We start from the raw sequence: 144,179 nt of genomic DNA on the forward strand, positions 1-144,179 counted from the left end.
CTTGCTGATATACTGTAGGCTCCGGCTCCGCTGCGACCAAAACTGATAGACTGAAGTATGGTTTGTGGTCGTTTTAAAATACCGACTTTCGTCGTTTTAAAAAAACTGAAGTATGGTTTGTGGTGGTTTTTGCACACGTGATTTCGTGCCTTCGGAATTTTTTTGCAGCTTTTACAGCATCACTGACGTCAAGTGACAAACACCAGGCGTCGCCGGAATTACAGTTTAGATAAATACTCCGTCCAATTTCCACAAAATGCCAACAGTACTGAAGAAAATCCTATTACTAGGATGACGTGTTGTTTTGGTGTAAAGCGACAGCTGACTGCTGCCCAGCTGAAGTCTTCGCAGTGGCCGGCACATCTGACATGTCAAGCTGTGAACTCTCGCGAGGTTTACTGACGTGTTGGTGTTGGTTGGTGCAAAAAGAAAAAAAAAAACAGCGCAGCTTGTCTTCCTTCTTTCTGTCTACAGAAATATGAACACAGACCCATAGACAGGCCCGGTGGAAACCCGCTCCAAAATCTTCGTGAATAAGGCGAGGAGCCCGATAGCAGCTGTGCACGGTATTTTAAAACGATCTGATGTGATCTTGAGCAGAGCCCAGCCTGGTTTCTGTCCGTTTCATACATTTGTGACAGGACGAGGCCTCTCCCTTCCATCTACCTGGACTGGGAAATAAAGGGACAGGAACATTTTGGAGTTACCCCGTGTTTGATTGGGTGGCATTTCTTTTTTTTTCTCTGTCACTTTCATTTCCGTTGCCGAACATTCAGAAGAGTTCAGTGGAAAACGGGGTTATTTCGGGGGGCTTTTGCATGAGCTAAATGGCGTCAGACACCAGTGACACAGAAGAGTTTTATGACGCTGCCGAAGATGTCAACCTGATTCCTTCTCCATCTGTGTAAGTACCTTGTATTTCTGTATATATTTGTTTCGATTATTCACACCATGGAGTAGCACCTGACTGTTGTACAAGTGCCAACTTCAGTATGTAGACCTAGCGTAGCTTTAGGCAGTATAGTGTGCCTTCTTTAAAATAACATCGCGATATACTACAGTAAAGCATCCTCCAAGTATAGACTACCACTTTCTTTTCAGAACGTCTAATTTGGTTATGAGAAGGGAATACTAACTGCTAAATAACATGCTCTAGTTTGCATGGTATTCGTTCATTTATCTTCAAAAAAGGCACAGTCTAGTAGCAACAGTATTGACGAATAAAATATTTCGAAGCTGTAATTGTCAAGGTGGGACAATTTAACCCCAAAAAAACAGTCATCGGCATCAACTGTTTGCATGTATTGAAACTGCAGATGTAAGTGGATAAAATAAACTGTAAATACAAAAAGCCATCAGTTTTTTTCATGCCACGTAACAGTCGCTTGCACTTCCACCAGTCTTAGCAATATAAGGTGTGACCTGTTGCAATCAATTAGGTGTCTCTAGGTGAAAGATGAAGTCTAGTGGTTATGCGCAGTACAGGGCTATTTTGGGCCCGTCCTGGATAATGTCGAGTCTTTCCCTCATGTACTCTGCCAGCTTTTAGACACGTACAATAGCGTAGCGACGGGGTAGAAGCATATGCAGAGAGCTACTTTCATAACCTTGGATCGTGCTTGTTAAGAAAACGGGACTGTTGTGAATTCCAGTGTGTAGAGTGATGGCCTGTTTAATGTGGGCGTCACCTCCTGTCATTAAATCGCTTTATGCTGCTGATTGCACATGTCTGTAGGCGTTTGTGCTATTGCTTTACAGCCTTTTTATTTCCGTCCCCCAAATGACATTATGGTGGTCACCAGAAAGGTGTGTTTTAAAACACTCTTCGAGTGTCACACCATTACGTACAGGTGACTAAGATGTACAGTAGTACCGTGAAGGGGAGTGCTTATTTATCACCTTGATTAGTCTAAACTAGCACATTATAATGGACCGCCATTACTGCAGTAGCAGGGGACAAAACTGTGCCACATTACACAAGGCATGCCAGGAGAGGACCGTTGTACCTGTTGTAATCGCCTGTAAACAGGTGATTGTTTATTTGTGGTGTACTGTAGTAATCTCTCGTTTAACTAGGAGATAAACGTCAGACAATAGCCAGTCTGTTTTGAAGATTTGCAGTGTAATTCAATAACATTCTAGCTCGGTTGACACTGGGTTTTAAATTGTTTAGAGCACGCACAGTTCTAGAAGACTTGGGCAGTTCATGCACACTTCTGTTAATAGCACCTAATCTGTTGTACCAAGCCGCAGTTATTTACCCAAGATCCTGTTTGGAGTAAAAACCAACGGTGATAACAGCCTCAGGTATTTTGAAATAAGGGCAGCAAGGAAACAGTGGAGTTAGCATTGCAGTCCTGGGTTTGAGTCCCAGCTAGAGTGAATGTGGGGATTCTGCATTCTCCCTTGTATGGATTTCATCCAGGCGCCCTAGCGAGTGTGGAAGGGAGTTGGGCATCCTGTCTTGTAAATCCACCCTTATAAGAGTGTTTCTGGTGCCTTCCTGCCCTGGACTCGGGTTTGAGTGTGGTTCTCTAGGATATGATTCAGAAATGCTTCACGTTGTCTTTTTTTAAATGGCACAGTTAGATGATTGTTTTTTTCTCTTGCCTGACTGGCGATGTAAATTTTGCATGAATTCGCATTAACTAATACTGAGCTGACACCGGAGCATTTTATCCATCCATTCATTTTCTAATGTCTCCATCCAATTTAGGGTTGCAGGGGAGCCTGAGCCTATCCCAGCATGCAACAGGTGCAAGTCAGGAAACACCCTGGATGGGACACCAGTCCATCGCAGGGCACACATGTACACAAACACGAACGTACAGTACTTACACTAAGGGATACATTTTTGAGAGGCATGCCATGCTAACCACTGCGCTGGCCCATAACATTTCACTTAAGTATAAAATTAACCTTTTGGAAGTCAAACTGTCAGCTGACGCTCACAAAATAGTAGCTTTCAGAATAATTATTTGTCTGTTTAGTCACTACTGGGAAGGTCCTCTCTCCTTTTGTTTTTGACTGTATTTGCCATACAAGTGATCTAAAGCCCCTTTTGATTGCATTCAAAACCATTACTTCTTTTGTATGCAAAGTACAGTAAGTAGGCAAATTCTCAGTTTGATCTTGTATGAGAGAAAATATGAAGGTAAAACATGCTGGCGAGTCAGGAATGTGTGCAGGTCTGTGCAAGACTGAAAGGCCTCCGGGCAGAAGCCTGTGTGATCTGGAACTTTAGCTGAGGAAGGTGTGGAGTTCTCTGGATGCTTGAGGAATGCTACTGTAATTGGGGGTTTCTTTGAAGTTTACTCAGTCCTTTATTTAGATGGCTCCTTAAAACAGACCAAAATCCAAACTAAAATGAACCACTAGTGCATAAAATTTACTATTTCTGGCCAAGCATATTTCTAGTAAATCTTAAATTGGTGTTCTCCATGAGAAGTAAGGCCTCCTTTCAAACTTTCTTTATGTCCTATCTAGCTGAATTTGAAAATTTCCTGAGAAATTTGTCTTTTCATATACTGTATATTATGTTGTAGCATATAAACTTTTGACTTATAACAAGTGGTACTTATAAGAGTAATGAATACTTCTTAATAGTCCCTAAAGATGCTGATTATTAGAGGAAGTTGCAAGTTTTGAAAGATCTGTGATTGTGGTATCCTCTCCTCTTAGTTACATTAAAAAAATAGCTTATTGCTCTATATGTCACTGAGTAAAAAGCAAATAACCCTGCTGTAATGTTCTTAATATTTAGATTTCTTGATTCTTCCCTTCAACATAAAGAAATGGATCCATGTGCCTGTCAAACAGGTAGTGATATTGGGATTCCAGTAATACATGTTAATAATGGGCCAACCAAGACTCAACCATTATTAAATTATGCGTTGTGCTTGTTTACCAGAATTACTCCACCCGGAACCTCCCTTTTAACCTTTTCTCTACTCTCAGAGCAGCCTGGAAGGGTAAACAAATAACTGCTTTACTTCTGCTGTGTTGAACTGCAACTTTTCCGTTTTAAAAAGGGCCAAGGATTTTAACAAGTCTGCCAGACACCTCCCACATCCAGACAGTGGTGCAGATTTCTTGTCCTGCAGAATGTTTTTTACAAAAGGGTTCAGTGCTAGCTTCTTAAACAAAGAAGAATACATTCTTAATTGCGCTGATGCATATTCTGCCAGCATTATGTTTTTCTTCTCATCTGGCAGAACAACATTACCAATTGCAGAGCATTCACTGTTTAGCCTGCATCAGGCTTGGAGGGCTTTAGCCAAAGCACCTTGATGGTTTAGTTTTATTCCTTTTCATAGGCTATTGTGCAAGAACGCAGAAGGTTTCACAAAAAAAGACGAGGAATTGTAAACATAACAAACTATCCTTAAGCATCATCACATTTAAATCATTGCACTTGATTGCTTTGTTTATTATTAGACCTATTCTGATCAAAGATTTCTCCTGGTAAAGACTATGGACTGGTCTGTAGTAAGAATTTAAGAACATCTTGTATAGCCTGACTTTTTATTGTAAAACAAATTCATATCCCCTCTCTACCTTCAGAGGGAGAGGCCAAAGCTTATTTCCATGTTAACTGAAGGTCCCTGGACAGAAGAGCCTTGGGCTGTATAAATACATTCTACCTATGCTTTGGCAGACCTTAGGTTTTGCTTTTCTAAATGAGGAGGTCATTGTGGTGAGGTGGAGGGAAGCAGTATGGAATGCCTCCTTTGGGAAATATTCTCTGATGGACTGAAACGTGCTGAGCTGTGCATGAAGGTCACTATTTTCTCCTCGATTCACCAGAAACCTCCTGCTAAATATCGAGTCAGAACCTCTGCTAAATATCGAGTCAGAGCAGGTCTGCTCACCTGCTCGTCAACCAAAGGATTCCATTGAAAAAGCAGCACTTTCAGGAAATATGAAGCAAGGCTTGCTAAATCCTAATTATATAAGCTGCCAAGATTAAGGTTTGTTGTTGTGAAACCAGTTTTTAGGTGCAGATTGGACAAAGAGAACTGACTTCATAAATGCATTTAAGAGCTTAACTTAGCACACTGGACCTCTGTTACACTTCCGCTGTATGTGGATTTTACTATTTTCAAACAGGTTTCTGTAGAGGTGAAAAACCATCAGGTTGTGAACTGATTCAGAATGACATAATATTGAGGAAGCATTTAAGTACTGTAACATATAGGGACTTTGCTGTGTTTTGTGAAGCAACCTGTCTGTTGTGACCTCATTCTAACCTTTGCCCATTGGGAAATGCACGTACTTGTTTGCTATTAGCTTGTTTAAGTCTAAAAAAAATAGCTATCACAATGCAAAAGTACTGTAAACGCAGCGCTTATAGTAAAAATTAAAGCAGATTATTTCTGTAAATGTTGTCAAGAGCAATAGGTTCCCCTTTCATAAAGATTAGAATGAAATGGAAATCCTCTCTTTCTTAAGCTAAAGACTTACTTGAACGTGTGTTCATACCTTCTGATATTAGACGTTTTGCAAAATGTTTAATGTTGAAATCACTTTTTTTCTAGCAAAATCAGTTTGTGTGCCTCTGAATTCCACAGCTAGAGCAAAATCTGTTCCCCTCTGTATCCCTAAATCAGTCATGTTTGGGTTTCCTTATTTAGGCATTGACATCCCTCCACACTCACCTTCCAGCTGACTTGTAAGGAGAGCATGCTGGACCTTCAAAAAACAACAATTCAAACCCAATTTGATTAGATTGTTTTACAGGTCAGACTATGTGGTAGGATTAAAAATTAAAAATTATTTTACCTCCTTATATTCTTTTGATTTTGTGGTTACTATTCTGAACATATTATATTTGCAGGACATTTGCATTCATATTCTATTAATGTTTAATCAATAATAATATTTACATATGATTTTTCCTCTAAGGTTAACCATGGCCCTCAAAAATGGTATATATTCTCAGCGATGGATTGGATGATATTAGACTGCACATGTGTCAGGATCTAAAGGAAATCGATTTGCATCATGGATTTCTAATGTTTTATCTCAGACCTTTGCACTCAGTGGGTGTCATAGAAGGCTGCACTGATTTATCATCTGGTGGCTGATAAATCTTAAGCCGGGGTTTAAGACTCATCCCTTCATAATTTATTCACTCGCAATCAAAATTTGTCCACTCCCTGTCGCTCGGAGAGCCTTACAGAAGTACTTGCCTACTTTCCATGGTGTCAGATTTTGTTGAAATACAAATGATCAAATGATGAATACACATTTTTTAAAGTGAATGTTTTTAACCATAACTTGAATGGAAGGGAGTGAATACTTGTGCAAAGTGCTGTATAAGAGAAATGGAGATCTAGGTCATCCGGGTGACCATACCATTTTCAGTGACAATCACCACATTGCTGTCCACTGTCATGTACTGTAGAATGTCATGTGTGGTGGTTTTATATGGTTACTGGAACTTGTAGCGCATTTAGAAAGACATTCCACTGATCAGCTTCAGCGACTGCCTCTGTAATTTACAAAATTTGTTCACATAGCCCCCTTCCTTGTTTCTGTTACCTTGTTTCTCTTTTTTTGTGAGCTTTCCTTTTCTTTACTGGCATAGTGTTGTAATAGTGTTATAATAGTGTAAGAGTGTTGTAATCAAGTTGTAACATTATTATTTCAATGATGTTTTCATCAGAAAAAAATAAATTTTAGCCTTTGGGAGGGAATGCTTATTTTTCCACAGGTTTTTTTTTCCAAAAAAAACTCTCTGTAAAGCAAATCACAAGGTTTTTGACCTCGATTTTTTTTAAGAGATCTGCTGACCAGTCTTTCCTGAGAGCAAAAGTGAAGGCAAGGTTTTTTAAAGCACTCCAGAAAGTAGTAACTTTAATATATTTACAGTATGACAGCAAAAGATATGTGTTATTGACCTTGGTTTTCTTTTTGCAGTGTTGCATATGTCAGACTTGCCATATATATTATGGCAGTTAAAAAAACCTGCTAATTTGAATTTTTTTTTCCTGTTAAAAGCAGGCTGCATGAGCAGCTGATCCCTGCCAGGAAATGGGAAACAGCTGATCAGAGAGACTTGTCGCATACTGTAATTAAGCATCTCCATTCATCCAAACAACGGTTTAAGAATTTACAGTATGTGCTAATATGAAAGGCAAAATATGGAATTTTCATGATTCGTTAGTGCTTTTCCAGGTAAAATAAAAAAAAGTAGAACATCAGTAATAGACTTTTTTTATTGATGAGCCCAACCCCACAGCTGCATTTTTCAAGTTAAAACCAGACCATAAATAAACTGAAATTTCAAAATCTGCTTCTCTCTACTGAATTTTGGGAGTTGGGTACTATCCTTAGCACCACAAGGGGAAGCATTTGCTTCACCTCCAAGAGGTTTGTTATGGTATATGATAAAGGTGTTACTAATACCTGTAAATGATGAAAAGTGTTAATGATAAAGATTTGTTCTGAAATAGCTTAGGCCTTCCAAATGTAAGCCTGCACGTAGAAAAGGAGCTTATCACACAACAGAGCACTGAAAAATATAATAAGTTAATATATTTGGATTGGTACTTCAGAAACATCTGTGTTTTTTATTTGATTGGCCTCTTGTTCCCTTCTTTGGCAGAGGTTTTAAATTATGCATGAAGGTTGAAAATCCCAGGTTAATAGTGCTTTCCATACAGAATTGTACAGAGTGCAAAGAAATTGTCAGAAGAGGGAGAGGGTATTGTTCTGTGGTGCTTCAGTGAAAGTCACATTGACCTGGTAAAAGAAAAGTGTTACCCTATTAATTGTGGACTTCGAATAATGTCAAATTCTGTGGGCACCCCAGAAAAAAAGCTTGCATGCCCCCCACGTCTGTTGCAACAGTTGACATTGCGTGTTAACATGTTTGAAAATTGTATAAAAAATATACACACAGGCAAGAGTTTGCTGTCAGAAACTCCAGGTCCACTCAGGAAATAATAACATTTTATTTTTATTTACCTCTTTAAATTAGAACCCAATTACTCCCAATTATTGTATTCACATATATGGCAGATTAAACACCCTTGACAATGCCTTTCTCTAACATGCAGAGATATGACGTTGTTTTGATCTAAAATGCATTTCGAGGTTCATGAAAGTTATTAAATTGGAATTTCTAAACTGTCTGCCTTCTGCATTGCAATTACGTCCAAGGTGCAGTTGTTATCCAATATAATAAAGCCACTGGAGAGCCCTGGAGGGCACTGAAATTGTTGCTCTCAGCAGTAGAATGAATTAAAAACACACCATGACAGCCATGTAATTACTCAGCATCTTAACTGCTGGACCAACTATTTGGTACATAAACTGCTACATGAGCATTCCTGGGGGTTCATTTATTTATTCACTCAGACGTTTGAATGATCAGCAATCAGTTTTTGACTTCACACAAAACGTTAGGAAATGCCACCCAGACATTTACACTATGCTATAAACGAAAAACTTGCACTGTATGTCCTGTGAGCATACCTGTTGTCTGTTCTGCCTAGAACCCCTGAAGAATGGAATGGAGTGCTCCTTTTTAATGCTTTCTAAAACTCTTAAGCGCATAGTAGGTTCCTATTCTCTGACTGTGCCATTTGTGAACCTTGCAAACTATCATTTGTTTAAAAACTGTTGAATGTAGAATGGACTGGATTACAGAGCAATACAGCTGGAAACACTCTAGTGTGTTTGAAAGTCCTTTTTCTTTTCACTGTCTGTAAGAATGCATTTAAATTCAACTTGTTATGGTATTCTCAATCGTGTAAACATTGAACTTTGCTATTTTAATTTGATGTTATATAGAATAAGCCACACTCATTCTACCACAGAAATGATGCAGATCTTTATTCCAGATGTACTGTAGGCTTTGATATTGTGACTGAATTATATTGATTTTACAACTGTTTTAAAACTGATTATATAATTTGCTTTTTTTGTAGGTCACCGGCAAAATTTGTTCTTCCCCCGGCAAAGGTATGAAGTTTTTTTTACAAGTGAAAATACATTATTTGTCGAGCTTTTTGTATTGATTGGGAGAGAAGACTAAGGTTTTAGGACTGCATGCCCTTCAGTATAAATGGTGAAGCATGCTTTGTAATGTCTGTCGGCCTTTTGTCATAAAGAAGATAAGGTAAGATATAAACCCGACCAGGTTTCCTTTATGTTAATTCAGTGACTCTCTGGATTATTTGAGTACGGTATGATTTGAGTACTTTTTTATTTTTATCAGCACTTTATTAAAACTCTGATCTTACCTTAAAACTATACAGTTGAGTTAATCAAGAAATGATTGTCAAAAGCTGTGAACAAATGTATATTCTTATACAGCGCCTTTTATGCCAAGGCATCCCACTGTGCTTTGCAAAAGTGAAAGACATGCCAGAATAAATCCATTTACACTTAATTACAAATAGTAAAAAAAAACCCGACATGAATTAAGCATTAATTGGCCTAGTAGTCTCTTGCCCTAAAATCATTATTGAAAACAAGACTCTCAGTATTCCCCTGCTGAAAAACCTAGCAGCTGGGAGGAACTGCTGTTGCAGGAATGTGATTTGTAAAAGAATGTTTGTTTTTCGAAGTGGGAGGGCATTCCAGGACTATTGGTCACTGTTGATTAATTGTAGTTGAGTTGGAGTGCCATCCAGGAGGCTTCTTCCTTGTCAGTTGTTACTGTATGTGATTTATTTTTCTGGCTGATGGCTTTTTCTAATTTTCAGTGTAATTATCCAGTTCCATTACGACTTGTGGTGCTTTGCAGGTGAATGTAAAATGTTACAGTACCTAATGATGAACTGCAGCATGCAGTAGTAGTTACACCTTTAAGCACAAATACAGATGTTACATAATCTAAAATGTGCTTGTCATATAGAGTGGATGAAGTGGAAGAAGTAAAAAAAAGTGAGATAAAGCTAGTATGCTGATGTTTTTTTTTTTCTTTAAGGAACTAGACAATGTACAGTATATTAGGGCTGCATGTATACAAATGTAGTTGTGTTTCATTATGTATACCCGAGGCAAACATTACCTTCCTGTTTTCAAATTAACCTGAAACTGTTCTTTAGTATTAGCACTTTACATGCCGGAGAAGGTTTTTTTTTTCGTTGTCTTTCCTCCCTACTGGTTCTAGAATGTTCTTTAAGTCAAACTGTTTGGGTGGTGAAGTCAGGCGGGCGCGGAATCTGTCGCAAATTAATGTGTTAATTACTGACTCCAAGGGTGGTCGTGAAGGAGTGGCGCCCTCTTTCGCAAGTGTGCTCCCAACTGTGTGATTAAAGTCTTGACAAAAGTGCTGAAAGTGAAGGTTTGGAAGTCGTGTATTGAAACAGTGCTGTTGTAGTTTTCAAGACGCTTTGACATTGATTTTTTTAAAGAAAATAAATATTCCATTTATTAACTCGTCACAGTCCACCTCATTATTGCTTGACTCAAGTGAAGTATACTGTAGCTTCACATTCCAAAAGAAGAAGCAGTATTCTCTTGACTGTATTTCAGCTTTAAGAAGTATGAATGAGACACCTCAACTGCAGGAATTTCAGGCCCAGTACCTTTGTGCCTGAGGTTTGATTTTGTTTTAGTATACGTGTACTTTTTTAAAAACGGTTCATTTCCATAGAGGAATGACCTTGATGATTTTTTAAAGAGGTCGCAATATACAGGAATAAGGTTATCAGATCTCACTTCAAGGCTGCTAGCCAGAAAGCCAGAAAATGTTTGTTTTGACTGAAACGTTTTTAAGCAGCTTTCAAGAAATGACTGGTTCTCTGTCAGGCATTATGCTTTGCTGCTGGTGTGTGCAGATACATCATATTGAATTGCCCTCAAGGTACAAACAGAGGTGAAAGGAAAAGTACAGAATAATTGTTATGCAATGCACTCTTTTTTTTGCTGCAGTGCTTTTCATGTATATCTGTTTAAACTCCATAGGAAGATATACAGTAGTTCTAATGCAAGCTATCTCTACTACTACAATAAAATGGAACATTTTTATCTTAATCTTTGGGCTTTAATCATTCTGCGTCAGAGCAAAGAACATACTCACATTTCCCATTTGTGCATTTTAAAATCTCTTTTTAAGCAGATTTGCTTGACGAAAATATAATGATAATGTGCAAGAGGCTGAAGTTCAGCAGACATAATAATAAAAGCAGCCTTACAGGATTTCAGGTGTCTTGAGTTCTGAGCAGTTTCATATACAGTATGCAGAGGTATTAAGCCAGTCCAGACTAACTTGTCCTTCCCGGTTCTTCAGATGGATTACGAACCTGGAGACCTGGAACTCTCAGTAGGTCCTGAGCAATGTAATGTGGAGGTCAAACTGTCTTAGGGTTTCTCTTTCCTACATGTGGTTCAGTACTGAAATTTTGAGTTGGTTAAGTACCCTATAAATGCTCCCCTCAGTATCATTATTTTCCAATTTTTTCTTTGAAATGTTTGACTTGCAGGTAAAATTTAAAATGGGCACAGGCTAATGAAGGAAAGCCGATACTTCTTTTCACATAAGTTTCCCCAGTATCACATTGATTCAGAACATACCAGCCTTTAACAATCTGAATTTAACCACTTCTCAGCACAGTTTTGTCTGCATTCTGCATATTGTTTGACATGGAAGAAAAATGATTTATAGGTGTTGTTTTTTAAAATAACTATGCAGGACTAATCATAGTACAATTTAATGTATACTAATTTCTTAAGGAGCCTACCCATCCATTTGCATCCAATACAGGGTAGAGGGGGAGCCAGAGCCTATCCAGGTAAGCACTGGCAAAAGGCAGTATACACCCAGGGTAGGACGCTAGTCTATCAAACACTTGCACACACTCGCGGCAGGGCCGGGTTTTGCAGAAGCCAGTTAAACAGCGGTACCAGTAGGTACTGGCCTGGAGGAACCCCACGTGAACATGGGGAGGACATCTCCAAGGCAGAACAGCTTAGGAATCGAACCCTGGGCCCCAGCACTGCAAGGCAGCAATGCTAACCACTGCCCCACTGTACTGCCCTTCTAAAGGCATCATACATTTTAATTTATTCCAGGCGCACTGATATACTGTATGTAAATGTCTTGGATGTGCACATCTACTGATTGGGGCTAACCTGAAATATCAGATGATGAATTCCTTGTGCTTTTTATTTAAAATTTTGTGCGCTGTAGCCAAACAGAAGCAGATTTTTTTCCTCCTGTTAACAAAAGAGTTGTTGGCTCAGCTGTTAATGATGCACTTCAAAGAATGTGTAAAGCCTTTCCAATAACTAAAGTATGCCTTAGTTACAGTATAGGGATTACCATTTATTTTCTTTCTCGGTAATTGTTAATTCCTACACTACACAAATCTTCTGCTTAGAAAACTACTCATACTTAACATAAGCAAATACAGTAGATGCCAGTGTTTCTAAAAAAAAATTTTCATGATTTTAATCAGTTTTGTGGGGTTACACTTTATGTGGCACTAGATATTTTTTTCTTGTGGGAATGAGAGAGAGGTCCTTGTGCTTCAGGATGCCTCAGGAGGTGGGTTTGCTGACACATGTTTGCTGACATTCGTGGCAAGAGTATGGTACTTAAATTCTATGGCTTCATTTTCTGGAGTTTCAGCGAACTAAACACTTAAGTAGGTCTTTTCTGTAGACTATATTACCCCCAAGAGGGAAAAATGAAAGTGGTTCAAGGCCACGCATTCAGTGAAACCAGTCAATATACAATGATTACAGTGTGTGGTCCATGATGTGGAATGTGCTGTGAAGGGAGCAGTTGGATTTATCACCTCCTTGATCAAATATTTAAAAAGTAGGAAGTCCTAAGTCTAGCTCATTTTGCTTGTCATCATGCTGCTTCCTGGATACATTGTTTGAAAGAGAGGGCTTTTGCTTTACTGCTGAGCTCCTTAAGACGACCCTGTTTGTGTGCATTTCTGCACAGCGTGAAGTTCAGGTACCGGGCTGCATGTACAGCCCCTTGCCACAAGATACTCCCTACTGACGTGTCAGGCCGTGCTACGCTCCCAAACGCCCGGCTTTGAAACGCACCCTCATCTAGCTGTTGTGTGCACTTGGAATGTTCTGCAGAAGATGCTGATGGTATTTCCTTGGAGAGCCTTTCACATTCTTTAGCAGTGAAGCAAAAAAAAAGAAACTTGTTCAGTCACATCCTCTGTGCCCCTGCAGCTGGAGTTATGGATTTTGATGTTTGAAGGTTCTAGGACTATAGATCCTCCAGAAATTACAACAGGAGTGGAACTGCTGTGAGATGATTTTGCTTAAAAATTAAGAATTTTCTTTCTTATTAATAATAATAATATTTGCTTACACTTATATAGCGCTTTTCTGGACACTCCACTCAAAGCTCTTTACAGGTAATGGGGACTCCCCTCTACCACCAATGTGCAGCCCCACCTGTATGATGCGATGGCAGCAATAGTTGACACCAGCTATCAGTGGGGAGGAGAACAGAGTAATGAAGCCAATTCATAGATGGGGATTATTAGGAGGCCATGATTGGTAAGGGCCAATGGGAAATTTGGCCAGCACGCTGGGGTTACACCCCTTCTCTTTTCGAGAAGCCCCCTGGTATTTTTAATGACCACAGAGAGTCGGGACCTCCGTTTTACTGTTTACCTGTTTACAGTATAGTGTCACCATCACTATATTGGGGCATTAGGACCCACATGGACCGCAGGGTGAGCACCCCCTGCTGGCCCCACTAACACCTCTTTTAGCAGCAACCTTAGTTTTTCCCAGGAGGTCTCCCATCCAGGTAGTGACCAGGCTCACACCTGCTTTGCTTCAGTGGGTTGCCAGTTGTGAGTTGCAGGGTGATATGGCTGCTGGCTATGTAGTAATAAACACATGTAGCTAGGACATGTAGTCTTAGCTACTTTGCTACTTAGCTACTTCACTACATAACACTAGAATAACATTAGAGGTGGTATGAGGATGCCTTCACTATGCAAGATAATCACTAATGTGGACTACACAACTCTGGACTACAGCTCTAAGGGATGATCACTACTGTGTTCAGTCTGGCCATTACATAGTCATCATGCCTTTACAGACCTCTGTACAGATATGCTGCATCATTGCTAAGGAACAGAAGATAATGAGCTGGATATTTGGATCATATTGGTCACAGTGGTGATCATTTTCTTTTATGTGATGGCAGAAAACGTTTCTTCTGTACCACCTTGAATCCACAAGCAGCTCACAACATTGAGTCCCTAGCCTCAGACTTGTCCTTAGGACTTAGGACTTTACCCAGCAAACACTGAATTGATTTTAGGTGAAATCGTGTGCAAAGTGTGTTTTGCATTTCTGGGCAAGTTCAACACTCTGCAAGATGCAGAACATGATATTTGACTTCCTTTGTGGTTCTGTTTACTGTGCAACTTCAGATTATCTTTATCGATGTAATGCACCCAAATGTCCAGGAAGGATATTTTTTCTTGTTGCTAACTCTTATTCGTGGAGGGGGGGGGGGGGGTAAATTTAATCTGATTTTCAAAAATCAAGCAGATTGTTATGTTTGTTACTATGCATATATTTATTAGTCATCATTATTCGTTTTTTAGGCTTATCCTAGACTTTTAGAGGTTCACTTTACAAGCTTTTAATGTAATTGTAATTTTATAGAGGATACATAAACAATAAAACTTAATTTGGATGATAAAGGGTTAATTTTCTGTCAATAACAAAGGACAGTGGTCTTTTTTTTAAAAAATTGACACTTTAACAAAAACATTTGTCATCATTGCTTGTTTTCTGAAAGCTCGCTTTGCGGAGGAATTAAAATAATACCAGGCATGCCACTTTTCATCCTGTCTCCCTTTTCAGTTGACAGCAGGTGCCACCCCACTTTGATGATTCATTAAGACCTACTGGTTAGAAAGTTTTCTCTAGATCATTGCCTCTTTTTCTTGCTTGCTTATCTTCAAAAGCCAGGTGAAATGATAACGTTACAGCTTATAGTATTACAATATTGTTTTCGGATATATATATATATTTAAGAAATATTGTTATATCTTATACAGTATATACTGATGGGGAAAAAAGAAACGCAACACCTCCTCCTCCACTCTCTGGCCCTCCCATCTGCGTGGAACAGGCTGAAGAGTGACTCGTCCGGGAAGAGGATCTGATGCCACTGCTGACGAGTCCATCGCAAACTCTGTCTGGCCCAAGCCAGTCGAGTGTGATGTCTAGGAGGTGTGAGCAGAGGGCCTCTGACAAGTCGCCTTGCTCAAAGGCCAGCAGCATGGAGCCTCACTGTTCTGTCACTGATATGGGCATTGTGTCTGCTGGCAGTTTAAGCAGCCGTACAGGTGACAGATCTGAAATGATCTCTCAGATGGACCATTCTGATGTGGCGGTCCTGCTCTGGTGTGGTCACTCAAACCTGTTGGGACACAGTGGAGTAGTGTCCTTTTTCTTGCAGTGACCTAAGCTTTGAATTAAGGCCTTTTTAAGGGTGACCTAATCAGGCATTGTTCCACCTGGACCTCGTTGGGGTAAAAGTCACCTAACGAGCTTTCGTGTGATTGGCAAGTTGCAGTGCCTCACTGCACAAGCTGTATTGCTGGTCAGAGGGCTTAAAACAAATGGACAACTTTTTGTGAAAGTATATAAGCTATAACTATAGTATTCTCATTACTGAAAATGTTGCGTTTCTTTTATCCATTAGTATATACGTATAATATATTAAGATATTTGTATTTAAGATACATTGTATAAGATACAGATATACAACGTATTTAGATTTACTGTTCACCTCTTGCAATGATTACAATTTTTTTTTCTTTCACCGGTAATTTGACAGATTTGATCAAAGCTCAGTCTTGTGATCCATAAAACATTTACCATGTAGGGCCTCGGCTAAATTTCCAATTTTATATATATTTTTTAATAAAATTTACATTTTATATAGCTTGGCGCAAGTGTAGAAAGATCGCCCAGTCCACTAGGCTCAATCACAAACCAGATAAAAGTCTTTCTGATGTATAAAATGACTTTTTATGGATGATGATCTCCTGCCAATCCTACTCTTGGCCAGATTAATGTCTATTTAAAACATATTTTTTCTATTCCTAATCTGGCCTGTGATGGATTTAAACTAGACTTGATTTTTTATACAGCACATCTTGCTTGCTATGCGTTACGTATTACATAATAAATAATGATGCAATGATATCTGTTTCCGTACATGAGAGTAATTTCTGCAGTAAGGTTTTTAGTTTTACTTCTTTTCCACATTCATAAGCATCTCCAGATTACATGGGTAGCTGCATCAGCATGCGTAGGCTGCAAAGGAACAAGTAATAGGTTTATTCCATGCTGAAAAAAAGAAGAAAAAAAACACAACGTTTCAGCCGTGGAGCCTTCTTCAGGTGTGAGCAATCACACGTAATCTCCAGATTACGATTATGGCAATATTATCAGGGAAAACCTTCCACGCTGGGAGACAGAGGTGTTTAAGGGCCGGATTTCCTCCCTGACTGTGTGCTGTGCATTACAGGAGAGCCAAGAGAGAAGAGTGCAGGATGCTGTCCCAGACTCCCAACAGCAAGAAGAGAAACCAGATGACCCTATTGAGGTTTGTTTCACTCATGCAGTTTGAGCTCTCCCAGTACAAAGTCACTTTCACAGACCCCCACGTGTCCTAATAGGAGAATTCCAGACATGCTTTGGTAAGATACTGTTGGGTGATAAGGGTTTTTTCCCCACTCTTAGCAAGGAAATTTTTGTTATTGGAGATTTTTGTCTTGTGCTAAGGACGAAACTTCCAGCATTGAGCCATGTCCTTAGCAAATCAAGAGAAGGAAAATATTAATTGTGCTCCGGCCACAGATCATAAGCACTACATAAGTTGAACTGAAGGTCAGAATCCCTGTTAAGCATGTATGCTGTAAAATAAGATTACCACAATTACAATTCTGGATCTTGAAATGTCAAACAGTTTTAAAAAGCAGGATGAGTTTTTTTTTAATCAGATGGTGATAGCTGGTAAACTATCCTGTTAAAAATGTTGTGTATAAAGCCTTCAAACCTGAAACATTTTAAAAGTCCCAAATATGTTAGAGGCTAAAGGCTGAAATAGATTGATTACAACTGCTTCTGAAAATGTACGTTTAACCCCCTTTTAGGGCATTCAAAGAAACAGGAGTAAAATGCAACGAGTATGAAATATACTTGATGTCTGTATTTTGACTAGGATTTGAAATTTGTAAAATGTACTGTAACTATAACTAGCCTAATTTTATAATGTTCTAGTCAAGGACACCATATCCAACAAAGCATGCACAACTTAATGTGTTTCATTGAATGTTGAATTTCGTATTTAACTTTGCTTCTAGGTTTCTGCAAATATGTAAGATTTAACTTTAACATACTTAGCAAACACAAAGAGGCCATTTAGGATCATACAGTATTTATCATTTGGATTTTAGTTCCTAAGTGGTGTTATCAGTTTCTATAACATTGGTATGTAGTTTGTCCTGGCCACCCACAGCCCTTTTTGTAAAGAAGTGCGTCCTGTTTTTGCAATAGGAATAACAGGTTTTTACTAATTGTTTTGTGGTCATTATTAAAATTGTCGGTGTATAGAAAACTGATTCATGCTAACAGCTGTGTAGTAATTTGCATGCCAGCACTGTTCACACGGATGGCTGAGTACTGTGTACCTCGGGTACATAATTTATTACATCTCTCTTTTGTGTTTTTAAAAGACACTCACCCAAAGCAAATTATGGTCTCCAGCAGCCGGATGAGCAAACTAGAACAATTAAGTGTCATTTTAAAGATCTTAATTTTCTTTAATTAATGAAAAACATCTACCAAGCTCCTAGGGTTTGCTTGAAGACAGTGGCAGAGCCTTGCTAATTATTACTTTTATCACACCTGAAGAAGGCTCCATGGCCGAAACGTTGTGTTCTCTTTCTTCTTTTTTTCAGCATGGAATAAACCTATTGCTTATTCCTTTGCAGCCTATGCATGCTGACGCAGCTACCCACCTGAACTTTTATTATTTGTTGTATTACTATAAAGGAGCCTGCTTTATTATGACTTATTTCCCTTTATATACTTTATTTTATATATACTTACTGTTTATATTATAATTTATTTCCTTTCTTCTCATTTTTTTCCATGCTAACAAATCCCCCTAAAGCAGTTTCTGAAAACTTTTCAAAGCAAGTGTAAAGTAGTGTGGTTTGTTTTTTTTTACTTGCGGGTTGTCATTGTCTTCATCTCAAATGCAAATATTTTCTTAGCACATTTGAAAACTACAGTTGCTGGGATGAGATTTCAAACAAGGCATTTTCACATATTCTTTCATTTCCAAAAATGTACTGTAAAACCAAGAGTTTTTTTTAAGAAAAAGTTTATATAAAACTGTATAATGCTATTTTTTTCAGAGACAAATTACATCAGACTTAAACAAGCTGCATGAGCTGATAAGTACAGTGTAGGAGCGTTATCTACTATTTTATATTCTGAATTGTCTATACCGTATATATAAAAGAAGTCTTTAAAACTTGTATTTTCCCTCATGTCCAATTAGTACGCAGAGGAGAAAATTTAAATGTCGCTCTGTAGCAGTAAGCTACTGGAATAGTTCAAAAGGTAAAAAACAAAACAAAATGCATAGCTGATATATACACCAAACAACATAATGAAATCTAAGGAATTCAAATGCCTTTTCAGGTCTTTTTAATTTTTTGTTTTAGCCTTACAAATGAACTACCAAGAGACTGTTTCTTGATATGGTGAACTGCAACAGCAGAAAAAATAACAAGATCTCTTTGGACTGTGGTTTTTGTTTTTTACCTTTGAGTTCATTAGTGTGCTGCCTTGCATTATTGACTGTAAGGCAGCAATGTGACATTTGACGTACTGCAGTGGTTCTCGCATGGGAATGGAGTACCTTTTTCTGGTGTTTTTTTGTTCCAGCTTAGTTCTTAATCACAAGCTAATTCAATTCATTGTTTGAGGCCTCTTTTGAGGTTGCTTTTCATTATTAAAAATCTGCATGAAATGTGTAATTGGTATGACTACTGTGATAATGAGTGCCTTTTAATACGACTCTCTTTCATCTAAAATATAACTCATTCCTGTTTCCTCCCACAGTCCAAACACATATTGGTACTTAATTGGCTTCTGGTGTGAGCATGTGCATGTTTGTGTCTGTGTCTACCCTGCAATGGACTAGCGTCCCACCCAGTATATATCCTGCCTAGTGCCCTTTGCTTGCTGGGATAGACTCTGGCTCCCCCGCAACTCTGTATTTGATCAACTGGTTGGAATATGAATGAAAGAAATGGACAAAATGACGGACTTGAGCAGAAGAAAAAACAATGACTCGCTGTAGGAGTAATTGATGGCATCATTCCCACCTGTGTTTGTTGATCATCAACTATTAAGAGCTGTTTAGTCAAATAAGGGAGCAAAGTCTCAATCAGCAGGTTGATGAGACTTGCTTGAAGTTTTGTGTGAAGAGGTTGATGGAAATGATGCACTGCGTGCCGAAACCTAAACCAGCAAGCAGAGTGGTTACAGACAGAAATTAGGTTAAAAGAACTGGACAGTGAAGTGTCTTAAGTATTTCAGAGGAAATGAGTGCAGGACTGTGGAGCCCAACCCAATGATCTATAACAAGTGAGAGGGACAAATGGGAATGTGCCCCTTGATGATTTCACCCTGATAGAACTAGAACGTGTGAAGACTGTGCATTTACTTAGTGTCATTGTTCCCATCTTAAGCTTTATTGAGAGCAACATCAGGAGTCTACTGCGGTTGTGAAGTGAAATGGCAAATCCTCTGGTGCGTGCCTCATCTAACAGCACCATGCAATGGGCCACTTAAGATCTTCAATCAAGCTGTCTTTTCACACCTCATCTGCTGCAGCTATAAACACATTTTCCTCTGAGCTGCTGTAAAAGATGTAATGAGACCTTAATGGTGCCAATGTGCTACTGTGACCCGGGGCACTTGTGGCATTTCTTGTGTGTGTTTGTGTCTGCGGAGGAGCTCTGTCATCAGCATTACACAGGCCAATCGCCGTGGTGCTGTGTGGGCCCATTTCAGTTTAGGAGGCCTTTGTGAAAGGAGAGGGGGATAATGCTATCAAGGATCAGTACTGCAGCCTGCCTCTTGGCTGGTTTTGTTGCCCATCCATTTTTTATTCCAGTGTTCTGTTATTTCTGAGATGTTAGGTCCATATTTTGGCTCTGTTGGTTTCTTGGCCGTGCTAGCGAGCAGACCTGCTGCAGCACATTAAAGCCAAGGCTGGCCTGCTCTTGAGCGAGCAGGCTTTGGCTCTCTGCTCTCGATGGAGAGTTCAAGAGCTCCCCTCTTCTCCTCCGACTCTCCTTCTGTGTTTCTAAAACACCTCTTCACATTCTCACAAAATGGACTACCTGGCACAGTTCCCTCCTTTTAGAAGACATTACACCAAATAAAATCATCTCTCATTAAAGTATCAGATGGCTTTCCCAAGAAAGTGTTTTATATTATCTTAGATTACCATAGTAGAATTATACTTTTGCCAAGACCTTTCCCATGTAGTTTCCACTAATGAGGCTTGGTTCTGCTTTGCTTTCAGTGAGTTATTAGTCACAGCTTAAAGGTATGGTCATAATGTCCAGAATTTTGGGGAGAAAAGCAACTACTTTTATTCTCCCTTTAAATTCACAATTTCACATTGCACTGTAGAGTGAGAACTGTTCACTAAACTGTGCACTACCCTTACTGAGGACTGACTGAGCTGCTTTACAAAATCCAATTACTGATCTTTGCCTCAAGTCTGGATCTCTGTGTTGAAGCCAGAGCTGTGTGCTAATTCACTGTCTGCTATCACTCGGCATCGCTGTGTTATCAGAGGTTAAGCCTCTCTCAGTACACATTTGGATTGTTGCTTGTGGTGACCATAGTGTTCCACTGTATTGTCTCGGTCCTTCAAATCCCAATGAACTGCAAAGAAATAAAAATTGAAATTGTCTGTATATACGCACCTTTTTAAATTTTTTAAAACATTTGACATAACTGGCTTTGCCATTAATATATGTATCTAGGCAGAAGGTCCTCCTTGTATCTCAAGGTGTACTTTGTAAGAGACCGGATTCTGTTTCCCTAGATGTCACCTGTTATTCATGTTGACAGCCCCTAACATGTTCTGTGTTACTCCATTCTGCTGGAGAAATACAGTACACTTCTCTAAAATATTAATGTGGTACACGTCCCTGTACAGTAGTTGGGATTTTCTTATTTTCTCATCAGATTTGAGTGACATCAGACAGACAGCAGCCTTCATGACGCCGGTGTCTAAGAACATAAGCTCGTAATAGAGGCTACAAACTGTCGGAGGTTATTGCAGCTCATTTAGCTAATTTGGTTGCTAGCAGACAATTAATTGGAGGATCTCATTCAGTTTTTCTTGATGGAAGCCATTTTATCAGCTTTGTCATCAAAGTAGTGGCTTGCCCTAGACTCCCACAACATATTTATATAAAAAGTGCTTGCTGTGCGGTTTAATATGCATTTCCACGTGATGGTTTGTGTTTTACCATTGATTATGAAAAAGTTGTTTGGGGTTGGCGTCACACATGTGTTTGATGATTGTGAATGCTCGAATTATGGTTCTTCCGTAGTCTCCCGTGTTAAAAAACATAAATGATTCATTACTTTTATTATACAGTAAGTGCAGGATGTTCATTTAAGCCTCGGAACGGACTTGATCTCACTCTTGTTTTGACTGATTTGGAAGAAGCAAAATTGTTTTTGTTTTTTTAATCAGTATCATGCTCCTCAAAACAGTATACAATATTTTATCTACTGATCTTACTGATGCAATGTGGGTTAGTTTTTAAAAGTTTTTTTTCTTAAGTAACCTAACAAAAAAAGTTGTTGTGATTTATGGGCTTAAAGGCAGTGCTGCTTCTTTTGTGGTATTATGTACAAGGTGTGTAAATATAGTTTGGTTTGTACAGGAATTTATAATAATTCAATTCTGAAATACATATTTTAAAAGTTTGTAAAGAGCAGGAGTTTTAACCGTTGTCTCCCCTGACAGATTATCGACAGCATCATTGAAGAAAGCCAGAAAGACAGCACTACTGGGGATTCATTGCTGGTGGCAGTTAAACAAGACTTTGGAGATGAGAGTCCAGGTCCCTCAGACTTAGGGTCAGAGCTGCAGAACAGGAATGCAGAGTCTATAAAAGAGCAGCTGCCTCACGAAGGCGACAAAGAGCCTGTGGACCGCAGCCAAGGTCAGGACTCTCAGGACGGGCTCAGCAACGATGCGACACAGACTCCCTGTCCAGTAGAGGACCATCCCAAGACTGAACGGATGTCGGAGGCCATGAAGCCTCCAGACATCACCAGTGCCATCGCTAAGGAGAAGCCCTGCACGCTAGTGCCGGACAACCGCGCCGACGGAGTCCCGGAACCCAGAAAGGCAGACATTTTAGAGCAGTTCACCATGGCAGATGACCTGCCTGACAAAGACTCCTCGGCCCCAGCCAAACCCCCCAGGCAGTTCACCGTGGAGCCTGACATTGTGGCCAGTACCAAGAAACTCCCTCCGGCACGACCCCGTCCGCCTTCGGGCGCCCCTCCACCCCGGCCTCCCCCCCCGACGCGCCCCGCTCCTCCACCCCGGAAGAAGAAGAGTGACCTCGGACCAGAGTCACTGCGGCCGTCCGGGCTGGAAGGTGAGAGAGTTTGTGCTGAGCACTCATTCCATAGTGTTGTGATACATGGGTGAATATTTCCAAAATGGCTTTAACATGCCAATTATTACTTTTTATACACTGGTTGATTTTATTTTTCTATAAAAGGGCATTTTTTTCAGCCATTGAAAGCTATATATGAACATGCTGCATTGGAGCGTTATAATTTGTTTCCAGTGAGATCTTGCACTATTTCCTCTGAAATGAAAGCCATTTAAAAACAAAACCATGCCTGTTAAGCACCATAATGTAACAATCATAATGGTTGCTGATGAAATTGAATAACGTTTGCCATGGCTACGCGTTTCGAAAGATGGAAATAGTTACCTGTAGTTACACACATAAAAAGGGGTGCATACAAGAGATCGCAAATCATACAGGAATGACTGAATAAGAAGGTTGCACAAGTACCGATTTATATGAAAATGTATTGACCTTCTGAAATTAAAATTCAGGAAAAGATATATTTTCCTGACACATTAATCCAGTTGTTTTTTTTATAAAACCCCTCCAGGCTAGCAGTCACAACTACTTTATTCCTAGTTTTTCTGTCCAGCTCCTCCCATAACAATTTAGAGATTGCTCTGCCAGCTGTAAATTTCAGTTTCCTGGGGAATCTGAGCACTTCGGGTGTCCTCTGAGGACAAAGCTTATTGAGTAGAAAGTTTGAAATGACCTTCCAGCCTTTAATGGGATGGGTTCTCTGTAGACAGACTCTCGTCTGTTTTTTTTTCTTTGTTCATTGGACCTAAACAGATATTCAATATGAATAATTAATGTTGCTTTGTATCCTCTGCAGAGGCTTTTCAGAAGCCGCACACTCACTCACACCCCCACAGACAGGTGCTCAAATACAGCCCACACACTTCAATTTCTACTGCATGTAATCAGATGGGGGAAAAAAAAAATTGAATTAGCTTCATGTTTTTTTCCGGGTTCTGAAAAAAATTAAATCTAGGTTAAAACCTAAATTGCCATTAACATGTTCTTTTTTGTTTTAGCTTCTGATTGTTTCTCAAATTCTTGGTTTTCTGCAAGTCTTCATCATAATTATATGGCTCTTTACAGTGTGTACAGCATTTCCAGGCACTCCAATGGAGTGGTTGTATTTTTATGTGATAAAAGTTTGGTTCTACATCTTATTGAGCATCCCCTTAATATGCAGTGCTGAAATCCATTCTGTATTTATTTTGTTGGTAAAGCACAGGAATTAACTGTATACAGAAAAAAAATTCCATTAAGTGTGATGACCTCACTTGGGAGAAAAGAAGGGCAGATCATAAACTTATCCTGGAACCTTACTGTATTGTTTTCTTCCAGATAATGTTATACAGGAAAAAGAGTGGTTATTATTCTGATTTTCTAATGACTTGTTATGTTGTGCACATAACAAAATATGTGGGAAAGCCTATTTCATGCGAAATGTGGTCAAGCATACATTACACTGTTTTCAGTTACCCTTATAGCATTACTAATAAACAAGCCTTTTTGACTTGCAGCGTTGAACAACTTTGTGAAAAGCATTAGTGGCCAGTGCGATTAGACTAGGGGACAGCATCTAATGGGGTTCTTTAGTGACTTGCTTCCAGTGGCTTGCCATGCATGGAAATAAGTGCCGTTAGACCAGTTTTTCTGCCATTCTTGTTTACAGTCCTTGGAGACACAGTTGAATCCAGTGGCCTGGTGTCTCCGAATACTGCGGTGGAATCTATTACCAAGGAGCTACAGCATTCACTAGACTTGGCCAGCGCCACCAGTGGAGATAAGGTGGTCACAGCTCAGGTCAGTGGGTTTTCACATTTCCACCAGGAAGTGTGAAACATTCATAAAGATTGCACTGACTGCTTGTTCAAGGGAACTTGGATGTAAACCAGATAATGGAGGCCAGATCCCATTTAGTTGCATTTGTCTTTTTTTCATCATCCTTTGAAAACTGATGTGTATTTTCTAAGAGCTCTGGAAAGCTGAAGTCATTCGGCTAGCAAATGACAAGGACTTTGGAATGACAATGAGTAATGAATGTACCGTTCTTGCAAAGTAAACTAATATAATAATAATCCTTACACTTCTATAGTGCTTTTCTGGGCACTCCATTCAAAGCACTTTACAGATTATGGGGACTCCCCTTCACCATCACCAGTGTGTAGCCCCACCTGAACGATGTGAAGGCAGCTGAGGTGTGCCAGTATGCTATCAGTGGGGAGGATAACAGAGTGATGAAGCCAATTCATAGATGGGGATTATTAGACGGCCATGATTGGTAAAGGCCAATGAGACATTTGGCCAGGACATGGGGGTAACACCCTTACTCTTTTCGAGAAACACCCTGGGATTTTGTAATGATCAGAGAGAGTCAGGACCTTGGTTTTATGTCTCATCCAAAGAACGGTGCCTTTTTTAGAGTTTAGTGTCCCCATCACTGTACTGGGGCGTTAGGACTCACAGTGTGACCACTAATATCTTTGATTTGGTTTGCCTTGGTGCTTCCCATGCATGAACTCTTCAGGTGGGCTGATTTTTAGGATTAGATGATTTGATTCCTTCCTTTGGAAATTATGTTCAGTCCTGATGTTGCAAGGTAACTGTCTGTATAGACCTTGGGATTACTCAGATGCTGCTGGGGAAAAGCATATGTCCATATCTTGGGCTATCTTGTCTTCTATTGAACTGATCTGACTAAGCACTTAGCTACTGTTGGATAAATGTTGGCTCCATCACAATACATATCTCAGTTCTTCAACCTTGCAAGTCCACACTGTTGTTGACAGACCCATATTCATTTTAGTGAAATGCATGTTTTTTTGGAGGGTAGCTTCCACCTAGCAGTTGTCCTCCGTTGTCATTGTAAATTTGGGAAGTAATAAGTTTTCAAATGAGTCATAACCCATGCTGTGGTGAATTTTAAATACCTCATGTTACCTTATTAACCTGAACTTTGTAACAACATTTCAACTAAAAAAATCTTCAGATTTCCCATAAAAGTTGATTCAAGTAAATAGTTCAAATACTGAATTTAAGTTCTTGAAAGTTCAGCTGGAATGCAAACAAAATGGCACTGACTAAGGAACATAAAAGAGGAGGCCATTTAGCCCATCTAGTTCATTTGGTTGATACAGATGCAGCCATTCAAAATGCGCGGGCGATACCGCATTATTTTGCGGTGTGCTTTACGCGGTCTACCGCGAGTTACCGTACTTTCTCTTACAATACCGCAATTAAAATAATAGTATCCGGAATTTCCGCAAGGTGGAGCTAATGAAGCTCAACCTCTCATGTTTGAGCTGTCGCCATCAAAGTCTTTAACGAAGATATTACTAATAGTATTAATAATGAATGACCTTGGACAAGCTGTAAACTCAAAGTATTGCCCTGGTCCACATTCTTTTTTTCATTGACCATCTTTGTAAAAGTAACACCACAGCATTTCGCAATCACGCATTTGTTTCCAATCATGCAAAGTACAGTAATTTTTCAGAATCGATTCACCATGCCTTTCACATGCTCATAAAAGAGATTGATTTAGGAACATAAACATATTACCGTATGCAAACTGTACTGTATACAGTATGTATATGTATATTTAATGTCTTAACTGTGCCCGTTTAAGTATTGAATATTTATATGGAATTCTACCACTGAAGGGAAATCTTAGTACCTGAGCATAAAAAGAATAGGAGCATACTGTAACGCGTGTGAAGGCCATAAACAATATTAATTTTGTAACTTAAACATACAGTATATGGCTGGTCTTGGTACTTTAAAGAAAACATACACACCGGTATTCCATTTCTCCCTAAACATTTTAAGCATCGAAGTCTTTAACTAACGTGATACCGGAGTCAACAAGCATACTTTTAGAATTTGATTAAAAGGGAATATAATATGGAATCGCGTATCTAAAGAAATTAATAACAATATAAATATATTCATGTACCGCAACACAAGAATAGTACATGCTGTACATTGTCTGTTGCAACGTAAATTGCAAAAAAGCACTTGTAGTCTGTCCAAGCCCTACTTTGTCAGGCATTTTCTTTTACTGCAACGGACATAAAAACTCCCTTGCTTTTAACAGAGCGTTCCATAATTTCTAACTACGAAAATTATTTAAACTGCGACACTTATCATTCAACCTGAGCTTGAAATATCACAAGGATGCTTTAGAGCACAGCAAAGACTGTATTAAAAGAATCACGTATCTAAAGAAATTAATAAGATATAATTATATTCGTGTACTGCGACAGGGCTGTGTAGGGCTGTTTCACCTCTCTCTTCATGTGACTCTATTCAAAAGCCATTTAGCAAAGAGTGGATGAGAAGAGTGACAAACTAGTATACTTTAGATATTTTTTTCTGAACCGGAAAACAAACACAAACGGGTTTTTAATAAAATGTTTTTATTCATTCAGCAGAGAGTGAGAGGGACATCCAGCAGAGAGAGAGACACATACTGGTTTTCATTGACAAAAAGTAATTGTTTTTTTACATTCCTCTTGTCTAACAGGAATGTTTTGTTTGTGTACAGACTGTTAGACTAGAGGAAAAGAGCGCCTCCTTCAACGAAGCATTTCGTTGATCCGGTCACAAATTCTTTTCCAGTTGCACGAATTAAGGGTTGAGAATTTTGATTCACCATGCTACTAATGGTTTCCGGGAGATTGCAAGGCAAGGCACTTTTGCCTCTGGACCCATCGAAATTTACAGACGTGGTCCACCCCCAGTAAATTTCAAAAGTCACAAGATTTCGAAACATGGGGGCTGCGTAGCGGTCGGCTCTTGCTTTCCCGTCCAATGAAAGGCAGGTTCCTTTTGCCGAAGTTGGGAGACATTAGAGGCTTGCCACAACCGGACTGTTAAACCAACGCATTAGCACGTCAAATCCCATTGAGGAGCCGGGCGCAATAATTGTTTTGTCCCTTGATTTACTGCTCTGCATTAATTACAGAAATCGAGTTCCTGCTCTTTGCAGACGACCTGGTCCTGCTGTCGCCCACAGAACAGAGGCTGCGGCAGAACCTGGCACTGCTGGAGCAGCACTGTCAGACCTGGGCGCTGACAGTCAATCTGTACAAGACCAGAGTTATGGTTTTCCAAAAGAATATTAAAGTACTGGCTTTAGTATTAGCCATACAGAATATTAAAGTGCCCCATTCAGCGGATGTATGAGCCGCTGTGTCCTATCATCTGACAGTCGCTGTTGTGAATGTCTGTAGAGTGTATCTTATTTTTAGTACTATATTTTTATATTATATTCCCTATTAATCAAACTCTAAGAGCACTCTGTCAAAGTGCAATGAAATACAATATTGTTGTTGTTGCTGTTATTGTTGTTTTTATCCAGTAAAGCGTTTTGAGAAGCCACCTTTAAATGCGATATATAAAAGCGCTGATTTTTATGGAGTGTGTTCCGCTGGGGAACAGGTATAACCTTGTTAATGCACAAACAGTGGCATGTTACATTAATTAATTTGGGTGTCTCCTCTTGCCAGAAAGCTCTAAATTGCATTTTGAGTGCGGTTTTTGACTTTTTTTAAATTGCAACCCGTAAATAAAGCTGATACTGTTTAGACTTATATTAGGATTTAGATTTATATTAGGATTATATACTTTGTGAAAAGTGATAGTCTTTTAACCTTTTCTGTGAATTTGCTTGTTATCTAACAAATGCATACTTTTAGAACTTGATTAACAGGGAATATAATATGGAATTGCGTATCTAAACAAATTAATAACGATATAATTATATTCATGTACTGTCTGCCGGAATAAACTGAAGAGTTAATGCGACACAGAATTACTTTCCACCCCCTCTAGATTCTCAGAGTAGAACAGACTAACCTTCTAATGAAAGACGGTCCACCCCCCACGGACAGGAAAAGTGCCCACAGGCACTTAAACTTAATATGGTCAGTAACAGTAAACAGTAACATGGTCAGAAGGACCACGTACAAACGTTTCTGAAATAACCACATGTAAGACTCTGATGCTTAGAATGTTTAGGGAGAAAGTGGAATACTGGTGTGTATTTTTTCTTTGAACTACCAATACCAGCCATATACAGTCTGTAACGTAGGGATTTCTATATGTCTTTATTTAGTGGTTACATTAGTGACAAAGGCTAAACTTTTAGCTTCAGTAACGTGTACATATCTCCCCTTTTTATAAAACGACATGGTTGAAAACTGTTCCAGAGCCACTGTTGTTTCATCAGTGAAAAGTACATCATGAAATGCCTTTCCCTGTTCAATCCACTGGAAAAAAGAAAAGGAGCATAAAGCGTCTGATGGTCATAAACGATATTCATTTAGGAACAGCATCAGAGATATGTTTTTAACTGCACTGCATCGGAGAGAATACCATAGTGTGTGTTTTTTTTACTCCCTGGCGGAAACTGGCTTCCATAAGAATCAGTATGGCTCAGAGATTAAATATAACTTCACTCGCACCAAACAAATGTATATTTCTAAATATCACAACATGATCGAATTTAAGTCATAATAACAATGAATAGTCACCTAGGCGTTACAATATAAACATTTATATTGATTTAAATCGCGTTTTGATTTAAATCGCAAAAGCGGGTTTAAATATATGTGTTTTCTGATTCACAATCAGACAAATTCAACATAAATTGATATATTTGTCTTATACGTATCTTAATAAACTTTCAGCATAGCTTTCTCCCCGTTTAGATTTATTTTTCTTGGGATCTTGGGACCAAACGTGGAAAGATTAGATTGTAATCGTTTTTATTTTTTAAATACATTTTAGAAAAGTGTAATCTATACTAAAAAGCTGTACACCACCTGCTATAAAGATACATATTGTGATACTTTTGGGTTCGGATAGGACAGACACACGAACTCAGACTTGCATAGTTAAAGCAAGTTAAAGCCTTGATTTTATATATCACCTTTAAAAGTGGCATCTCAAAGCAAAGTAAATACCCAACACTGATTGTACCCATCTGTCATGCTAATAAAGCACCTTGAATTGAATTGAGAGAGAGAGATTTAAACAGTGACACTTATCATTCAACCAGAGCTCGAAATATCACAAGGATCTCAAGAGCACAGCAAAGACTGTATTAAAAGTATACTAGTGACAAACTAGTATACTTTAGATATTTTTTTCTGAACCGGGGAAAATCTGATTATGTTTCTCTATAACAATAATAAAAAACATTATTTTACATATCACGTTTATGTGATATCACCTTAAGGACAGCACATACAAGGGTTAATTGCAAAATGGACCGCGCAAAGAAATTTAATATAGTCTTCTTTAGGTGTGAGGGCAGGAGTGGATCGCAGAAGGCATAATCAGCAAATTAGGAAAACAAAGAACAGGACAGGTGAGACGTTTATCCAGAGAGCGAGTGATCAGAAAAAGGAACAGCTGTTATGCCCAGGTCTTACACTCTCTCTGCTGAATGAATAAAAGCATTTTATTAAAAACGCGTTTGCGTTTGTCTGGGTATTTACTTTGTAATCTGTGGTTTACATCTACTGTATTGCTTTGAGATGCCACTTTTAAAGGTGATATGTAAAATAAAGTTTTGTATTATTGTTATAGAGAAACATGATCAGATTTTCCCTGGTTCAGAAAGAAGACGATTAAAATCTGTAATCTTTCCACTTGTATGTCATCGGAAAATACAAGAAGTTTCTGTTTTGTTTAAGGATGGTATCAAAAAGTAATCTAAGTGGTGAGAAAGCTGTGCTCCTCAAAGCGCTTTACAGGATAAAAACAATAAGAACAATAGTGTTAGGCTGAGCAAATGATTTTTTTATAGAAATACAAAATGAGATATAATTATGTGTTCCGGCTTAGACATTAACGACATTAAACCGGTTTCACAGGTATTTTCAAAGTAGAAGGGGGCGAGACTTCCAACGAAAGACGCCTCCCCCCTCCAAAACCAAGGAAGTACAGTACTTACTAGTTAAGAAAGCTAGGCTCCTCAATGAAATTGCTTTAACATGCTAATGCGTTGGTGTAACAGTCCGGGCGTGGCAAGCTTCTAATGTCAACTCGACTCGATTGGAAGGCAATGAACATATTCTAGCCCTAAATGAATTAATAGCAAACATGGTTTACATAAAATACATTTTTCCAAGAAAGTTTATAATAATACGATCTATAGCTGAAATCTGAGCCTAAATAAAAAGAAAAAGCATTTTCAGAGAGCAGTTACGCTGTGTTTATGTAGAATAAGTGATTAGGTTTATGAGCAATCTAATTACTTATTTGTTTAAACGCTATCTAAAATAAAGTTTATTATTAATTTGCTGGACAGAGCGGTGAACATTATTATGCATAAGACAAAGATAACGATCCTGATCAATTTAGAAATCTCTGTACGCTGTAAGGTTTTTACTTCTTAAACTTTTAAAATACACATTTCGAATAGAAAGAAATTCTCTTCCTGGTACAGTATGTACGTATAGCAAACCAGCACGTCTTTTTTCTCCAATCAGAGGGGTGTCAGATGGTGTCAGCCAATCACCATTCTGAAGCCCTACCATAATCTCTGGTATGTGGAGACCCCAGAATTCTGTCCCATAGTTTAGACAGATGATAGATACTTTTATTGAGCCCGTGAGGGAAATAAACTAAATAATTTTCATTTTAGGAAATTATTAAACGCTCGGTTAAAAGCAAAGGAGATTGTCTGTTATAGTGGACATTAAAACAAGAGTTCGCTGGCATTATATCCTAGAAGACACAGACCGGCGCCAGACTGGGAGAATGCCTGCAGCGTAAAACAAAATGCCTGATGAACTAGGGACTGGACAGTTTCCAAGTGCTTGTACAATCGATGGAAATGATCAAATAAATGTGCAAAAGAAATAAACAAAATAATCATTTATTTCATTATCATATTGGATAGCTAATGTCCTCTCTTTGCTAGTTAGTGGCTGTGTTTCTGCGTTGGGTAGCAACAGGTGACTGTTCTCAGGCAGAAGATGTAAACAGCTTAATTTTCATGTTTAAATATTTTTTTTAATTAAAATTCATTCTATACTGCAATCGCATATTTGGGTACCGTTTCATAAAACTTTCATGCTTAAAATGTTTAGGGAGAAATGGAAGACTGGTGTGTATTTTTTCTTCAAACTACCAAGACCAGCCATACACAGTACAGTTTACGTACATACAGTAATGTTTATGTTTCTAAATTAATATAGTCTGTGACCTTCAGATGTGTTATGATCCTCTTCTTTTTATGCTCAGCTACTAAAATTTCCCTTTAGTGGTAAAATTCCATATAAATATTCAAACCTAAGCAGATTATAATGTGCACAGTAAAGACATTAAATTATTAAATCTTTTCACTACCAACCAATGCACCATGAGTGCCCCTGTCGGTCATTTTGGCCAGCCAATCACTTACCGCGGTGCCCTCCAGTGCCCCGCGGTGGCTTGTGGCTAGGTTACCGTACCGCGGGTTTGTACCGCTACTACAGATGGCTGCATCTGTAGTAGCTACTAATCTGAAGTTCTCATCCAGCTGTTTCTTGAAAGATATTTGGGCATCAGCTTTGCTATCATTGATGGGTATCTTGTTTCAGTCTCCCACAAGCCTTTGTGTAGAAAAAGTGCCCCCTGTTTTAATTTTTAAATGCATTTCTCTTTTATTTCCTTTTCTATGCTCTGGTTTCAATTGTGATTCTATAGAAGTCCACAGTGTTGACTTGATCAATGCTTTTCAGGGTTTTGAATAGTGTCCCCTCATAGTCTTTTCAGTTCAAGGCTCAGAAGATCTAATTCTTGTCAGCTCTAGGTAAAGGGCATTCTTTTAAGCTTGGGAAGATATCTGGCATTTTTTCTCTAGACAGATTGAAGAAAAGCAATATATTTTTTGTAACGTAGTGATCACAATTGTGCAGAGGGTTTTAAATGAGGGCTTTCTACATTTTAACATCAATCCCTTCAGTTTGTTTTCTTTCGGTTGTCCAAATCAACTTAAAGAAGACATAAATGCAAAGACAAGCATTTTCGCCCAGCTGAGTGTTTCCCATCTTCCCCTTATTGTAAGATAAATTTCATGTAGCAATTTGTACTTGGGAAACTCTTCCTTCTCCTGTTATTGTGAAGTCACACTGTTACCAAAGATGCAAGGTTCAGCACTTTCCACCACATGTTGCATTACAGTATATAAACATTAATATTTTCTCTTTGTTTTATGATTGGTGTCTGAACTGGTACATTTCTCATATAACCTTTTCAGATTCACACTTGTAGTGCATGTGCTATAGAAATTTAAAGGACAGACAACAGCCAAAATGGCAAAGATGGCATCATCTTTTCTCAATTCTTTCAGGAAAATGGCAAGGCAGCAGATGGACAGATGTCCACATCAGCTGGAAGTGAAACCCCAGGACCCCAGAGGCCGCGGTCAAACTCAGGGCGCGAGCTAACAGACGAGGTAAGGTCTCTGCAGCAGGGAAGTGTCTCATTTGGAAATGCAGTTTGCTGAAACAGCACACTCTGCTCGCACATCGGTGGAGTTTGACTCTGCAGGGGTGTCTGGTGAGCTGCATTACATTCTGTGTATTAGCACTCTTTTATTTGAAATATATTTTTTGTAGAAAGACATAAATTGTCAATGAATTTGTGTGCAACTGTGGAAGAAGCTTTTATTTTATGGATGTATCTGGTTTTAAAAATCTTTCAATTTTATCAGAATCTGAACTCATTGGCATCGCTTGGGATGTGAGTTAATATCTATTTAAGCACATCTTAGGTTTTATCATATTTGTTGGTCATTTCACATGTATATTCCTATTTAATTATACGCAAGCATTATTACTACTAAATGTTTTTAAATGTTCAAAATATTTGCTGCAGAACACGTCTAAATAGCAAACAATTGTGGTAATTGGTCGTCAGAATGAGACATAGTTTTGAGAAAATTTGTAATTCATATTTTGTTGCACTGTAAAGCCAGTTGGTGTAGCTATTTTTTACTACCTAAATATCAGCGTTTTCACACCTTTCGTGATTCAGTGGTATAACTGAATGCTTCTGAATGGAGGACGGTCTCTCATTCTCCAGTGTTTTTTTTAGGAAATTTTAGCAAGTGTAATGATTAAAAACCTGGACACTGGAGAGGAAATCCCACTGAGCTTAGCAGAGGAGAAGCTGCCAACTGGTATCAACCCCCTCACGCTGCACATCATGAGAAGAACCAAAGAATATGTCACGTAAGGACTCCTGAAAATCTGGCAGCTGCATCAGAATTCTCCACATGTTTTCCTGCGGGGCTTTCAAACAGTTTTCCAGAAGGGCTGCAGGTTCTTCTGGCCATGGGAAATGTGGTCAACTTGGGTCACATGTGAGATCATAGCAGCAGATTTGCAGACACATCTTCAAAATTGAATTTTATAGGGACAATCTATTTAGTTACCATTTTTTTCCATAAACTTTCAGAATCTTCTTATAGAATCTGTATTTATTATGTTTGAACAGATGTTCATGGAGCACGTTTTAATCACATTTTTGCAGAATAAGATATTTAATTTGGTTTCTTCATGAACTCTCTACAGCACAACATTTATTGATGGAGAACGTCAAATTTTAGCTTTCAAACCATCTCGCAGGTGATTCTTTTCTTGGATTTATTTTTGTATGGGCATTAAAGCCTGGAAATAAGGACAAAGACATTTTCAGATAAAATAATTTTCAACAGATGGGGAAAGGTTAGGAAATTTATCCAAAAAATACTTGCAAGAATAATCTGTACTCATCCAATTTTTAAATTTTTGAGGGAATTTAAAAGTATGTTAGCCTGCTCCAGTCAAAGATATATTAGCAGTTACGTTACAGCTAAAAATGAGCCCTGAGGGGCTCAACCAGTAGAAGCACTTGGATTTGAGCCTAGATCACATCACTAGCCGACTGTGACTCTCATGCCAAAAGGCAAGCACAGCGACACATGGCTTGTACGGTAGATATGGCTTCTGTTGGTGAGAGATGTGCCTTTTCTCAAGCCATCGCTGAAACTCCTGTAACTGGGCTGCACTGTCTATGAAGTGTTAAAAGACAAGCACTACAAAAGTGCATGTGTTGGAGGAGTACTGTATGTCCACAATTCCTCCTTCTCCCAGTTGTAGGGTTGCTTGCTATGAACTGAGAAGACCATACCATTGGCAATTCCAAATAGGTGTAACGACGTAAACAGCGGCAATTATAACTTTGTAAAAATGGAAAAATCTGGCATCTTCATGAATCTTGAATGGTATGTCTTTACAAGGTGCTAAAACAAGAATCTGTGGTGCTACACCCATCTGTTGATTGAGTGTAGCTTGTTGTTGGAAAATTGTAAGGTGAAAACTTGTAAACTGAAAGCAAAATTCCCATTACTTTATAAGTAAGACCTTCTGATTTGTACTCTAGGTGTAGAATATCACCCAATACTTAATTTTACCCATACAGAGCACTGGATTGTCAAATTAAAGACCACTATTGTTAATGATGATTTTCATTTTTCAGTAAGGATTAAACACATTTTCTTTCATAGAACATCTCATAACATTCAGGATGTCAACAGCTTATTCATTCATGATTCTGCCATTAAACAATGACCTTTCTACATTTTGAAAAAACAAAAAACTAGCTCAGTGCAAATTTGTCCAGTCAGATGCTGAGTGCTAGCAAGATCCTCTCAGCTGACATTCTGGGAGTCATGCAAACTGATTATGCACCCTGCAATTTTTTTGTATGAAAATTCATTGGCACTGTTCACTCTGTCTGTTTTTTGTTATAGCAATGACGCAGCTCAGTCAGATGATGAAGATAAATCACAGAGCCACTTAACAGACAATGATGGTGGGAAGCTAAAACAGAAAACGTAAGAGCGTTTAACATAAACTTCATTCACGAGAATCTTAGGTTGCGAGTCTTTTAGAGTAAAAAACAGAAGTATCACTTGTGATCAGGCGATTAATGCCTAAAACACTTACTTTTCCAGAATTTTATAATATTATACGTCTCCGAGGAAACCTGATCACTATTAATAAACCTTGCAAACTGCACAGAAGATAGGCAATTTTTATTTACTGCTTGTTAGAAAAAAATATAATTTTCAATGCTTCAATTGAGATGTGTGATACTTTGGCAAATGCTCTTCTCTTTTTATAGTTCTAAGGTTATGGTTTGTTTTTCCTACATGTTACACTTCTAGTACCCAGCTAAAGAAGTTTTTGGGCAAGTCTGTGAAGAGAGCTAAACACCTGGCTGAAGAGTATGGTGAGAGGGCAGTCAATAAGGTGAAGAGTGTGCGGGATGAAGGTATGGTATGAGCTGTTGCAGTTCAAGCTTATGAATAAACTCAAGCCGATCTCCCTGCATTGGCAATACTGCAGTGAATCAATATATAAGGGGATCCTGTTTGCATCTTCTTTTCCATAAAGCAGATTTAAGGTGGTCCTCAGACATTGCTGTTTATTATCCAACTCAGGAATCGGGACCCACAGATCCATAGCCCACAGCCCTCTCTTTCACAAAAGGGGCTGAGGGACTCAAGGCCAGCTGCTCATTTTTAGTTCTTGCTCTGTAAATAGTGTCTATGTAAATTGACATTAGGCTTTCTTGGAGACAAGATAATACAACCTAGTTTATTTGTTGTTTGCTACTGAGAAGTACCAGTATACACATTTTAATGGATAAAACCCTCTTTGGGGGAAAAAATGCAGTGGAAACTGTCACTCAAGAACTGAAAGATTTGAAGTTCCCTCAGCACAGAGGAAGTAACAGTATGCTGTGAGCGTGACCTGTATGACAGTGAGACAGAAAAGTGAGTTCAGTGCCTGTCTGAAAAAGACAGTGTTTCGTGTGCATCTGTTTCTCTGTGCATGCGTGTAACAGACAAATAACTAGCTGTACCCCTGCTGTGAGCTGTATTTCATGTTTTTTTGCAGTGTTCCACACTGACCAGGATGACCCTTCCTCTAGTGATGATGAGGGAATGCCCTACACCAGGCCTGTCAAATTCAAGGCTGCTCATGGGTTCAAAGGCCCCTTTGACTTTGACCAAATCAAAGTTGTCCAGGATTTGAGTGGAGAGCACATGGTAAGCACCTCTAGGTGACCTGTCAGATGAAAGCATTTCATTTTCTCCTTTATGTCCTGGGTTCTCTGTCAATTCAGGTCTTTTATAGCGACAGTGCGTTGCAAGGTAACAGGTTACAAGTTCACTTGTGAAACATTTGGCTAAAATACTCTACCCAGAATATAGTTCTGTTGTATGTAATTTTCTGTAATACAAATATGGTTTATTTCAGCAGTTATGAAGATATACACATCTTAACTCTTGACAGGGTTGACTAGATACTTGGTATGAGGTGCAGTAAATGTTCAGTCGTGATGTGTTTTAAAAAAGAAATATGAAGCAAAAGCAAAGTTTCTTAACTAAAATAAACTAGAAAGTAGGCTCAAATTGAGGGTTGGAAAGATCTGGTGTATTAGATATTTTTTTCAGGAAGGATTCCCAATGGGAACTGTATCTTGATGGGAATGTAATGGAATTTTATGCCATCCTGCTGGCTATGCTTCTCTTAAAGCTTGCACTGCACTTTTGCACTTTTCCTTGGATTTGATTGGTATCTGTAAAGCACTGTTTTCTCCCCTAGGATTCAGAGTTTCAGGAAGCCCATAGAAAAATAGGCTTTTAAGCTCTATGACTGAAAAATTGAAAAGTTTTTTTCAACAGCAGTTTATTTTACTTTTAGTGGTTATATCACACTTTCATTGTCTCTTTTTGGAAGGAAGCAAAGGTGCTTTAGTCAATAATGCACCACCTGCTTGAAGCTTGTTATACTGGATTAATATAATGTAATTAGCATAAGCATGGACAGAATCCTCTATTTTTTAAGTGTAGTATTGGATTTGTAAACAATACTGATTTTAAAGTACAGTATCTCTTCTATGTATATAAAACACCCATTCATCCAAATTAAGATTGTTAAGAATTCTGTCAAATTGATAATGTAGGTCAGAGTGTTATTTCTGCAAACGTCAAAGCCTGAACATTATTTAAATTTAACTGGCAGATCAGTTTTTAACAAATTAGTGAGGAATTCATAAATTGGTGAATAGCATTCTGATGATTGTATTTTCTGTCTGTTCTCTTGATATAGCTTGAGTGTACAGCTGGAGGTTTAAAATAATTATTCTTTTATTTAGTTTTTTATGGTTTCTTTTTTGTTTTACTATTCCCATTTTTGCTTTTGTTTTTGTCCTATCTGAAATTCAGATTTTTAGAGGCATCTTGTTTTTTTAAGTAGATTTCCCATTTCTCAAGGTGTGTTAAAGCAAATCCTGAAATATCGTCTTTGCTAAATCCTATAGTTTTTAGTTTAAATGTATGGGTTAATTATTCTCCAATTTTAATGTGCTTGTGTTGTATTTTTAGGGTGCTGTGTGGACAATGAAGTTTTCTCACTGTGGTAGATTATTAGCAACCGCTGGACAGGATAATGTTGTCCGAATATGGGTACTAAAAAACGCCTTTGACTACTTCAACAACATGAGGATAAAGTACAACACTGAAGGTAACTTAAGTGAAATATTATTATTAATTTGTTTAGGTAACATCCTTCTCCAGGGCTGCTTGAATCCATCCATTGTCTAAACGCTTTTTCCCATTCAAGGGTCATGGGGGAGCTGGCGCCTATCCTGGCAAGCAGTAGGCACAAGGCAGGACGCCAATCCATTGTAGGGCAAAACGTACACAAAGACAGTCACACTCACACCAGGGCTAATTTTCCCAGAAGACAGTTAACTTATTAGTATGTCTTTGGACTGTGGGAGGAAACCGGAACACCTAGAGGAAACCCACATAAACAAAATTGAACCCAGGGCCCCAGCGCTGCGAGGCAGCAATGCTAATCACTGTGCCACTGTGCCTCCCATGGCAACTTACTTAGTAGACAATAATATATAAAAAACAATCATTCAGACACATAAAACAAACATGACTGCAGGAATGTTAGAAGTGCAGTGCCTGTTCAGAGGGGAGTGATGATGGTGTCCACTGAGCGGTGAACAGGATGTAGGGAAGGAATCATTGACTCCGGTAAAGAAGGAATAACAGTGAGCAGAGTGCCGAGTCAGCTGGTGGTAAAAGTTGTGAGACTGTGTGAGAGAGATCTGAGAGAGCTGCTTAAACCTGAAAGTCTAGAAGACACCCTGAAAGCTGGTCGGGGACTGAGCAGTTCTGATGTCAGTGGGCAAATCACCCCATCACCGTGGGGGCCGCAGTCGAGAATAAACAGCCTTGGAGGCTGGGGAAACAGTCTGGAGGAGAAGGTCAAAAGACCAGCCAAGCAGCCAAGACTGAGTGGGAGAGGGCAGTTAGTGATGTCCATTTATCAACAAATAGCAGCAGGAACCCTCATCAAAAAAAGGAAGAGACCCCAACTGCCCCCCACCCCTTTCCAATTCCCTTACTTGTATGCCATTTTGATAAGATAAGAAATTGGTGCAAGATAAGAAGTAGAAACCCTGATGCCTTCTCCCCTTAAAATAGTCTGAAATATCAGAGCAAGCATTTTCCCCAGATAAAAGAAAACCTTGAATGATAACAGCTGTGGGCTAAATCTGCAATGGGTTTTTTGACTTACCTGGGGACTGACTGAGAAGCTTATTGACTGATGGAGTGATTGAATTGATTGGTTGTCAGGGAGGCCTGGCTCTTGGTAAAGGCAGTTAAACCACTGCAAGTAATAGAGTTTACCTGGTGAATGACGGATTCATGTTCCACTCAACATGCCTTCATAAAAGAGTGGTTTTTGATAATTCTCGTGCTATTACTGTACATCTTTAGTTCCAAAAGAAAAAAACAGTTTTTATTAGTTCTTCTCCAGTTCCTAATTGCATTTTTAATTCTAGTTTAAGCATAAACCAGACCTAGCTCTGGCCCTATTAAGTCTAAATCATGGGCTACAAATGTAACCGTAGAAGAAAAAAAAAGCTTAAATACCCTGCCTCTTTGGCTCGGTCTTGAAGAACTCAGCAGGGACCTGTATTGATCTGCTGAACTGGGAGTTGAGAAACATGGATTTAGAGAACTACATTGATTTTAGGCAGTGAGGAGAACATAATTTGTGCACATTTTTCTGACTGTCTAGAAAAGACAAATGATTAAATGTGGAGAGTTTTGCAAGGCTGTGCAGTGGCGGATACAAACATATCGAGTGAAAATTGTCCATCTTGAGACAGGGGAGAAAGAAAAGAGGGAGTGTGTGATGCCTTTAGGTCAAACTGAAAATCAAGAAACTCCACAGCTTCCTATCAGTTCGTTGACTGAATTCTGAGGGAATTTTTTTTTCTCAGTTACCCTTTCACTAAAAACATTTTATGAATTAAACAAATGATCTTCCACTTTGCTCTTTCTTAGGTCGTGTGTCTCCTTCGCCATCTCAAGAAAGCTTAAGTTCTTCAAAATCAGATACAGAAACTGGAGTAAGTTAAGTGCATTTACAGTATATTCAAAATGTTAGACCCTCTGTCCACAAGAACTTATTGGACTTGAGCACGGACCAATTCACTCCTATCTTCTCAGCAGGATCACCTTCAGTTGAGGTTGTAAAGAGGATAGTGGGTATGGGACTAAACTGCACATTCTTCTAATTTTCAGTAGGATCAGATCTGTCCTGTCCTGTTCTGTTCTTTCTGGAAGTCTATTTCTCCCTGATCACTGGTGTTGAAAGCTGTGTGTAGATCTAAGACAACAAGGACAGCTATGGCTTGTGTCGGAGAATAAAAGCACAGTAGTTAACTATTCTTTCCTACTATACCTTTTCTTTGGCTTACCCCTTAGAGTATTCATATAACTGACACCAATACAGTCTAGAGTGTATCTAATATTTTGGCCTGTGAGTGTATGTGTGCATGTGTTGCTATTTAAATGTTTGGTAAATTGCTGTCTGAATTGAAGTTGGTAGTATAAAACAAGATGTAAAATAATTTTCCTAATAGCAAAGCTTTATCGGCAATAATTTAAAAAGACATTAAATGAAGTAGTTGGAATACACGAATAGTAAGTAGTCTTGCCTGTAAGATGTTATATATGTATAGATGGTTGTAAAGGCATAAAATTCTCTTGCTCTTTTTTCCTTTCCAAGTGCATTATGATCATATTAAAAGATATGAGTGAATATAAGAGAATTAATCTTAGCCTGCTTGTATTGAAACCTAGGTTAACAGCACCCCTGAGGATCCAGATCTTGAAGATAAGAACGTTCCCTTCAGGCAACTCCCATTCTGCAAATACAAGGGGCACACTGCAGACCTGCTTGACCTCTCCTGGTCAAAGGTAAAAGGTCACACAACAGCATGACACTTCTCATGATCACTTTGTTTGTGTTGCAATATGATTTTCCAGAGGTGACAATTTGTGGAAAAAAGGTGTTGCGGTGATACAGAATACCATAGTTTTATTTAATTAAAATAATTTTTTGGAACTGTAGTCTTAAATAATGACAAGAACTTTAAATAGTTTGTTTCCAAGATAGCCCTATCTTTTGAAGGGGCTGACTTACCACGGCATTGTGGGTATTACATCCTCAGTACATGTTCACTCAGGGACTTCTCAAATATACAATCGTAGAAATGCCTCTGATCTCTGGAATGATTGATCAAACCATTATTACATTTCTGGAGTTTGAAATTGATATCCCTTAAATTAAGAAGAAAATAAATCATTGTAAATTAGTTTTGTGTGCTCTGTGCTAGGTTTATAAAACAATATGTCTTTGTTTTGCAACATACATCTGGTCACCCACAAATAAATGTGCATTACTGTGACATGCAAAAAGCCGATTTGACAGGAAAGGTCACACCCTTAGACTTTTGTGCATTTGAATGCTAAAACTGCTTGCTTTTAAATATTTTTGTTTATATATAACATTAGAAATAATTTGGCACTCCATGGACACTTGTTGGCTCAGTTAAACTTAATTATGATATATACAGTGCCTTGCGAAAGTATTCGGCCCCCTTGAACTTTTCAACCTTTTGCCACATTTCAGGCTTCAAACATAAAGATATAAATTTTTTATTTTATGTGAAGAATCACCAACAAGTGGGACACAATTGTGAAGTGGAACGAAATCTATTGGATTTTTGAAACTTTTTTAACTAATAAAAAAATGAAAAGTGGGGCGTGCAAAATTATTCGGCCCCTTTACTTTCAGTGCAGCAAACTCACTCCAGAAGTTCAGCGAGGATCTCTGAATGATCCAATGTTGTCCTAAATGATTGATGGTGATAAATAGAATCCACCTGTGTGTAATCAAGTCTCTGCTCTGTGATAGTCTCAAGGTTCTGTTGAAAGCGCAGAGAGCATCATGAAGACCAAGGAACACACCAGGCAGGTCCGTAATACTGTTGTGGAGAAGTTTAAAGCCGGATTTGGATACAAAAAGATTTCCCAAGCTTCAAACATCCCAAGGAGCACTGTGCAAGCGATCATCTTGAAATGGAAGGAGTATCAGACCACTGCAAATCTACCAAGACCTGGCCGTCCCTCTAAACTTTCAGCTCAGACAAGGAGAAGACTGATCAGAGATGCAGCCAAGAGGCCCATGATCACTCTGGATGAACTGCAGAGAACTACAGCTGAGGTGGGAGAGTCTGTCCATAGGACAACAATCAGTCTTACACTGCACAAATCTGGCCTTTATGGAAGAGTGGCAAGAAGAAAGCCATTTCTCAAAGATATCCATAAAAAGTCTCATCTAAAGTTTGCCACAAGCCACCTGGGAGACACCCCAAACATGTGGAAGAAGGTGCTCTGGTCAGATGAAACCAAAATCGAACTTTTTGGCCACAATGCAAAACGATATGTTTGGCGTAAAAGCAACACAGCTCATCACCCTCAACACACCATCCCCACTGTCAAACATGGTGGTGGCAGCATCATGGTTTGGGCCTGCTTTTCTTCAGCAGGGACAGGGAAGATGGTTAAAATTGAGGGGAAGATGGATGCAGCCAAATACAGGACCATTCTGGATGAAAACCTGTTGGAGTCTGCAAAAGACCTGAAACTGGGACGGAGATTTATCTTCCAACAAGACAATGATCCCAAACATACAGCAAAATCTACAAAGGAATGGTTCACAAATAAACGTATCCAGGTGTTTGAATGGCCAAGTCAAAGTCCAGACCTGAATCCAATCGAGAATCTGTGGAAAGAGCTGAAAACTGCTGTTCACAAACGCTCTCCATCCAACCTCACTGAGCTCGAGCTGTTTTGCAAGGAAGAATGGGCAAGAATTTCAGTCTCTCGATGTGCAAAACTGATAGAGACATACCCCAAGCGACTTGCAGCTGTAATCGCAGCAAAAGATGGCTCTACAAAGTATTAACGCAAGGGGGCCGAATAATTTTGCACGCCCCACTTTTCATTTTTTTATTAGTTAAAAAAGTTTCAAAAATCCAATAGATTTCGTTCCACTTCACAATTGTGTCCCACTTGTTGGTGATTCTTCACATAAAATAAAAAAATTATATCTTTATGTTTGAAGCCTGAAATGTGGCAAAAGGTTGAAAAGTTCAAGGGGGCCGAATACTTTCGCAAGGCACTGTATCTGCTGTTGTGGATGACGCATAACACTTGGATACAGAGATCCAATTTCCTTGTAGCATGGGTGTTGTTCCTTGGCCTCATAAGACAGTTATGGTGTGGTTAATCAGGTGATAAAGAGCCTCGTCAAAACGGAACACAATATGTACCCTATTGCGTAAGTATACTAAAGCCCTACACAGAATGAGTTTCAGAACATGTAACGTCATTTTACCAAAATCCAAAGGTACTGTAGATTTACTGTGATGAAGGTACCTCCAATTGCCGGTAGCTTCTGCAGCCTTTGTTAACTTTATCTTGGACTTGCAGCCCCACTTATCAAACTGGTAGTTTTGACTTAATCAGTGATTAGACAGAATGGAGCGTCTGCTCCTTAAGTAATCTGTGACGCACCTAATGTGAACCAAGTGTTCCACTAATCAGGTTTCTGTTGATCTTGGAATTGAGCCTGCTCATGGCAAAAGTTAATTTTGTAGCTGTCCAGTCTGGGCCAGATGGCACAGTTAGCTCAGTCTTCTTTGCATGTGAGAGCACTGACGAGGACATTTGTCCTGTGCATTACATCTGCTTGTAATGCCCTGATAATTTTGCATCGAAACAACCTTGAATTGTTATCTATATTCCTGATATAAAGAAATGGTTATGATTATTCAATATGATTCCTCTCTGGAAACTTTTTTTTTTTCATGCAGGGACATAGAATATTGGATGACTGAAAATTTCTTCTAAAAATTCTGTGCTCGCTAAACTGCTTGGTTATGTGATTAAGAAAATTATTTAATGGGCTGCTACTTAATAATAACAATGCTTGTCAGCAGAGATGAAATGCATGCTACACATCTGCATAGTGTGTCCTAATGTTTCCCCCCCAAACCCTTATCTGTGTCCTGATGCATCCATTTATCACACATGGGACAGATTGGTTGACAATCAAGAATATAGATATTTCACAAATTGCATATACTGTTACAGTATATACACACACTGTAGCTTGTGTTCAAGATCAGATAAACAGATAAAAAAACTAAACTTGGAAATGTATTTTCATTGGCTGCAGGTTAATATATCATTTTTTTCTGTAAATTTTCAAAATATGAAAGTCCTTGAAACAAACGCAAGCTTTTTTCCCTGAAAAGATGCCCCAAAACACCTGCTATGTGTACAGTATGTGCAGGGCATGGATCTGGAATAGATTTTCCAAAATCTTTCTCCTTTCCATCTACATCTTTGTGCCTATTGCATGAATTTCACAATGGAAAAGGGAATGAATGTAGAAATGCAGTATTTACAGTTTTCTCTGAACTTAAGTGCACTTTAACAGTATCCACAGTGGTGTGATTGAACTTACACTGTGCAGTGTTAATAAAACAAGTATTTCTGTAGCTGCTTTTAATAAGATAGAATTTATCACGGTGGCTGCTAGCTTATCTAGGAGCAAGAGAAAAATGCATTCAGTATGAACAAAGGATTTTAGCAATTTATTATAGTCTGTGGTAGTGACCTGCCATAACTTATCTCATCCCTTTGTCAACAGCTGTTTGTGGCAATTAAACATTGTTTTCCTGTACAGATCGTTCTGTAATGACCTGAAGAACTTGTTTCCAAAGCATTATCAAACAAGACATTCTGTTTGAAAATTGCTGTTAAAGCTATCTGTGCTATATACGTGTTTGCTACAATAATATTTATTGAACTTCCAACCATTTCTTATGTGTTCATTTGTCTATTTGGACAAGACCTGTAAAATAAATGTTTCCTGCTTCCTCAGAACTATTTCTTGCTCTCATCATCGATGGACAAGACAGTGAGATTGTGGCACATATCGAGGAGAGAATGCTTGTGCTGCTTTCAGCACATTGACTTTGTCACTGCTATTGCGTTTCATCCAAGAGTAAGTATTTCACCTCAAAATGTTAATTGCTTCTATATAATTAAACCACAACTGATAAATAAATTTGTGTTAGTTAATCCATTTTAGTTTTGAAACTCGTTTCAATTCCCTGTGTCCGTTTCATTCATTTGCTTTTGCTTCTAGAACTTCTCTTTTGATTGTGTCTGTCACAGGTGAACTAATATCATTGATGCTGTAGCAGCTCAGGTCCTAGAGAGCTTTTGTTTTTTGTTTTATATGAAAATTTTATTAATTGAATTTATTGACTTGGTTAAAATTATCTTTAGTATTAGGATTTTAAGTGATGAAGGAATTAGAGATCTATAAAACCACAGGAATGTCAGTCAGCCTAGGTTTGAAGCTGGGACTGAAGTTTAAATTAGGAGTATTCAAAGTCTGTGTCTCATTTCACAAATACATTTTACCTGGGATCCTTCCACTTTCTGTTATGAAACTGAGAAATAAATGTAAGAATTGGCTTTTGTTGTATATTTGCTATATACCTTTAATTAAGAATAAGAGTTTAAGTTAATTTCTATAAATGAGTGGCAGGTTTTCCATAGCAAGTTTGACATTTACGTGTATTTTATGAAGACATTATGTTGACATTCATAGCATAGGTTGCACAGAAAGTATAACCTGTACAGAAATAAAGTTTCACCTATCTTGGGATATCTTGCAAGTGGGACAGTTAAAGTTTCACAGTTGTGTGATATGATATGTATTGTGTCCTTCCTCTGAAAGGATGACCGGTACTTCTTGAGTGGGTCTCTGGACGGGAAGCTCCGTCTGTGGAATATTCCTGACAAGAAGGTGGCACTGTGGAACGAGGTGGACGGTCAGACCAGGCTAATCACAGCCGCCAACTTCTGTCAGAATGGAAAGTACGCTGTCATTGGGACGTATGACGGACGATGCATATTTTACGACACAGAGGTAAAGTTACTAACAGGATGCATTTTCAAAAACCAGGAGGCCTTAAAAGAACAACGTCACCGGTGAAACTGGGAAAAGAGAAATCTAAAGATGACAGATCCATCACATGTACAGTTCTGTCGAGATACAACATGGAAACTGTGAGCTCAAATTGGAATTTCATTAAAAAAATTATATAAACCTAGATTTAGAAAATCATTAAGCATTGAGGGTTAAAGTATTTCTGTACTTTTACGTTTGTGAGCTGTTGTTGAAAAACTCCCTTTGTTAATATGACATCATGAGCAGTCATCTACACTGCTTATGTGTTTTTGGTAGGAACCTGCATTATCAAATAACTGTAGTCTCTGGATAGGTGGAATAAACAGACTAAACTGTTCACCTAGAAAGATCATGGGGATATGGAGGCAATATTGTAATATTGAGTTCAGGAGTATTAAGTGTTCAATTACACTTTTAGTTTCAGTTGTTCCTCCACTCATTGCAACAAGAATGCTGGAGAACATATCATGGCTTGTCTCATCAAAAGACAGGATATAAGTGAGAGGAGGTCATTTGGCTGATCTAGCATTTTTGTTTGCGAGTAGATGATATCATCCAGCTGATCTTTATTGGAACAAATATTGGTTTTAACAACATGTCTGGGTAGATTTGTCCCCGATACCCACAACCCTCGTGTAAAGAAGGGCTTTTCCCTTTTTGTCTTCTTGTTTCTTCTTCCCACGTTTGTACATCACTGTTGACCAGATCCTTTTTCATGTTTGCGGACCATGCTTTTAAGTGTCCGAAATATCAGTTTCTCACTTTTCAGTTTTGTGCCATATAACGTGGTCATTTAAAATATAAATTAAACTATATCTAAAAGAAGTGAGCAATGCATTATTGTTCTCTGAAACAGCTCTGTATTAAAAAGTATGAAATTGCTTTCCATGTAATGAGTGGCCTGTGTTTTTCAGCATCTTAAATACCACACTCAGATTCATGTAAGATCTACAAGAGGAAGAAACCGAGTGGGCAGAAAAATCACTGGTATTGAGCCATTACCTGGAGAGAACAAGGTATCGTTTCAGTATTATTTGTCAACTCTGCTGGGAATGTGAAAGCGGATGGCCATGAAAATAGAGATTACAACATGTTATTTAGTGTTTTCTTTAAATGACAACACCCTCTTCAGTCCAAAAAAATCGAATTTTACAGTACTCCATACTGTTACAAAAGCTTGCAGTAAAACAGTGGAGGATTTACAGCCTACACAAAAATGTACAGTAGTTTAAGGAGAATTGGATTAGAGTTTAGGAGCACGGTGGCACAGTGGTTAGTATTGCTACCTTGCAGCACTGGGGCACTGGGTTCAGTTCTCGGGATGCTACTGTATCTGCATTGAGTTTGTATGTTCTCCCCAAGTTTGTGTGGGTTTTTTTCCGGGTTCTCTGGTTTCCTTCCACCAGTTTGAGTGAATGTTTGTGTCTGTGTGTGCCCTCAGATGGGCTGGCTTCCTGTCCGGGGTGTATCCTCTCTCGCGCCCAGAGTCCCGGATTTCCCATTAGGCACTGTGCCTACAGGGCCTACTAGAGCCTACGAAGGAGGGAAACACTAGCGACTAACGGAAAAAAAACGAGCTGAAACGACATGCTTGCGATCGACTCTAGGTGCTCCAAATCAATAATCATTCGCTATCTAGCGGCTGTTCTAGAAACGAGAAGTATCGAAGGGATGGTCTCTCCATCAATCACGTGGTTTAGCATTAGAATAGTTTAAAGTGCATCATGTCGATCGACGTAATTCAGTTGGCGTTTACCTCTTTTTGCACATTTCGGAATGAAAGGGCCTTGGGCCTACGAAAAACCAATATCTGGCCCTGCTTGCACCCATTGCTTGACGGGATAGACTTCAGCTCCCCCACTACCTTGTCATAGTTGGAGAATTAGTGGGCGTGTCAATGCACTGAAGAGAAAAAAAAACACAAGGGATATGTATTGATGAGGAAATAAAAGCATTTAGTACAATATTAACTGTGTCAACAGTTCCAGGAGCGGAGTATCTAAAAAGAGTCTAATACATGCAGCACCTATTTACCATCGAGAGATGCATATTTTGTTTAACCTTAGAAATTGTAATGTTGAAATATATTTGTCTAATAAGGACTTTTAAGATACATCATATAAAATACACCCTAAATCTGTTGCTATCCCCCACTTGTGCGTTATTTGCTATTAGAAAGGGGCCGCAAAACTCTATTGCTGCTTTATTTATTAGTGAGGAAATGCAATCACATTATTTATGATAGCACCTTTCACAGTGAGTTGCTACAAAGCTCTTAACAGGCTAGATATGTATATTAGTCTTCAGGCACAGATTAAAAAAACAATTTGCAAAGACAGAAAATAATCTCTGGGGGAATAAGGCCCAGTGGTTGCCTCCCCTCCCCTCCAGGCTGTGAGTCTTGTGATGACACAGGCTGAAGCTGCCTTTTATGGTAGTCTTTAGGTGTTTCATCTGGTGAGCCACAGACTGGGTGTAGGGAAAAATGAAGCATGCAGCAGGGAGCATTCTAACTGCACGTGCCCTCAGAAATGGAAGAAGTATATCAGAGCTGTATAAGTACACAATGTGTTATAGAACTGTATATTCTTGTGCCCCTTAGATTTTAGTGACCTCAAATGATTCCAGAATCCGCCTGTATGACCTAAGGGATCTGTCCCTCTCCATGAAATACAAGGGGTATGTCAACAGTAGCAGTCAAATCAAAGCCAGTTTCAGGTAAGGTGGATTAATCTTCAAAACCTACCTTGTTTTTGTTTGGATGACTGTTAGAGACTCACAAAACCAATCTTCAACCTTTTCCTTTCTTCTTTTAGTCATGACTATTCGTTCATAATCAGTGGCTCTGAGGATAAATATGTATACATTTGGAGTACATACCATGACTTGAGTAAATTTACCTCCGTCCGGCGAGATCGCAATGACTTCTGGGAGGGAATCAAAGGTAATTAAAGTATTTTCTATTTAATGACAGAAGTATGCTATTTATTTAGCATATGTTGGTAATAAGATAAGGTCACTGCCCAATATACTTTACTTAAATATTGCCCATATTAAAAAGCTGACTAGATTTAATGTGAATATGGAAATTTTCCTGTGAGGTCATGACTTTTTCCTTGATAGTGTTCCTGGTTCCCCATTGAATCCACATACAGTACACATACAAGAGAATCCAGTCATTCCCTGCTCCCAGAGTCAAACAGGAACAGAAATGGGCACATGGCTGCCTCCCTTCTTTTTGTGTGATGTCACAAGGATTACCCTTTGGATAACACATAGACGTTTATAGAGAGAGTAAGCCAGAGCAGCCCAGAATAAGAGAATATCAAAAATTAACATTTTTGTCTTGATCTTTTCTGCAGCCCACAATGCAGTAGTGACATCAGCTATCTTTGCACCAAACCCCAGCTTGATCGTGTCACCAGATGTGGCCACAGAGAGACCGGAGGGAGAGTGCAAAAACGCAGAAACAGCTGAAAACGAAAGCATCCCTTCAGGTAAGTCTGAGAATCCGATAGTGCTAGTGCGTGGTGTGTCGGCACGTTTCTAAGCGACATTCAGTTGCAGTGCATTTGATCTGTAGAAGATTTCAGGGAGCTGGCAAAGAACAAAATCTAAAAATGTCAAGACGGTGTTTGGGTGATGTGACTTTTCTGGAAAATTAACATTTCAGTCGGGCTAAATATACAAAAAAGTAAGTATATGATAAAAATAATGCAGAAAAAGAAACCGTGAAATGTGTCACTATTTTAAAATTGCTTAACAGAACCCTTATATGAATGATTTCCTTTAGAAATCCTTTATTTGTTTAACAAGTCTTTCAACAGCTGAAGACCTCTGAATTTATTTACAGTCCAGTCTTTTCCCTTTTTGTTCAAAAGGTTCGTGAAGTGCTTTAGAGGTACGAAATACACTTTATCCACCCCTGAGCTGCATCATACAGCAGCCATTACCAAATACAGTACAGTATATGATACAGTATATGATAACATTTCACAGTATAAGACAGCCTTGCTTGTGAAAACAGGTGGAAGTACTCCTGTGTTGGTTTTCATGAAAGTGTTTGGATGATTAGTCTTCTTGATCCATGATATTTCTGGAAAAGACATATCAGTCTGGCTAAAAATACAAAAGAGGAACCTCACAATACAGTTCAGGGATGGATAAAGTGACTTTCTTACTTCTAAAGCACTTCAGGGACCTTTTGAACAATAAGGGCTGTACTGTAAAGAGCTTAATAAAATAACACATATAGTCTGATAAGGTCATTAGTTCAACTTTCAGTCTTTCAGTTAAGTACAATAGGTGAGAGCTGACCTGGAATGAAAATCAACAAACACAGGGGTGTTTCCACTTGCTTTCACAAGCAAAGCTGTCTTATCTGAGTTATTTTTCTAAACTCCCGATATACACAACATTTTTATATACTGAAAATGTGAAATGTTTTCATATACTATAATGAAAAAATATTTCAAAACCTGTATAATAAGGATGTATACTTAAGGGGAAAAAAACATATTTTCTCTGAAATATGGAAACCTTTTCTCGTAAAAGGAAAATAAAAGGCATTCATATACAAGCATTTTAGATTTCTACAACAGAGTTCCAACTTACCTGGCAGGAATTTGAGTTCTATTGTCACTTTTCCAGAGAATCCAGCATCAATGTGAGGCAAAGCTGGGCCCATATTACACTTCAACACTCTTCTCAAGTCTTTTAGGTCTCTTTACCAACACTCTTCTGGAATCGCCAGTGCCATTTCAAATGCGCATTTCATTATTCCGACGTACATACTGCCCAATCAGCTACTGATGTCAGATCACAGAACACTGTGCATCTTTCCAGTCTGATGACTTCTTATATCTAAGTATGATAGAAAACCTTTTACTCCACACCAGCAGAGCTTAGGAGTCTCATAAGTGGCAAGCAGATATGCCCAAGCTGAAGGCAGTGATATGAAGGTGGCTCATTGTTGTTGAGAAAACGTTGTGCATCAGGAGGGTAAAATATAACTTAGATTACATGCATTTAATGCAGTTCACAAAGTAAACAACAAAATAATAAAACCGGACACCAGAAATGCAGAAGTATTCTATTTTAACACAATCTGACATCATTATACCTGAGATTTCCCTTTCAGTTTGCAATACTGTACTGTATGTGTATGTGGCTCTGTCAAGTATCCTGTTTTCCATTTAATGGATATATCTGTTGTAATGTGTGGATGTGCATGTGGTGGAGCAAGCAAATGAAGCTTAATTCTATCTTCTTATTAGCTAATGACACAGCAAGTTTAGTATGGGAGAGCAAAATGAAATGCTACACTGCTTTCATCCTGGATTCTGGGTCAAACTTAAGCAGGCAGAAAATAATGGGTAACAATGTTCTTCTGGAAGTGCTGTTAGTGAACCACTGGATGTCTGTCTTTTCAGAACTGTAATCAGCATGATGGTAGGGGACACTGTTTTTCAGACATCTGACTACACGTGATCATTAAACACCTCCTAATGCCATCTCAAATCCTAGTGTCAGTTCAGGGTTTCACAGTCTGCCTTGGTAAATATTTACCATATAGCTGAGATGTTGATGGGTGATGGCTGCTGTATGATACAGTTCAAAGGTGGATAAAGTGGGTTTCTTACCTCTAAAGCTCTACAGGAACAAAAAGGGCTGTAGTGTAAATGTATTACTTATTTTTGTTGATTATGGGGTCACTTTTAAATTAAACATGCAAGATCAAACAGGAATAATATAATATGGAACTGTTATATTCGTATTTGCCTGTAGCATGGTATTTTTTCCCTTATCTTTTAGGTGCTCTGAAAACTGACCACACTGAGGTGCTGTTGTCTGCAGATTTCACTGGTGCAATAAAGGTGTTTGTGAACAGGAAAAAAATCTGAGTACCGAAACTCACCCACCCACCACCGTCCCCCCTGCAAAACAGATAGGCTTCCTCTTTTCTACAGTATTCCCCAGTGAAGACGCCTAATGTACAGTTACTATGTGACAAACCATGTGGAGTATTAAGCAAAGTGTTACACTGTTTACTAATAAATGTCACATCCATTGAAGAACAATGTTGTGAGGAAGTGTTCAGTACAAGATGTGGGAATACAGGAAAATAGATATGTATGTAGGAAGACTGGAATAAAAACATGGAAAGATGAAGAACTGGTTAATTTGTCTTTCCTGATTACTGGCCCAGAGAAAGGCATTACCTTGAACAAATGTGTAAATGCAAATGGATGGGAATTACTGAGGTCAATTAATATTAACGTCTGAAACCTGTTAGGATTTAGGCATAAGCACCACAAAAAAAAAAATAAACGTCTCAATAAAATTAGGATATTCATTAAAAATCAGGTTATACTGGATCAGTATACACTTTCTCACTGGAATAAAATGCAGCAGAAACTGATCACTTGATTCATTGTGTAGTCTCAGCTTAACATAACGCATACAGTATGTTTTTGGTTCCTTTTTTTGTTTGTTGTTAACATCTCTATCCGGGAGAGATCACCGATGTGTTCAATCTTGCAGTACTTGCACCAGCTGAATTCTTTTGGTTAAAATCTTTAATTTGTGTAATGTATTAGTGTTTATTTCAAAATTGTAAAGATGAACTCTTATGATTTTTTATAATTGTTTATTCTTACTGTTGTTAGTAATGGCTTCAGCTAAGGGCACTCTATGTAAATAGTTCAGTCTAAACGCCAATGACGTAACAGTTTTCGGACACTGTCCTGGAAATTGTTATTGATGGTAAGCAATGTTTGAATTTAGCACAATTCAAAAATAAAAATGGTCACCAAATCAGTTGCTGCATTCTTTGCTGTATTCTTTCTCCTAAGAATTTTTCGCTCTTATATACAATATAATATATGCAAAAGAAATTACACTAATATTCTACTGCTGTACAAACAAAATGTTTGAGAACTTAGTGAAGATAAATAACTACAAATACTGTATACTCCATGTAAGAAAAAGGGGTCATTGCAAACCCAGCCTTTTTACTTTTGTAGGTGCATATTCTAGAAATGTAATAGTAATTCCTTATTTTATGTAGTGTGCTGTTCTGGACATTCCACTCAAAGCACTTTACAGGTAATGGGGACTCCCCTCCACCACCACCAATTTGGAGCACCCACCTGGATGATGTGACAGCAGCCAGAGTGCACCTGTATGTTTACCAGACACCAGTGGGGAGGAAAACAGTAATGAAGCCAGTTGATACATGAGATTATTAGGAGGTCATGATGGGTAAAGGAGATCTGGCAAAGATATTGAGAAAAACCCTGGATTTTCTAATGACCACAGAGAATCAGGACCTCAGTTTTAAGTCGCATCCTTTTTTTTTACAGTATAGTGTCCCCATGACTATACTGGGGCATTAGGACCCACACAAACTGGACTCCAAACTGGTCCCACTAACCTCTTCCAGCAGCAACCTTATTTTTTCCCAGGAGGTCTCCCACCCAGGTACTGGCCAGGCTCACACCTGCTTAGCTTCAGGGAGTTGCTAGTTTCGAGTTGCAGGGTGAGATGGGTTACTTTGTTGGAAAAGTTAAGGTATCCACACCAATGGTTTTCAACTCAACGTTTTTTTTTATAATGCCCATATTTAGTAATCAAGAGATAGGAGGACAGGTGGCAACCCGATCACCCTGTTCCTCTTGTTCTCTGCATATTGTACTCTATTTAGAGTTTTGGGTCAATGTCCTGTAAGTGTGTACCAAGACGCTTATCTCACAGAGGTGAAATATGAGGTGAGGTGGGGCTGCCGACCCCATTATTCAGGCCAAATCAGGACTGTTAAAGTTCCAGGATGTTATTCTTTGAATCATTAAACGCACTACTGCATCTGAGAGCTTGGGTGGAACACACGAGGCTCGCTAGGAATGAAGTCAGTCAAATGACAGGCAGCTCTGCTGAATAACCAAAACGACTAAGGAAAACCTCAATTAAGATTGAATTGTCTACAATGTGTTAATACCCTAAAGTACAGTGCACAGCAGTGGGCTTGTCTCTGGAGTCAGAAAATGTCAAAAGATTATTCAAGTCCACTGTGAAGCTTGTCTTCTGTATAATGAATGACCCGCTCCCCAAACCTAGGTTCTAGGAGAACTGATTATAATTTTGTTTCTGATAGCAGTTTTGGTGGCATGCTGAAGCAGCAATGAGCACTGCTGCCTTTCAGTGCAGTTTTTTTTTCGTGCTGCCAGAGTGATTTAAGAGTGTTCTCTAGGCAAACCGATCTCAGATGATATGAGGCTGCAGGTTGACTACATGGTGTATCTTCTGAACTATTTATATGTACAGTGCCAAGATAAAGTTTCTGGACTTTGATTTTGAACTCAGATAATTGCATTTCTTAACACGACACCCTTGGGACTATTTTACATTAACCCTGCGATAAGACACCTGGCTAGATATACTTTTTCATCTTCAAAATAAATGCTGAAGTTTAGGACTTTGAATCAATATCAGTCTTTTTTTTAATTACCAAAAGGGTTTGTTTTTACCAATTTAATGTTTTTGTGACTCAATGGTGTATGAAAAAAATCAGGAAGTAACATATTATTAAATAATAAGTGAACCTCTAGTTGACTTATCATAATTGTGGGGATAATTAGAATCATGGGGTTAGATAATTGAGTAATAAGTAAAACAAGGACTGAGTTGAAAGAGCTGTGTCCAATATAATGGAAAATAGATTTCATGGGATCTCAGGAAAAAAAAAAAGAGTAGCTGAAGCTCATTAGTCTGGCTTACAGATCAATTTCTTAACATTTGGGGCTCCCTCCACTGTCAGAGAGATGTCTACAAAATACTCAATTCACAGTGACACTACCAAGGGCCAATCCTCCTACCAAGATCTCCCCAAGTGCAAGCTGAAAAATCATCCAGGAAGTCACAAAAAACTCAGGACTGATGATCTATGGACTTTCAGGCCTCTCTTGCAGCAGGTGATAGCAGAGTTCATACCTCAACTATCAGGAAAAGACTGCACAGGAACCGTTCTCCTTAGAGGATAACCAGTAAAAAACCACTGCGCTCTAAAAAGATCACTGCGGCCCATCTGAATTTTGCCAAAGAGCGCCTCGATAATCCACAAAACACTAATGGGTGACAGCAATGGTTCTAAATAAACGTTAACGCCTTATTGTATGGATTAAAGTGCTTTACAGGACAAGGCAAGTTAACCTGAGTAAAATTAACCTTATCTACAGTATGTGACATTACTAAAAACAGCAGGAGAACATTTTTTTCCAAAAGCTAAGGGCCTGCTGAGCCAACTATTCTATGTCTCATACTAACGTTGGAGAAGGGTCAGCTAGGAGGAGAGGCAGGGTGCTTGCATTTGAAGTGATAAAACAGCCCTGCCATGTTGTAGCATCAATATTTTTGTCTGCATCCACTTCTTTCATTTTTTTGTGTGTGACTGACCACAATAACCTCATCCTTGTGCAAAAAAAGGCACTGCAAGTAGTTTCAGTCGATGACAGACTGTGCAGCAACAGTGCAGGCTTAAGCCTGTTGGCTTCCTTGCCACCTCATCCTGTGAAGTGCAATATCTATCTATCTATGTACAAGTCATACATTTTTATCACACTAAAGTTCTAGATGCTTCACAGTTATACCATGAACAAAAATACATCAGCCCACATTCACAGAATGTGCTACAAACTCTGACAAGCATATATTAATATACTTGTCCTGTAAGTGTGCTCACCTGAAGAAGGCTCCACGGCCGAAACATTGTGTTCTCTTTCTTCTTTTTTTCAGCATGGAATAAACCTATTACTTGTTCCTTTACTTGTCAGTATACAGTATATACTGTATACTTATATATATGAGTATATATATATCAGAGCTTTTCCATTGCATTTCTTCTCACACTGTTGTCAATATGCAAGTAGCCCTCAAGCCACTCTGTGAACTTTAAGTGTGCCAGTGTTTCTGTCAGGATGCCTGCTTTCCTTTTTTAATCAAGATCTCCATACCTTCCCTGCACAAAAAGTATGGCAGTTGACAAACAACAAAGATTTCCTAGACACCCATTAATTAACGTACATTAGCTTGTGGGAAGGGGCGTTGAACAGGTTAAATCAGACCTGGGACAGGGGGGACTGAGAGCTGATAGCTGGGCAACCACATACAGACAGTTCCTCAGTCAGGTGAATTCACGAGGTCTGTCTGCTCTTGGTGATCACTCCCAGCCCTCATTCTACTCCTGGACCTGGGCCAGAAAAAGAGGGGATAGAATTCTCAGCCAGTTTGGAGAAGAACCAGACAAAAGAGAAGACTGAGAGCTGGAGGGGACTGACTCAAAACAGAGCAGCAGAGGAAAGATCAGGCATCGCCCTCCTCTCCCTACCCTGTGTTTGTTGTAAAGACACAGGGTAGGAGAATACAGTGCGACATATTGTTTTCGGGACTGAAGCGGATGCTCAGAGCATTCAAGGAGTTTTGTTCTTTCTTCGGTGTGGCAGCAGGTCGTGGTCCAGGATACAGGACAGTGATGATTTCAGTAATGGTGAGTAACAGTACGTGATTTTTCTTTAGGGACTGTTCTTTTGTCTGTTGTTGTGCATGTCCCTGGAGACTACGTTTTGTGCTCTATGTAGGTGTAGATAGTGATACATTGTAATATATTAAGAGGAATAAAATAAGGCAACGGGCAGTACAGAGGCACGTGGGCTAGTTTTGCTGCCCTGGATTCGGTTCTGAACCTGGGGTGCTATCTGTGTGGGTTTGTATGCTCTCCCCATGTTCCTTCCCGTGCTTTTTTTTTTTCCTCCTACAGGCCAAAAATATACTGTTTGGTTAACTTGCATCTGGGAAAATTGGCCCTGATGTGACTGTGTGCGTGTCTGAGTCTGCCCTGCGATAGACTGATGTCCCATCCAGGGTGTATCCTGCCCTGCACCCATTGCTTGCCAGGTTAGGCTCCAGCTCCTCCATGACCTTAAATTGGAAGAAGCAGTTAGAAAATGTATGTACAACATGAATGGCACTTATGTAGGACAACTGTCTTGTGCTGGTAGTTCTGGGAGATACTGTACGAGGAGAAGGATCCTAGCACCTTTAAATTGATTGGTGGTGTAGTCAGCAACAGTGTTGGCATGTGGTGCTCACTATATACTGTATCTGTGACATTTTGTGATTCCTGCACTGTCACACAAGCCACAATCTGCAATAGTGGTTTCACCTGTTATTCAGATTTTCCTTCTGCCACAAGGATGTGAATCCAGGTATGTATTGTAACGATAATGAACGTGACTAAAGAAAGTAACAAAACAAAGTATTGGAAACATAAACGTTCTAAGCCATTGACTCATTTGTTTTTTCCTACCAAATGATTTTCAGAAAGCTGGAAGTAATAAATGCTCCTGGGCTTATGTGTCTTTAAGATTCCAAGGATTATCAAACAGAGATAGTATGATATCAGAGGCAAGTGGTGAACTTAATGGCCAGCTGTATGTAAAAAGAGCTAGGCCATAGAGTATCGTCATTCGGTATCTCGAAAGTTTGCCGTCGGAGAGTCTGGTATTTAAAAAAACAAACATACTGTACCTGTAAGTAACAAGAACTGCTCTTTCTGTAGCGAACTGTAATCAGAGCAAGTCTCCCCCTCACAGAATCCAAAATGGTCATCTTTCACATCTTTCACTTTTGCACAGACTATCCTCTGATGATCTATCGGTTGATGCTCAAAATCCCACAAAGATCATCAGCTGATACAGGGCTCTTGTGGAAATACAGGTCCTTCCATCTGATTCCCAGCAAGATGTTATTGGAGTGTGATGGGAGTAAAGTATATCTGCCGTATCCAAAGTAACTAGCAACACCTGGGTCTCTTTTCTCAGTCACATACAGAAAAAGATTAGACATGTCCTAACAACCTTTAGAAAGGAACAAGGCCATAAAAAATAAAAGAGAAAAAAGAGAACACATTTAGGCTCATCTTGACATTCTACCAACTGATTCATTGCAAAGCTGACAACCTTTAAGACTTGGGCAGGTGAGATCCTTAGATGTATTAGCTATTAGCAACCAAATGACACCTCTTCTCATTTATAAAAGTATGTTCTTGAATATTACACATATTCAAAAGAAGGTTTTACCAGTGCATCATACAATTTTAATTCTGCTTGATTAAAACTTTAAACCTTTAACTACAGTGCCTTGTAAAAAGATTTGTTGAATTACAGGTGTAAACATATTTTAAGTAAATATTCAAAGCTTGAATGGTCAATTGAGCACTTTTATAAGTGAACAAGGTCGGCAAAAATTACAAATCCAAATCTAAAATATATTTATTTACTTTATGGGACCTGGTTTCCAGTTTTCTAGCCAAACACCTGTAAAAGTCAATCATGCAGTATATTAAAAAACATTAGTATTATTAGATTATTTTCCTATGTTTGACCAACTTTGACTGTAGTTCTGTGGTTCACAAGTGCTGCTTATGAAATGTGATAAGAGCTCTATTCTCAGCATTGCTAACAAACCACAAATATGAAAAGCAAGGAGCTGTGCGTGAAGTCAGACAAATATGTCTGCTGGAAAGAGATCTGCGTGCACTTCTCGATGAAAGATACAAGCTTAAGCAATAGTAAATACATATTTAAAATGTTGGTACCGCTAAACATATCAAACTAAATTACCTACACAGTGAAATGCAAAGCTTAAAATTAATCTGTGCAATTAAAACAATTGCATAAATAATAAGGTGCAATTCAAATGAGTAAGGTAAGCCTCAACTCTGAAATAAAAGACAGATCTGCAGCATTGAAAAATGTTTAGTTGACCAAGTCACCTACATCAAAGGTATTTTGTAGGAGAGCCACTGGCTGATGCATGCTTTTGTGTCTCAGGAACTGGAATCACTGCTGGGAGATAACTGTGGAAAGATCTTTGACTGGCGAGAAAAGTATACAAATAATGTGGCCTTCGAACGGCACAACAGAAAAGCTTCTAGAAGGTCAGGTTCTCACTACACAGCCGGGGGCCAGACAGGAAGGCTTGAGGAATAGATGAAATGGAGGTGCTGGTCTCAGAAGAAAAAAACCAAGCAAACACCTGACTTTGTGCATTTAACAGTTTGTGATACGGAGAAAAAAGTGAGGGGGGGTTTCTAGATTTCCTTCCTGCAGAGGAGACAGCAAATGGAAAGTTAGGTGCAAACAATATGTCAAGACTGCTCGCAGGATTAATACACACTATGATGGAGGGTCTGGTCTAGGTGACTCCCGTTTTGTATAATTGCCACAAAATAATGCATTATTTCAGTGAAGGTCCTAGAGGAATTTGTACCAATAGTATTGATTTCCAGGGGTATTTAGGAATGCTATTGAAATCTTGTGAAGATTACAACTTGGCTGAAGCAATGCAAGCAGATGAGACAACCACTGCAAGCTACAATATGTAAAACATCCCCAGACTGAGGATGAGAAAAGCATGCAACATGCATTGAACTTCGTTGAGTAATATTGGGACATTCGTCCGTATTAGTGTTTCAATTACAAAACAATGGGTCTGTGGGGCTGCAAAAAAGTTCTTAATTAGACTAACTCGGGATAGCCTTTGGATGTGAAATTCATTGTTGTCTGAATGGCCTGTTTATGATTGCAGCTAATGACCCTTAAATACATAACATACTGTAACAGGAAAATTGCACAGCTCCCTAGCTGTAAAGATTGCTGTTAAAAACAGGTAAAAAAAAGATGACCAGGCAAAACCTGTGAAGCCACAAACGAAACTGAGTACCCAAGTACTCTGTTCTATCTGCACTCTCTGTTTCAAACCAACAAACTGAAAACTTGCACCAGTATCAGCAGAAAATTATCAAATATAGGAGAGCAAAGGAGAGTTTTCAAATACAACAACTGCAATCATGCGAAATGGTTAATGCAAAAGACCTTGTAAAGAGAATTCCCTTTTGAATTGGAAATGACAAAATGGGACAGCAACTGTAATGCACAAAGACATGCTGAACAGGACTCAAGTGTACAAAATGGAGAAAGGTTGTGTTTTGTCTTTTGTCTGAGTCCATATTCACAAAGTCCTGGAAGGGTGGCTGATGGTTCAGTGGTCAGCATCACTGCCTCGCAGTGCTTGGGAATTCCTAGGGTGCTATCTGCGTGGAGTTTGTATGTTCTCCCTGCGTCTGTGTGGGTTTCTTCCAGCTTTTTTAGTTTCCTCTCACAGTTCAAGATAGAGCTAAATTGTTAGGCTAATCGGGTTCTACTGTAGGAAACTTGGCCCCTTGTGTGAGTGTGTCTGTGTGTGGACTGGTGTCCCAATCAGGGTGTTTCCCACTTTGTGGCCATAACCCACCAGGAAAAGGGTCCAGCTCCCCCGTGACCCTGTATTGGACAAAGTGGTTAAAAAATGGATCAACAGAGGTTCTGGAAAAGGAATCAAAGCCCTTTTCAGCCTGAGCAGTGAAGTTGTTTTTTTTGCACTGACAATTATACAGTACTATGGCACCTAAATTAAAATGGTTGAGACTGCACTGTATTTATCATATTATCTAGTTTTTAATAATGCAATGGACACATACTGTACATGGCTACAGTACATACTGTATACAGTATAATGTGAACTAATTTCTTGGAATGGCTGGTTTTACACAGAACTATTTCCTTTTGCTGGCTCTGCCATTTTTCATAAACTATTACAGTAGCCTTGATGCAAATCAATTTGTTCTTCATGTGGCTGATGTGCTCTAATTCTGATTTGCCTGGGCATCATTTTCTGTAACTTTTATAACCATATTTTAGCATAATGTGCTTAGAAGTTATTTTCCCTTGACAGTGGTTTTTGTATGCTTGTACTGTGTCCTGTACAAATGTGTGCAACTCTTTTGTTGTTGTCAGAGAGTCTAACCTGTCATATCTACTCCTGGCTATTACTTTACATAGCAGATTCAGGGATTTTAAAACTTTTTAAAATTTTTTTTCATTTTTGCTCTGGTCAGTTTAATATCCATTTTGTTCATTTTGCTATACATCTACAAAATTTCAATTTTGAAATAATATATTTCAATATAAGAATTACAGATAAAATGGTTCTGTGCTTCTTTTTCCCTGTCGAAAAAGCCAGCCATTCAGAAGACACTGGTTGTACTCATTTGAATCATTAGCTCTGGATATTACAGTCTGACCTTATTTTAATATAGTTTTACAAATTAATCTCAGAGAAAATGCATTAAAACACCAATTATATCAAATGTCATAGAAAACAACAAAACTACACAAAATGAAAACAGCATCACACAGTCTTTTTTCAGCATTTTGCTTGTTAGATTATTTTTATTAATAATACGGCATGTTGTCTTTTTCCAACACATATCCTACCGCTTTAGGTTCTTGTTTTGTTTAAAAGTAGACGTTTTCATAATATTCAGAGAGGGACATTTAAGTACTTTTTAGGAGGAAGCTACTACTGAATTTATTTTTCAACTCCTTTTCAAAGACTCTTAGGTGGGCTGGCAAACGTGTTATATGGGTGGAGTCATAGAAGATTCAATGTACATGAAAAAGACTGCAAAGGATCAGAAATACTTCAGACATACTGTAACACATTGTCATATCCATTCATTTTATAGCACTGTAATAATTAAGAGCTGAAGACGATCCGCCACTTTAAGGAGGAGGAAAATGTGAGTGATTACCTTTAATTTAATGCTTAAAAAATGCATTTAAGTTGGAATAATATAGAAGAAATCTATTAATATATATACTGTATATTAATGATATTGGATCTTAAAACTTTAAGGAAGATTTTATTGTATGCCTAAGAAAATAAATAACCAACTTAACTCATTCTTATATGTTTCAAAGGTGTGCTCTTAGAAACTTGCTTAGTTTGGTCCGGGTATACTTCATATACATAGAAAGTCTTCAAAAATATTATTTGTTTGTGCTTAAGATTGGTATAATTGTTTTAATACTAAATTAAATCCTGTGGGGAAACACTTTTTTTGTTACATACTGGGGTTAAAAAAGAGATTGGAGCGATGCTTTACATCTCCAAATATTTTCAAAGAGCACAGTAAAATTCAAAGGGCCTCTCACTGAGAAAAGTGTTATTTTTAATTTTATATTTTGCCTTCAGCAGTTGACTTAAGGTGTTATGATGAAGTAATGTTTCCATTCAATCTAATGGAGGCTTCGCAAATGTTATCTTCCACAAAATAACTGAAAAATGACCTGTTGAAATTCTGTTTCAACATATTTCAAGAACATTGTATTTAAATAATCTACCACCACACAATTCCCTTTGGAACTGTTGCTTTCCCTGGTTCCTTCTGGAATATTTATCAGAATGGTTGATACTGTTACTGTAGATCCGCATTTTACAGTGTGTCATAGTCTTTTAGTTTAACAGAGAGTAAAAGCAGATGTTAATGACATGAAACACCTGACAATAAGTCCCTTAGATGTGGATGGTAAATGTAATGAATTAGTTATGCAACATTTTATGTTGACTACTTGTAATTTTTTTACCTTGAGTTGTTGTGATAAAGTCTGTGAAGATTTTGAACAATGTGAATTTAATAGTACTAAATAACAAACGTAGGTTCTTCTGAACCACAATACTCTGCTCTAAAAACAGTCAAAGTTGTTATAATAGTAGAAATCACTTGTGGAGACTGTGTAAATAGTACTCAAAACAAAGATATATTGTAAATGCTGATTTTGTCCAAGACGCCTGCACAGCATGGTTTAAAATCACATGTTCAATAGCAACTATCATCAACCCCCCTTGAAGCGAACAGAAACAACAATTTACAGCACATTTTGGGCAGGATTGCAGTGGTTAGTATTGCTGCCTCACAGCACAGGAGTCCTGTGTTCAGTTCTGGACCTGGGATGTTATCTGCATGTACTGTCGTTTGTATGTTCTCCCCATGTGCCAAACACATACTGGTAGGTTAGTTGGTTTCTGGGAAAACTGGCCCCGGTGGGACTGGCTGTGTCTGTGTGTGTCCTGCCATGGACTGGTGTCCTATCCAGGGTGTGTCCTACCCTTGCGCCTGTTGCTTGCCTGGCCTCCGGCTCCCCTCAAGCCTGAATTTGAAGAAGCAGTGATTAAATGGCTTGAAATAGTTTTTGGAGAGAGGACTTTAGTTCGTGTTTCCTTATGAGATAAACTTGATTTAGTCAGGAATTTGGTTTTCCCTTTGTTTTCATACCAGTATATTCATAACACGCAGATCGTCTCATTTGCTTAGCATCTACGGCCATCAGGGATCTAGTTACTGTACCTGTTTGTATGATTTGCTGGATTTTGTATCTAAAATGCAGTAAATATACTTTGAAAGTTTAGTAACATGCTACGTTTTATGACTGTATATGAAAAATGATCAGCAAGAAATGTGATTATAAAGTTAATTAGTACTTTCATGTTTTCTGCCACAAAGATATACTGTAGCTTTTACAGATGTTGTAAGGTACATTTAATAACTGATTGTTTTTATTAAATTACCTGGAGCTTATTTGAAGTTAAGAAAAGTTGAGCAAGTTTTTTAATACTGTATAAACCCTTTTTTCAAGTAAAACGTATATACTGTCATACACTGATATAGTTTTTGTTTTATAGAGCTGTGACAAACAATGGAGCTCTCAGAACAGATGATGTTCAGCAACAGCTCATGCCCTAATTTCCAGTACAAGAAGGAGTTCTCAGTCTGGTTCAGTATATTTTACACTGTTCTTTGCATTGCTGGAGTATCTCTGAATGGTCTGGCATTGTACAGCATCCACAAAAGAAAGGAGAAGATCACCTCCTCGCTGCTTTACCTCATCAACCTAACTATGGCTGATTTTTTCTTTGCCTTTCTTTTGCCACTGAGAATAGTTTATTTTGCCATGGGGTTCCGATGGAAGCTCGGCGAAGCTGTGTGTAGAATATCTGGGTATCTCTTTTACCTCAACATCTACTCGGGCATAAACTTCATGGTGTGTCTCAGTGTTGACCGCTACATTGCTGTGATGCATCCAATTACATTGCAGCGCTTCAGGAATGTGTCATTCGCTAAAGGGATCTGTATCTTCGTCTGGATCTTTACCTGTGCTGTGAACAGCATCACTATGTTCCTACCTAACCTGTATGTCAAAAACGGCACTGACGAACTGTGCATGGAGTACTCCACTCTTCAAAACAACCCTGGTTTACCTGGAAAAGTGCTGATTTCATGCTTGGTGTCATATTGTTTGCCTCTCCTCATCCTGTTTTTCTGTTACTGGTGTGTGGGGGTGAAAGTGTGCCAGATGTTTTGGAAAAATCCTGTAAGGAATAAGCCTGGCAGATTCCACAGAAAGTCTCTCCGAATCATTGTAGTGGTGCTGCTCGGATTCTGCCTCTGTTACACCCCTTACCATGTCAATCTGGCCCAGCACATGGTAAAAGTACTTAGGGGACCTGTTGCCTGTGACACCCATCAGACTTTCAAGGTGTACCTGCAAAGTACAATATCTGTGATGAACCTGAGCTTCTTCTTCGATCCCTTCATCTACTTCTCAGCATTCAAGAATCATAGGCTCTTTGCTTTTAAATGCCAGACTCGCAGGGTAATTGATAATCCATCATCATCATCAAAGACCAGCTCTTCTGGAACAGATTAAATTTTGATTAGAATTAGACTTTTTCCCAGAAGAGGAAGCTGTTTAACATATTGAGAGATTTGAATATCTATATCTATATATTAAAGGAAATAACAAAATGCACACATGTATTATTTATATTATGTAAATTATTGTTAGAATATTATTATTAGTAGTATATATTATTGTTGCAGTGTGTAATAAAAAAAGTGTAGTAACAAAAGCTTATCAAAATGTAGTGTGTTTTAGAGTGCTGATACATTACCAGAGTTCCCTAATAAATACAAAGTACTATAAGAAATTTTGTAAGAAAAAAAAACCTACAGTAATGCATAATATACAGAATTCTTGTAATATGTTGCAAAGTCACTGCTTGTCAAGAGACAAATAATAAAAAGCCATATTATTACACTAAGACTCTTTTGTGTTGATGTGAAATGTTATGCTAATACTTCCAATTAAATACAGAACATTTTAGTGCAGAGAAGGTGTAGCTTTTTTATCTAGAAACAATAATAGTATGACTGGGGCCATATGTACCATACCAGCTCTTATAGCTGTGGTTTCAATAAATCTAATGTGCATCCAGGTGTTCTCACCTCTGCTGGCCCTGGTTGTTAGAATGGAGAATGAGGAGATGTGGTCTGTTTTGACTGTGTCATGTATTTGCAGAAAAGGTTAAAACATTAGTACCTTACACAAAGTATATAAACTTAAGATGGTCAGAAGGAGCACGAAATAACCACATAAGACTTCGATGCTGAAAATGTTTAGGAAAAAAGTGGAATACTGGTGTGTATTTTTTCTTCAAACTACCAATACCAGCCATATACTGTACAGTTTACATAATATGTGTATGTTCCTAAATTAATATCCTTTATGATCATCAGACATCTTATACTCCTCTTCGTTTTATGCTCAGCTACTAATATGTCCCTTTAGTTGTAAAATTCCAAATAAATATTCAATACTAAGCGGATTAAAATGTTCACAGTAAAGAGATTAAATGATTAAATCTTTTCACTAACGACCAATGCACCACGAGTGCCCCTGTCAGTCATTTGGGCAAGCAATCATGTACCGGTACAACACAGTAGCTTGTGGGTAGTTGCATGCGGTACGGGTTTGTACCACGCATTTTGAATGGCTGCATCTGTATATAACAACAACTTTGAGCATTAATTGTACTCCCTGCCATATCTCTTACCTCCACCATGCCATTCTCATTTGACAATATAACTCTGTGCAAATTGCTCTCCTTGTATATCAATATACAATTTCAGAATAAACCTTGCTTCATCAGAGAAATAGACGTCTTATCCTTTGACACCCCTACAATTCCATAACACACCTTGGCTTTGTTGCAAGTGTCATCATGACATCCCAACAATTTTGTCCTAAGGTGACTCTCAAGACAAGGCAAAACTACAGGACTTGTAATAAAGATGCTGCTTTGATGTGCTCCAACAAAAGGCCCAAAGACAGTGTTGTCAGGTTCTGGACCCACACATCAAGGATATTTTTGTAGACTTAATCTAATACATGAACAGTAACAGTTCCAGAGATTTATAGGCACAGCGGAGGTTTGTCTCTTAGTATTGTGTTTTCTTCAATATGAAAATATGACCAACATTATGTAGGACCTTACAATGTCTGTAGAAGTGGATGAAGCTTCTAGGTGATAGGAAAAACCCATTGAGTAATTCCTTCTGCCAATATTCATACACTGTTATAGCGTGGGCTCTTACAGTAAGTCTGTGTCATAGAACGTGGGTAGGGGGCATTCTGTATCCATATGTTTTGTAATCTGTGAATTCATCTGGTTTGTATATAAGAATGTATAGTTTTGTTTTCTTAAGGTATTTTGGGAAAATACTGTTGCCTTACATCTCTTCAGAAATCTCTACCAGGAACAAAGTGCCAAACCCTGCAACTGAGGTTGATGCCATTATACCTTTGAAGAAATGGAGGTCCTCAACTCAGTTAGCTATTAATAGTAATAGCTACTGATAGTAAAGCACAACATAAATTCAAGGGATTAATCAATCTTGGTCTGTAATAATGCAGTCAAATCTTATCATACTGTCCTTGATATGTTCAACAAGATTTCTTGTTACTTTTTACACTGTATACAGTAGAATTTCATCACTTTCAGTCCTTTAAAAGGTCAGTTTTTGCATTTTTTCAGAAGTCTAGGTCTACAAAACAGTGTAGCATGAGCAATACATCTCATTTCTTTGCAAGCCACAAAATACATTAACTGTGTTATGCCTACTCTGGAATAAAAGTCCACCCAATATGAAAACATTTTGTTTTAAAAGTTCAGGATTGCTCTGGTCTGCAAGGTGCAGTGAATGCAACTGAACAACACATAGTGATATCCAACAGCACATCCATATAACTCCGCTGATAAGACAGTTTGCTCTTCCCTCACTTGCAATACATCCCCAAACCAACAAGAAGCTCACATTTGTCTTCTGAAACAAACTACAAAGTTCAAGAGGAAAGTTTGATCTAGAAAAATGACCCTGGTTGGAAGTTCACTAGTAAAGCTCATTATTACACTGTAAAATTCTAAGATCACCTAGAAAGGAAGAAGCTTTCTTCTATCAGGCCTGGATGATGGACTTTCAACGACATAATTACTGCAGCCCATTTAATAAAAACAATACTCAACGTATACTATAACTATATATATTATACAGTATATAATATGATACTACAATTTTGAGGATTGTTTGCCACATGAAAACATCACTGCAGTGAAGCTTAACTTGGCCCTTTTATCGTCTGATTCAGCTGATGGCACCAGCCACTGAAATATGAGCTATAAATTATAGAAAAATTGCAAACTGAGTTATTTCTCGTTGGCCAATTTTTAACAATACAAATTAGAACAAATTTTGAAGTGAGTTACGGTTGGGAATGTCTTGCATTTGATTCTATCATTGCCTCAATCAATTGATGCATTAGCAATATAACTGTAATAAACTAATCTTCTCTAGATGATTAATTCTCTATTTCTGTGTTAAACAATATTAGGTACAAGAACAAAAGGCCCCCTGGAAAGACTCAAGCTACTGGCCTGCACTGGTAGTGGACACCAGGTCCTGCAGCTCTGCAGTCAGTGACGTACAGATACCTTTCAACATTTCTCCACCAGGAGCAAGTGCTGGAAAATCCAGAAAAACTGAGCAGACTATGGAATTATACTCCTGTGTTCAGAAGAAAAGCACAATACTAGAGAATGAAAATCTACATTTAACAAGAGAAAATCAGGTATCGCACTGATCAAATGGGGCAAAAAAACAAATCAAGATCATACATGTCACGGATGTCGGGAGGGACAAACTGTGGAGAGGCAGGAGAGCGAAAACGGGGAGTTAGCCCGGGCTCGACAGTGCAAAGAGTTCTGGAGTGCCGTATAGAAACCTATGCCCTCAGGCCATGGACAGAGCGGCGACCTGGTGCTAGGGGGGTCTCAGGACATCCGAACGTCAATGCCAAGTGAGGCAGAATAAGTGACCGGAAATATATAGTCCAAGGAAAGAGGGAAACCGGAAGGACAGCAAAGTAGCAAACTAGGGACAGGAGAGAGTAGGAGCACCCTCTGGCTGCAGAGGGCGTGACAATACATTAACAAAGCAAAAAAAATCACAAAGCAGGAAATGAAGGGTATCGATATGTGTATAACAATACAATACCACATTTAATTGAATCAATTTGATTCTTAAATGTGCACATGTACATTAATTTTTTATTCAAAGTTCATAACTGTCATCACAAAACAAGTCACTGTTATGCTTCTGCTGATGTCATGAATTTCACTGGCAAGCCAGCCAGAAACATCAGCTGATGGAGGACACTCTTAAGCACAATGGACTGACCACAGACACTGTAAAGACAGAGGAAGAGACAAAAGACACAATCACATCAGACACATTGACAATGAATAGAGAGCAGGTTACGATGAATGAAGAAGTGAAAATGGACACCATCAGTGAACAAAAAGAAGAGAGAGGAACGGTCACTCAGATTGAGGACAATAAAGATGAACAGTCGAACGTCCCAAGCAGCATAAAGGAGGAAGGAAAGAGAAAACACAAAGAGGACAAAGAAAAAGGAAAAGGTGACAGAGAGCCTGAAGCCCAGGAGCTGTAAAGGCAGATGGAGAGAAAGAGAGAAGCATAGTCCTCACAGGCATGAGAGGGTGGCTGGAAGCATGATGAACGCAGCTGATGAGGATGAAGGCAATGCCCCTGCAGAAATGCAGAAACTTCTGGAGACGGAGAAGAATTCCCTTATTGCAGAGAACAACATTTCATCTCAAACAGAGAGCTGTGCAGGGGAGATAAATTCTTAAACTGAGACCAAAATCAACTTTCCCAGAGCCTGGGAGCCCTTCCCTCAAAGGAAGAGACAGCCCAGTGAGACAAGACAGAAAAACAAACAGCCAACAAAGTTATACGACCCTCTTAGCTCTGACAACCAGCCACTACCATCAGGAGACAGTCTGGAGAGAGAGGAAAATCTCCTCTTCTACAAGATTCGAGAGTCGCCCTGCTTTATATTCCCAGCCCCATCAGAGGACTGAGGATATGAGGAGAGACAGGAGGGATTCGCATCCACACTCCCTCCCCTTTACACCTCCACAGGACTCCTGGAAAAGGAACAGGGAGGAGGGAGAGATAGTCAGAGCGTCCAGGTTTCCAGAAGGAAACGGAAGGATTTGCTGTGGATCCCAAGGCTACAGCCATCAGAGACAGCAGGATGTGTCCAGGAGACAGACACAGTCTTACCATCCAGGTGAGGCCAGAATCCCCTACCATACAGACCTTGCAGCCAGGAAACAGAACAAGTGGGAGAATAAACAGAAACTTCCCCCAATCAGGCAGAACAGGGAAGAAACTTCAGAGAAGCAGAGGGGATGTGAGAGGAGGAGGCCTAGACTGGCTTTCCTCCAGACAGGATCAGAAGCTGAAGAAGAGCCTGTCCATCCACAAGCTCCCCCCAAAAGACAGGCCTGTGCAAGGCTGTGGGAACAGAGAGCCCGGGGACAAGGAGCCGGTCAATAATCCACAGGACCTGCTGTGCAAGAAAATATGGACCCTCATGGGCTATGGCCACAGGAACAAGTAACTTGTTGAATGAATGTTCTCTCTGAACTCTGACTTAACAAAAACAGACAGCCTTAGGAGAAAGTATTTATACCACCTTTATAGCACCTTTATAGCAACAAATTTCTGTTGTGTTAATTAATTTTTGAGAAAATAAATGGGTATTTTTGAATTAACCTTTGCAAGTGTATTTAATAAAATACTATAGGTAAGAGGATAGTATACTAAGTGTTTGAGACTGCTTGGTCTTTTTAAGCCAAAGGTTTATAATTGGTGTTGAATCAAGAATACAATAATGGCAGCTTATAACATTTTCTATCTAGAGGTTAAGTATATTAGTATTTCTAAAGAATAATACTTCATCAGCTCATAAAGATTGTAAAAAGATTATTTTTGCTACGACTGAAGAACATATTTCACTAATGCCTTTTTGTTAGCATACTGTAGCAGAGAGGACACATTAATCGGATAGAAGACTCCTATTTCCAGACCAAAATATTAGATGACTCATACAATACCTTTATGTCCAAAATTACTTTTTTATCTGTTCTTTTTACTTATTATTTAAAAAACAAAATGGCCAAAAATCTAGAGTAGATATAAGTTACCCTGACGAAAAGCCTACAGCGAGAGGTTTCTGCTCTTAGAATGATTGGGTACTGTACGTGCTTCGACAGCGATATGCTGGTGTGTACATTTATAATTAAAAAACTACAATCAGATGACCACACAAAACAAAGAGTATCTGTGGGCCCTGTGCAAAATCCTTAAGAAAGAAGCAACACGCATGGCCCAGCGCATCCTGAAGTTTGCAAAAGGTAAAAGTAATAATAATTTCTTGCACTTACACAGTCCTTTTCTGTACATTCCACTCAAAGTAACCACTCATAGGTAATGGAGACTCCTGGAGGTAATGCTCATCCCTCCAGCAAGAGAACAGTCCAGCTGGCAGGACATGCCTTGGCTGCAGCTGTCTAGTCAGTGATGTGACTTAGCACCAACGGGGCAGCCCTACAGTATGTGCCTCCCTCTCCCTGCTCTCTCTGTGGTTCTCCTGCAGTGTAAGCTCCCCCACATGTTGAGACGCCCCCTGGTGTTGCCTCTTCATCCACACGCTCCCTGGCTGCCTCCTCCCACACTCTCTCCTGGCTAGGCCTAATGTGCTCTCTGCCTAGTGCTCGTCTACATGATGCTCCCATGGGGGACCAGGTGTCGCAGTGCTGAGGACGCTGGGAAATGGAAAGCACACACAGACAGAGGGGTTAAAGGCCTGAATCACACTTTTATTTTATTGCCTGTCAATACTATTTATAGGCCACAAAAATCAGCTGTTTTTCTAAAGTCTTGCTTGTTACTAAACATGTAAACAAGAACTTTCTTCGGTTAAGGAAACTCTGCTCCTTGAGCACTGAAGGGTATTCTTTTTTCTCTTCCAGGTAATGTAATAAATAATTTAAGTTCACAATTACTCTATTCCAACTCTCGAGATTTTGATCATTCAAGAGCTATATATACAGAAACCTCCTGAACAGCTGCAGGGACTGATCTCTTCAGCAGCAGAGACAGGAGTTTCTGTTTCACCTACTGTAGGTGAATGTGATTTAGCATAGAAATGAAATTTAAGAAAACTTCAATTTCAATGTAATCTGAACATTTTCCTCTTACAAATACAGTATATACACTGTATTGCCTTAAAATGGAATGTTGTCTAAAACACACTAAATGGAAACATTTGAAAGAAAATGATTATACTTTTCAAACTACTGCAATTGACATTGAATGCACAGGCATAGTATTAAATAAAGCCAAAATTTACTGGGTGTTTTGGACTCTTCTCCTCATTAAGCCTGAAACCATGCACAATGAGAACACCATATAACAAAAGTTTAGGATAACAGAATACTTGCCGGAAATTGAATTTTACCATGGTTGATACATGCTATTTGGTTTGGCGAGGTTGCTTTGTCAATGGCGACTAATATTTTCTTGCAGTAAAGTATATTTTCCACTCAAATGAGTGGAAGATTGAATTAGTTCTTTGAAAAAAATCCAAACCCTAAACCTAACCTAACCCAAAACCATAGCTAGAATTAGGATTAGGATTCTCACAAAAAATAGACAGATTTTGATGGCATGTCTGTGTTTCAGGACAAAAATAAAATTCAGGAAAAGTGATACTTCAATATTACCTGAGCACTTGTTTTCTTACAAATGTGGCTATATAAACGGCATTGTCCTAAAAGGTTATGTTGTCTAAATGCCCTCAAATGAAACGTTAGTAAGAAAGTGATCACACTTCTCATAATCTTGTATTTGACTTTGAATGCACAGGCATAATAATAAATAAAACCAAAATGTACAGAGGATTTCTGACTCTTACCCTAATTCAGCCTGAAACCATGCTCACTGAAAACACCATTTAACACAACATTTCGGATAACAGAATATTTGTCAAAAATTTAAATTTGATCTTTGCAGATATACAGTATGCTCTTTGGTTGGCAAGGTTGCTTAGAAATTTCCAACTAATATTGTATTGCAGTGAAGTACAGTATATGTTACACTCAGAGAGTGGAAGATTGCTTGAATTCTTTGAAGAAAGTTGAAACCCTAACCTAACCCAAACCCATCGCTAGGGTTAACAGAATTCCCACAAAAAGTAGACAATTTTTGATGGCATGGCTCTGTTTTAGTACAGAAGTGAAATTTAGAAAAAGTGATATTTCAATGTTATCTGAACATGTTTTGCAAATGTAGAAATATACACTGCATTGTCCTAAAAGGCACTGTTGTCTAAATGCCCTTAAAGCAAAAGTTTGAAAGAAAGTGATTAGACTTTTCAAACTCCTGCCTTTGGCTTTGAATGCGTACTATATAAAGCCAAAATTCATTGGGTATTTCTAACTTTAACCCTAGGTCAGCCTGAAACGATGTTCATTGAGAACACCATTTAACATGAAATTTTGAATAACAGAAAACTTGTCCAAAAATTGATTAGTTTCTTGATACAAGCTCTTTGGTTTTGTGGGGTCACTTAGAAATTCCACACAAATAATTTCAAACATAGCATCTTTGATGGGTTCAACAAGGTTTCTTGTTAATTTTTATACTGCATACTGTTTAATTTCATCACCCAGAGTCCATTAAGAGGTAGTTTTTGCATTTTTCAGAAATCTACTGTAGGTCTGAACAGTGTGGTGTGAGGAATAAATCTACTTTCATTACAAGCCACATTACCACAAAATACATGAACTGTCTTATTGCCTCTTCTGGAAAAAACTCCACCCAATACTGTATGAAAACACTGTTTTAAAAGCCCTGGATTGCTCCTGTCTGCAAGATGTACTGAATACAACTGAACAACAGATGGCGATCTCCAACAGCACATCCATACACTGAACACCTGCTAGTAAGAATGATATTCTGCTCTTCCCTCACTTGCACTACACCCCCAAAACGACAAGTGAAGCTGCAGTGAAGTTTTGTCGTGGCTGTTTTGTCTTCTATTTCAGTCAATTTTCAACAATCTGATGGAATTATGAGCTATAAATTATAGACAAATTGCACACTGAGTTATTTCTTTTTGGTCAAATTTTAGCAATACAAATTAGAATCATTTTTTACGTGAGTTACGGTTGGGAATGTCTTGCATTTGATTCTATCATTGTCTCAACCAAGTGATTCATTAGCAACATTATTGTAATACTTTGACAACACTAATCTCCTCTAGATGATTAATTCTCTGTTTCTGTGTTAATCAGTATGAGGTAAAAGAACAAAAGGCTCTCTGGACAGACTCAAGCTACTACCCAGAGCTGGTAGTGGACACCAGGTCTTGCAGCTCTGCAGTCAGTGAAGTACAGATACCTTTCAATATTTCTCCACAAGGAGCAAGTGCTGGAAATTCCAGAAAACTGAGCAGACTATGGAATCATTCTCCTATGTTTAGAGGGAAAGCACAATACTAGAGAATGAAAATCTACATTTAAGAAGAGAAAATCAGGTATTGCACTGATAAAATGGGGCATAAAAACAAATGAAGACCATACAAGGACACTGTTAAAATATATCACAAGCCAGGTACAGAACAGTATCGATTCTGTATGTGTATAACAATACATTAACGCATTTAAATGAATCGATTTCATTCTTAAATGTGCACTTATACATCATGTATTCAAAATTTGTCACCGGCATCACAAAGCAAGTCACTGTCATGCTTCTGCTGATGTCACAGAATCTATTATATCATCAAGCTGCACTAAATTCCAAAGAAAATCCATCCAACACAGTCAGTGCTGGTATCTTGCTGTGGTGACACAATGCCAGGAGATTTCTGCTGCTGGCCAAACTGCCTAAAACCAAATGGCCGCAAAGAGAGAAAGAAGAAGAAGAAAAGAGAGAAACAGAAAGACTGTAATGAAAGTCCTGCAAGGTCTGACCAACATGAACAGACCGTGAATTTCAGTGAGAGAGATAAAGCAAATGAGGAAGCCAGCCAGAAACATCAGCTGAAGGAGGACACTCTTTAGCACATTGGACTGATTACAGACACTGTGAAGACAGAGGAAGAGACAAAAGACACAATCACATCAGACACATTGACAATGAATAGAGAGCAGATTATGATGAATGAAGAAGTGAAAATGGAAGAGAGAGGAACGGCCACTCAGATTGAGGACAATAAAGATGTAACACCAACCCTAGACCAAAAAGTGGAAGAAAATCTCACCATGAACGATGAAATGAAACACCATCACTTCAAACAACATGAACAGCTGAATGTCTCAAGCAGCATAAAGGAGGAAGGAAAGAGAAAACACATAGAGGACAAAGACAAAGGAAAAGGTAACAGAGCGCCTGAAGCTCAGGAAGAGACAGAAGAAGCAGAAAAGGCAGATGGAGAGAAAGAGAGAAGCAATAGCCCTCACAGGCATGAGAGGGTGGCTGGAAGCATGATGAACACAGCTGACGAGGATGAAGGCAATGCCCCTGAAGAAATGCAGAAACTTCTGGAGACGGAGAAGAATTCCCTCATTGCAGAGAACAACATTTCATCTCAAACAGAGAGCTGTGCAGGGGAGACAAATTCTGAAACTGAAACCAAAATCAACTTTCCCAGAGCCTGGGAGCCGCTCCCTCAAAGGAAGAGACAAGCCCGTGAGACAAGACAGAAAAACAAACAGCCAACAAAGTTGTACGACCCTCCTAGCTCTGACAGCCAGCCACTACCATCAAGAGACACAGTCTGGAGAGAAAGGAAAATCTCCTCTTCTACAAGAGTCGAGAGTCGCCCTGCTTTATATTCCCAGCCCCATCAGAGGACTGAGGATATGAGGAGAGACAGGAGGGATTCGCACCCACACTCCCTCCCCTTTACACCTCCACAGGACTCCTGGAAAAGGAACAGGGAGGAGAGAGAGATAGTCAGAGGGTCTAGGCTTCTAAAAGGAAACAGAAGGATTTTTTGTGGATCCCAAGGCTACAGACAGCAGAGACAGCAGGATGTGTCCAGGAGACAGACACTGTCTTACCATCTAGGTGAGGCCAGAATCCCCTACCATACAGACCTTGCAGCCAGGAAACAGAACAAGTGGGAGAATGAACAGAGACTCCCCCCAGTCAGGCAGAACAGGGAAGAAACTTCAGAGAAGCAGAGGGGATGTGAGAGGAGGAGGCCTCGACTGGCTTTCCTCCAGACAGGATCAGAAGCTGAAGAAGAGCCTGTCCATCCACAAGCTCCCCCCAAAAGACAGGCCTGTGCAAGGCTGTGGGAACAGAGAGCCTGGGGACAAGGAGCCGGTCAAAATCCACAGGACCTGCTGTGCAACAAAATATGGACCCTCATGGGCTATGGCCCCAGGAACAAGTAACTTTTTGAATTGTATGGCCCCTCTGAACTGACTTAAAAACAGAGAGCCTTAGGAGAAAGTATTAATAGCAACTCATTCTGTTGCGTTAATTTCATTTTGAGAAAATATACTGTATGGTTATTATTGCCTTATCATTAGCAAATGTATTCTATTAAAGTGCTATAGGAAATACTATAGGTACAAGATAGTATCAATTTTGGGGGGGAACTGCTTTTCTTGGCCAGTTCTTTATAATTAAATTTAGAATTGGATTTGCCTATTCTCTCTGTCCATCTAATGATAAAAAATCAAAATTACATAGTGCTTCTATACAGTAAATCACAGCTTCTGCTGTAAAACTTAAGATTCTCTTAGAGAAGGCACTAGTGAATGGCTTCAATCTAGATGAAGGCAGAGGGGATACAGACCTTGATTTCCTATTAGATACAGTACTGTATGTCTGCAATTATCTCTAGGTACAGTATGTAGAAAAAGTAATACATGTATAAACTCTATTACACTGATGAGTCATACTTGAAATTCCATTGTAAAAAAGGTTAAAAGCTATGCAGTTTAAATAATGTCCAGGAGGTATCATTCATTTCCACTTTGTTCTAGTTTTGATTCTTTAAAATTGGACATATATATATATTGAATATTAACAGTTGCAAGAGTGAACTGAGGAACAGAATGTGCAGATGCAGATATAGCTTGTATATTTCCCATTACTGATTTAAACTGTAGCACCCACTCTTTAAAAATCAGAAAGATGCAATTCTATTTATTAATTGAGTATGACTGATGACATCTGGCTTGAAAACGGGTTCAGTTCTAGTTATATGCTAACGATTTTTTTGTATTTTTTTTGTTTGTAAAAGTGCATTAATAAATGCCGGAGCGCAGTTTTCTGTTGGGCTTGCCCTGTGAGTCTTCTTATTTTTGTCACAATGGCAGTCGTGGACTGAACTTTTTTTCCAGAATTAGTTGATTTCCATGTTCATTATGAGGAGCATTGCTTGTTTTTCTTCTGCAGTTTTTTATTGACTAACATTTCTCCACTCTACTTTCGTTCTTGAAAAATTCCATACACTGACAGTAGCTGTATATTCTACCTGACTTTCTCTAATGGTTCCGGCTGTCTTAGTCCTGCACATGCACTGTTGTGTAAAAGTTTTAGAAACAGCCCTGTGCTGATCTCAGGGGCGGCCCCAGATTCTTGGGGGCCCTAGGTAAGACCCTGGAAAGTGGCCTCTCCAGAACACGATGTGCACATACACTACTAATATTAGCTCCAAACACGACCTTATTTTATTATTTAGATCAATATAATACATTGTTTCTATAATTAGAAAAGGTTTATTAACCAGCTTTGAAGAACACGTAATAAATAGCTTATCAACAAGAACACAAGGCAAACATTTTACAAAATGGTAAAATGATAAACATATATTTTTACATTGTTAGCAATAAAGGGTGTACCAATAACAATGAATAATGATAAATAGGATCCCTGTTACTTCCACATTTTAGCAAATCATAATTTAAAAGTACTGCACTAAAACCTTCATAGAAAGGAATTGCAGAAATAAATACGAAATTAAGAAATTAAAAAACAAGTGCACTTAATAACAAGAGGTGTGATCAGTAAGGCTGAGCACATAGCACCGTTTTTAAAAATATATATTTTCCACCTCAGGTATGTTTTAATCCACTTGAGCTTCATGAAGCTCCTCTCTGCGCCTGCTGCTGTCACTGGGAGAGAGATTTATTCACCAAATTCTTCACCCAAGGCCGTGGGGTGAGACAGGGCTGCAGCCTGAGCCCAACACTGTTCAATATCTACAGTATATCAACGAATTAGCAGGAATGTTGGAACAGTCTGAAGCTCCTGGTCTCACACTACACGACACAGAAATAAAGTTCCTGCTCTATGCAGATGACCTGGTCCTGCTGTCGCCCACAGAACAGGGGCTGCAGCAGAACCTGGCACTGTTGGAGCAGTACTGCCAGACCTGGGCGCTGACAGTCAATCTGGACAAGACCAGAGTTATGGTTTTCCAGAAGAAAGCCAGACCTCAGGGAAACAGGTACAAATTCACATGCAACAGCAACACATTGGAGCACACATCCAGCTACACATATCTCGTTCTCTCTATCAGCTCATCTGGGAGTTTTGACCTAAAAGTGAAGGCACTGAGGGAGAAGGCACTCAGGGCATTCTACGCAATAAGAAGGAGGCTCTTCAACATCAGCCCACCAACAAGAATCTGGCTCTAAATATTTCAAAGTGTAATCCAACCCATTGCCCTATACGGCAGTGAAGTGTGGGGTCCCCTCACAGACCAGGAGTACACTCAATGGGACAAACTCCCCACAGAAACTCTGCACATGGAGATCTGTAGAAACATTCTCCGTGTGCCGAATTAGGCCAGTGCCCACTATTGATAAAAATACAGAAAAGAGTATTAAAGTATTGTCTACACCTAAAAAACAGGGACCAAAATTCATACCACCACAAAGCCCTGCTGAGCCAAGAGCAGAGCCCAAAACAGAGCCCCCTGAGCCAGCTGGTCCTGAGGCTCACTGACACAAGCCACACCTACACTAACCAGCTCCCTACTGGGAGAGGGAGCAGGGAACTCAGTTGTACTGGCAGCCAAGTATGTGATCTCCTGTCACAGCCTGAGGAACAGTGAGCCTGTCTCCCAATAATGCTCCATCTGTCTACAGTATATTGTAACGCAACGGGGGCTCAGGCGGGCGCCCTTGCCGCATTAGGTCGGCCCCTGCACCGTCCGGGGCTCGAACCCGGGACTTCCGCGTCTCTCTGCAGCGACCTAGCCCCGTGAGCTAAAGAGAGATCTCTCCACAGCCCAGTAGCTGTGGTCCTGCTATCACAGGGAAGGGCGGTGACGTCACCCGCTCTGGTACGCCGGCTCTTACACACACTGCTTGTCGGCCGTAAGCGTTACACTATGTAAATATTTTATGACATGTCTCTGTTGTAAATGTCTGTAGATTTTATTTTACTTTATTTTATGTTTTGTTCCATGTTAATTTTATCATTTTTATTTGCTTTGGCAACACTGATTGTACCCATCGCTCATGCTAATAAAGCTGCTTGAATTGAATTGATTGCCATCCGAAGGGCCCCAGGTTGGGCTCACAATACCCCCAAGTTAACGAAATACAGCAGAAACCGCACGGAAAACAACGCGTTTTAAAGCCGATTACGTATAGCCGCTGAACAGGCTTTTGTACTGTTCATTCCTTTCACGCTTTTGTTTCGCTGGGTAGCAACGATTTTTAGCAGTCGACCCACACGGCGTGTGTACAAGTATGGGAAACGTGAATCGTTAACTTCTAGTAAAAAAAAAACATTTCAAATTAGGATACGTGTCAAGCCTGAAAATGTGCATCTGACAGACTAGAAACCAAATGAAATATTATTATATTGATTACATTAAATTCTTACATTATTATACATGTTAAGTATTGTTATAATTACTTGATTTAATGTACCTCTGTTTTGAGATCGCTTATGCCACTCTTCTTTTCTGGGCTTCGGAAACTTTACGTCCTTGATTATGATCGGTCGTTTGTTTTGACTGGGCTTCCGTTAGGATAATCCACAGCACCGACAGAAAGAACCGTTATAGAGAATGTTTCGCTCCCAGTTGAACGTGCCAATTCAAACTGATCTGTTGTACATTGAGGGGCCCCCTGGCGGCCTCGTCTACAGTCCTCTAGTTCGCCTGTGTCCAGGGCCGCCTCTGAGTGATCTTCTGCTGAAACGTTAAGTATTTTAAGAGAAGGATTAATAATGATAGAACCGAGTTTTGCAGTGTACAAAGCCTTTCAGTTGAACAGAGAGGATGAGCAGATGTTAATGACATGAACAACCTGACAGTCAATTAGATGTTGCTGATCAATGTGATGAGCTATGCAATATTACATGTTGACTGCTTGTACTGTATATAGTTTTCGAATTGTTGTGATAAAGCTAAGATAACCAGTGTGAATTTAATATTGAATAACATTCAATATTAAACTAACCCATATTAAAATCATTTAAAGTTGTTATAATGTTAAAAATTACTTATGAAGAATTTGTGTAAAGTTGGCTCATAACAGAGATTTTTTGTGACACCTTTGTCCAAGATATTTTAAATTTCTGAACAAGTGATTTTCAAAAATGTTATTACAATTAACACATAATGTTCAATAACAACTGTCATTACACCCCACTTGAAATTACCAGAAACAACAACAATTTCCTCTAAAAGATTTCTAGTACAATTTGGGCAGGTTTGCACTATTAATACTGCTGCCTCACTGCACTGTGTTCAGTTCGGGAGTCTGTACACCACACTGCATTGCCATAAAAAATAAGTTAGCCTAATTTGTCCTAAAACCAAAAGTTTGGAAGAAAGTGATTATACTTTTCAAAGTCCTGCATTTGGCATTGAATACACAGGCAGATTGACTCATGAGGCCAAGATGTATTGTGTATTCCTGACTCTTACCCTATTTACACCTGAAAGCATGCTCATTGAGAACCATTCAGCACAAAATGTCCAATAACAGAATACTTAGATATACTTAAATAGAATTTTACCGTTGTTGATACATACTCATTGGTCTGGATAGGTGGCTTAGTCATTTCCGACTAGTATTCTAATTCAGTGAAGTATACTGTATATATCTTCCACTCAAATGATTTTAAAGTTGCATTAGGATTCCCACAAAGGGTAGACAATTTTTGAGGCATGGCAGGACAGAAATAAAACTTTGGAAAGTGATATTGTCAAATTTGCACTAAAAGCAAAAGCGAGAAACTGATTTCAATGTAGACAATTTGTGATTGCATGGCTATGTTTTAGGACAGAAATGAAATTGAGAAAAAGTGATATTTCAATAGTGATATTACGTCCCCTGGACGCCCCATCGTATCAGCATGTAACTGTCCAACTACTTACATCTCAGCCTTTCTCGACAGCCTCATGAGACCGCTGGTTGAAGATCTTCCCTCATACATCAAAGACACCAACCACGCACTCCAACTTTTCAATGATTTCCAATTTCAGGGTACCGAATGCCACATTTTTACCATGGACATCACATCTCTGTACACCGTCATTCCCCATGATGATGGCCTTACAGCACTCAAGCACACGCTGGACAAACGTACAGTGCTTGATCCACCCGCACACCCTGGTACGCCTTGCAGAATTGGTCCTCACACTGAACGCATTCTCTTTCAATAATCTTTTTTACCAACAGGTCAGTGGAGTTGCCATGGGCACCAGAATGGGACCCAGCTATGCCAACATTTTTGGGTAGAAGAACGCTTCTTCGCCTCCTACACTGGCTATGTCCCTGACCTCTACAAACGATATATTGATGACTGCGTCGGTGCGGCCACATGCTCCAACGATCAGCTTGAGTTCTTCCTGCACCATTTCACCAACTTCCACCCGTCCCTCAAATATACGGTTAACATATCTTCCACCACTCTTCCATTTCTAGACATCCACTTGTCTATCAACTACCCCCGACTGTCCACTTCAGTTTATTACAAACCCACGGATTCACACAGCTACCTCCTGTACAGCTCATTTCACCCCAACCACACTAAAAACTCTCTTCCTTTTTCACAGTTCCTTAGGTTACGACGACTATGCAGGGACTACATCGACTTCGAGAACCAAGCCCTCGAAATGTACTCATTTTTTATCAACAGAGGATATCCCAGCAGTGTGATTGACAGGGCCCTTGCCCGAGCCAAAAACACCCCCCGAACCATCAACCCGATCAGGAACTCCCGCCGTAACAACCGCATTCCCTTGGTGCTTCCTTACCACCCTAACACACTTCCTATCCCCAGGACCATTAACCAGAACTTTTCCATCCTACAGGATGATCCCTCCATTGGGGCCCTCTTTTCTGATCTCCCTATCATCTCATATCGCCGACCACCTAATCTGCGTAACCTCCTTGTTCACAGCTCCCTTGACCGCCCTCAACAACCATCCACACCAGGCACTTTCCCTTGCAACAGAGCTTGCTGTATCACCTGCAAGTACACAGCCACCACCACACTCATTCAAGGCCCCTCAGGACAATTCCGGATCACCCAGACAGCATCTTGTACCTCCAGCAACCTTATTTACTGTATCTCTTGCAGTAAATGCCCAGCCATCTACATTGGAGAAACAGGAAGGAGACTCGGAGACCGCTTCAGAGAACACGTCAGGGCTGTGAAGATTAAAGATCTCTCCAAGCCCATTGTTTCTCATTTCACCTCTGACGGCCACGACCACACTAATCTCTCCATCTGTGTTCTCAAAGACGGTTTTCCGAACTCATACATCAGTAAAACCACCGAAACTAAAATTATTCTGCAGTTAGGATCACACATTCTCCCTTCCCTTAACGACAGATTACTGTTCTTTTAAATTTTCTCCATTCATTGGAAGTTTCATTTCACACCTCTCTGCACCCATTCTGACTTCACACCTCTTGATTGGCCTCTCTTTCTGTCCCCTGCTCCCGCCTCTCACTCCTCCTCCCTCCCAACCTTTGTTCTCCCGCTACTTTACCTTTGCCTACTGCCCTGTCTCTCTCACACCTGAAGAAGGCTCCACAGCCGAAACGTTGTGTTCTCTTTCTTCTTTTTTTCAGCATGGAATAAACCTATTACTTGTTCCTTTGCAACCTACGCATGCTGACGCAGCTACCCACCTGAACAACAGTGATATTTCAATGTCATCTGAACATTTTTTGTCTTACAAATATGTCTATATACACTGCATTGCCCTTAAATACTGTAGAATGTTGCTTAAAATGCCCTTAAATCAAAACTTCATCATCATATTATTCAAACTCTTGCATTTGGCATTGAACACACAGGCATATTAATAAATGAAGCCAGCATTTATTGGGTATTGCTGACTGTCAGCCTAGGTAAGCCTGAAACTATGCTCAATGAGAACATCATTTAACAAGACATTTTTTATTACAATCAAGATTTTACAATTGTTGATACATGCACTCTGGTTTGACGATGTTTCTTCATCATTTCCAACTAATATTTTGAAACAGTGAAGAAAATGTTCCACTAAAATGACATTAAAGTTGCATTAATTCTTTGAAGAAAGTCTAAACCCTAACCCTATACTAACAGTAAGCTAGGGTTAGGAGTCCAAAACATGTAGACAATTTTGGATGGTGTGGCTGTTTCAGGATAGCAATGACATTCAGGAAAAGTGATATTTCAATATTTTCATATTTGTTTTTTTGACTGTATACTGTAACACTGCATTGCCCTGAAACAGAATGTTACGTAAAATGCCATGTTATCAAAAGTTTGAAAGAAAGTGAATATACTATTCAGACTGTTGCATTTCACAGTGAATTTCATATTAACAATAAAGTGAAAACTTATTGGGTATTCCTGACTCTTATCCTAGATAAGCCCATGCTCATTGAGAACACATTTTTAGCCCAAAATTTCGAATAACAGAATACTTGTCATAAAATTGAATTTTACCATTGTTGATACACGCTCTTTGGTTTGTCAAGGTTGCTAGGGATTCTCACAGTAATAATTTTACTCAGTGAAGTATATTGTGCACTCAAATGAGTGGAAGATTGTGAAATTCTCAAAGTTAATGCAGGGTAGCCATTTGTTTTATAAATGCTATTAGATTTATTAGGTTTGTAACCCACATGAAAACGTCACTGCAGTGAAGCTTTGTCTTGACTGCTTTGTCATCTGATTCAGCTGACGGCTCCAGTTATTGATAAGAATGAATATGTTATTTCAAGGTGGTGCTCTAACAGAAGAACACCATGTGAAATAGCTACAGGAGTGGATATGAATTAATATGATTGAATTATGCACCAAAAAAAATAGAAAAAATGCACACTGTGCTATTTTGGGGAAACATTTTAAAAATACCAATGAGAATGTTTTTGGAGTTACGGTCTAGAATGTGTTATACTTGATTCTATCAATCCTTGAAGTACCTGATCATTGACAATATACTGAAATACACTGAAAAGACTAATCTCCGCCACATGTTTCATTCTATGTCTCTGTGTTAATCAGTATGAGGTAAAAGACCAACAGGCACCCTGGAAAGACTCAAGCTACTGGCCAAAGCTGGTAGTGGACACCAGGCCCTGCAGCTCTGCAGTCAGTGAAGTGCAGATACCTTTCAATATTGCTCACCCAAGCACAAGTGCTGGAAATTCCTGAATATTGAGCAGACAATGAAACTATACTCCTATGATTTGAAGAAAATCAAAATATTAGAGCAAGAAAAACTAGATTTAACAACAGAAAATTGGGTATCGCACTGATTAAATGGGGCAAAAAAACAAATCAAGATCATACATTTACAAAGCAAAAAAATATCACAAAGCAGGTAATGAAGGGTATTGATATGTGTATAACAATACAATTCCACATTTAACTGAATAGATTTAATTCTTAAATGTGCACATGTACATTCATTTTGTATTCAAAGTTCATCACTGTAATCACAAAGCAAGTCACTGTTATGCTTCTGCTGATGTCACAGAATCTTTGATGTCATCAAGCTGCACTAAGTTCCAAAGAAAATCCATCCAACAGTCAGTGCAGGTATCTTGCTAAGGTGACACAATGCCAGGAGTTCTCTGCTGCTGGCCAAAGTGCCTAAAGCCAAATGGCCACAAAGAGGGAAAGAAGAAGAAGAAAAAAAGAGTGAAACAGAAAGATTGGAAAGAAAGTCCAGCAAGGTCTGACCAACATGAACAGACCGTGAATTTCAGTGAGAGAGATGAAGCAAATGAGGAAGCCAGCCAGAAACATCAGCTGATGGAGAACAATCTTAAGCACAATGGACAGACAACAGACACTGTGAAGACAGAGGAAGAGACAAAAGACACAATCACATCAGACACATTGACAGTGAATAGAGAGCAGGTTATGATGAATGAGGAAGTGAAAATGGACACCATCAGTGAACAGAAGGAAGAGAGAGGAACGGTCAATCAGATTGAGGACAATAAAGATGAAACACCAACCCTAGACCAAAAATTGGAAGAAAATCTCAGCATGAACGATGAAATGAAAGACCATCAATTTCAACAACATGAACGGCTGATCGTCCCAAGCAGCATAAAGCAGGAAGGAAAGATAAATTACAAAGAGGACAAAGACAAAGGAAAAGGTTACAGAGAGCCTGAAGCTCAGGAAGACACAGAAGTAGCAGAAAAGGCAGATGGAGAGAAAGAGAAAAGCAATAGCCCTCAAAGGCATGAGAGGGGAGCTGGAAGCATGATGATCACAGATGACAAGGATGAAGGCAATGCCCCTGCAGAAATGCAGATACTTCTAAGGATGGAGAAGAGTTCCCTCTTTGCCAAGAACAACCCTTCACCTCAAACAGAGAGCTGTGCAGGGGAGACAAATTCTGAAACTGAGACCAAAATCAACTGTCCCAGACCCTGGGAGCCCCTCCCTCAAAGGAAGAGACAGGCCCGTGAGACAAGACAGAAAAACAAACTGCCAACAAATTGGTACGACCCTCCTAGCTCTGACAGCCAGCCACTACCATCAAGAGACACAGTCTGGAGAGAGAGGAAAATCTCCTCTTCTACAAGAGTCGAGGGTCGCCCTGCTTTATATTCCCAGCCCCATCAGAGGACTGAGGATATGAGGAAAGACAGGAGGGATTCGCATCCGCACTCTCTCCCCTTTACACCTCCACAGGACTCCTGGAAAAGGAACAGGGAGGAGAGAGAGATAGTCAGAGGGTTCAGGTTTCCAGAAGGAAACAGAAGGATTTGCTGTGGATCCCAAGGCTACAGCCATCAGAAACAGCAGGATGTGTCCAGGAGACAGACACAGTCTTACCATCCAGGTGAGGCCAGAATCCCCTACCATACACACGTTGCAGCCAGGAAACAGAACAAGTGGGAGAATGAACAGAATCTCCCCCAAGTCCGACAGAACAACGAAGAAACTTCAGAGAATCAAAGGGGATGTGAGAGGAGGAGGCCTCGACTGGCTTTCCTCCAGACAGGATCAGAAGCTGAAGTAGAGCCTGTCCATCCACAAGCTCCCCCCAAAAGACAGGTCTGTGCAAGGCTGTGGGAACAGAGAGCCCAGGGGCATGGAGCCGGTCAAAATCCACAGGACCTGCTGTGCAAGAAAATATGGACCCTCATGGGCTATGGCCAGAGGAACAAGTAACTTGTTGAATGAATGTTCTCTCTGAACTCTGACTTAACAAAAAAAGACAGCCTTAGGAGAAAGTATTTATACCACCTTTACAGCAACAAAATTCTGTTGTGTTAATTATTTTTGAGAAAATAAATGGGTATTATTGAATTAACCTTTGCAAGTGTATTTATTAAAATACTATAGGTAAGAGGATGGTATCCTAAGTGTTTGAGACTTCTTGGTCTTTTTAAGCCAATGCTTTATAATTGGTGTTGAATCAAGAATACAATAATGGCAGCTTATAACATTTTCTATCTAGGGGTTAAGTATATTATTATTTCTAAAGAAAAAGACTTCATCACCTCATAAAGATTGTAAAAAGGTTATTTTTGGTATAACTGAAGAACATATTTCACTAATGTCTTGTTGTTAGTAACTGTAGCAGAGAGGATACATTAATCGGATGGAAGACTCTCCTATTTCCAGACCGAAATATTAGATGACTCATACAGTACCTGTATGTCCAAAATTACTTTTTATCTGTTCTTTTTACCTATTAATTAAAACACAAAATGGCCAAGAATCTAATCTAGAGTAGAGATAAATTACCCTGAGGAAAAGCCTACAGCGAGAGGTTTCTGCCCTTAGAATGATTGGGTACTGTACGTGCTTCGACAGCGATATGCTGGTATGTACATTTAGAAGTAAAAAACTACAACCAGATGACCACACAAAACAAGGAGTATCTGTGGGCTCTGTGCAAAATCCTTAAGAAAGAAGCAACAGACATAGCCCAGAGCATCCTGTAGTTTGCATGTGCATCCACAGTGATATGCTGGTGTGTACATTTACTGTATAAGGAGAAGACTACATCCATGGGCTTTGTGCAAAATCCTTAAGAAAGAAGCAACAGACATGGCCCAGAGCATCCTGAAGTTTGCAAAAGGTAAAAGTAATAATAATGCCTTGCATTTACACAGTGCTTTTCTGGACATTCCACTCAAAGTGCTTCATAGGTAATGGAGACTCCCCTCCACTGCACTGAAGTCAGTGAATCCATCTCAGGAGTGACTAGTGCTGGTCCAGGGTGGCCTCTGCACAGTATGTGGTCTCCTGTGCTCATCCCTCCAGCAAGAGAACAGTCCAGCTGGCAGGACATGCCTTGGCTGCAGCTGTCTAGTCAGTGATGTGGCTGAGCACTAGCTGGGCAGCACTGTGTGCCTCCCTCTCCCTGCCCTCTCCATGGTTCTGCTGCAGGGTGAGCTCCCCCACATGCTGAGACGCCCCATGGTGTTGCCTCTTCATCCACACGCTCCCTGGCTGCCTCCTCCCACACTCTGTCCTGGCCGGGCCTGATGTGCTCTCTGCCTTGTGCTCGTCTACATGATGCTCCCAAGGGGGACCAGGTGTCGCAGTGCTGAGGACGCTGGGAAATGGAAAGCACCCACAGACAGAGGGATTCACAGGCCTGAATCACACCTCAATTTTATTGCCTGTCAATACTATTTATAGGCCACAAAAATCAGCTGTTTTTCTAAAGTCTTGCTTGTTACTAAACATGTAAACAAGAACTTTCTTCGGTTAAGGAAACTGCTCCTTGAGCACTGAAGGGTATTCACTTTTCTCTTCCAGGTAATGCAATAATCATTTAACTTCACAATTACTCTATTACAACTCTTGAGTTTTTGATAATTCAATAGCTACAGTACATATAGACAAACCTCCTGGTCAGCTGCTGGGACTGATCTCTTCAGCAGCAGAGACAGGAGTTTCTGTTTCACCTAGATGGATGTGATTTAGCATAGAAATGAAATTGAAGAAAAGTTCAATTTCAATGTTATCTGAATATTTTTCTCTTACATATATGACTGCAGTATATACTCTGTACTGCCTTAAAATGGAATGTTGTCTAAAACACGCTAAATGGAAAAAATTGAAAGAAAATGATTATACTTTTCAAACTATTGCAATTGACATTGAATGCACAGGCATAATATTAAATAAAGCCAAAATTTATTGGGTATTTCAGACTCTTCTCCCCACCAAGCTTGAAACCATGCACACTGAGAACGCCATATACTGTAACAAAAGTTTAGGATAACAGAATACTTGCCAGAAATCGAATTTTACCATTGTTGATACATGCTATTTGGTTTGGTGAGGTTGCTTTGCCAACTAATATTTTCTTGCAGTAAAGTATATTTTCCACTCAAATTAGTGGAAGATTGAATTAGTTCTTCGAAGAAAATCCAAACCCTAAACCTAACCTAACCCAAACCCATAGCTAGGATTAGGGTTAGGATTCTCATTAAAACATGGATTTTGATGGCATGTCTATGTTTTAGGAAAAAAATAAAACTCAGGAAAAGTGATACTTCAATATTACCTGAGCACTTTTTTTCTTTAAAATGTGGCTATATAAACGGCATTGTCCTAAAAGGTTATGTTGTCTAAATGCCCTTAAATGAAATGTTAGAAAGAAAGTGATCACACTTCTCATACTCAAAGTATTTGACTTTGAATGCACAGACATAATAATAAATAAAACCAAAATGTATTGGGGATTTCTGACTCTTACCATAATTCAGCCTGATACCATGCTCACTGACAACACCATTTAACACAACATTTCTGATAAAAAAATATTTGCCAAAAAATTAAATTTGATCTTTGCAGATATACAGTATGCTCTTTGATTTGGCAAGGTTGCTTAGAAATGTCCAACTAATATTGTATTGCAGTGAAGTACAGTATATTTTACACTCAGTGAGTGGAAGATTGCTTGAATTATTTGAAGAAAGTCTAAACCCTAACCTAACCCAAACCTGTAGCTAGGGTTAGCATAAGAATTCCCACAAAAAGTAGACCATTTTTGATGGCATGGCTCTGTTTTAGGACAGAAATGAAATATAGAAAAAGTGATATTTCAATGATATCTGAACATGTTTTGCAAATGTAGAAATACACACTGCATTGTCCTAAAGGCAATGTTGTCTACGTGCCCTTAAAGCAAAAGTTTGAAAGAAAGTGATTAGACTTTTCAAACTCCTGCTTTTGGCTTTAAATGCATACTATATAAAGCCAAAATTCATTGGGTATTTCTAACTTTTACCCTAGTTCAGCCTGAAACGATCCTCATTGAGAACACCATTTAACATGAAATTTTGAATAACAGAAAACTTGTCCAAAAATTGAATTGATTATTTTCTTGATACAAGCTCTTTGGTTTTGCCAGGTCGCTAAGAAATTCCACACTAATAATTTCCAACATATCATCCTTGATGGGTTCAACAAGATTTCTTGTTAATTTTTATACTGCGTACTGTTTAATTTCATCACCCACAGTCCATTAAGAGGTAGTTTTTGCATTTTTCAGAAATCTACTGTAGGTCTGAACAGCGTGGTGTGAGGAATAAATCTCCTTTCATTTCAAGCCACATTACCACAAAATACATGACCTGTCTTATTGCTTCTTCTGGAAAAAAAACTCCACCCAATATGAAAACACTGTTTTAAAAGCCCTGGATTGCTCCTGTCTCCATGCTGTAGTGAATACAACTGAACGACAGATGGCGATCTCCAACAGCACATCCATAAACTGAACACCTGCTAATAAGAATGATATTCTGCTCTTCCCTCACTTGCACTACACCCCCAAAACAACAAGTGAAGCTGCAGTGAAGCTTTGTCGTGGACACCAGGTCCTGCAGCTCCGCAGTCAGTGAAGTACAGATACCTTTCAATATTTCTCCACCAGGAGCAAGTGCTGGAAAATCCAGAAAACTATGGAATCATACTCCTATGTTTAGAGGAAAAGCACAATACTAGAGAATGAAAATCTAGATTTAACAAGAGAAAATCGGGTATTGCACTGATCAAATGGGGCTAAAAAACAAATCAAGACCATACAAGGAAACTGTTACAAAATATCACAAGTCAGGTACTGAATGGTATCGAGACCAAAATCAACTTTCCCAGACTCTGGGAGCCCCACCCTCAAAGGAAGAGACAGGCACGTGAGACAAGACAGAAAAACAAACTGCCAACAAATTGGTACGAACCTCCTAGCTCTGACAGCCAACCACTACCATCAGGAGACACAATCTGGAAAAAGGAAAATCTCCTCTTGTACAAGAGTCGAGAATCGCCCTTCTTTATATGCCCAGCCCCATCAGAGGACTGAGGATATGAGGAGAGAAAGGAGAGATTCGCATCCGCACTCTCTCCCCTTTACACCTCCACAGGACTCCTGGAAAAGGAACAGGGAGGAGAGAGAGATAGTCAGAGGGTCCAGGTTTCCAGAAGGAAACAGAAGGATTTGCTGTGGATCCCAAGGCTACAGCCATCAGAGACAGCAGGATGTGTCCAGGAGACAGACACAGTCTTACCATCCAGGTGAGGCCAGAATCCCCTACCATACACACGTTGCAGCCAGGAAACAGAACAAGTGGGAGAATGAACAGAAATTCCCCCAAATCAGGCAGAACAGGGAAGAAACTTCAGAGAAGCAGAGGGGATGTGAGAGGAGGAGGCCTCGACTGGCTTTCCTCCAGACAGGATCAGAAGCTGAAGAAGAGCCTGTCCATCCACAAGCTCCCCCCAAAAGACAGGCCTGTGCAAGGCTGTGGGAACAGAGAGCCCAGGGACAAGGAGCCGGTCAAAATCCACAGGACCTGCTGTGCAAGAAAATATGGACCCTCATGGGCTATGGCCACAGGAACAAGTAACTTGTTGAATGAATGTTCTCTCTGAACTCTGACTTAACAAAAAAAGAGAGTCTTAGGAGAAAGTATTTATACCACCTTTACAGCAACAAAATTCTGTTGTGTTAATTATTTTTGAGAAAATAAATGGGTATTATTGAATTAACCTTTGCAAGTGTATTTATTAAAATACTATAGGTAAGAGGATGGTATCCTAAGTGTTTGAGACTCCTTGGTCTTTTTAAGCCAATGATTGATAATTGGTGTTGAATCAAGAATACAATAATGGCAGCTTATAACATTTTCTATCTAGGGGTTAAGTATATTAAGAGAAGGATTAATAATGATAGAACCGACTTTTGCAGTGTACAAAGCAGCCTTTCAGTTGAACAGAGAGGATGAGCAGATGTTAATGACATGAACCACCTGACAGTCAATTACTGTAGATGTGGCTGATCAATGTGATGAGTTATGCAATATTACATGTTGACTGCTTGTACATTGATTATTGAATTGTTGGGATAAAGCTAAGATAACCAGTTTGACTTTGATGATGAATAACATTCAATATTAAACGAACCCATATTAAAATCATTTGAAAGTTGTTCTAATGTTAAAAATTACTTATGAAGAATTTGTGTAAAGTTGACTTTAATGATTAATGCAAATTATTTTTGGTGACACCTTTGTCCAAGATATTTTAGATTTCTGAACAAGTGGTTTTCAAAAATGTCATTACATTTAACACATAATGTTCAATAACAACTATCTTTACACCCCACGTGAAGTTACCAGAAACAACAACAATTTCCTCTAAAAGATTTCTAGTACAATTTGGGCAGGTTTGCGCTATTAATACTGCTGCCTCACTGCACTGTGTTCAGTTCGGGAGTCTGTACACTACACTGCGTTGCCATAAAAAATAAGTTCGCCTAATTTGCCCTAAATCCAAAAGTTTGGAAGAAAGTGATTATACTTTTCAAAGTCCTGCATTTGGCAATGAATGCACAGGCAGATTGACTCATGAGACCACAATGGATTGGGTATTCCTGACTCTTACCCTATTTACACCTGAAAGCATGCTCATTGAGAACCATTCAACACAAAATTTCCAATAACAGAATACTTGATAAAAAATAGAATTTTACCATTGTTGATACATACTCATTGGTCTGGATTGGTGGCTAAGTCATTTCCGACTAATATTCTAATTCGGTGAAGTATACTGTATGTATCTTCCACTCAAATGATTTTAAAGTTGCATTAAGAAAGTCTAAACCCTAACCCTAATCTAGCCCAAATCCATGTCCAGAGAAAGGCTTAGGATCCCCACAAAGTGTAGACAATTTCTGAGGCATGGCAGGACAGAAATAAAACTTTGGAAAGTGATATTTCAGTGTTACCTGAATATTTTTTCATACACATATGGCAAGGTACACTGCATTGTCATAAAAAGGAAATGTTGTCAAATTTGCACTAAAAGCAAAAGCGTGAAGCTGATTTCAATGTAGACAATTTGTGATTGCATGGCTGTGTTTTAGGACAGAAATGAAATTTAGGAAAAGTGATATTTCAATGTCATCTGAACAGTTTTTTTCTTACAAATATGTCTATACACTGCATTGCCCTAAAATGGAATGTTGCTTAAAATGCCCTAAAATCAAAACTTTGATAGAAAGTCATCATAATATTCAAACTCTAGCATTTGGCATTGAACACACAGGCATATTAATAAATTAAGCCAGCATTTATTGTGTTTTGCTGACTGTCAGCCTAGGTAAGCCTGAAACTAGGCTCACTGAGAAAACCATTTAACAAGGCATTTTTTATTACAGTCAAGATTTTACAATTGTTGATACATGCTCTCTGGTTTGACGATGTTTCTTCGTCATACCAAACTAAAATTCTCAAAGTTAAAGCAGGGTAGCCATTTGTTTTATAAATGCTACTAGATTTATTAGGTTTGTATCGCACGTGAAAACATCACTGCAGTGAAGCTTTGTCTTGACTGCTTTGTCATCTGATTCAGCTGACGGCTCCAGTTATTGATAAGAATGATGGTGTTATTTCAAGGTGGTGCACTAACAGAAGAACACCATGTGAAATAGCTACAGGAGTCAACATGAATTAATATGACTGAATTATACACCATAAATAATAGAAACATTGCATACTTTGCTATTTTGGGGACACATTTTAACAATACCAATGAGAATGTTTTTGGAGTTACGGTCTAGAATGTGTTATACTTGATTCTATCAATCCTTGAAGTACCAGATCATTGACAATATACTGAAATACACTGAAAAGACTAATCTCCGCCACATGTTTCGTTCTATGTCTCTGTGTTAATCAGTATGAGGTAAAAGACCAACAGGCACCCTGGAAAGACTCAAGCTACTGGCCAGAGCTGGTAGTGGACACCAGGCCCTGCAGCTCTGCAGTCAGTGAAGTGCAGATACCTTTCAATATTGCTCACCCAAGCACAAGTGCTGGAAATTCCTGAATAGTGAGCAGACAATGGAACTATACTCCTATGATTTGAAGAAAATCAAAATACTAGAGCAAGAAAAACTAGATTTAACAACAGAAAATTGGGTATCGCACTGATCAAATGGGGCAAAAAACAAATCAAGATCATACATTTACAAAGCAAAAAAATATCACAAAGCAGGTAATGAAGGGTATTGATATGTGTATAACAATACAATTCCACATTTAACTGAATAGATTTAATTCTTAAATGTGCACATGTACATTCATTTTGTATTCAAAGTTCATCACTGTAATCACAAAGCAAGTCACTGTTATGCTTCTGCTGATGTCACGGAATCTATGATGTCATCAAGCTGCACTAAGTTCCAAAGAAAATCCATCCAGCAGTCAGTGCAGGTATCTTGCTAAGGTGACACAATGCCAGGAGTTCTCTGCTGCTGGCCAAACTGCCTAAAACCAAATGGCCACAAAGAGGGAAAGAAGAAGAAGAAGAAAAGAGTGAAACAGAAAGACTGTAAAGAAAGTCCAGCAAGGTCTGACCAACATGAACAGACCGTGAATTTCAGTGAGAGAGATGAAGCAAATGAGGAAGCCAGCCAGAAACATCAGCTGATGGAGAACAATCTTAAGCACAATGGACAGACAACAGACACTGTGAAGACAGAGGAAGAGGCAAAAGACACAATCACATCAGACACATTGACAGTGAATAGAGAGCAGGTTATGATGAATGAGGAAGTGAAAATGGACACCATCAGTGAACAGAAGGAAGAGAGAGGAACGGTCAATCAGATTGAGGACAATAAAGATGAAACACCAACCCTAGACCAAAAATTGGAAGAAAATCTCAGCATGAACGATGAAATGAAAGACCATCAATTTAAACAACATGAACGGCTGATCGTCCCAAGCAGCATAAAGGAGGAAGGAAAGAGAAATTACAAAGAGGACAAAGACAAAGGAAAAGGTTACAGAGAGCCTGAAGCTCAGGAAGACACAGAAGTAGCAGAAAAGGCAGATGGAGAGAAAGAGAAAAGCAATAGCCCTCAAAGGCATGAGAGGGGAGCTGGAAGCATGATGATCACAGATGACGAGGATGAAGGCAATGCCACTGCAGAAATGCAGATACTTCTAAGGATGGAGAAGAGTTCCCTCTTTGCCAAGAACAACCCTTCACCTCAAACAGAGAGCTGTGCAGGGGAGACAAATTCTGAAACTGAGACCAAAATCAACTGTCCCAGACCCTGGGAGCCCCTCCCTCAAAGGAAGAGACAGGCCCGTGAGACAAGACAGAAAAACAAACTGCCAACAAATTGGTACGACCCTCCTAGCTCTGACAGCCAGCCACTACCATCAAGAGACACAGTCTGGAGAGAGAGGAAAATCTCCTCTTCTACAAGAGTCGAGGGTCGCCCTGCTTTATATTCCCAGCCCCATCAGAGGACTGAGGATATGAGGAGAGACAGGAGGGATTCGCATCCGCACTCTCTCCCCTTTACACCTCCACAGGACTCCTGGAAAAGGAACAGGGAGGAGAGAGAGATAGCCAGAGGGTCCAGGTTTCCAGAAGGAAACAGAAGGATTTGCTGTGGATCCCAAGGCTACAGCCATCAGAGACAGCAGGATGTGTCCAGGAGACAGACACAGTCTTACCATCCAGGTGAGGCCAGAATCCCCTACCATACACACGTTGCAGCCAGGAAACAGAACAAGTGGGAGAATGAACAGAAATTCCCCCAAATCAGGCAGAACAGGGAAGAAACTTCAGAGAAGCAGAGGGGATGTGAGAGGAGGAGGCCTCGACTGGCTTTCCTCCAGACAGGATCAGAAGCTGAAGAAGAGCCTGTCCATCCACAAGCTCCCCCCAAAAGACAGGCCTGTGCAAGGCAGTGGGAACAGAGAGTCCAAGTACAAGGAGCTGGTCAAAATCCACAGGACCTGCTGTGCAAGAAAATATGGACCCTCATGGGCTATGGCCACAGGAACAAGTAACTTGTTGAATGAATGTTCTCTCTGAACTCTGACTTAACAAAAAAAGAGAGCCATAGGAGAAAGTATTTATACCACCTTTACAGCAACAAAATTCTGTTGTGTTAATTACTTTTGAGAAAATAAATGGGTATTATTGAATTAACCTTTGCAAGTGTATTTATTAAAATACTATAGGTAAGAGGATGGTATCCTAAGTGTTTGAGACTGCTTGGTCTTTTTAAGCCAATGTTTTATAATTGGTGTTGAATCAAGAATACAATAATGGCAGCTTATAACATTTTCTATCTAGGGGTTAAGTATATTAAGAGAAGGATTAATAATGATAGAACCGACTTTTGCAGTGTACAAAGCAGCCTTTCAGTTGAACAGAGAGGATGAGCAGATGTTAATGACATGAACCACCTGACAGTCAATTACTGTAGATGTGGCTGATCAATGTGATGAGTTATGCAATATTACATGTTGACTGCTTGTACATTGTTTATCGAATTGTTGGGATAAAGCTAAGATAACCAGTGTGACTTTGATGATGAATAACATTCAATATTAAACGAACCCATATTAAAATCATTTGAAAGTTGTTATAATGTTAAAAATTACTTATGAAGAATTTGTGTAAAGTTGACTTTAATGATTAATGCAAATTATTTTTGGTGACACCTTTGTCCAAGACATTTTAGATTTCTGAACAAGTGGTTTTCAAAAATGTCATTACATTTAACACATAATGTTCAATAACAACTATCATTACACCCCACGTGAAGTTACCAGAAACAACAACAATTTCCTCTAAAAGATTTCTAGTACAATTTGGGCAGGTTTGCACTATTAATACTGCTGCCTCACTGCACTGTTTTCAGTTCGGGAGTCTGTACACTACACTGCGTTGCCATAAAAAATAAGTTCGCCTAATTTGCCCTAAAACCAAAAGTTTGGAAGAAAGTGATTATACTTTTCAAAGTCCTGCATTTGGCATTGAATGCACAGGCAGATTGACTCATGAGACCACAATGGATTGGGTATTCCTGACTCTTACCCTATTTACACCTGAAAGCATGCTCATTGAGAATCATTCAACACAAAATTTCCAATAACAGAATATTTGATAAAAAATAGAATTTTACCATTGTTGATACATACTCATTGGTCTGGATTGGTGGCTTAGTCATTTCCGACTAATATTCTAATTGGGTGAAGTATACTGTATGTATCTTCCACTCAAATGATTTTAAAGTTGCATTAAGAAAGTCTAAACCCTAACCCTAATCTAGCCCAAATCCATGTCCAGAGAAAGGCTTAGGATCCCCACAAAGTGTAGACAATTTTTGAGGCATGGCAGGACAGAAATAAAACTTTGGAAAGTGATATTTCAGTGTTACCTGAATATTTTTTCATACACATATGGCAAGGTACACTGCATTGTCATAAAAAGGAAATGTTGTCAAATTTGCACTAAAAGCAAAAGCGTGAAGCTGATTTCAATGTAGACAATTTGTGATTGCATGGCTGTATTTTAGGACAGAAATGAAATTTAGGAAAAGTGATATTTCAATGTTATCTGAACAGTTTTTTTCTTACAAATATGTCTATACACTGCATTGCCCTAAAATGGAATGTTGCTTCAAATGCCCTAAAATCAAAACTTTGATAGAAAGTCATCATAATATTCAAACTCTTGCATTTGGCATTGAACACACAGGCATATTAATAAATTAAGCCAGCATTTATTGTGTTTTGCTGACTGTCAGCCTAGGTAAGCCTGAAACTAGGCTCACTGAGAAAACCATTTAACAAGACATTGTTTATTACAGTCAAGATTTTACAATTGTTGATACATGCATTCTGGTTTGACGATGTTTCTTCGTCATACCCAACTAAAATTCTCAAAGTTAAAGCAGGGTAGCCATTTGTTTTATAAATGCTACTAGATTTATTAGGTTTGTATCACACATGAAAACATCACTGCAGTGAAGCTTTGTCTTGACTGCTTTGTCATCTGATTCAGCTGACGCCTCCAGTTATTGATAAGAATGATGGTGTTATTTCAAGGTGGTGCACTAACAGAAGAACACCATGTGAAATAGCTACAGGAGTCAACATGAATTAATATGACTGAATTATACACCATAAATAATAGAAACATTGCATACTTTGCTATTTTGGGGACACATTTTAACAATACCAATGAGAATGTTTTTGGAGTTACGGTCTAGAATGTGTTATACTTGATTCTATCAATCCTTGAAGTACCAGATCATTGACAATATACTGAAATACACTGAAAAGACTAATCTCCGCCACATGTTTCGTTCTATGTCTCTGTGTTAATCAGTATGAGGTAAAAGACCAACAGGCACCCTGGAAAGACTCAAGCTACTGGCCAGAGCTGGTAGTGGACACCAGGCCCTGCAGCTCTGCAGTCAGTGAAGTGCAGATACCTTTCAATATTGCTCACCCAAGCACAAGTGCTGGAAATTCCTGAATAGTGAGCAGACAATGGAACTATATTCCTATGATTTGAAGAAAATCAAAATACTAGAGCAAGAAAAACTAGATTTAACAACAGAAAATTGGGTATCGCACTGATCAAATGGGGCAAAAAACAAATCAAGATCATACATTTACAAAGCAAAAAAATATCACAAAGCAGGTAATGAAGGGTATTGATATGTGTATAACAATACAATTCCACATTTAACTGAATAGATTTAATTCTTAAATGTGCACATGTACATTCATTTTGTATTCAAAGTTCATCACTGTAATCACAAAGCAAGTCACTGTTATGCTTCTGCTGATGTCACGGAATCTATGATGTCATCAAGCTGCACTAAGTTCCAAAGAAAATCCATCCAGCAGTCAGTGCAGGTATCTTGCTAAGGTGACACAATGCCAGGAGTTCTCTGCTGCTGGCCAAACTGCCTAAAACCAAATGGCCACAAAGAGGGAAAGAAGAAGAAGAAGAAAAGAGTGAAACAGAAAGATTGTAAAGAAAGTCCAGCAAGGTCTGACCAACATGAACAGACCGTGAATTTCAGTGAGAGAGATGAAGCAAATGAGGAAGCCAGCCAGAAACATCAGCTGATGGAGAACAATCTTAAGCACAATGGACAGACAACAGACACTGTGAAGACAGAGGAAGAGGCAAAAGACACAATCACATCAGACACATTGACAGTGAATAGAGAGCAGGTTATGATGAATGAGGAAGTGAAAATGGACACCATCAGTGAACAGAAGGAAGAGAGAGGAACGGTCAATCAGATTGAGGACAATAAAGATGAAACACCAACCCTAGACCAAAAATTGGAAGAAAATCTCAGCATGAACGATGAAATGAAAGACCATCAATTTAAACAACATGAACGGCTGATCGTCCCAAGCAGCATAAAGGAGGAAGGAAAGAGAAATTACAAAGAGGACAAAGACAAAGGAAAAGGTTACAGAGAGCCTGAAGCTCAGGAAGACACAGAAGTAGCAGAAAAGGCAGATGGAGAGAAAGAGAAAAGCAATAGCCCTCAAAGGCATGAGAGGGGAGCTGGAAGCATGATGATCACAGATGACGAGGATGAAGGCAATGCCACTGCAGAAATGCAGATACTTCTAAGGATGGAGAAGAGTTCCCTCTTTGCCAAGAACAACCCTTCACCTCAAACAGAGAGCTGTGCAGGGGAGACAAATTCTGAAACTGAGACCAAAATCAACTGTCCCAGACCCTGGGAGCCCCTCCCTCAAAGGAAGAGACAGGCCCGTGAGACAAGAAAGAAAAACAAACTGCCAACAAATTGGTACGACCCTCCTACCTCTGACAGCCAGCCACTACCATCAAGAGACACAGTCTGGAGAGAGAGGAAAATCTCCTCTTCTACAAGAGTCGAGGGTCGCCCTGCTTTATATTCCCAGCCCCATCAGAGGACTGAGGATATGAGGAGAGACAGGAGGGATTCGCATCCGCACTCTCTCCCCTTTACACCTCCACAGGACTCCTGGAAAAGGAACAGGGAGGAGAGAGAGATAGCCAGAGGGTCCAGGTTTCCAGAAGGAAACAGAAGGATTTGCTGTGGATCCCAAGGCTACAGCCATCAGAGACAGCAGGATGTGTCCAGGAGACAGACACAGTCTTACCATCCAGGTGAGGCCAGAATCCCCTACCATACACACGTTGCAGCCAGGAAACAGAACAAGTGGGAGAATGAACAGAAATTCCCCCAAATCAGGCAGAACAGGGAAGAAACTTCAGAGAAGAAGAGGGGATGTGAGAGGAGGAGGCCTCGACTGGCTTTCCTCCAGACAGGATCAGAAGCTGAAGAAGAGCCTGTCCATCCACAAGCTCCCCCCAAAAGACAGGCCTGTGCAAGGCTGTGGGAACAGAGAGTCCAAGTACAAGGAGCCGGTCAAAATCCACAGGACCTGCTGTGCAAGAAAATATGGACCCTCATGGGCTATGGCCACAGGAACAAGTAACTTGTTGAATGAATGTTCTCTCTGAACTCTGACTTAACAAAAAAAGAGAGCCATAGGAGAAAGTATTTATACCACCTTTACAGCAACAAAATTCTGTTGTGTTAATTACTTTTGAGAAAATAAAAGGGTATTATTGAATTAACCTTTGCAAGTGTATTTATTAAAATACTATAGGTAAGAGGATGGTATCCTAAGTGTTTGAGACTGCTTGGTCTTTTTAAGCCAATGTTTTATAATTGGTGTTGAATCAAGAATACAATAATGGCAGCTTATAACATTTTCTATCTAGGGGTTAAGTATATTAAGAGAAGGATTAATAATGATAGAACCGACTTTTGCAGTGTACAAAGCAGCCTTTCAGTTGAACAGAGAGGATGAGCAGATGTTAATGACATGAACCACCTGACAGTCAATTACAGTAGATGTGGCTGATCAATGTGATGAGTTATGCAATATTACATGTTGACTGCTTGTACATTGTTTATCGAATTGTTGGGATAAAGCTAAGATAACCAGTGTGACTTTGATGATGAATAACATTCAATATTAAACGAACCCATATTAAAATCATTTGAAAGTTGTTATAATGTTAAAAATTACTTATGAAGAATTTGTGTAAAGTTGACTTTAATGATTAATGCAAAATATTTTTGGTGACACCTTTGTCCAAGACATTTTAGATTTCTGAACAAGTGGTTTTCAAAAATGTCATTACATTTAACACATAATGTTCAATAACAACTATCATTACACCCCACGTGAAGTTACCAGAAACAACAACAATTTCCTCTAAAAGATTTCTAGTACAATTTGGGCAGGTTTGCACTATTAATACTGCTGCCTCACTGCACTGTGTTCAGTTCGGGAGTCTGTACACTACACTGCGTTGCCATAAAAAATAAGTTCGCCTAATTTGCCCTAAAACCAAAAGTTTGGAAGAAAGTGATTATACTTTTCAAAGTCCTGCATTTGGCATTGAATGCACAGGCAGATTGACTCATGAGACCACAATGGATTGGGTATTCCTGACTCTTACCCTATTTACACCTGAAAGCATGCTCATTGAGAACCATTCAACACAAAATTTCCAATAACAGAATACTTGATAAAAAATAGAATTTTACCATTGTTGATACATACTCATTGGTCTGGATTGGTGGCTTAGTCATTTCCGACTAATATTCTAATTCGGTGAAGTATACTGTATGTATCTTCCACTCAAATGATTTTAAAGTTGCATTAAGAAAGTCTAAACCCTAACCCTAATCTAGCCCAAATCCATGTCCAGAGAAAGGCTTAGGATCCCCACAAAGTGTAGACAATTTTTGAGGCATGGCAGGACAGAAATAAAACTTTGTAAAGTGATATTTCAGTGTTACCTGAATATTTTTTCATACACATATGGCAAGGTACACTGCATTGTCATAAAAAGGAAATGTTGTCAAATTTGCACTAAAAGCAAAAGCGTGAAGCTGATTTCAATGTAGACAATTTGTGATTGCATGGCTGTATTTTAGGACAGAAATGAAATTTAGGAAAAGTGATATTTCAATGTCATCTGAACAGTTTTTTTCTTACAAATATGTCTATACACTGCATTGCCCTAAAATGGAATGTTGCTTCAAATGCCCTAAAATCAAAACTTTGATAGAAAGTCATCATAATATTCAAACTCTTGCATTTGGCATTGAACACACAGGCATATTAATAAATTAAGCCAGCATTTATTGTGTTTTGCTGACTGTCAGCCTAGGTAAGCCTGAAACTAGGCTCACTGAGAAAACCATTTAACAAGACATTGTTTATTACAGTCAAGATTTTACAATTGTTGATACATGCATTCTGGTTTGACGATGTTTCTTCGTCATACCCAACTAAAATTCTCAAAGTTAAAGCAGGGTAGCCATTTGTTTTATAAATGCTACTAGATTTATTAGGTTTGTATCACACATGAAAACATCACTGCAGTGAAGCTTTGTCTTGACTGCTTTGTCATCTGATTCAGCTGACGCCTCCAGTTATTGATAAGAATGATGGTGTTATTTCAAGGTGGTGCACTAACAGAAGAACACCATGTGAAATAGCTACAGGAGTCAACATGAATTAATATGACTGAATTACACACCATAAATAATAGAAACATTGCATACTTTGCTATTTTGGGGACACATTTTAACAATACCAATGAGAATGTTTTTGGAGTTACGGTCTAGAATGTGTTATACTTGATTCTATCAATCCTTGAAGTACCAGATCATTGACAATATACTGAAATACACTGAAAAGACTAATCTCCGCCACATGTTTCGTTCTATGTCTCTGTGTTAATCAGTATGAGGTAAAAGACCAACAGGCACCCTGGAAAGACTCAAGCTACTGGCCAGAGCTGGTAGTGGACACCAGGCCCTGCAGCTCTGCAGTCAGTGAAGTGCAGATACCTTTCAATATTGCTCACCCAAGCACAAGTGCTGGAAATTCCTGAATAGTGAGCAGACAATGGAACTATATTCCTATGATTTGAAGAAAATCAAAATACTAGAGCAAGAAAAACTAGATTTAACAACAGAAAATTGGGTATCGCACTGATCAAATGGGGCAAAAAACAAATCAAGATCATACATTTACAAAGCAAAAAAATATCACAAAGCAGGTAATGAAGGGTATTGATATGTGTATAACAATACAATTCCACATTTAACTGAATAGATTTAATTCTTAAATGTGCACATGTACATTCATTTTGTATTCAAAGTTCATCACTGTAATCACAAAGCAAGTCACTGTTATGCTTCTGCTGATGTCACGGAATCTATGATGTCATCAAGCTGCACTAAGTTCCAAAGAAAATCCATCCAGCAGTCAGTGCAGGTATCTTGCTAAGGTGACACAATGCCAGGAGTTCTCTGCTGCTGGCCAAACTGCCTAAAACCAAATGGCCACAAAGAGGGAAAGAAGAAGAAGAAGAAAAGAGTGAAACAGAAAGATTGTAAAGAAAGTCCAGCAAGGTCTGACCAACATGAACAGACCGTGAATTTCAGTGAGAGAGATGAAGCAAATGAGGAAGCCAGCCAGAAACATCAGCTGATGGAGAACAATCTTAAGCACAATGGACAGACAACAGACACTGTGAAGACAGAGGAAGAGGCAAAAGACACAATCACATCAGACACATTGACAGTGAATAGAGAGCAGGTTATGATGAATGAGGAAGTGAAAATGGACACCATCAGTGAACAGAAGGAAGAGAGAGGAACGGTCAATCAGATTGAGGACAATAAAGATGAAACACCAACCCTAGACCAAAAATTGGAAGAAAATCTCAGCATGAACGATGAAATGAAAGACCATCAATTTAAACAACATGAACGGCTGATCGTCCCAAGCAGCATAAAGGAGGAAGGAAAGAGAAATTACAAAGAGGACAAAGACAAAGGAAAAGGTTACAGAGAGCCTGAAGCTCAGGAAGACACAGAAGTAGCAGAAAAGGCAGATGGAGAGAAAGAGAAAAGCAATAGCCCTCAAAGGCATGAGAGGGGAGCTGGAAGCATGATGATCACAGATGACGAGGATGAAGGCAATGCCACTGCAGAAATGCAGATACTTCTAAGGATGGAGAAGAGTTCCCTCTTTGCCAAGAACAACCCTTCACCTCAACCAGAGAGCTGTGCAGGGGAGACAAATTCTGAAACTGAGACCAAAATCAACTGTCCCAGACCCTGGGAGCCCCTCCCTCAAAGGAAGAGACAGGCCCGTGAGACAAGAAAGAAAAACAAACTGCCAACAAATTGGTACGACCCTCCTACCTCTGACAGCCAGCCACTACCATCAAGAGACACAGTCTGGAGAGAGAGGAAAATCTCCTCTTCTACAAGAGTCGAGGGTCGCCCTGCTTTATATTCCCAGCCCCATCAGAGGACTGAGGATATGAGGAGAGACAGGAGGGATTCGCATCCGCACTCTCTCCCCTTTACACCTCCACAGGACTCCTGGAAAAGGAACAGGGAGGAGAGAGAGATAGCCAGAGGGTCCAGGTTTCCAGAAGGAAACAGAAGGATTTGCTGTGGATCCCAAGGCTACAGCCATCAGAGACAGCAGGATGTGTCCAGGAGACAGACACAGTCTTACCATCCAGGTGAGGCCAGAATCCCCTACCATACACACGTTGCAGCCAGGAAACAGAACAAGTGGGAGAATGAACAGAAATTCCCCCAAATCAGGCAGAACAGGGAAGAAACTTCAGAGAAGCAGAGGGGATGTGAGAGGAGGAGGCCTCGACTGGCTTTCCTCCAGACAGGATCAGAAGCTGAAGAAGAGCCTGTCCATCCACAAGCTCCCCCCAAAAGACAGGCCAGTGCAAGGCTGTTGGAACAGAGAGTCCAAGTACAAGGAGCTGGTCAAAATCCACAGGACCTGCTGTGCAAGAAAATATGGACCCTCATGGGCTATGGCCACAGGAACAAGTAACTTGTTGAATGAATGTTCTCTCTGAACTCTGACTTAACAAAAAAAGAGAGCCATAGGAGAAAGTATTTATACCACCTTTACAGCAACAAAATTCTGTTGTGTTAATTACTTTTGAGAAAATAAAAGGGTATTATTGAATTAACCTTTGCAAGTGTATTTATTAAAATACTATAGGTAAGAGGATGGTATCCTAAGTGTTTGAGACTGCTTGGTCTTTTTAAGCCAATGTTTTATAATTGGTGTTGAATCAAGAATACAATAATGGCAGCTTATAACATTTTCTATCTAGGGGTTAAGTATATTAAGAGAAGGATTAATAATGATAGAACCGACTTTTGCAGTGTACAAAGCAGCCTTTCAGTTGAACAGAGAGGATGAGCAGATGTTAATGACATGAACCACCTGACAGTCAATTACAGTAGATGTGGCTGATCAATGTGATGAGTTATGCAATATTACATGTTGACTGCTTGTACATTGTTTATCGAATTGTTGGGATAAAGCTAAGATAACCAGTGTGACTTTGATGATGAATAACATTCAATATTAAACGAACCCATATTAAAATCATTTGAAAGTTGTTATAATGTTAAAAATTACTTATGAAGAATTTGTGTAAAGTTGACTTTAATGATTAATGCAAAATATTTTTGGTGACACCTTTGTCCAAGACATTTTAGATTTCTGAACAAGTGGTTTTCAAAAATGTCATTACATTTAACACATAATGTTCAATAACAACTATCATTACACCCCACGTGAAGTTACCAGAAACAACAACAATTTCCTCTAAAAGATTTCTAGTACAATTTGGGCAGGTTTGCACTATTAATACTGCTGCCTCACTGCACTGTGTTCAGTTCGGGAGTCTGTACACTACACTGCGTTGCCATAAAAAATAAGTTCGCCTAATTTGCCCTAAAACCAAAAGTTTGGAAGAAAGTGATTATACTTTTCAAAGTCCTGCATTTGGCATTGAATGCACAGGCAGATTGACTCATGAGACCACAATGGATTGGGTATTCCTGACTCTTACCCTATTTACACCTGAAAGCATGCTCATTGAGAACCATTCAACACAAAATTTCCAATAACAGAATACTTGATAAAAAATAGAATTTTACCATTGTTGATACATACTCATTGGTCTGGATTGGTGGCTTAGTCATTTCCGACTAATATTCTAATTCGGTGAAGTATACTGTATGTATCTTCCACTCAAATGATTTTAAAGTTGCATTAAGAAAGTCTAAACCCTAACCCTAATCTAGCCCAAATCCATGTCCAGAGAAAGGCTTAGGATCCCCACAAAGTGTAGACAATTTTTGAGGCATGGCAGGACAGAAATAAAACTTTGTAAAGTGATATTTCAGTGTTACCTGAATATTTTTTCATACACATATGGCAAGGTACACTGCATTGTCATAAAAAGGAAATGTTGTCAAATTTGCACTAAAAGCAAAAGCGTGAAGCTGATTTCAATGTAGACAATTTGTGATTGCATGGCTGTATTTTAGGACAGAAATGAAATTTAGGAAAAGTGATATTTCAATGTCATCTGAACAGTTTTTTTCTTACAAATATGTCTATACACTGCATTGCCCTAAAATGGAATGTTGCTTCAAATGCCCTAAAATCAAAACTTTGATAGAAAGTCATCATAATATTCAAACTCTTGCATTTGGCATTGAACACACAGGCATATTAATAAATTAAGCCAGCATTTATTGTGTTTTGCTGACTGTCAGCCTAGGTAAGCCTGAAACTAGGCTCACTGAGAAAACCATTTAACAAGACATTGTTTATTACAGTCAAGATTTTACAATTGTTGATACATGCATTCTGGTTTGACGATGTTTCTTCGTCATACCCAACTAAAATTCTCAAAGTTAAAGCAGGGTAGCCATTTGTTTTATAAATGCTACTAGATTTATTAGGTTTGTATCACACATGAAAACATCACTGCAGTGAAGCTTTGTCTTGACTGCTTTGTCATCTGATTCAGCTGACGCCTCCAGTTATTGATAAGAATGATGGTGTTATTTCAAGGTGGTGCACTAACAGAAGAACACCATGTGAAATAGCTACAGGAGTCAACATGAATTAATATGACTGAATTATACACCATAAATAATAGAAACATTGCATACTTTGCTATTTTGGGGACACATTTTAACAATACCAATGAGAATGTTTTTGGAGTTACGGTCTAGAATGTGTTATACTTGATTCTATCAATCCTTGAAGTACCAGATCATTGACAATATACTGAAATACACTGAAAAGACTAATCTCCGCCACATGTTTCGTTCTATGTCTCTGTGTTAATCAGTATGAGGTAAAAGACCAACAGGCACCCTGGAAAGACTCAAGCTACTGGCCAGAGCTGGTAGTGGACACCAGGCCCTGCAGCTCTGCAGTCAGTGAAGTGCAGATACCTTTCAATATTGCTCACCCAAGCACAAGTGCTGGAAATTCCTGAATAGTGAGCAGACAATGGAACTATATTCCTATGATTTGAAGAAAATCAAAATACTAGAGCAAGAAAAACTAGATTTAACAACAGAAAATTGGGTATCGCACTGATCAAATGGGGCAAAAAACAAATCAAGATCATACATTTACAAAGCAAAAAAATATCACAAAGCAGGTAATGAAGGGTATTGATATGTGTATAACAATACAATTCCACATTTAACTGAATAGATTTAATTCTTAAATGTGCACATGTACATTCATTTTGTATTCAAAGTTCATCACTGTAATCACAAAGCAAGTCACTGTTATGCTTCTGCTGATGTCACGGAATCTATGATGTCATCAAGCTGCACTAAGTTCCAAAGAAAATCCATCCAGCAGTCAGTGCAGGTATCTTGCTAAGGTGACACAATGCCAGGAGTTCTCTGCTGCTGGCCAAACTGCCTAAAACCAAATGGCCACAAAGAGGGAAAGAAGAAGAAGAAGAAAAGAGTGAAACAGAAAGATTGTAAAGAAAGTCCAGCAAGGTCTGACCAACATGAACAGACTGTGAATTTCAGTGAGAGAGATGAAGCAAATGAGGAAGCCAGCCAGAAACATCAGCTGATGGAGAACAATCTTAAGCACAATGGACAGACAACAGACACTGTGAAGACAGAGGAAGAGGCAAAAGACACAATCACATCAGACACATTGACAGTGAATAGAGAGCAGGTTATGATGAATGAGGAAGTGAAAATGGACACCATCAGTGAACAGAAGGAAGAGAGAGGAACGGTCAATCAGATTGAGGACAATAAAGATGAAACACCAACCCTAGACCAAAAATTGGAAGAAAATCTCAGCATGAACGATGAAATGAAAGACCATCAATTTAAACAACATGAACGGCTGATCGTCCCAAGCAGCATAAAGGAGGAAGGAAAGAGAAATTACAAAGAGGACAAAGACAAAGGAAAAGGTTACAGAGAGCCTGAAGCTCAGGAAGACACAGAAGTAGCAGAAAAGGCAGATGGAGAGAAAGAGAAAAGCAATAGCCCTCAAAGGCATGAGAGGGGAGCTGGAAGCATGATGATCACAGATGACGAGGATGAAGGCAATGCCACTGCAGAAATGCAGATACTTCTAAGGATGGAGAAGAGTTCCCTCTTTGCCAAGAACAACCCTTCACCTCAAACAGAGAGCTGTGCAGGGGAGACAAATTCTGAAACTGAGACCAAAATCAACTGTCCCAGACCCTGGGAGCCCCTCCCTCAAAGGAAGAGACAGGCCCGTGAGACAAGAAAGAAAAACAAACTGCCAACAAATTGGTACGACCCTCCTACCTCTGACAGCCAGCCACTACCATCAAGAGACACAGTCTGGAGAGAGAGGAAAATCTCCTCTTCTACAAGAGTCGAGGGTCGCCCTGCTTTATATTCCCAGCCCCATCAGAGGACTGAGGATATGAGGAGAGACAGGAGGGATTCGCATCCGCACTCTCTCCCCTTTACACCTCCACAGGACTCCTGGAAAAGGAACAGGGAGGAGAGAGAGATAGCCAGAGGGTCCAGGTTTCCAGAAGAAAACAGAAGGATTTGCTGTGGATCCCAAGGCTACAGCCATCAGAGACAGCAGGATGTGTCCAGGAGACAGACACAGTCTTACCATCCAGGTGAGGCCAGAATCCCCTACCATACACACGTTGCAGCCAGGAAACAGAACAAGTGGGAGAATGAACAGAAATTCCCCCAAATCAGGCAGAACAGGGAAGAAACTTCAGAGAAGCAGAGGGGATGTGAGAGGAGGAGGCCTCGACTGGCTTTCCTCCAGACAGGATCAGAAGCTGAAGAAGAGCCTGTCCATCCACAAGCTCCCCCCAAAAGACAGGCCTGTGCAAGGCTGTGGGAACAGAGAGTCCAAGTACAAGGAGCCGGTCAAAATCCACAGGACCTGCTGTGCAAGAAAATATGGACCCTCATGGGCTATGGCCACAGGAACAAGTAACTTGTTGAATGAATGTTCTCTCTGAACTCTGACTTAACAAAAAAAGAGAGCCATAGGAGAAAGTATTTATACCACCTTTACAGCAACAAAATTCTGTTGTGTTAATTACTTTTGAGAAAATAAAAGGGTATTATTGAATTAACCTTTGCAAGTGTATTTATTAAAATACTATAGGTAAGAGGATGGTATCCTAAGTGTTTGAGACTGCTTGGTCTTTTTAAGCCAATGTTTTATAATTGGTGTTGAATCAAGAATACAATAATGGCAGCTTATAACATTTTCTATCTAGGGGTTAAGTATATTAAGAGAAGGATTAATAATGATAGAACCGACTTTTGCAGTGTACAAAGCAGCCTTTCAGTTGAACAGAGAGGATGAGCAGATGTTAATGACATGAACCACCTGACGGTCAATTACAGTAGATGTGGCTGATCAATGTGATGAGTTATGCAATATTACATGTTGACTGCTTGTACATTGTTTATCGAATTGTTGGGATAAAGCTAAGATAACCAGTGTGACTTTGATGATGAATAACATTCAATATTAAACGAACCCATATTAAAATCATTTGAAAGTTGTTATAATGTTAAAAATTACTTATGAAGAATTTGTGTAAAGTTGACTTTAATGATTAATGCAAAATATTTTTGGTGACACCTTTGTCCAAGACATTTTAGATTTCTGAACAAGTGGTTTTCAAAAATGTCATTACATTTAACACATAATGTTCAATAACAACTATCATTACACCCCACGTGAAGTTACCAGAAACAACAACAATTTCCTCTAAAAGATTTCTAGTACAATTTGGGCAGGTTTGCACTATTAATACTGCTGCCTCACTGCACTGTGTTCAGTTCGGGAGTCTGTACACTACACTGCGTTGCCATAAAAAATAAGTTCGCCTAATTTGCCCTAAAACCAAAAGTTTGGAAGAAAGTGATTATACTTTTCAAAGTCCTGCATTTGGCATTGAATGCACAGGCAGATTGACTCATGAGACCACAATGGATTGGGTATTCCTGACTCTTACCCTATTTACACCTGAAAGCATGCTCATTGAGAACCATTCAACACAAAATTTCCAATAACAGAATACTTGATAAAAAATAGAATTTTACCATTGTTGATACATACTCATTGGTCTGGATTGGTGGCTTAGTCATTTCCGACTAATATTCTAATTCGGTGAAGTATACTGTATGTATCTTCCACTCAAATGATTTTAAAGTTGCATTAAGAAAGTCTAAACCCTAACCCTAATCTAGCCCAAATCCATGTCCAGAGAAAGGCTTAGGATCCCCACAAAGTGTAGACAATTTTTGAGGCATGGCAGGACAGAAATAAAACTTTGGAAAGTGATATTTCAGTGTTACCTGAATATTTTTTCATACACATATGGCAAGGTACACTGCATTGTCATAAAAAGGAAATGTTGTCAAATTTGCACTAAAAGCAAAAGCGTGAAGCTGATTTCAATGTAGACAATTTGTGATTGCATGGCTGTATTTTAGGACAGAAATGAAATTTAGGAAAAGTGATATTTCAATGTCATCTGAACAGTTTTTTTCTTACAAATATGTCTATACACTGCATTGCCCTAAAATGGAATGTTGCTTCAAATGCCCTAAAATCAAAACTTTGATAGAAAGTCATCATAATATTCAAACTCTTGCATTTGGCATTGAACACACAGGCATATTAATAAATTAAGCCAGCATTTATTGTGTTTTGCTGACTGTCAGCCTAGGTAAGCCTGAAACTAGGCTCACTGAGAAAACCATTTAACAAGACATTGTTTATTACAGTCAAGATTTTACAATTGTTGATACATGCATTCTGGTTTGACGATGTTTCTTCGTCATACCCAACTAAAATTCTCAAAGTTAAAGCAGGGTAGCCATTTGTTTTATAAATGCTACTAGATTTATTAGGTTTGTATCACACATGAAAACATCACTGCAGTGAAGCTTTGTCTTGACTGCTTTGTCATCTGATTCAGCTGACGCCTCCAGTTATTGATAAGAATGATGGTGTTATTTCAAGGTGGTGCACTAACAGAAGAACACCATGTGAAATAGCTACAGGAGTCAACATGAATTAATATGACTGAATTATACACCATAAATAATAGAAACATTGCATACTTTGCTATTTTGGGGACACATTTTAACAATACCAATGAGAATGTTTTTGGAGTTACGGTCTAGAATGTGTTATACTTGATTCTATCAATCCTTGAAGTACCAGATCATTGACAATATACTGAAATACACTGAAAAGACTAATCTCCGCCACATGTTTCGTTCTATGTCTCTGTGTTAATCAGTATGAGGTAAAAGACCAACAGGCACCCTGGAAAGACTCAAGCTACTGGCCAGAGCTGGTAGTGGACACCAGGCCCTGCAGCTCTGCAGTCAGTGAAGTGCAGATACCTTTCAATATTGCTCACCCAAGCACAAGTGCTGGAAATTCCTGAATAGTGAGCAGACAATGGAACTATACTCCTATGATTTGAAGAAAATCAAAATACTAGAGCAAGAAAAACTAGATTTAACAACAGAAAATTGGGTATCGCACTGATCAAATGGGGCAAAAAACAAATCAAGATCATACATTTACAAAGCAAAAAAATATCACAAAGCAGGTAATGAAGGGTATTGATATGTGTATAACAATACAATTCCACATTTAACTGAATAGATTTAATTCTTAAATGTGCACATGTACATTCATTTTGTATTCAAAGTTCATCACTGTAATCACAAAGCAAGTCACTGTTATGCTTCTGCTGATGTCACGGAATCTATGATGTCATCAAGCTGCACTAAGTTCCAAAGAAAATCCATCCAGCAGTCAGTGCAGGTATCTTGCTAAGGTGACACAATGCCAGGAGTTCTCTGCTGTTGGCCAAACTGCCTAAAACCAAATGGCCACAAAGAGGGAAAGAAGAAGAAGAAGAAAAGAGTGAAACAGAAAGACTGTAAAGAAAGTCCAGCAAGGTCTGACCAACATGAACAGACCGTGAATTTCAGTGAGAGAGATGAAGCAAATGAGGAAGCCAGCCAGAAACATCAGCTGATGGAGAACAATCTTAAGCACAATGGACAGACAACAGACACTGTGAAGACAGAGGAAGAGGCAAAAGACACAATCACATCAGACACATTGACAGTGAATAGAGAGCAGGTTATGATGAATGAGGAAGTGAAAATGGACACCATCAGTGAACAGAAGGAAGAGAGAGGAACGGTCAATCAGATTGAGGACAATAAAGATGAAACACCAACCCTAGACCAAAAATTGGAAGAAAATCTCAGCATGAACGATGAAATGAAAGACCATCAATTTAAACAACATGAACGGCTGATCGTCCCAAGCAGCATAAAGGAGGAAGGAAAGAGAAATTACAAAGAGGACAAAGACAAAGGAAAAGGTTACAGAGAGCCTGAAGCTCAGGAAGACACAGAAGTAGCAGAAAAGGCAGATGGAGAGAAAGAGAAAAGCAATAGCCCTCAAAGGCATGAGAGGGGAGCTGGAAGCATGATGATCACAGATGACGAGGATGAAGGCAATGCCACTGCAGAAATGCAGATACTTCTAAGGATGGAGAAGAGTTCCCTCTTTGCCAAGAACAACCCTTCACCTCAAACAGAGAGCTGTGCAGGGGAGACAAATTCTGAAACTGAGACCAAAATCAACTGTCCCAGACCCTGGGAGCCCCTCCCTCAAAGGAAGAGACAGGCCCGTGAGACAAGAAAGAAAAACAAACTGCCAACAAATTGGTACGACCCTCCTACCTCTGACAGCCAGCCACTACCATCAAGAGACACAGTCTGGAGAGAGAGGAAAATCTCCTCTTCTACAAGAGTCGAGGGTCGCCCTGCTTTATATTCCCAGCCCCATCAGAGGACTGAGGATATGAGGAGAGACAGGAGGGATTCGCATCCGCACTCTCTCCCCTTTACACCTCCACAGGACTCCTGGAAAAGGAACAGGGAGGAGAGAGAGATTGCCAGAGGGTCCAGGTTTCCAGAAGGAAACAGAAGGATTTGCTGTGGATCCCAAGGCTACAGCCATCAGAGACAGCAGGATGTGTCCAGGAGACAGACACAGTCTTACCATCCAGGTGAGGCCAGAATCCCCTACCATACACACGTTGCAGCCAGGAAACAGAACAAGTGGGAGAATGAACAGAAATTCCCCCAAATCAGGCAGAACAGGGAAGAAACTTCAGAGAAGCAGAGGGGATGTGAGAGGAGGAGGCCTCGACTGGCTTTCCTCCAGACAGGATCAGAAGCTGAAGAAGAGCCTGTCCATCCACAAGCTCCCCCCAAAAGACAGGCCTGTGCAAGGCTGTGGGAACAGAGAGTCCAAGTACAAGGAGCCGGTCAAAATCCACAGGACCTGCTGTGCAAGAAAATATGGACCCTCATGGGCTATGGCCACAGGAACAAGTAACTTGTTGAATGAATGTTCTCTCTGAACTCTGACTTAACAAAAAAAGAGAGCCATAGGAGAAAGTATTTATACCACCTTTACAGCAACAAAATTCTGTTGTGTTAATTACTTTTGAGAAAATAAATGGGTATTATTGAATTAACCTTTGCAAGTGTATTTATTAAAATACTATAGGTAAGAGGATGGTATCCTAAGTGTTTGAGACTGCTTGGTCTTTTTAAGCCAATGTTTTATAATTGGTGTTGAATCAAGAATACAATAATGGCAGCTTATAACATTTTCTATCTAGGGGTTAAGTATATTAAGAGAAGGATTAATAATGATAGAACTGACTTTTGCAGTGTACAAAGCAGCCTTTCAGTTGAACAGAGAGGATGAGCAGATGTTAATGACATGAACCACCTGACAGTCAATTACTGTAGATGTGGCTGATCAATGTGATGAGTTATGCAATATTACATGTTGACTGCTTGTACATTGTTTATCGAATTGTTGGGATAAAGCTAAGATAACCAGTGTGACTTTGATGATGAATAACATTCAATATTAAACGAACCCATATTAAAATCATTTGAAAGTTGTTATAATGTTAAAAATTACTTATGAAGAATTTGTGTAAAGTTGACTTTAATAATTAATGCAAAATATTTTTGGTGACACCTTTGTCCAAGACATTTTAGATTTCTGAACAAGTGGTTTTCAAAAATGTCATTACATTTAACACATAATGTTCAATAACAACTATCATTACACCCCACGTGAAGTTACCAGAAACAACAACAATTTCCTCTAAAAGATTTCTAGTACAATTTGGGCAGGTTTGCACTATTAATACTGCTGCCTCACTGCACTGTGTTCAGTTCGGGAGTCTGTACACTACACTGCGTTGCCATAAAAAATAAGTTCGCCTAATTTGCCCTAAAACCAAAAGTTTGGAAGAAAGTGATTATACTTTTCAAAGTCCTGCATTTGGCATTGAATGCACAGGCAGATTGACTCATGAGACCACAATGGATTGGGTATTCCTGACTCTTACCCTATTTACACCTGAAAGCATGCTCATTGAGAACCATTCAACACAAAATTTCCAATAACAGAATACTTGATAAAAAATAGAATTTTACCATTGTTGATACATACTCATTGGTCTGGATTGGTGGCTTAGTCATTTCCGACTAATATTCTAATTCGGTGAAGTATACTGTATGTATCTTCCACTCAAATGATTTTAAAGTTGCATTAAGAAAGTCTAAACCCTAACCCTAATCTAGCCCAAATCCATGTCCAGAGAAAGGCTTAGGATCCCCACAAAGTGTAGACAATTTTTGAGGCATGGCAGGACAGAAATAAAACTTTGGAAAGTGATATTTCAGTGTTACCTGAATATTTTTTCATACACATATGGCAAGGTACACTGCATTGTCATAAAAAGGAAATGTTGTCAAATTTGCACTAAAAGCAAAAGCGTGAAGCTGATTTCAATGTAGACAATTTGTGATTGCATGGCTGTATTTTAGGACAGAAATGAAATTTAGGAAAAGTGATATTTCAATGTCATCTGAACAGTTTTTTTCTTACAAATATGTCTATACACTGCATTGCCCTAAAATGGAATGTTGCTTCAAATGCCCTAAAATCAAAACTTTGATAGAAAGTCATCATAATATTCAAACTCTTGCATTTGGCATTGAACACACAGGCATATTAATAAATTAAGCCAGCATTTATTGTGTTTTGCTGACTGTCAGCCTAGGTAAGCCTGAAACTAGGCTCACTGAGAAAACCATTTAACAAGACATTGTTTATTACAGTCAAGATTTTACAATTGTTGATACATGCATTCTGGTTTGACGATGTTTCTTCGTCATACCCAACTAAAATTCTCAAAGTTAAAGCAGGGTAGCCATTTGTTTTATAAATGCTACTAGATTTATTAGGTTTGTATCACACATGAAAACATCACTGCAGTGAAGCTTTGTCTTGACTGCTTTGTCATCTGATTCAGCTGACGCCTCCAGTTATTGATAAGAATGATGGTGTTATTTCAAGGTGGTGCACTAACAGAAGAACACCATGTGAAATAGCTACAGGAGTCAACATGAATTAATATGACTGAATTATACACCATAAATAATAGAAACATTGCATACTTTGCTATTTTGGGGACACATTTTAACAATACCAATGAGAATGTTTTTGGAGTTACGGTCTAGAATGTGTTATACTTGATTCTATCAATCCTTGAAGTACCAGATCATTGACAATATACTGAAATACACTGAAAAGACTAATCTCCGCCACATGTTTCGTTCTATGTCTCTGTGTTAATCAGTATGAGGTAAAAGACCAACAGGCACCCTGGAAAGACTCAAGCTACTGGCCAGAGCTGGTAGTGGACACCAGGCCCTGCAGCTCTGCAGTCAGTGAAGTGCAGATACCTTTCAATATTGCTCACCCAAGCACAAGTGCTGGAAATTCCTGAATAGTGAGCAGACAATGGAACTATACCATTGTATATGATTGAAGAAAATCAAAATACTAGAGCAAGAAAAACTAGATTTAACAACAGAAAATTGGGTATCGCACTGATCAAATGGGGCAAAAAACAAATCAAGATCATACATTTACAAAGCAAAAAAATATCACAAAGCAGGTAATGAAGGGTATTGATATGTGTATAACAATACAATTCCACATTTAACTGAATAGATTTAATTCTTAAATGTGCACATGTACATTCATTTTGTATTCAAAGTTCATCACTGTAATCACAAAGCAAGTCACTGTTATGCTTCTGCTGATGTCACGGAATCTATGATGTCATCAAGCTGCACTAAGTTCCAAAGAAAATCCATCCAGCAGTCAGTGCAGGTATCTTGCTAAGGTGACACAATGCCAGGAGTTCTCTGCTGTTGGCCAAACTGCCTAAAACCAAATGGCCACAAAGAGGGAAAGAAGAAGAAGAAGAAAAGAGTGAAACAGAAAGACTGTAAAGAAAGTCCAGCAAGGTCTGACCAACATGAACAGACCGTGAATTTCAGTGAGAGAGATGAAGCAAATGAGGAAGCCAGCCAGAAACATCAGCTGATGGAGAACAATCTTAAGCACAATGGACAGACAACAGACACTGTGAAGACAGAGGAAGAGGCAAAAGACACAATCACATCAGACACATTGACAGTGAATAGAGAGCAGGTTATGATGAATGAGGAAGTGAAAATGGACACCATCAGTGAACAGAAGGAAGAGAGAGGAACGGTCAATCAGATTGAGGACAATAAAGATGAAACACCAACCCTAGACCAAAAATTGGAAGAAAATCTCAGCATGAACGATGAAATGAAAGACCATCAATTTAAACAACATGAACGGCTGATCGTCCCAAGCAGCATAAAGGAGGAAGGAAAGAGAAATTACAAAGAGGACAAAGACAAAGGAAAAGGTTACAGAGAGCCTGAAGCTCAGGAAGACACAGAAGTAGCAGAAAAGGCAGATGGAGAGAAAGAGAAAAGCAATAGCCCTCAAAGGCATGAGAGGGGAGCTGGAAGCATGATGATCACAGATGACGAGGATGAAGGCAATGCCCCTGCAGAAATGCAGATACTTCTAAGGATGGAGAAGAGTTCCCTCTTTGCCAAGAACAACCCTTCACCTCAAACAGAGAGCTGTGCAGGGGAGACAAATTCTGAAACTGAGACCAAAATCAACTGTCCCAGACCCTGGGAGCCCCTCCCTCAAAGGAAGAGACAGGCCCGTGAGACAAGAAAGAAAAACAAACTGCCAACAAATTGGTACGACCCTCCTAGCTCTGACAGCCAGCCACTACCATCAAGAGACACAGTCTGGAGAGAGAGGAAAATCTCCTCTTCTACAAGAGTCGAGGGTCGCCCTGCTTTATATTCCCAGCCCCATCAGAGGACTGAGGATATGAGGAGAGACAGGAGGGATTCGCATCCGCACTCTCTCCCCTTTACACCTCCACAGGACTCCTGGAAAAGGAACAGGGAGGAGAGAGAGATAGCCAGAGGGTCCAGGTTTCCAGAAGGAAACAGAAGGATTTGCTGTGGATTCCAAGGCTACAGCTATCAGAGACAGCAGGATGTGTCCAGGAGACAGACACAGTCTTACCATCCAGGTGAGGCCAGAATCCCCTACCATACACACGTTGCAGCCAGGAAACAGAACAAGTGGGAGAATGAACAGAAATTCCCCCAAATCAGGCAGAACAGGGAAGAAATTTCAGAGAAGCAGAGGGGATGTGAGAGGAGGAGGCCTCGACTGGCTTTCCTCCAGACAGGATCAGAAGCTGAAGAAGAGCCTGTCCATCCACAAGCTCCCCCCAAAAGACAGGCCTGTGCAAGGCAGTGGGAACAGAGAGTCCAAGTACAAGGAGCCGGTCAAAATCCACAGGACCTGCTGTGCAAGAAAATATGGACCCTCATGGGCTATGGCCACAGGAACAAGTAACTTGTTGAATGAATGTTCTCTCTGAACTCTGACTTAACAAAAAAAGAGAGCCATAGGAGAAAGTATTTATACCACCTTTACAGCAACAAAATTCTGTTGTGTTAATTACTTTTGAGAAAATAAATGGGTATTATTGAATTAACCTTTGCAAGTGTATTTATTAAAATACTATAGGTAAGAGGATGGTATCCTAAGTGTTTGAGACTGCTTGGTCTTTTTAAGCCAATGTTTTATAATTGGTGTTGAATCAAGAATACAATAATGGCAGCTTATAACATTTTCTATCTAGGGGTTAAGTATATTAAGAGAAGGATTAATAATGATAGAACCGACTTTTGCAGTGTACAAAGCAGCCTTTCAGTTGAACAGAGAGGATGAGCAGATGTTAATGACATGAACCACCTGACAGTCAATTACAGTAGATGTGGCTGATCAATGTGATGAGTTATGCAATATTACATGTTGACTGCTTGTACATTGTTTATCGAATTGTTGGGATAAAGCTAAGATAACCAGTGTGACTTTGATGATGAATAACATTCAATATTAAACGAACCCATATTAAAATCATTTGAAAGTTGTTATAATGTTAAAAATTACTTATGAAGAATTTGTGTAAAGTTGACTTTAATGATTAATGCAAATTATTTTTGGTGACACCTTTGTCCAAGACATTTTAGATTTCTGAACAAGTGGTTTTCAAAAATGTCATTACATTTAACACATAATGTTCAATAACAACTATCATTACACCCCACGTGAAGTTACCAGAAACAACAACAATTTCCTCTAAAAGATTTCTAGCACAATTTGGGCAGGTTTGCACTATTAATACTGCTGCCTCACTGCACTGTGTTCAGTTCGGGAGTCTGTACACTACACTGCGTTGCCATAAAAAATAAGTTCGCCTAATTTGCCCTAAAACCAAAAGTTTGGAAGAAAGTGATTATACTTTTCAAAGTCCTGCATTTGGCATTGAATGCACAGGCAGATTGACTCATGAGACCACAATGGATTGGGTATTCCTGACTCTTACCCTATTTACACCTGAAAGCATGCTCATTGAGAACCATTCAACACAAAATTTCCAATAACAGAATACTTGATAAAAAATAGAATTTTACCATTGTTGATACATACTCATTGGTCTGGATTGGTGGCTTAGTCATTTCCGACTAATATTCTAATTCGGTGAAGTATACTGTATGTATCTTCCACTCAAATGATTTTAAAGTTGCATTAAGAAAGTCTAAACCCTAACCCTAATCTAGCCCAAATCCATGTCCAGAGAAAGGCTTAGGATCCCCACAAAGTGTAGACAATTTTTGAGGCATGGCAGGACAGAAATAAAACTTTGGAAAGTGATATTTCAGTGTTACCTGAATATTTTTTCATACACATATGGCAAGGTACACTGCATTGTCATAAAAAGGAAATGTTGTCAAATTTGCACTAAAAGCAAAAGCGTGAAGCTGATTTCAATGTAGACAATTTGTGATTGCATGGCTGTATTTTAGGACAGAAATGAAATTTAGGAAAAGTGATATTTCAATGTCATCTGAACAGTTTTTTTCTTACAAATATGTCTATACACTGCATTGCCCTAAAATGGAATGTTGCTTCAAATGCCCTAAAATCAAAACTTTGATAGAAAGTCATCATAATATTCAAACTCTTGCATTTGGCATTGAACACACAGGCATATTAATAAATTAAGCCAGCATTTATTGTGTTTTGCTGACTGTCAGCCTAGGTAAGCCTGAAACTAGGCTCACTGAGAAAACCATTTAACAAGACATTGTTTATTACAGTCAAGATTTTACAATTGTTGATACATGCATTCTGGTTTGACGATGTTTCTTCGTCATACCCAACTAAAATTCTCAAAGTTAAAGCAGGGTAGCCATTTGTTTTATAAATGCTACTAGATTTATTAGGTTTGTATCACACATGAAAACATCACTGCAGTGAAGCTTTGTCTTGACTGCTTTGTCATCTGATTCAGCTGACGCCTCCAGTTATTGATAAGAATGATGGTGTTATTTCAAGGTGGTGCACTAACAGAAGAACACCATGTGAAATAGCTACAGGAGTCAACATGAATTAATATGACTGAATTATACACCATAAATAATAGAAACATTGCATACTTTGCTATTTTGGGGACACATTTTAACAATCCAATGAGAATGTTTTTGGAGTTACGGTCTAGAATGTGTTATACTTGATTCTATCAATCCTTGAAGTACCAGATCATTGACAATATACTGAAATACACTGAAAAGACTAATCTCCGCCACATGTTTCGTTCTATGTCTCTGTGTTAATCAGTATGAGGTAAAAGACCAACAGGCACCCTGGAAAGACTAAAGCTACTGGCCAGAGCTGGTAGTGGACACCAGCCCCTGCAGCTCTGCAGTCAGTGAAGTGCAGATACCTTTCAATATTGCTCACCCAAGCACAAGTGCTGGAAATTCCTGAATAGTGAGCAGACAATGGAACTATACTCCTATGATTTGAAGAAAATCAAAATACTAGAGCAAGAAAAACTAGATTTAACAACAGAAAATTGGGTATCGCACTGATCAAATGGGGCAAAAAACAAATCAAGATCATACATTTACAAAGCAAAAAAATATCACAAAGCAGGTAATGAAGGGTATTGATATGTGTATAACAATACAATTCCACATTTAACTGAATAGATTTAATTCTTAAATGTGCACATGTACATTCATTTTGTATTCAAAGTTCATCACTGTAATCACAAAGCAAGTCACTGTTATGCTTCTGCTGATGTCACGGAATCTATGATGTCATCAAGCTGCACTAAGTTCCAAAGAAAATCCATCCAGCAGTCAGTGCAGGTATCTTGCTAAGGTGACACAATGCCAGGAGTTCTCTGCTGCTGGCCTAACTGCCTAAAACCAAATGGCCACAAAGAGGGAAAGAAGAAGAAGAAGAAAAGAGTGAAACAGAAAGACTGTAAAGAAAGTCCAGCAAGGTCTGACCAACATGAACAGACCGTGAATTTCAGTGAGAGAGATGAAGCAAATGAGGAAGCCAGCCAGAAACATCAGCTGATGGAGAACAATCTTAAGCACAATGGACAGACAACAGACACTGTGAAGACAGAGGAAGAGGCAAAAGACACAATCACATCAGACACATTGACAGTGAATAGAGAGCAGGTTATGATGAATGAGGAAGTGAAAATGGACACCATCAGTGAACAGAAGGAAGAGAGAGGAACGGTCAATCAGATTGAGGACAATAAAGATGAAACACCAACCCTAGACCAAAAATTGGAAGAAAATCTCAGCATGAACGATGAAATGAAAGACCATCAATTTAAACAACATGAACGGCTGATCGTCCCAAGCAGCATAAAGGAGGAAGGAAAGAGAAATTACAAAGAGGACAAAGGCAAAGGAAAAGGTTACAGAGAGCCTGAAGCTCAGGAAGACACAGAAGTAGCAGAAAAGGCAGATGGAGAGAAAGAGAAAAGCAATAGCCCTCAAAGGCATGAGAGGGGAGCTGGAAGCATGATGATCACAGATGACGAGGATGAAGGCAATGCCCCTGCAGAAATGCAGATACTTCTAAGGATGGAGAAGAGTTCCCTCTTTGCCAAGAACAACCCTTCACCTCAAACAGAGAGCTGTGCAGGGGAGACAAATTCTGAAACTGAGACCAAAATCAACTGTCCCAGACCCTGGGAGCCCCTCCCTCAAAGGAAGAGACAGGCCCGTGAGACAAGAAAGAAAAACAAACTGCCAACAAATTGGTACGACCCTCCTAGCTCTGACAGCCAGCCACTACCATCAAGAGACACAGTCTGGAGAGAGAGGAAAATCTCCTCTTCTACAAGAGTCGAGGGTCGCCCTGCTTTATATTCCCAGCCCCATCAGAGGACTGAGGATATGAGGAGAGACAGGAGGGATTCGCATCCGCACTCTCTCCCCTTTACACCTCCACAGGACTCCTGGAAAAGGAACAGGGAGGAGAGAGAGATAGCCAGAGGGTCCAGGTTTCCAGAAGGAAACAGAAGGATTTGCTGTGGATCCCAAGGCTACAGCCATCAGAGACAGCAGGATGTGTCCAGGAGACAGACACAGTCTTACCATCCAGGTGAGGCCAGAATCCCCTACCATACACACGTTGCAGCCAGGAAACAGAACAAGTGGGAGAATGAACAGAAATTCCCCCAAATCAGGCAGAACAGGGAAGAAACTTCAGAGAAGCAGAGGGGATGTGAGAGGAGGAGGCCTCGACTGGCTTTCCTCCAGACAGGATCAGAAGCTGAAGAAGAGCCTGTCCATCCACAAGCTCCCCCCAAAAGACAGGCCTGTGCAAGGCTGTGGGAACAGAGAGTCCAAGTACAAGGAGCCGGTCAAAATCCACAGGACCTGCTGTGCAAGAAAATATGGACCCTCATGGGCTATGGCCACAGGAACAAGTAACTTGTTGAATGAATGTTCTCTCTGAACTCTGACTTAACAAAAAAAGAGAGCCATAGGAGAAAGTATTTATACCACCTTTACAGCAACAAAATTCTGTTGTGTTAATTACTTTTGAGAAAATAAATGGGTATTATTGAATTAACCTTTGCAAGTGTATTTATTAAAATACTATAGGTAAGAGGATGGTATCCTAAGTGTTTGAGACTGCTTGGTCTTTTTAAGCCAATGTTTTATAATTGGTGTTGAATCAAGAATACAATAATGGCAGCTTATAACATTTTCTATCTAGGGGTTAAGTATATTAAGAGAAGGATTAATAATGATAGAACCGACTTTTGCAGTGTACAAAGCAGCCTTTCAGTTGAACAGAGAGGATGAGCAGATGTTAATGACATGAACCACCTGACAGTCAATTACTGTAGATGTGGCTGATCAATGTGATGAGTTATGCAATATTACATGTTGACTGCTTGTACATTGTTTATCGAATTGTTGGGATAAAGCTAAGATAACCAGTGTGACTTTGATGATGAATAACATTCAATATTAAACGAACCCATATTAAAATCATTTGAAAGTTGTTATAATGTTAAAAATTACTTATGAAGAATTTGTGTAAAGTTGACTTTAATGATTAATGCAAAATATTTTTGGTGACACCTTTGTCCAAGACATTTTAGATTTCTGAACAAGTGGTTTTCAAAAATGTCATTACATTTAACACATAATGTTCAATAACAACTATCATTACACCCCACGTGAAGTTACCAGAAACAACAACAATTTCCTCTAAAAGATTTCTAGTACAATTTGGGCAGGTTTGCACTATTAATACTGCTGCCTCACTGCACTGTGTTCAGTTCGGGAGTCTGTACACTACACTGCGTTGCCATAAAAAATAAGTTCGCCTAATTTGCCCTAAAACCAAAAGTTTGGAAGAAAGTGATTATACTTTTCAAAGTCCTGCATTTGGCATTGAATGCACAGGCAGATTGACTCATGAGACCACAATGGATTGGGTATTCCTGACTCTTACCCTATTTACACCTGAAAGCATGCTCATTGAGAACCATTCAACACAAAATTTCCAATAACAGAATACTTGATAAAAAATAGAATTTTACCATTGTTGATACATACTCATTGGTCTGGATTGGTGGCTTAGTCATTTCCGACTAATATTCTAATTCGGTGAAGTATACTGTATGTATCTTCCACTCAAATGATTTTAAAGTTGCATTAAGAAAGTCTAAACCCTAACCCTAATCTAGCCCAAATCCATGTCCAGAGAAAGGCTTAGGATCCCCACAAAGTGTAGACAATTTTTGAGGCATGGCAGGACAGAAATAAAACTTTGGAAAGTGATATTTCAGTGTTACCTGAATATTTTTTCATACACATATGGCAAGGTACACTGCATTGTCATAAAAAGGAAATGTTGTCAAATTTGCACTAAAAGCAAAAGTGTGAAGCTGATTTCAATGTAGACAATTTGTGATTGCATGGCTGTATTTTAGGACAGAAATGAAATTTAGGAAAAGTGATATTTCAATGTCATCTGAACAGTTTTTTTCTTACAAATATGTCTATACACTGCATTGCCCTAAAATGGAATGTTGCTTCAAATGCCCTAAAATCAAAACTTTGATAGAAAGTCATCATAATATTCAAACTCTTGCATTTGGCATTGAACACACAGGCATATTAATAAATTAAGCCAGCATTTATTGTGTTTTGCTGACTGTCAGCCTAGGTAAGCCTGAAACTAGGCTCACTGAGAAAACCATTTAACAAGACATTGTTTATTACAGTCAAGATTTTACAATTGTTGATACACGCATTCTGGTTTGACGATGTTTCTTCGTCATACCCAACTAAAATTCTCAAAGTTAAAGCAGGGTAGCCATTTGTTTTATAAATGCTACTAGATTTATTAGGTTTGTATCACACATGAAAACATCACTGCAGTGAAGCTTTGTCTTGACTGCTTTGTCATCTGATTCAGCTGACGCCTCCAGTTATTGATAAGAATGATGGTGTTATTTCAGAAGAACACCATGTGAAATAGCTACAGGAGTCAACATGAATTAATATGACTGAATTATACACCATAAATAATAGAAACATTGCATACTTTGCTATTTTGGGGACACATTTTAACAATACCAATGAGAATGTTTTTGGAGTTACGGTCTAGAATGTGTTATACTTGATTCTATCAATCCTTGAAGTACCAGATCATTGACAATATACTGAAATACACTGAAAAGACTAATCTCCGCCACATGTTTCGTTCTATGTCTCTGTGTTAATCAGTATGAGGTAAAAGACCAACAGGTACCCTGGAAAGACTCAAGCTACTGGCCAGAGCTGGTAGTGGACACCAGGCCCTGCAGCACTGCAGTCAGTGAAGTGCAGATACCTTTCAATATTGCTCACCCAAGCACAAGTGCTGGAAATTCCTGAATAGTGAGCAGACAATGGAACTATACTCCTATGATTTGAAGAAAATCAAAATACTAGAGCAAGAAAAACTAGATTTAACAACAGAAAATTGGGTATCGCACTGATCAAATGGGGCAAAAAACAAATCAAGATCATACATTTACAAAGCAAAAAAATATCACAAAGCAGGTAATGAAGGGTATTGATATGTGTATAACAATACAATTCCACATTTAACTGAATAGATTTAATTCTTAAATGTGTACATGTACATTCATTTTGTATTCAAAGTTCATCACTGTAATCACAAAGCAAGTCACTGTTATGCTTCTGCTGATGTCACGGAATCTATGATGTCATCAAGCTGCACTAAGTTCCAAAGAAAATCCATCCAGCAGTCAGTGCAGGTATCTTGCTAAGGTGACACAATGCCAGGAGTTCTCTGCTGCTGGCCAAACTGCCTAAAACCAAATGGCCACAAAGAGGGAAAGAAGAAGAAGAAGAAAAGAGTGAAACAGAAAGATTGTAAAGAAAGTCCAGCAAGGTCTGACCAACATGAACAGACCTTGAATTTCAGTGAGAGAGATGAAGCAAATGAGGAAGCCAGCCAGAAACATCAGCTGATGGAGAACAATCTTAAGCACAATGGACAGACAACAGACACTGTGAAGACAGAGGAAGAGGCAAAAGACACAATCACATCAGACACATTGACAGTGAATAGAGAGCAGGTTATGATGAATGAGGAAGTGAAAATGGACACCATCAGTGAACAGAAGGAAGAGAGAGGAACGGTCAATCAGATTGAGGACAATAAAGATGAAACACCAACCCTAGACCAAAAATTGGAAGAAAATCTCAGCATGAACGATGAAATGAAAGACCATCAATTTCAACAACATGAACGGCTGATCGTCCCAAGCAGCATAAAGGAGGAAGGAAAGAGAAATTACAAAGAGGACAAAGACAAAGGAAAAGGTTACAGAGAGCCTGAAGCTCAGGAAGACACAGAAGTAGCAGAAAAGGCAGATGGAGAGAAAGAGAAAAGCAATAGCCCTCAAAGGCATGAGAGGGGAGCTGGAAGCATGATGATCACAGATGACGAGGATGAAGGCAATGCCACTGCAGAAATGCAGATACTTCTAAGGATGGAGAAGAGTTCCCTCTTTGCCAAGAACAACCCTTCACCTCAAACAGAGAGCTGTGCAGGGGAGACAAATTCTGAAACTGAGACCAAAATCAACTGTCCCAGACCCTGGGAGCCCCTCCCTCAAAGGAAGAGACAGGCCCGTGAGACAAGAAAGAAAAACAAACTGCCAACAAATTGGTACGACCCTCCTAGCTCTGACAGCCAGCCACTACCATCAAGAGACACAGTCTGGAGAGAGAGGAAAATCTCCTCTTCTACAAGAGTTGAGGGTCGCCCTGCTTTATATTCCCAGCCCCATCAGAGGACTGAGGATATGAGGAGAGACAGGAGGGATTCGCATCCGCACTCTCTCCCCTTTACACCTCCACAGGACTCCTGGAAAAGGAACAGGGAGGAGAGAGAGATAGCCAGAGGGTCCAGGTTTCCAGAAGGAAACAGAAGGATTTGCTGTGGATCCCAAGGCTACAGCCATCAGACAGCAGGATGTGTCCAGGAGACAGACACAGTCTTACCATCCAGGTGAGGCCAGAATCCCCTACCATACACACGTTGCAGCCAGGAAACAGAACAAGTGGGAGAATGAACAGAAATTCCCCCAAATCAGGCAGAACAGGGAAGAAACTTCAGAGAAGCAGAGGGGATGTGAGAGGAGGAGGCCTCGACTGGCTTTCCTCCAGACATTATCAGAAGCTGAAGAAGAGCCTGTCCATCCACAAGCTCCCCCCAAAAGACAGGCCTGTGCAAGGCAGTGGGAACAGAGAGTCCAAGTACAAGGAGCCGGTCAAAATCCACAGGACCTGCTGTGCAAGAAAATATGGACCCTCATGGGCTATGGCCACAGGAACAAGTAACTTGTTGAATGAATGTTCTCTCTGAACTCTGACTTAACAAAAAAAGAGAGCCATAGGAGAAAGTATTTATACCACCTTTACAGCAACAAAATTCTGTTGTGTTAATTACTTTTGAGAAAATAAATGGGTATTATTGAATTAACCTTTGTAAGTGTATTTATTAAAATACTATAGGTAAGAGGATGGTATCCTAAGTGTTTGAGACTGCTTGGTCTTTTTAAGCCAATGTTTTATAATTGGTGTTGAATCAAGAATACAATAATGGCAGCTTATAACATTTTCTATCTAGGGGTTAAGTATATTAAGAGAAGGATTAATAATGATAGAACCGACTTTTACAGTGTACAAAGCAGCCTTTCAGTTGAACAGAGAGGATGAGCAGATGTTAATGACATGAACCACCTGACAGTCAATTACAGTAGATGTGGCTGATCAATGTGATGAGTTATGCAATATTACATGTTGACTGCTTGTACATTGTTTATCGAATTGTTGGGATAAAGCTAAGATAACCAGTGTGACTTTGATGATGAATAACATTCAATATTAAACGAACCCATATTAAAATCATTTGAAAGTTGTTATAATGTTAAAAATTACTTATGTAGAATTTGTGTAAAGTTGACTTTAATGATTAATGCAAAATATTTTTGGTGACACCTTTGTCCAAGACATTTTAGATTTCTGAACAAGTGGTTTTCAAAAATGTCATTACATTTAACACATAATGTTCAATAACAACTATCATTACACCCCACGTGAAGTTACAAGAAACAACAACAATTTCCTCTAAAAGATTTCTAGTACAATTTGGGCAGGTTTGCACTATTAATACTGCTGCCTCACTGCACTGTGTTCAGTTAGGGAGTCTGTACACTACACTGCGTTGCCATAAAAAATAAGTTCGCCTAATTTGCCCTAAAACCAAAAGTTTGGAAGAAAGTGATTATACTTTTCAAAGTCCTGCATTTGGCATTGAATGCACAGGCAGATTGACTCATGAGACCACAATGGATTGGGTATTCCTGACTCTTACCCTATTTACACCTGAAAGCATGCTCATTGAGAACCATTCAACACAAAATTTCCAATAACAGAATACTTGATAAAAAATAGAATTTTACCATTGTTGATACATACTCATTGGTCTGGATTGGTGGCTTAGTCATTTCCGACTAATATTCTAATTCGGTGAAGTATACTGTATGTATCTTCCACTCAAATGATTTTAAAGTTGCATTAAGAAAGTCTAAACCCTAACCCTAATCTAGCCCAAATCCATGTCCAGAGAAAGGCTTAGGATCCCCACAAAGTGTAGACAATTTTTGAGGCATGGCAGGACAGAAATAAAACTTTGGAAAGTGATATTTCAGTGTTACCTGAATATTTTTTCATACACATATGGCAAGGTACACTGCATTGTCATAAAAAGGAAATGTTGTCAAATTTGCACTAAAAGCAAAAGTGTGAAGCTGATTTCAATGTAGACAATTTGTGATTGCATGGCTGTATTTTAGGACAGAAATGAAATTTAGGAAAAGTGATATTTCAATGTCATCTGAACAGTTTTTTTCTTACAAATATGTCTATACACTGCATTGCCCTAAAATGGAATGTTGCTTCAAATGCCCTAAAATCAAAACTTTGATAGAAAGTCATCATAATATTCAAACTCTTGCATTTGGCATTGAACACACAGGCATATTAATAAATTAAGCCAGCATTTATTGTGTTTTGCTGACTGTCAGCCTAGGTAAGCCTGAAACTAGGCTCACTGAGAAAACCATTTAACAAGACATTGTTTATTACAGTCAAGATTTTACAATTGTTGATACATGCTCTCTGGTTTGACGATGTTTCTTCGTCATGCCCAACTAAAATTCTCAAAGTTAAAGCAGGGTAGCCATTTGTTTTATAAATGCTACTAGATTTATTAGGTTTGTATCACACATGAAAACATCACTGCAGTGAAGCTTTGTCTTGACTGCTTTGTCATCTGATTCAGCTGACGCCTCCAGTTATTGATAAGAATGATGGTGTTATTTCAAGGTGGTGCACTAACAGAAGAACACCATGTGAAATAGCTACAGGAGTCAACCTGAATTAATATGACTGAATTATACACCATAAATAATAGAAACACTGCATACTTTGCTATTTTGGGGACACATTTTAACAATACCAATGAGAATGTTTTTGGAGTTACGGTCTAGAATGTGTTATACTTGATTCTATCAATCCTTGAAGTACCAGATCATTGACAATATACTGAAATACACTGAAAAGACTAATCTCCGCCACATGTTTCGTTCTATGTCTCTGTGTTAATCAGTATGAGGTAAAAGACCAACAGGCACCCTGGAAAGACTCAAGCTACTGGCCAGAGCTGGTAGTGGACACCAGGCCCTGCAGCTCTGCAGTCAGTGAAGTGCAGATACCTTTCAATATTGCTCACCCAAGCACAAGTGCTGGAAATTCCTGAATAGTGAGCAGACAATGGAACTATACTCCTATGATTTGAAGAAAATCAAAATACTAGAGCAAGAAAAACTAGATTTAACAACAGAAAATTGGGTATCGCACTGATCAAATGGGGCAAAAAACAAATCAAGATCATACATTTACAAAGCAAAAAAATATCACAAAGCAGGTAATGAAGGGTATTGATATGTGTATAACAATACAATTCCACATTTAACTGAATAGATTTAATTCTTAAATGTGCACATGTACATTCATTTTGTATTCAAAGTTCATCACTGTAATCACAAAGCAAGTCACTGTTATGCTTCTGCTGATGTCACGGAATCTATGATGTCATCAAGCTGCTCTAAGTTCCAAAGAAAATCCATCCAGCAGTCAGTGCAGGTATCTTGCTAAGGTGACACAATGCCAGGAGTTCTCTGCTGCTGGCCAAACTGCCTAAAACCAAATGGCCACAAAGAGGGAAAGAAGAAGAAGAAGAAAAGAGTGAAACAGAAAGACTGTAAAGAAAGTCCAGCAAGGTCTGACCAACATGAACAGACCGTGAATTTCAGTGAGAGAGATGAAGCAAATGAGGAAGCCAGCCAGAAACATCAGCTGATGGAGAACAATCTTAAGCACAATGGACAGACAACAGACACTGTGAAGACAGAGGAAGAGGCAAAAGACACAATCACATCAGACACATTGACAGTGAATAGAGAGCAGGTTATGATGAATGAGGAAGTGAAAATGGACACCATCAGTGAACAGAAGGAAGAGAGAGGAACGGTCAATCAGATTGAGGACAATAAAGATGAAACACCAACCCTAGACCAAAAATTGGAAGAAAATCTCAGCATGAACGATGAAATGAAAGACCATCAATTTAAACAACATGAACGGCTGATCGTCCCAAGCAGCATAAAGGAGGAAGGAAAGAGAAATTACAAAGAGGACAAAGGCAAAGGAAAAGGTTACAGAGAGCCTGAAGCTCAGGAAGACACAGAAGTAGCAGAAAAGGCAGATGGAGAGAAAGAGAAAAGCAATAGCCCTCAAAGGCATGAGAGGGGAGCTGGAAGCATGATGATCACAGATGACGAGGATGAAGGCAATGCCCCTGCAGAAATGCAGATACTTCTAAGGATGGAGAAGAGTTCCCTCTTTGCCAAGAACAACCCTTCACCTCAAACAGAGAGCTGTGCAGGGGAGACAAATTCTGAAACTGAGACCAAAATCAACTGTCCCAGACCCTGGGAGCCCCTCCCTCAAAGGAAGAGACAGGCCCGTGAGACAAGACAGAAAAACAAACTGCCAACAAATTGGTACGACCCTCCTAGCTCTGACAGCCAGCCACTACCATCAAGAGACACAGTCTGGAGAGAGAGGAAAATCTCCTCTTCTACAAGAGTCGAGGGTCGCCCTGCTTTATATTCCCAGCCCCATCAGAGGACTGAGGATATGAGGAGAGACAGGAGGGATTCGCATCCGCACTCTCTCCCCTTTACACCTCCACAGGACTCCTGGAAAAGGAACAGGGAGGAGAGAGAGATAGCCAGAGGGTCCAGGTTTCCAGAAGGAAACAGAAGGATTTGCTGTGGATTCCAAGGCTACAGCTATCAGAGACAGCAGGATGTGTCCAGGAGACAGACACAGTCTTACCATCCAGGTGAGGCCAGAATCCCCTACCATACACACGTTGCAGCCAGGAAACAGAACAAGTGGGAGAATGAACAGAAATTCCCCCAAATCAGGCAGAACAGGGAAGAAACTTCAGAGAAGCAGAGGGGATGTGAGAGGAGGAGGCCTCGACTGGCTTTCCTCCAGACAGGATCAGAAGCTGAAGAAGAGCCTGTCCATCCACAAGCTCCCCCCAAAAGACAGGCCTGTGCAAGGCAGTGGGAACAGAGAGTCCAAGTACAAGGAGCCGGTCAAAATCCACAGGACCTGCTGTGCAAGAAAATATGGACCCTCATGGGCTATGGCCACAGGAACAAGTAACTTGTTGAATGAATGTTCTCTCTGAACTCTGACTTAACAAAAAAAGAGAGCCATAGGAGAAAGTATTTATACCACCTTTACAGCAACAAAATTCTGTTGTGTTAATTACTTTAGAGAAAATAAATGGGTATTATTGAATTAACCTTTGCAAGTGTATTTATTAAAATACTATAGGTAAGAGGATGGTATCCTAAGTCTTTGAGACTGCTTGGTCTTTTTAAGCCAATGTTTTATAATTGGTGTTGAATCAAGAATACAATAATGGCAGCTTATAACATTTTCTATCTAGGGGTTAAGTATATTAAGAGAAGGATTAATAATGATAGAACCGACTTTTGCAGTGTACAAAGCAGCCTTTCAGTTGAACAGAGAGGATGAGCAGATGTTAATGACATGAACCACCTGACAGTCAATTATTGTAGATGTGGCTGATCAATGTGATGAGTTATGCAATATTACATGTTGACTGCTTGTACATTGTTTATCGAATTGTTGGGATAAAGCTAAGATAACCAGTGTGACTTTGATGATGAATAACATTCAATATTAAATGAACCCATATTAAAATCATTTGAAAGTTGTTATAATGTTAAAAATTACTTATGAAGAATTTGTGTAAAGTTGACTTTAATGATTAATGCAAATTATTTTTGGTGACACCTTTGTCCAAGACATTTTAGATTTCTGAACAAGTGGTTTTCAAAAATGTCATTACATTTAACACATAATGTTCAATAACAACTATCATTACACCCCACGTGAAGTTACCAGAAACAACAACAATTTCCTCTAAAAGATTTCTAGTACAATTTGGGCAGGTTTGCACTATTAATACTGCTGCCTCACTGCACTGTGTTCAGTTCGGGAGTCTGTACACTACACTGCGTTGCCATAAAAAATAAGTTCGCCTAATTTGCCCTAAAACCAAAAGTTTGGAAGAAAGTGATTATACTTTTCAAAGTCCTGCATTTGGCATTGAATGCACAGGCAGATTGACTCATGAGACCACAATGGATTGGGTATTCCTGACTCTTACCCTATTTACACCTGAAAGCATGCTCATTGAGAACCATTCAACACAAAATTTCCAATAACAGAATACTTGATAAAAAATAGAATTTTACCATTGTTGATACATACTCATTGGTCTGGATTGGTGGCTTAGTCATTTCCGACTAATATTCTAATTCGGTGAAGTATACTGTATGTATCTTCCACTCAAATGATTTTAAAGTTGCATTAAGAAAGTCTAAACCCTAACCCTAATCTAGCCCAAATCCATGTCCAGAGAAAGGCTTAGGATCCCCACAAAGTGTAGACAATTTTTGAGGCATGGCAGGACAGAAATAAAACTTTGGAAAGTGATATTTCTGTGTTACCTGAATATTTTTTCATACACATATGGCAAGGTACACTGCATTGTCATAAAAAGGAAATGTTGTCAAATTTGCACTAAAAGCAAAAGCGTGAAGCTGATTTCAATGTAGACAATTTGTGATTGCATGGCTGTATTTTAGGACAGAAATGAAATTTAGGAAAAGTGATATTTCAATGTCATCTGAACAGTTTTTTTCTTACAAATATGTCTATACACTGCATTGCCCTAAAATGGAATATTGCTTCAAATGCCCTAAAATCAAAACTTTGATAGAAAGTCATCATAATATTCAAACTCTTGCATTTGGCATTGAACACACAGGCATATTAATAAATTAAGCCAGCATTTATTGTGTTTTGCTGACTGTCAGCCTAAGTAAGCCTGAAACTAGGCTCACTGAGAAAACCATTTAACAAGACATTGTTTATTACAGTCAAGATTTTACAATTGTTGATACATGCATTCTGGTTTGACGATGTTTCTTCGTCATACCCAACTAAAATTCTCAAAGTTAAAGCAGGGTAGCCATTTGTTTTATAAATGCTACTAGATTTATTAGGTTTGTATCACACATGAAAACATCACTGCAGTGAAGCTTTGTCTTGACTGCTTTGTCATCTGATTCAGCTGACGCCTCCAGTTATTGATAATAATGATGGTGTTATTTCAAGGTGGTGCACTAACAGAAGAACACCATGTGAAATAGCTACAGGAGTCAACATGAATTAATATGACTGAATTATACACCATAAATAATAGAAACATTGCATACTTTGCTATTTTGGGGACACATTTTAACAATACCAATGAGAATGTTTTTGGAGTTACGGTCTAGAATGTGTTATACTTGATTCTATCAATCCTTGAAGTACCTGATCATTGACAATATACTGAAATACACTGAAAAGACTAATCTCCGCCACATGTTTCGTTCTATGTCTCTGTGTTAATCAGTATGAGGTAAAAGACCAACAGGCACCCTGGAAAGACTCAAGCTACTGGCCAGAGCTGGTAGTGGACACCAGGCCCTGCAGCTCTGCAGTCAGTGAAGTGCAGATACCTTTCAATATTGCTCACCCAAGCACAAGTGCTGGAAATTCCTGAATAGTGAGCAGACAATGGAACTATACTCCTATGATTTGAAGAAAATCAAAATACTAGAGCAAGAAAAACTAGATTTAACAACAGAAAATTGGGTATCGCACTGATCAAATGGGGCAAAAAACAAATCAAGATCATACATTTACAAAGCAAAAAAATATCACAAAGCAGGTAATGAAGGGTATTGATATGTGTATAACAATACAATTCCACATTTAACTGAATAGATTTAATTCTTAAATGTGCACATGTACATTCATTTTGTATTCAAAGTTCATCACTGTAATCACAAAGCAAGTCACTGTTATGCTTCTGCTGATGTCACGGAATCTATGATGTCATCAAGCTGCACTAAGTTCCAAAGAAAATCCATCCAGCAGTCAGTGCAGGTATCTTGCTAAGGTGACACAATGCCAGGAGTTCTCTGCTGCTGGCCAAACTGCCTAAAACCAAATGGCCACAAAGAGGGAAAGCAGAAGAAGAAGAAAAGAGTGAAACAGAAAGATTGTAAAGAAAGTCCAGCAAGGTCTGACCAACATGAACAGACCGTGAATTTCAGTGAGAGAGATGAAGCAAATGAGGAAGCCAGCCAGAAACATCAGCTGATGGAGAACAATCTTAAGCACAATGGACAGACAACAGACACTGTGAAGACAGAGGAAGAGGCAAAAGACACAATCACATCAGACACATTGACAGTGAATAGAGAGCAGGTTATGATGAATGAGGAAGTGAAAATGGACACCATCAGTGAACAGAAGGAAGAGAGAGGAACGGTCAATCAGATTGAGGACAATAAAGATGAAACACCAACCCTAGACCAAAAATTGGAAGAAAATCTCAGCATGAACGATGAAATGAAAGACCATCAATTTAAACAACATGAACGGCTGATCGTCCCAAGCAGCATAAAGGAGGAAGGAAAGAGAAATTACAAAGAGGACAAAGACAAAGGAAAAGGTTACAGAGAGCCTGAAGCTCAGGAAGACACAGAAGTAGCAGAAAAGGCAGATGGAGAGAAAGAGAAAAGCAATAGCCCTCAAAGGCATGAGAGGGGAGCTGGAAGCATGATGATCACAGATGACGAGGATGAAGGCAATGCCACTGCAGAAATGCAGATACTTCTAAGGATGGAGAAGAGTTCCCTCTTTGCCAAGAACAACCCTTCACCTCAAACAGAGAGCTGTGCAGGGGAGACAAATTCTGAAACTGAGACCAAAATCAACTGTCCCAGACCCTGGGAGCCCCTCCCTCAAAGGAAGAGACAGGCCCGTGAGACAAGAAAGAAAAACAAACTGCCAACAAATTGGTACGACCCTCCTAGCTCTGACAGCCAGCCACTACCATCAAGAGACACAGTCTGGAGAGAGAGGAAAATCTCCTCTTCTACAAGAGTTGAGGGTCGCCCTGCTTTATATTCCCAGCCCCATCAGAGGACTGAGGATATGAGGAGAGACAGGAGGGATTCGCATCCGCACTCTCTCCCCTTTACACCTCCACAGGACTCCTGGAAAAGGAACAGGGAGGAGAGAGAGATAGCCAGAGGGTCCAGGTTTCCAGAAGGAAACAGAAGGATTTGCTGTGGATCCCAAGGCTACAGCCATCAGAGACAGCAGGATGTGTCCAGGAGACAGACACAGTCTTACCATCCAGGTGAGGCCAGAATCCCCTACCATACACACGTTGCAGCCAGGAAACAGAACAAGTGGGAGAATGAACAGAAATTCCCCCAAATCAGGCAGAACAGGGAAGAAACTTCAGAGAAGCAGAGGGGATGTGAGAGGAGGAGGCCTCGACTGGCTTTCCTCCAGACAGGATCAGAAGCTGAAGAAGAGCCTGTCCATCCACAAGCTCCCCCCAAAAGACAGGCCTGTGCAAGGCTGTGGGAACAGAGAGTCCAAGTACAAGGAGCCGGTCAAAATCCACAGGACCTGCTGTGCAAGAAAATATGGACCCTCATGGGCTATGGCCACAGGAACAAGTAACTTGTTGAATGAATGTTCTCTCTGAACTCTGACTTAACAAAAAAAGAGAGCCATAGGAGAAAGTATTTATACCACCTTTACAGCAACAAAATTCTGTTGTGTTAATTACTTTTGAGAAAATAAATGGGTATTATTGAATTAACCTTTGCAAGAGTATTTATTAAAATACTATAGGTAAGAGGATGGTATCCTAAGTGTTTGAGACTGCTTGGTCTTTTTAAGCCAATGTTTTATAATTGGTGTTGAATCAAGAATACAATAATGGCAGCTTATAACATTTTCTATCTAGGGGTTAAGTATATTAAGAGAAGGATTAATAATGATAGAACCGACTTTTGCAGTGTACAAAGCAGCCTTTCAGTTGAACAGAGAGGATGAGCAGATGTTAATGACATGAACCACCTGACAGTCAATTACTGTAGATGTGGCTGATCAATGTGATGAGTTATGCAATATTACATGTTGACTGCTTGTACATTGTTTATCGAATTGTTGGGATAAAGCTAAGATAACCAGTGTGACTTTGATGATGAATAACATTCAATATTAAACGAACCCATATTAAAATCATTTGAAAGTTGTTATAATGTTAAAAATTACTTATGAAGAATTTGTGTAAAGTTGACTTTAATGATTAATGCAAAATATTTTTGGTGACACCTTTGTCCAAGACATTTTAGATTTCTGAACAAGTGGTTTTCAAAAATGTCATTACATTTAACACATAATGTTCAATAACAACTATCATTACACCCCACGTGAAGTTACCAGAAACAACAACAATTTCCTCTAAAAGATTTCTAGTACAATTTGGGCAGTTTTGCACTATTAATACTGCTGCCTCACTGCACTGTGTTCAGTTCGGGAGTCTGTACACTACACTGCGTTGCCATAAAAAATAAGTTCGCCTAATTTGCCCTAAAACCAAAAGTTTGGAAGAAAGTGATTATACTTTTCAAAGTCCTGCATTTGGCATTGAATGCACAGGCAGATTGACTCATGAGACCACAATGGATTGGGTATTCCTGACTCTTACCCTATTTACACCTGAAAGCATGCTCATTGAGAACCATTCAACACAAAATTTCCAATAACAGAATACTTGATAAAAAATAGAATTTTACCATTGTTGATACATACTCATTGGTCTGGATTGGTGGCTTAGTCATTTCCGACTAATATTCTAATTCGGTGAAGTATACTGTATGTATCTTCCACTCAAATGATTTTAAAGTTGCATTAAGAAAGTCTAAACCCTAACCCTAATCTAGCCCAAATCCATGTCCAGAGAAAGGCTTAGGATCCCCACAAAGTGTAGACAATTTTTGAGGCATGGCAGGACAGAAATAAAACTTTGGAAAGTGATATTTCAGTGTTACCTGAATATTTTTTCATACACATATGGCAAGGTACACTGCATTGTCATAAAAAGGAAATGTTGTCAAATTTGCACTAAAAGCAAAAGTGTGAAGCTGATTTCAATGTAGACAATTTGTGATTGCATGGCTGTATTTTAGGACAGAAATGAAATTTAGGAAAAGTGATATTTCAATGTCATCTGAACAGTTTTTTTCTTACAAATATGTCTATACACTGCATTGCCCTAAAATGGAATGTTGCTTCAAATGCCCTAAAATCAAAACTTTGATAGAAAGTCATCATAATATTCAAACTCTTGCATTTGGCATTGAACACACAGGCATATTAATAAATTAAGCCAGCATTTATTGTGTTTTGCTGACTGTCAGCCTAGGTAAGCCTGAAACTAGGCTCACTGAGAAAACCATTTAACAAGACATTGTTTATTACAGTCAAGATTTTACAATTGTTGATACATGCTCTCTGGTTTGACGATGTTTCTTCGTCATGCCCAACTAAAATTCTCAAAGTTAAAGCAGGGTAGCCATTTGTTTTATAAATGCTACTAGATTTATTAGGTTTGTATCACACATGAAAACATCACTGCAGTGAAGCTTTGTCTTGACTGCTTTGTCATCTGATTCAGCTGACGCCTCCAGTTATTGATAAGAATGATGGTGTTATTTCAAGGTGGTGCACTAACAGAAGAACACCATGTGAAATAGCTACAGGAGTCAACATGAATTAATATGACTGAATTATACACCATAAATAATAGAAACATTGCATACTTTGCTATTTTGGGGACACATTTTAACAATACCAATGAGAATGTTTTTGGAGTTACGGTCTAGAATGTGTTATACTTGATTCTATCAATCCTTGAAGTACCAGATCATTGACAATATACTGAAATACACTGAAAAGACTAATCTCCGCCACATGTTTCGTTCTATGTCTCTGTGTTAATCAGTATGAGGTAAAAGACCAACAGGCACCCTGGAAAGACTCAAGCTACTGGCCAGAGCTGGTAGTGGACACCAGGCCCTGCAGCTCTGCAGTCAGTGAAGTGCAGATACCTTTCAATATTGCTCACCCAAGCACAAGTGCTGGAAATTCCTGAATAGTGAGCAGACAATGGAACTATACTCCTATGATTTGAAGAAAATCAAAATACTAGAGCAAGAAAAACTAGATTTAACAACAGAAAATTGGGTATCGCACTGATCAAATGGGGCAAAAAACAAATCAAGATCATACATTTACAAAGCAAAAAAATATCACAAAGCAGGTAATGAAGGGTATTGATATGTGTATAACAATACAATTCCACATTTAACTGAATAGATTTAATTCTTAAATGTGCACATGTACATTCATTTTGTATTCAAAGTTCATCACTGTAATCACAAAGCAAGTCACTGTTATGCTTCTGCTGATGTCACGGAATCTATGATGTCATCAAGCTGCACTAAGTTCCAAAGAAAATCCATCCAGCAGTCAGTGCAGGTATCTTGCTAAGGTGACACAATGCCAGGAGTTCTCTGCTGCTGGCCAAACTGCCTAAAACCAAATGGCCACAAAGAGGGAAAGAAGAAGAAGAAGAAAAGAGTGAAACAGAAAGATTGTAAAGAAAGTCCAGCAAGGTCTGACCAACATGAACAGACCTTGAATTTCAGTGAGAGAGATGAAGCAAATGAGGAAGCCAGCCAGAAACATCAGCTGATGGAGAACAATCTTAAGCACAATGGACAGACAACAGACACTGTGAAGACAGAGGAAGAGGCAAAAGACACAATCACATCAGACACATTGACAGTGAATAGAGAGCAGGTTATGATGAATGAGGAAGTGAAAATGGACACCATCAGTGAACAGAAGGAAGAGAGAGGAACGGTCAATCAGATTGAGGACAATAAAGATGAAACACCAACCCTAGACCAAAAATTGGAAGAAAATCTCAGCATGAACGATGAAATGAAAGACCATCAATTTCAACAACATGAACGGCTGATCGTCCCAAGCAGCATAAAGGAGGAAGGAAAGAGAAATTACAAAGAGGACAAAGACAAAGGAAAAGGTTACAGAGAGCCTGAAGCTCAGGAAGACACAGAAGTAGCAGAAAAGGCAGATGGAGAGAAAGAGAAAAGCAATAGCCCTCAAAGGCATGAGAGGGGAGCTGGAAGCATGATGATCACAGATGACGAGGATGAAGGCAATGCCACTGCAGAAATGCAGATACTTCTAAGGATGGAGAAGAGTTCCCTCTTTGCCAAGAACAACCCTTCACCTCAAACAGAGAGCTGTGCAGGGGAGACAAATTCTGAAACTGAGACCAAAATCAACTGTCCCAGACCCTGGGAGCCCCTCCCTCAAAGGAAGAGACAGGCCCGTGAGACAAGAAAGAAAAACAAACTGCCAACAAATTGGTACGACCCTCCTAGCTCTGACAGCCAGCCACTACCATCAAGAGACACAGTCTGGAGAGAGAGGAAAATCTCCTCTTCTACAAGAGTCGAGGGTCGCCCTGCTTTATATTCCCAGCCCCATCAGAGGACTGAGGATATGAGGAGAGACAGGAGGGATTCGCATCCGCACTCTCTCCCCTTTACACCTCCACAGGACTCCTGGAAAAGGAACAGGGAGGAGAGAGAGATAGCCAGAGGGTCCAGGTTTCCAGAAGGAAACAGAAGGATTTGCTGTGGATCCCAAGGCTACAGCCATCAGAGACAGCAGGATGTGTCCAGGAGACAGACACAGTCTTACCATCCAGGTGAGGCCAGAATCCCCTACCATACACACGTTGCAGCCAGGAAACAGAACAAGTGGGAGAATGAACAGAAATTCCCCCAAATCAGGCAGAACAGGGAAGAAACTTCAGAGAAGCAGAGGGGATGTGAGAGGAGGAGGCCTCGACTGGCTTTCCTCCAGACAGGATCAGAAGCTGAAGAAGAGCCTGTCCATCCACAAGCTCCCCCCAAAAGACAGGCCTGTGCAAGGCTGTGGGAACAGAGAGTCCAAGTACAAGGAGCCGGTCAAAATCCACAGGACCTGCTGTGCAAGAAAATATGGACCCTCATGGGCTATGGCCACAGGAACAAGTAACTTGTTGAATGAATGTTCTCTCTGAACTCTGACTTAACAAAAAAAGAGAGCCATAGGAGAAAGTATTTATACCACCTTTACAGCAACAAAATTCTGTTGTGTTAATTACTTTTGAGAAAATAAATGGGTATTATTGAATTAACCTTTGCAAGAGTATTTATTAAAATACTATAGGTAAGAGGATGGTATCCTAAGTCTTTGAGACTTCTTGGTCTTTTTAAGCCAATGTTTTATAATTGGTGTTGAATCAAGAATACAATAATGGCAGCTTATAACATTTTCTATCTAGGGGTTAAGTATATTAAGAGAAGGATTAATAATGATAGAACCGACTTTTGCAGTGTACAAAGCAGCCTTTCAGTTGAACAGAGAGGATGAGCAGATGTTAATGACATGAACCACCTGACAGTCAATTATTGTAGATGTGGCTGATCAATGTGATGAGTTATGCAATATTACATGTTGACTGCTTGTACATTGTTTATCGAATTGTTGGGATAAAGCTAAGATAACCAGTGTGACTTTGATGATGAATAACATTCAATATTAAATGAACCCATATTAAAATCATTTGAAAGTTGTTATAATGTTAAAAATTACTTATGAAGAATTTGTGTAAAGTTGACTTTAATGATTAATGCAAATTATTTTTGGTGACACCTTTGTCCAAGACATTTTAGATTTCTGAACAAGTGGTTTTCAAAAATGTCATTACATTTAACACATAATGTTCAATAACAACTATCATTACACCCCACGTGAAGTTACCAGAAACAACAACAATTTCCTCTAAAAGATTTCTAGTACAATTTGGGCAGGTTTGCACTATTAATACTGCTGCCTCACTGCACTGTGTTCAGTTCGGGAGTCTGTACACTACACTGCGTTGCCATAAAAAATAAGTTCGCCTAATTTGCCCTAAAACCAAAAGTTTGGAAGAAAGTGATTATACTTTTCAAAGTCCTGCATTTGGCATTGAATGCACAGGCAGATTGACTCATGAGACCACAATGGATTGGGTATTCCTGACTCTTACCCTATTTACACCTGAAAGCATGCTCATTGAGAACCATTCAACACAAAATTTCCAATAACAGAATACTTGATAAAAAATAGAATTTTACCATTGTTGATACATACTCATTGGTCTGGATTGGTGGCTTAGTCATTTCCGACTAATATTCTAATTCGGTGAAGTATACTGTATGTATCTTCCACTCAAATGATTTTAAAGTTGCATTAAGAAAGTCTAAACCCTAAACCTAATCTAGCCCAAATCCATGTCCAGAGAAAGGCTTAGGATCCCCACAAAGTGTAGACAATATTTGAGGCATGGCAGGACAGAAATAAAACTTTGGAAAGTGATATTTCTGTGTTACCTGAATATTTTTTCATACACATATGGCAAGGTACACTGCATTGTCATAAAAAGGAAATGTTGTCAAATTTGCACTAAAAGCAAAAGCGTGAAGCTGATTTCAATGTAGACAATTTGTGATTGCATGGCTGTATTTTAGGACAGAAATGAAATTTAGGAAAAGTGATATTTCAATGTCATCTGAACAGTTTTTTTCTTACAAATATGTCTATACACTGCATTGCCCTAAAATGGAATATTGCTTCAAATGCCCTAAAATCAAAACTTTGATAGAAAGTCATCATAATATTCAAACTCTTGCATTTGGCATTGAACACACAGGCATATTAATAAATTAAGCCAGCATTTATTGTGTTTTGCTGACTGTCAGCCTAAGTAAGCCTGAAACTAGGCTCACTGAGAAAACCATTTAACAAGACATTGTTTATTACAGTCAAGATTTTACAATTGTTGATACATGCATTCTGGTTTGACGATGTTTCTTCGTCATACCCAACTAAAATTCTCAAAGTTAAAGCAGGGTAGCCATTTGTTTTATAAATGCTACTAGATTTATTAGGTTTGTATCACACATGAAAACATCACTGCAGTGAAGCTTTGTCTTGACTGCTTTGTCATCTGATTCAGCTGACGCCTCCAGTTATTGATAATAATGATGGTGTTATTTCAAGGTGGTGCACTAACAGAAGAACACCATGTGAAATAGCTACAGGAGTCAACATGAATTAATATGACTGAATTATACACCATAAATAATAGAAACATTGCATACTTTGCTATTTTGGGGACACATTTTAACAATACCAATGAAAATGTTTTTGGAGTTACGGTCTAGAATGTGTTATACTTGATTCTATCAATCCTTGAAGTACCTGATCATTGACAATATACTGAAATACACTGAAAAGACTAATCTCCGCCACATGTTTCGTTCTATGTCTCTGTGTTAATCAGTATGAGGTAAAAGACCAACAGGCACCCTGGAAAGACTCAAGCTACTGGCCAGAGCTGGTAGTGGACACCAGGCCCTGCAGCTCTGCAGTCAGTGAAGTGCAGATACCTTTCAATATTGCTCACCCAAGCACAAGTGCTGGAAATTCCTGAATAGTGAGCAGACAATGGAACTATACTCCTATGATTTGAAGAAAATCAAAATACTAGAGCAAGAAAAACTAGATTTAACAACAGAAAATTGGGTATCGCACTGATCAAATGGGGCAAAAAACAAATCAAGATCATACATTTACAAAGCAAAAAAATATCACAAAGCAGGTAATGAAGGGTATTGATATGTGTATAACAATACAATTCCACATTTAACTGAATAGATTTAATTCTTAAATGTGCACATGTACATTCATTTTGTATTCAAAGTTCATCACTGTAATCACAAAGCAAGTCACTGTTATGCTTCTGCTGATGTCACGGAATCTATGATGTCATCAAGCTGCACTAAGTTCCAAAGAAAATCCATCCAGCAGTCAGTGCAGGTATCTTGCTAAGGTGACACAATGCCAGGAGTTCTCTGCTGCTGGCCAAACTGCCTAAAACCAAATGGCCACAAAGAGGGAAAGCAGAAGAAGAAGAAAAGAGTGAAACAGAAAGATTGTAAAGAAAGTCCAGCAAGGTCTGACCAACATGAACAGACCGTGAATTTCAGTGAGAGAGATGAAGCAAATGAGGAAGCCAGCCAGAAACATCAGCTGATGGAGAACAATCTTAAGCACAATGGACAGACAACAGACACTGTGAAGACAGAGGAAGAGGCAAAAGACACAATCACATCAGACACATTGACAGTGAATAGAGAGCAGGTTATGATGAATGAGGAAGTGAAAATGGACACCATCAGTGAACAGAAGGAAGAGAGAGGAACGGTCAATCAGATTGAGGACAATAAAGATGAAACACCAACCCTAGACCAAAAATTGGAAGAAAATCTCAGCATGAACGATGAAATGAAAGACCATCAATTTAAACAACATGAACGGCTGATCGTCCCAAGCAGCATAAAGGAGGAAGGAAAGAGAAATTACAAAGAGGACAAAGACAAAGGAAAAGGTTACAGAGAGCCTGAAGCTCAGGAAGACACAGAAGTAGCAGAAAAGGCAGATGGAGAGAAAGAGAAAAGCAATAGCCCTCAAAGGCATGAGAGGGGAGCTGGAAGCATGATGATCACAGATGACGAGGATGAAGGCAATGCCACTGCAGAAATGCAGATACTTCTAAGGATGGAGAAGAGTTCCCTCTTTGCCAAGAACAACCCTTCACCTCAAACAGAGAGCTGTGCAGGGGAGACAAATTCTGAAACTGAGACCAAAATCAACTGTCCCAGACCCTGGGAGCCCCTCCCTCAAAGGAAGAGACAGGCCCGTGAGACAAGAAAGAAAAACAAACTGCCAACAAATTGGTACGACCCTCCTAGCTCTGACAGCCAGCCACTACCATCAAGAGACACAGTCTGGAGAGAGAGGAAAATCTCCTCTTCTACAAGAGTCGAGGGTCGCCCTGCTTTATATTCCCAGCCCCATCAGAGGACTGAGGATATGAGGAGAGACAGGAGGGATTCGCATCCGCACTCTCTCCCCTTTACACCTCCACAGGACTCCTGGAAAAGGAACAGGGAGGAGAGAGAGATAGCCAGAGGGTCCAGGTTTCCAGAAGGAAACAGAAGGATTTGCTGTGGATCCCAAGGCTACAGCCATCAGAGACAGCAGGATGTGTCCAGGAGACAGACACAGTCTTACCATCCAGGTGAGGCCAGAATCCCCTACCATACACACGTTGCAGCCAGGAAACAGAACAAGTGGGAGAATGAACAGAAATTCCCCCAAATCAGGCAGAACAGGGAAGAAACTTCAGAGAAGCAGAGGGGATGTGAGAGGAGGAGGCCTCGACTGGCTTTCCTCCAGACAGGATCAGAAGCTGAAGAAGAGCCTGTCCATCCACAAGCTCCCCCCAAAAGACAGGCCTGTGCAAGGCTGTGGGAACAGAGAGTCCAAGTACAAGG

The 144,179-nt window shown here is 39.2% G+C and overlaps 3 protein-coding genes and 2 long non-coding RNA genes across 7 annotated transcripts; 3 read left to right on the forward strand and 2 right to left on the reverse strand.

The window, feature by feature from the left end:
* The first annotated feature begins 216 nt into the window (after nt 1-216).
* wdr44 (WD repeat domain 44) lies at nt 217-52,990 on the forward strand. 2 transcript variants are annotated; one of them, XM_015351827.2, is made up of 20 exons: nt 221-904; nt 8,937-8,970; nt 16,499-16,576; nt 22,049-22,691; nt 24,361-24,491; nt 33,037-33,141; nt 33,783-33,919; nt 35,482-35,565; nt 35,899-36,005; nt 36,635-36,786; nt 38,128-38,266; nt 40,114-40,178; nt 40,915-41,031; nt 45,071-45,193; nt 45,938-46,129; nt 47,086-47,187; nt 48,774-48,889; nt 48,988-49,115; nt 49,534-49,668; nt 51,986-52,990. In XM_015351827.2, exons 1-20 carry the CDS (start codon nt 828-830, stop codon nt 52,072-52,074), a joined length of 2,754 nt encoding a protein of 917 aa, XP_015207313.2. In that variant the 5' UTR covers nt 221-827; the 3' UTR covers nt 52,075-52,990. The 2 variants fall into 2 exon arrangements, with proteins under 2 accessions (XP_015207314.2, XP_015207313.2); XM_015351828.2 differs by lacking the exon at nt 16,499-16,576 and having other exon boundaries at nt 217-904.
* Nucleotides 52,991-56,253: 3,263 nt separating this feature from the next.
* On the reverse strand, nt 56,254-59,201 carry LOC107077933 (uncharacterized). The gene is made up of 3 exons (XR_001478909.2): nt 59,002-59,201; nt 57,752-58,080; nt 56,254-56,414 (listed from the first exon to the last, which is right to left on the reverse strand). It is a non-coding gene; the product is annotated as an uncharacterized lncRNA (long non-coding RNA).
* LOC102692485 (G-protein coupled receptor 183-like) lies at nt 56,637-65,185 on the forward strand. 2 transcript variants are annotated; one of them, XM_015351813.2, is made up of 2 exons: nt 56,637-56,711; nt 63,788-65,185. In XM_015351813.2, the coding sequence occupies exon 2, from the start codon at nt 63,802-63,804 to the stop codon at nt 64,810-64,812; it is 1,011 nt and encodes a 336-aa protein (XP_015207299.2). In that variant the 5' UTR covers nt 56,637-56,711; nt 63,788-63,801; the 3' UTR covers nt 64,813-65,185. The 2 variants fall into 2 exon arrangements, with proteins under 2 accessions (XP_015207299.2, XP_006633111.2); XM_006633048.3 differs by lacking the exon at nt 56,637-56,711 and adding an exon at nt 61,532-61,844.
* Nucleotides 64,709-79,380, reverse strand: LOC138241043 (uncharacterized). The gene is made up of 3 exons (XR_011190255.1): nt 79,283-79,380; nt 70,757-71,137; nt 64,709-64,798 (listed from the first exon to the last, which is right to left on the reverse strand). It is a non-coding gene; the product is annotated as an uncharacterized lncRNA (long non-coding RNA).
* A 5,051-nt stretch (nt 79,381-84,431) lies between these two features.
* On the forward strand, nt 84,432-86,006 carry LOC138241072 (uncharacterized). Its single transcript, XM_069193817.1, has one exon. The coding sequence runs from the start codon at nt 84,432-84,434 to the stop codon at nt 86,004-86,006; it is 1,575 nt and encodes a 524-aa protein (XP_069049918.1).
* The last annotated feature ends 58,173 nt before the right edge of the window (nt 86,007-144,179 follow it).

This window comes from Lepisosteus oculatus, chromosome 8 (assembly GCF_040954835.1).
Source record: "Lepisosteus oculatus isolate fLepOcu1 chromosome 8, fLepOcu1.hap2, whole genome shotgun sequence".
Taxonomy (NCBI): Eukaryota; Metazoa; Chordata; class Actinopteri; order Semionotiformes; family Lepisosteidae; genus Lepisosteus; species Lepisosteus oculatus.

Excerpts from the sequence above, each read along its gene's own strand:
- wdr44 (XM_015351827.2), top strand. The coding sequence starts at position 828 with ATGGCGTCAGACACCAGTGACACAGAAGAGTTTTATGACGCTGCCGAA. Across the intron at positions 33,142-33,782 it reads GGCGCGAGCTAACAGACGAG|GAAATTTTAGCAAGTGTAAT; the intron begins GTAAGGTCTCTG and ends TGTTTTTTTTAG. Across the intron at positions 40,179-40,914 it reads AATCAGATACAGAAACTGGA|GTTAACAGCACCCCTGAGGA; the intron begins GTAAGTTAAGTG and ends ATTGAAACCTAG.
- LOC102692485 (XM_015351813.2), top strand. The coding sequence starts at position 63,802 with ATGGAGCTCTCAGAACAGATGATGTTCAGCAACAGCTCATGCCCTAAT.
- LOC138241072 (XM_069193817.1), top strand. The coding sequence starts at position 84,432 with ATGCCAGGAGTTCTCTGCTGCTGGCCAAAGTGCCTAAAGCCAAATGGC.